General features: G+C 44.7%; 4 protein-coding genes across 19 annotated transcripts in view; 3 read left to right on the forward strand and 1 right to left on the reverse strand.

Moving 5' to 3' along the window:
• The first annotated feature begins 462 nt into the window (after positions 1-462).
• LOC110500887 (EH domain-binding protein 1) lies at positions 463-60,869 on the forward strand. Of its 13 annotated transcripts, none has more exons than XM_090214803.1 (27): positions 463-1,070; positions 19,375-19,432; positions 20,219-20,314; positions 20,431-20,484; positions 20,749-20,930; positions 22,056-22,204; positions 23,043-23,102; positions 25,054-25,302; positions 33,554-33,613; positions 35,772-35,928; positions 40,448-40,705; positions 41,408-43,842; positions 43,937-44,003; positions 44,326-44,514; positions 44,891-45,400; positions 45,952-48,246; positions 48,507-48,597; positions 48,822-48,988; positions 49,145-49,193; positions 49,326-49,847; positions 50,018-50,075; positions 51,124-51,161; positions 51,283-51,394; positions 51,503-51,602; positions 51,951-52,024; positions 57,629-57,743; positions 58,078-60,869. In XM_090214803.1, exons 1-27 carry the CDS (start codon positions 967-969, stop codon positions 58,172-58,174), a joined length of 8,346 nt encoding a protein of 2,781 aa, XP_090070929.1. In that variant the 5' UTR covers positions 463-966; the 3' UTR covers positions 58,175-60,869. The 13 variants fall into 13 exon arrangements, with proteins under 13 accessions (XP_090070929.1, XP_090070930.1, XP_090070931.1 ...); XM_090214804.1 differs by having other exon boundaries at positions 50,024-50,075; XM_090214805.1 differs by having other exon boundaries at positions 44,338-44,514.
• Positions 60,870-66,081: 5,212 nt separating this feature from the next.
• Positions 66,082-76,429, forward strand: si:ch73-40a2.1 (tyrosine-protein kinase receptor TYRO3). 2 transcript variants are annotated; one of them, XM_090214812.1, is made up of 15 exons: positions 66,082-66,621; positions 67,031-67,095; positions 67,380-68,028; positions 68,226-68,381; positions 68,666-69,001; positions 69,470-69,641; positions 70,609-70,700; positions 70,864-70,983; positions 71,103-71,183; positions 71,667-71,759; positions 71,901-72,016; positions 72,131-72,240; positions 73,373-73,532; positions 73,753-73,886; positions 75,633-76,429. In XM_090214812.1, exons 1-15 carry the CDS (start codon positions 66,540-66,542, stop codon positions 75,955-75,957), a joined length of 2,691 nt encoding a protein of 896 aa, XP_090070938.1. In that variant the 5' UTR covers positions 66,082-66,539; the 3' UTR covers positions 75,958-76,429. The 2 variants fall into 2 exon arrangements, with proteins under 2 accessions (XP_090070938.1, XP_090070940.1); XM_090214814.1 differs by lacking the exon at positions 67,031-67,095 and having other exon boundaries at positions 66,240-66,621.
• Positions 76,430-76,592: 163 nt separating this feature from the next.
• On the forward strand, positions 76,593-93,504 carry rab1ba (zRAB1B, member RAS oncogene family a). Of its 2 annotated transcripts, XM_090214816.1 has the most exons (7): positions 76,616-77,586; positions 79,579-79,699; positions 81,564-81,636; positions 81,761-81,856; positions 89,883-89,978; positions 90,206-90,337; positions 91,749-93,504. In XM_090214816.1, exons 2-7 carry the CDS (start codon positions 79,671-79,673, stop codon positions 91,941-91,943), a joined length of 621 nt encoding a protein of 206 aa, XP_090070942.1. In that variant the 5' UTR covers positions 76,616-77,586; positions 79,579-79,670; the 3' UTR covers positions 91,944-93,504. The 2 variants fall into 2 exon arrangements, with proteins under 2 accessions (XP_036814070.2, XP_090070942.1); XM_036958175.2 differs by lacking the exon at positions 79,579-79,699 and having other exon boundaries at positions 76,593-77,586.
• Positions 93,505-98,665: 5,161 nt separating this feature from the next.
• The window catches only part of LOC110500888 (E3 ubiquitin-protein ligase pellino homolog 1-like), a 25,963-nt gene continuing 11,179 nt past the window's right edge, over positions 98,666-113,449 (reverse strand). Inside the window, exons 2-7 of one of the 2 annotated variants that reach the window (XM_036958183.2) lie at positions 112,395-112,583; positions 111,292-111,421; positions 110,978-111,079; positions 103,186-103,464; positions 99,984-100,172; positions 98,666-99,483 (exon numbers count right to left, since the gene is read on the reverse strand). In XM_036958183.2, the coding sequence (XP_036814078.1) occupies positions 98,881-99,483; positions 99,984-100,172; positions 103,186-103,464; positions 110,978-111,079; positions 111,292-111,421; positions 112,395-112,555 (1,464 nt within the window). In that variant the 5' untranslated portion in view covers positions 112,556-112,583 and the 3' untranslated portion in view covers positions 98,666-98,880. Of the gene's footprint in view, positions 99,484-99,983; positions 100,173-103,158; positions 103,465-110,977; positions 111,080-111,291; positions 111,422-112,394; positions 112,584-113,449 lie in introns of both variants that reach the window. The other variant, XM_090214815.1, reaches the window with a different exon arrangement.

Below are 113,449 nucleotides of genomic sequence, written 5' to 3' on the forward strand. Positions count from 1 at the left end.
CGTATATAAACTGTTACATCATATAATGTATTGGACAGCCATGGGAAGATATATGGTTGTATTGCTTCTTATTTTTTTTCTTCTTAGGGCCAGTAAGAAAATCCCCAGCTGCCTGTGTCTGTCGGCGTTGAGCCACTGTTTATAAATAAACGGCAGATTAAACAGGATCTGTTATTGGGGACAGTGTACTGTAGCCTATGGTTTGCTGTGTGAAGGGGCTAAACTCCAGCATATTGGCCTGACATGTTTCCTGACCCCACAAGAAATCCAGGTCTCGCGTGTTCCCCAGTTATTTTTGTAGGCTATTGGTACCTGTTGAATATCACTTACCACACCTAAGCAAAAACAAGAAACCTAGTGAGTGTGTTTATTACCATGGGATGACATTATACTTTGAATAATTGACAAACATCATTTTCATATTCAACCAACATAATTTGCATATTCCCCTCCCAACCCTTTACTCTATAAAGGTACATTGCTTTCCCACCTTCATCTCAAACAATGGTCTAAACCAGGCAATGCTTTCTGTTTTTTCAGACTTAAAAAAATATATATATATATCAGTAAAATATGATTTAAACAACATACAGGTCAAATGTAAAATTGTAATTATTTTTAATAAAGTCATAGGCTACTAGGGACAATGCATTCACTCTAATAATTTTGAATTACAAGTGTTATGATTAGCTATTAAGTTTTGTGTTTGGGGTGTCACCGCTCGTTCCTGTCGCAGCGTGCATTTGTTTTGCCTCAGTTCTGTGTGTTGTGACATTCTAGACGTGAAGTTGTGAACACGTCAGTAAGACTGTTGAACATTGAGTGAACATCGACTGTCTTTCTTGCGCAGCAAACGCAAGTGCTGCATCAACAGACTCCTTGGCAGAACGCGAGGAGGGCAGAGGGGTACTGTGACGACGATTTTAGTAATGTCTCTTGAGAAATAACATTATAGGGTCTCTAAATATGACTTCGGTGTGGAAGAGACTTCAGCGTGTCGGCAAGAAAGCGTCGAAGTTCCAGTTTGCGGTGACTTTTCAAGAACTGACAGTAGAATGCACGAAGAAATGGTAAGTAAACATGCTTTTTTTTGTTGCCTTGATAAAAATGGTCATGTCTGAACCGATAAAACGCAACCTCGTGGGACCTTTGTCACTGACTCTGTCCCCAGCTCGAGCTGTGATGTTTTAAGGTCATACTTTTAGATTCACATTTGGTTGGTGCAAAGCTATGTTGTCAGTTATAGGCTAAATGATGGTTTAATGTTGTCAGTTGCGTACTGCTATCACATTGTCTTCCCCATTACTTTTTGTTGTTAATTGTACACGTTTATACCATCAGTGCATCGTGCATTACACTGTACTGTACAGCTTTGGGTGAGCGTACGCCTTTGACAGCCAATGCACTTCCGCATTTGCCCTTTTCCTATTCTAATCATCGTCATGCGACAAGCATCCTAATTGACATTCAGTTATTCAGAGGGGAAACATTAAAACTGGTTGTTTTGAGGGTAAGCAATAGATGTGTCCAAATTCAAATATAAAAATGTGCAAGCCTAAACTATGAAGTGTCACAGGTCTATAACAGGTGAGTGAACTACAGGTGATGCTGTACGATGATGATGATGATGATGATGTCATTTATTCATGGTTCATCATTGTTGTCATCATCGTTGTCATGATGATGATGATGATGATCATCATCCATCATCATCATCACCTGTAGTGCATATCATTTCCCCTTGTTCCAAGCAGGAGTTATTATTTTTCGACCATACAGAGCATTCAGAAAGTATTCAGACCCCTTGAAATTTTCCAAATTTTGTTACGTTACAGCCTTATTCTAAAATTGATTAAATTGTTTTCCCCCCTCATTAATCTATACACAATACCCCATAATGACAAAGTAAAAACAGTTTTTTAGTAATGTTTGCAAATGTATTACAAATGTAAAACTGAAATATCACATTTACATAAGTATTCAGACCCTTTACTCAGTACTTTGTTGAAGCACCTTTGGTAGCGATTACAGCCCCGTGTCTTCTTGTGTATGTCGCTACAAGCTTGGCACACCTGTAGTTGTGGAGTTTCTCCAATTCTTCTCTGCAGATTCTCACACCTCTGTCAGGTTGGATGGGGAGCTTTCAAGTCTGGGCTCTGGCTGGGCCACTCAGGAACATTCAGAGACTTGTCCCGAAGCCACTCCTGCGTTGTCATGGCTGTGTGCTTAGTGTCGTTGTCCTGTTGTGAATTCAAAGTGAAATCAATCAAGAGTGTTCACCTTATCATAGGATTTAGCTTAAACGTTAGGTGGGGAAAAAAATAAATTCCCTTACCTTGATGACTTTTTGCAAATCCAATCAGTTATCCATGTTGATTCAACGTCATCATATAACATTTTTGTTGTGGAAATGATGTGGAAACAACGTTGATTCAGCCAGTTTTTGCCCAGTGGGATGTTATTTCAGCATTTTAAGCTGATACTGTATCTTTTAGTCTAACCTAACCTAATATAATCATGTAATCAATCGCTCATGTGGAATAAAGACTGTCAGGCTGGTGAGGCAGAGTGCTATGCAGCCCCTCTGACAACCCAATGCACTGCTGCCTATGACTGCTGTGCAGCCAGATGCTGCACACACACGCGGCAGGGTTTTAACTTAAGTCAGTTCTTATGTATGTATGGAATGCGCGTACAGCCAGTGGTGCTGTGGTTCCTGTCAGGGCCCTGGCTCTGCATGAATTCCATTAGCATTACTCACATTGTACCTAGAATGTGCTTCCTCCAACCGCCCAGCCCTAGCTGGCAGACGACCTCCCTGTCTCTCTACCTTCATTGTTCTATTATACACCACCTTAGTAGTATTAGCATGTTCTTGGTATTGCTGTCTATCGAACCATTCTCCTATACCTAGTGTATGCATATTCAACTTGATGATAACATCATTCAGTACAGTGTCATTTTAATGTGGTAAGAGTCAAGTTTGACCAGTTTGAAAACGAGGTCATCAATTGCATGGCTTTTATGACCGTTTGATGTGTGAGATTAACACAAGTGGTGTTTTGTCGGCTGGTGATGGAGTCAGTATGTTTTGGTGATCTGACTCTTGGCAGCAAACTGTGGGTTCTGTATGGGCCTCTGCTTGTTCACTGTTTAGCAGTAATATCATGTGACGCTGTGAAACCACAGACCACGCAACGTCACATCAGTCACTCAACAAGCCCCAGCAGCACAGCATTAAAAGGCCAATATCGGCAGTTAATATTAATGAAATTATATATTGGTCCGACTCTACAGATAATAGCAGTAATGTTACCAACGGTGTACGTTTCCACGTTTCCAGTTCGCAAGAAGAATGTGAACAATGTGGATCAGCTAGACAGGTCGTCCTGCTTAACTGATTAGCAAAACGACTGTTCAGTTTGCAACAATAGAGGTGTGTGTGCGTACAGTGCATTTGGAAAGTATTCAGACCCCTTGACTTTTTCCATAATTTTGTTACGTTACAGCCTTATTCTAAAATATATACATTTTTAATAATCCTCATCAATCTACACACACAATACCTCATAAGGACAAAGCGAAAACAGGTGTTTAGACATTTGTGAAAATGTATACAAATAAAATAACTGAAATAACTTATTTATATAAGTATTCAGACCCTTACAACCAACTAATTGCAGCATTACCGCAAAGGGGGGAAAAGTAAGGATCTTGTAAGTCGGCCCTGCATTAAAGACTAAAGTTATTTAAAGAAAATTGTGATAAAAAAAATATATACCATTTTCATTTAAGGACCAAAAAATTGACAGCTGTGTCATATAGATTTCAAAATAGTTGTGAAGAAATTTTCGATGTACCGATTCCATGGCACATAGTTTATGAACTGATATGCAAAACGACACCGGATTCAAAACTTCACATTTTTCAATTTAAATGATTATACATTTACCTGGCAACATTTACCTGGAGCTAACGCTGTATATAGCAATACTGGGTGATTTGAAAAGTCATAGTCAATCGGTCAATAATATAATAACACTTTTAGTAAAAAAATGTAAATGTAATTTACAATCTGTAGATACTATGAGAATAGAAAAGTTCAGAACGTTTGTGAAGCATCACAGCACAGTTTAAAAATATATGTCAAATAGAAATCCAAAATGGAGGATGTTAAGAGATAGATGGGAGGGGTTGAAAGGAGCTGAAGGGTGGGACTAATAACAACAACATAACAAATGTAAAATATACTGTGTCTATAAAATGTATATACGTTCACAACTTTTTGTGAAACAACACAGTTAAAAATATATGGCAAATAGAAATCAGACTGAATGGAAAATCAGAAATAGATGGGAGAGGTTGAGGGTAGAGGAAGGACAGGACTCAAAACAAACAAAGTATAACTATTGTCAAATAAATTGTGTCCGTAAAAGGTATATAGTGTTTATAAGTGTTGTTGTTCATTAGTTTACACCAATTAGGGGAGGGGTGGTAGGGTTAGTGGAAAATAATAAAGTAAATATATTTTAAATAAGGTATGTGTGTGTATATATATGTACACTAGTGTTCAAAAGTTTGGGGTCACTTAGAAATGTCCTTGTTTTTGAAAGAAAAACAAAACATTTTGTCCATTAAAATAACATCAAATGGATCAGAAATACAGTGTAGACATTGTTAATGTCGTAAATGACTATTCTAGCTGGAAACGGCAGATTTTTAATGGAATATCTACATAGGTGTACAGAGGCCCATTATCAGCAACCATCACTCCTGTGATCCAATGGCATGTTGTGTTAGCTAATCTAAGTTTATCATTTTAAAATACTAATTGATCATTAGAAAACCATTTGGCCATTATGTTAGCACAGCTGACAACTGTTGTCCTGATTAAATAAGCAATACAACTGGCCTTCTTTAGACTAGTTGAGTATCTGGAGCATCAGCATTTGTGGGTTCGATTGCAGGATCAAAATGGCCAGAAACAAATAACTTTCTTCTTAAACTCGTCAGTCTAATCTTGTTCTGAGAAATGAAGGCTATTCCATGTGAGGAATTGCCAAGAAGCTGAAAATCTCATACAACGCTGTGTACTACTACTCCCTTCCAGAACAGCATAAACTGGCTCAAACCAGAATAGAAAGAGGAGTGGGAGGCCCCGGTGCACAACTGAGCAAGAGGACAAGTACATTAGAGTGTCTAGTTTGAGAAACAGATGCCTCACAAGTCCTCAACTGGCAGCTTCATTAAATAGTACGCGCAAAACACCAGTCTCAACGTCAACAGTGAAGAGGCGACTCCGGGATGCTGGTCTTCTAGGCAGAGTTGCAAAGAAAAAGCCATATCTCAGACTGGCCAATAAAAATAAAAGATTAAGATGGGCAAATGAGCACAGACACTGGACAGAGGAAGATTGGAAAAGTGTTATGGACAGACAAATCTAAGTTTGAGGTGTTCAGATCACAAAGAAGAACATTTGTGAGATGCAGAAAAAAATGAAAAGATGCTGGAGTAGTGCTTGATGCCATCTGTTAAGCATGGTGGTGGTAATGTGATGGTCTGGGGGTGCTTTGGTGGTGGTAAAGTGGGAGATTTGTACAGGATAAAAGGGATCTTGAAGAAAGAAGGCTATCACTCCATTTTGCAACGCCATGCCATATACCCTGTGGATGGCACTTAATTGGAGCCAATTTCCTCCTACAACAGGACAATGACACAGCTCCAAACTATGCAAGAACTATTTAGGGAAGAAGCAGTCAGCTGGTATACTGTCTATAATGGAGTGGCCAGCACAGTCACCGGATCTCAACCCTATTGAGCTATTGTGGGATCAGCTTGACCGTCAAGCCAATCCAACTTGTGGGAGGTGCTTCAGGAAGCATGGGGTGAAATCTCTTAATATTACCTCAACAAATTGACAACTAGAATGACAAAGGTCTGCAAGGCTGTAATTGCTGCAGGTGGAGGATTCTTTGACGAAAGCAAAGTTTGAAGGACACAATTGTTATTTTAATTAAAAATCATTATTTATAACCTTGTCAACGTTTTGACTATATTTCCTATTAATTTTGCAACTAATTTCATGTATGTTTTCATGGAAAACAAGGACATTTCTAAGTGACCCCAAACTTTTAAACGGTAGTGTATGTTTTCCCAATTCCTGACATTTGATCCTAGTAAAAATCCCCTCTTTTAGGTCAGTTAGGATCACCACTTTATTTTAAGAATGTGAAATGTCAGAATAATAATAGTAGAGAGTGATTTATTTCAGCTTTTATTTCTTTCATCACATTCCCAGTGGGTCATACACTCAATTAGTATTTGGTAGCATTGCCTTAAAATGGTTTAACTTGGGTCAAACGCTTCAGTAGTCCTTCCACAAGCTTCCCACAATAAGTTGGGTAAACATTGGCCCATTCCTCCTGACAGAGCTGGTGTAACTGAGTCAGGTTTGTAGGCCTCATTGCTCGCGCATGTTTTTTTCAGTTATGCCCACACATTTTTTATATGATTTGAGGTCAGAGCTTTGTGATGGCCACTCCAATACCCTGACTTTGTTGACTTTGTTGTCCTTAAGCCATTTTGCCGCAACTTTGGAAGTATGCCTGGAGTCATTGTCTATTTGGAAGACCCATTTGCGACCAAGCTTTAACTTCCTGACTGTTCCTGACTGGTTGCCTCAATATATCCACATAATTGTCTCTCCTCATGATGCTATCTATTTTGTGAAGTGCACCAGTCCCTCATGCTTCAAAGCACCCCCATAACATGATGCTGCCACCCCCTTGCTTCATGGTTGGGATGGTGTTCTTCGGCTTGCAAGCCTCCCCCTTTTCCCTCTAACAATGGTCATTATGGCCGAACAGTTCTATTTTTGTTTCATCAGACCAGAGGACATTTGTCCAAAAAGTACGATTTTTGTCCCCATGTGCAGTTGCAAACCGTACTAAATACTTTAGTACCTGTTTCCTCCAGCAATCTTCACAAGGTCCTTTGCTGTTGTTCTGGGATTGAGTTCCACTTTTCGCACCAAAAGTACGTTCATTTCTAGGAGACAGAACGCGTCTCCTTCCTGAGCGGTATGACGGCTGCGTGGTCCCATGGTGTGGGACCACGCATGTGGTACTTGCATACTATTGTTTGTACAGATAAACGTGGTACTTTCAGGCATTTGGAAATCGCTCCCAAGGATGAACCAGACTTGTGGAGTTCTACAAAATAATTTCTGAGGTCTTGGCTGATTTCTTTTGATTTTCCCATGATGTCAAGCAAAGAGGCACTGAGTTTGAAGGTAGGCCTTGAAATACATTCACAGGTACACCTCCACGTGACTCAAATGATGTCAATTAGCCTATCAGAAGCTTCTAAAGCCATGACATCATTTTCTGGAATTTTCCAAGCTGTTAGAGGCACTGAGATTTTTGTTTTTGTAATATTTTTTTTAAACCTTTATTTAACCAGGCAAGTCAGTTAAGAACAAATTCTTATTTTCAATGACGGCCTAGGAACAGTGGGTTAACTGCCTGTTTATGGGCAGAACGACAGATTTGTACCTTGTCAGCTCGGGGGTTTGAACTTGCAACCTTTCGGTTACTAGTCAAACGCTCTAACCACTAGGCTACCCTGCCGCCCGATTGAAGGTAGGCCTTGAAATACATCCACACACCTCAAATTGACTCATGTCAATTATCTTATAATACGCTTCTAAAGCCATGACATACTTTAATGGAATTTTCCAAGCTTTTTAAAGGCACAGTCAACTTAGTGTATGTAAACTTTTGACCCTCTGGAATTGTGATACAGTGAGTTATTTCAATTTATTTTTTCCAGTTTCGAATTAAATATACCTTCCTCCATCCCGCCTCACCCAATGTTGTACAGATCTATTTTTTAGACCTTATAACTGGAAGCCCTATCAGAAGCTAGCCGTCAGAGACTAGCCAGCTAATTAGCTACTAGCTATTTAGTCATTGTTAGCCACTGCTAGCAGTCTTTACCTTTAGCTCAGACACTAGACGCTTTAGCCTGGATAATACCCGCCAGTCTGCACAGGGTGATATCAGCCATGAGCATATCGGACTGCTTTTCTCCACTACATCACCGGCTTCCTACAGCAAGCTCTGGACCATTACACTGGATCATCGCAGCTAGCTAGCTGCTACCGAGTGGCTAATGTGGCTAACGCCCTTGTCCAGAAGCAAGCACCAGTTAGCCTCGAGCTAGTCTCGAGCTAGGCCCATCTCCCGGCTAGCCAACGAAGTACACCAACTACAGTACCTCTCTTGCCATTTGGCCTGGACCCTTTGTCGACATGGAGCCCCGCCGATCCATCACTACTGGTCTGCTAATTCGGCCGATGTGCTCTCAACCGGCCTCTGCGTTGTGTATGTCTGCTAGCCCCGGCCCGCTATCTTTCTGAACGCCGTGTCTCCCACTCACCTAGCATAGTAACGACTACCGAACGGCTCCCTGTTTCATCTATTGCTGCTCATTGAACCCTATGATCACTCGGCTACACAGCTGATGCCTGCTGGACTGTTCATTAACACGGTACTTCATTTGGTTTATCTGTCGGCCCCAGCCTCGAACTCAGGCCCTGAGTGTAGCTAACTGACCCTCTCTGCTCATTCATCGCCATTTACCTGTTGTTGTTGTCTTAGCTCTTTACCCGTTGTTGTCTTAGCTCTCCCAATCAACACATGTGATTGCTTTATGCCTCTCTAATGTCAGTATGCCTTGTATACTGTTGTTGAGGGTAGCTCTCATTGTTTTATTTTACTGCGGAGCCCCTAGTCCCACTCAACATGCCTTAGATAGCTTAACTGGTGCCTCCAGAGATGCAACCTTTCTCATCGTCACTCAATGCCTAGGTTTACCTCCACTGTACTCGCACCCTACCATACCCTTCTCTGTAAATTATGCCCTGAATCTATCCTACCACGCCCAGAAATATGCTCCTTTTATTCTCTGTTTCCAACGCACTAGACGACCAGTTCTTGTAGCCTTTAGTCGTACCCTCATCCTACTCCTCCTCTGTTCCTCTGGTGATGTAGAGGTTAACCCAGGCCCTGTGTGTCCCCAGGCGCTCTCATTTGTTGACTTCTGTAACCATAAAAGCCTTGGGTTCATGCATGTTAACATCAGAAGCCTCCTCCCTAAGTTTGCTTTATTCACTGCTTTAGCACACTCCACCAACCCTGATGTCCTTGCCGTGTCTGAATCCTGGCTTAGGAAGGCCACTAAAAATTCTGAAATTTCCATCCCCAACTGCAACATTTCCCGTCAAGATATAACTGCTAAAAGGGGCGGAGTTGCAATCTACTGCAAAGATAGCCTGCAGAGTTCTGTCATACTATCCAGGTCTATGCCCAAACAGTTCGAGCTTCTAATTTTAAAAATGAATCTCTCCAGAAATAAGTCTCTCACTGTTGCTGCTTGTTATAGACCCCCCTCAGCTCCCAGCTGTGCCCTGGACACCATATGTGAATTGATTGCCCCTCATCTATCTTCAGAGTTCATACTGTTAGGTGACCTATTATTTTTTTCATGTTTATTTAACTAGGTAGGCCAGTTGAGAACAAGTTCTCATTTACAACTGCGACCTGGCCAAGATAAAGCAAAGCAGTGCGACAAAAACAACACAGAGTTACACATGGAATAAACAAACGTACAGTCAACAGCACAATAGAAAAACCTGTATACCGTGTGTGCAAATGAAGTAAGGAGGTAAGGCAATAAATATGCCATAGTGGCTAAGTAATTACAATTTAGCAATTAACACTGGAGTGATAGATGTGCAGATGAGGATGTGCAAGTAGAAATACTGGTGTGCAACAGAGCAGAAAAACAAATATAGGGATGAGGTAGGTAGCTGGATGGGCTATTTACAGATGGGCTGTGTACAGCTGCAGCAACCTGTAAGCTGCTCTGACAGCTGATGCTTAAAGCTAGTGAGGGAGATATAAGTCTCCAACTTCAGTGATTTTTGCAATTCGTTCCAGTCACTGGCAGCAGAGAACTGGAAGAAAAGGCGGCCAAAGGAGTTGTTGGCTTTGGAGATGACCAGTGAAATATACCTGCTGGAGCTCATGCTACGGGAGGGTGTTGCTATGGTGACCAGTGAGTTGAGATAAGGCAGAGCTTTACCTAGCAAAGACTTATAGATGACCTGGAGCCAGTGGCTTTGGCGACGAATATGTAGTGAGGGCCAGCCAACGAGAGCATACAGGTCGCAGTGGTGGGTAGTATATGGGGCTTTGATGACAAAACGGATGGCACTGTGATAGACTGCATCCAATTTGCTGAGTAGAGTGTTGGAGTCTATTTTGTAAATGACATCGCCGAAGTCAAGAATCGGCAGGTTATGAACAGTCAGTTTTACGAGGGTATGTTTGGCAGCATGAGAGGAGGCTTTATTGCCAAATAGGATTAGTCTTGTTCAAGGAGGTGACCAAGAACTCGATAGTCACTCTGACAGAACTCCAGAGTTCCTCTGTGGAGATGGTAGAACTTTCGAAAGGCCAGATGAAGCCACTCCTCAGTAAAAGGCACAAGACAGCCCGATTTTCTGGTCTGATGAAACCAAGATTGAACACTTTGTCCTGAATGCCAAGCGAGCAAAGTACAGAGAGATCCTTGATGAAAACCTGCTCCAGAGCACTCAGGACCTCAGACTGTGGCGAAGGTTCACCTTCCAACAGGACAACAACCCTGAGCACACAGCCAAGACAACACAGGAGTGGCTTCGGGACAAGTCTCTGAATGTCCTTGAGTGGCCCAGTCAGAGCCCAGACTTGAACCCGATCAAACATCTCTGGAGAGACCTGAAAGTAGCTGAGCAGTGACGCTCCCCATCCAACCTGACAGAGCTTGAGAGGATCTGCAGAGAAGAATGGGAGAATCTCCCCAATTACTGGTGTGCCAAGCTTGTAGAATGCACCGTATGTCCTGGTTCGTTCTGCACATTCTCTCCAAATACAGCGCATTAATCTGTCAAGTGTTTTTCCTCAAGAATGCATGCTGGGAGTGGGAACAAAAACATACACTCATGTGACAGGATGTAATATGAAAGTGTTATGGTACAGATTATCTCTTATAACACCGTGACCTATAAGACGATGTGGTCCCATTCACACAACTATGGTTATTTCCCTTAGGCTACTTGGTATAACTACCCCTGTAAACACTTGTTTCAGTGGCATCAGCATGTTGAGTGACCCAATTAGGTGACAGGTCAGTCAGTGGCAAGCTCGGGTTACTTACCGACCATTACGTCTCATGTATTTCCCAATTAGGTAACTTCATTGTGCAACACATCAGTGCTTATGTTGGGCTGGTCCTAAAATGTTCTACTGCTTGATTACCGGCACCTCTTATATAATATTGTCTCTAGAAAAGTTCAGAAAGCGTACAATACATCCCCAAAGGTAGACAACTCTAGAGCGCGTTGCGGGCGTTGTGTGGGGCAGGCTGATATTTGTCTGGCGTTGTGTGGGGAAGGCTGATATTTGGCTGGCGTTGTGTGAGGCAGGCTGATATTTGGCTGGCAGGTGTATGGGGAAGGCTGATATTTGTCTGGCGTTGTGAGGCAGGCTGATATTTGTCTGGCGTTGTGTGGGGAAGGCTGATATTTGGCTGGCGTTGTGTGAGGCAGGCTGATATTTGGCTGGCAGGTGTGTGGGGCAGGCTGATATTGGGCAGGCTGATATTGGGCTGGCAGGTGTATGGGGAAGGCTGATATTGGGCAGGCTGATATTGGGCTGGCAGGTGTATGGGGAAGGCTGATATTTGGCTGGCTGGTGGGTGAGTTAGCAGTTAACCTAATGGTTAAGCCCCACCATTCCACGGGTCTATTTCTGTGGCCCCCCCACCACCTCACCTTTCCCCCAGCCTCCTCCACTTTGCCCTTACTCTCCGATCCTCCCAGCTTCTATAACTGGCCTGCAACATGAGAGAGGCCCATCCCGTCCAGTCATACTGTTTACTCTACCCTTACTCTCTACCTCCCTACTTCTCTCATCCTCAGCCAGCAAACAAGTAGTTAGTTACTCACAGGCAGTTCAACTTTTAAGAACCTATGTTCATTCTAGCGTACTAAGAAGACATAAGAGTGCATTCTGTTACATTTCCACCTGCAAATAGCCTGTTGCTTGTTTTCTGTCGGAGTCGTCCGGACTGACTATCTTGCCGACTCTCACTATTGGTTCTTGTTATTGGGAGATGAAAAAAGGTCAACAACATGGCACTAGGTTATTTCACATCCTCAAAACGAATCTCTTCTAGGATTACATAATAGCTGATCTAGTCTAGAATAGGTCTGTTGGTAGACAACCATCTTTGTGTGACGTACATGTAGGAGGTAGCTGGCCGCAGCTGCTGGAGACAAGGTGAAGTATTGTGGCCTGACGGTTGCTAGGGACCACACCCTCCAGTAATAGGGCCCTGAGGACTGTAATTGCACAAGTGAAAAAAAAAACGTGCCCAAACTGAGATTTGTTCAGTAGGGAGCAAGGAGGTGTGAAACATGGAGTGTAACATGGAGGTTCTACCTACCCCAAACGTGTCCAATGATGATGTTTTAGAAAGTTTTTGCTACAGTGGGACCTGCTGAACATAGCAGAAGCAACCAGAGGAGGCATCCTCTCTGACACTCAGGCTATAGTTAGTTTGTTGATGTTGATCCCATTGTGGAGTTCATTCTATACTCAGTCTGTTAGTTAGAGCTTTGATTATTTCAATCAGATGTGTCGTGCTAGGGCAAAAACCAAAACGTCGGGGGCGGGACCAAGTTTGGGAAACCCTGAGTTACAGCCCTGAACAGAGTCACAAGATGGCTGACGCTTCCCCTCCTTCTCTTGTGTTTACGCAGCAGACAGATGTGTGTGTGTGTGTGTGTGTTTGTATTTGAGAGAAGGCCAACGGGTCATTCCTTAAGCTTTTATCTTATTGTCCCTTAATTCCAATAACTTTATGGGGGGAGGGGGGGATTCATAAACCCTCGACTTAGTCCACATTTTGTTGTGTTACAGCCTGAATTCAAAATGAATAGCCGTGAGCCATTCTTGGTAAGAGCTTTGAACACCTAGATATTTGCCAATTGTTATTTTCAAGCTCTGTCAAATTGGTGGTTGATCATAGCTAGACAACCATTTTCAAATCTTGCCATAGATTTTCAAGCAGATTTAAGTCAAAACTGTAACTCGACCACTCACTGTCTTCTTGGTAAGCAACTCCAGTGTAGATTTGGCCTTGTGCTTGAGGTTATCGTCCTGATGAAAGGTGAATTAATCTCCCAGTGTCTGGTGGAAGCAGACTGAACCAGGTTTTCCTTTAGGATTATGCCTGTGCTTAGCTCCATTCTGTAAATGTTTTATCCTGAAAAACTCCCCAGTCCTTAACAATTACAAGCATAACCATAAGATGATGCAGCCACCACTATACTTCCAAATATGGAGGGTGGTACTCAGTAATGTGCTGTATTGAATTTTCCCCAAAGTGAATTGCTTTTCCACATTTTTTGCAGTAATACTTTAGTGCCTTGTTGCAAACAGGATGCATGTTTAGAAATATTTGTATTCCTTCCTTTTTTCACTCTGTCAATTAGGTTAATATTGTGGAGTAACTACAATGTTGTTGACCCATCCTCAGTTTTCTCCTATCACAACCATTAAACTGTAATTATTTTAAAGTCAACATTGGCCTCATGGTGAAATCCCTGAGTGGTTTCCTTCCTCTCCAGCAACTGAGTTAGGAAAGACACCTGTAACTTTGTAGTGAGTAGGTTTATTGATACACCACCCAAAGTATAGTTAATAACTTCACCATGCTCAAAGGGATATTCAATGTCTGCTTTTTTTTTTTTTTTTACCCATCTACCAATAAGTGCCCTTCTTTGTGAGTCATTAGATAACCTCCCTGGTCTTTGTGGTTGAATCTGTGTTTGATCTGTGAATACTTATTGACTCAACTTTAAATATTTTATGAATTTGCAAAACGTAATTCCACTTTCACATTATATGGGGTATTGTATGTAGGCCAGTCACAATTTATTTATTTTTTTATAATTTTTAAATTCAGGCTTTAACACAACAAAATGTGGAAAAAATGAAGGGGTGTGAATACTGGGGAAAGGGAAAAAATGGCAACTGTACAGATAACTCATGCAGAGTTATTTTGACTTCTGGCAGAAAGACATTATAAGATATCTGATGGCAAACATTTAGTAGTGAATTGAATAACTTCATCACCTCATGTACGCTGAACAACAGACTCGCTGATAGATATAGAACTTTATGAACTCAGCAGCTCCGGCTTTCTCCCGTTGTGCTATTTACAAACAAACATGTGACTGGCTCAACTGTTCTGGGGAACTACGGTAAGCTTCATAATGTAAAATAATGTGACTGGCTCCACTGTTCTGGGGAACTACGGTAAGATAATGTAAAATAATGTGACAGGCTCCACTGTTCTGGGGAACTACGGTAAGCTTCATAATGTAAAATAATGTGACTGGCTCCACTGTTCTGGGGAACTACGGTAAGCTTCATAATGTAAAATAATGTGACTGGCTCCACTGTTCTGGGGAACTACGGTAAGATAATGTAAAATAATGTGACAGGCTCCACTGTTCTGGGGAACTACGGTAAGCTTCATAATGTAAAATTATGTGACTGGCTCCACTGTTCTGGGGAACTACGGTAAGCTTCATAATGTAAAATAATGTGACTGTCTCAACTGTTCTGGGGAACTACGGTAAGCTTCATAATGTAAAATAATGTGACCGGCTCCACTGTTCTGGGGAACTACGGTAAGATAATGTGACAGGCTCCACTGTTCTGGGGAACTACGGTAAGCTTCATAATGTAAAATAATGTGACTGACTCCACTGTTCTGGGGAACTACGGTAAGCTTCATAATGTAAAATAAAGTGACTGGCTCCACTGTTCTAGGGAACTACGGTAAGCTTCATAATGTAAAATAATGTGACAGGCTCCACTGTTCTGGGGAACTACGGTAAGCTTCATAATGTAAAATAATGTGACAGGCTCAACTGTTCTGGGGAACTACGGTAAGCTTCATAATGTAAAATAATGTGACTGGCTCCACTGTTCTGGGGAACTACGGTAAGCTTCATAATGTAAAATAATGTGACTGGCTCCACTGTTCTGGGGAACTACGGTAAGCTTCATAATGTAAAATAATGTGACAGGCTCCACTGTTCTGGGGAACTACGGTGAGCTTCATAATGTAAAATAATGTGACTGGCTCAACTGTTCTGGGGAACTACGGTAAGCTTCATAATGTAAAATAATGTGACTGGCTCCACTGTTCTGGGGAACTACGGTAAGCTTCATAATGTAAAATAATGTGACAGGCTCAACTGTTCTGGGGAACTACGGTAAGCTTCATAATGTAAAATAATGTGACTGGCTCCACTGTTCTGGGGAACTACGGTAAGCTTCATAATGTAAAATAATGTGACAGGCTCAACTGTTCTGGGGAACTACGGTAAGCTTCATAATGTAAAATAATGTGACTGGCTCCACTGTTCTGGGGAACTACGGTAAGATAATGTAAAATAATGTGACTGGCTCCACTGTTCTGGGGAACTACGGTAAGCTTCATAATGTAAAATAATGTGACTGGCTCAACTGTTCTGGGGAACTACGGTAAGCTTCATAATGTAAAATAATGTGACTGGCTCCACTGTTCTGGGGAACTACGGTAAGCTTCATAATGTAAAATAATGTGACAGGCTACACTGTTCTGGGGAACTACGGTAAGCTTCATAATGTAAAATAATGTGACCGGCTCCACTGTTCTGGGGAACTACGGTAAGATAATGTGACAGGCTCCACTGTTCTGGGGAACTACGGTAAGCTTCATAATGTAAAATAATGTGACTGACTCCACTGTTCTGGGGAACTACGGTAAGCTTCATAATGTAAAATAAAGTGACTGGCTCCACTGTTCTAGGGAACTACGGTAAGCTTCATAATGTAAAATAATGTGACAGGCTCCACTGTTCTGGGGAACTACGGTAAGCTTCATAATGTAAAATAATGTGACAGGCTCAACTGTTCTGGGGAACTACGGTAAGCTTCATAATGTAAAATAATGTGACTGGCTCCACTGTTCTGGGGAACTACGGTAAGCTTCATAATGTAAAATACTGTGACTGGCTCCACTGTTCTGGGGAACTACGGTAAGCTTCATAATGTAAAATAATGTGACAGGCTCCACTGTTCTGGGGAACTACGGTGAGCTTCATAATGTAAAATAATGTGACTGGCTCAACTGTTCGGGGGAACTACGGTAAGCTTCATAATGTAAAATAATGTGACTGGCTCCACTGTTCTGGGGAACTACGGTGAGCTTCATAATGTAAAATAATGTGACAGGCTCCACTGTTCTGGGGAACTACGGTAAGCTTCATAATGTAAAATAATGTGACTGGCTACACTGTTCTGGGGAACTTCGGTAAGCTTCATAATGTAAAATAATGTGACAGGCTCAACTGTTCTGGGGAACTACGGTAAGCTTCATAATGTAAATAATGTGACTGGCTCAACTGTTCTGGGGAACTACGGTAAGCTTCATAATGTAAAATAATGTGACTGGCTCCACTGTTCTGGGGAACTACGGTAAGCTTCATAATGTAAAATAATGTGACAGGCTCCACTGTTCTGGGGAACTACGGTAAGCTTCATAATGTAAAATAATGTGACTGGCTCAACTGTTCTGGGGAACTACAGTAAGCTTCATAATGTAAAATAATGTGACTGGCTCAACTGTTCTGGGGAACTACGGTAAGCTTCATAATGTAAAATAATGTGACAGGCTCCACTGTTCTGGGGAACTACGGTAAGCTTCATAATGTAAAATAATGTGACTGGCTCCACTGTTCTGGGGAACTACAGTAAGCTTCATAATGGTAAAATAATGTGACTGTCTCAACTGTTCTGGGGAACTACGGTAAGCTTCATAATGTAAAATTATGTGACTGGCTCCACTGTTCTGGGGAACTACAGTAAGCTTCATAATGTAAAATAATGTGACTGTCTCAACTGTTCTGGGGAACTACGGTAAGCTTCATAATGTAAAATAATGTGACTGGCTCAACTGTTCTGGGGAACTACGGTAAGCTTCATAATGTAAAATAATGTGACTGGCTCAACTGTTCTGGGGAACTACGGTAAGCTTCATAATGCAAAATAATGTGACAGGCTCCACTGTTCTGGGGAACTACAGTAAGCTTCATAATGTAAAATAATGTGACTGGCTCCACTGTTCTGGGGAGCTACGGTAAGCTTCATAATGTAAAATAATGTGACTGGCTCCACTGTTCTGGGGAACTACGGTAAGCTTCATAATGTAAAATAATGTGACAGGTGAAATGAAGAGCGCAATCTGCTTTATCTCCTAATGTATTGCACAAGTTGACTGCAGGTAAATATTCACATTTATTGAACAACTTCAAATAAATTGTTTTGACGGTATTGAAAATCATCCTGTGGCTTTTTCCAAATACCCCAGTATGTGGTATATATGAAGAATGCAAGGTAGCCTAGTGGTTAGAGCGTTGGACTAGTAACCGAAAGGTTGCAAGTTTGAATCCCTGAGCTGACAAGGTACAAATCTGTCGTTCTGCCCCTGAACAAGGCAGTTAACCCACTGTTCCTAGACCAGTTAACCCACTGTTCCTAGACTGTCATTGAAAATAAGAATTTGTTGTTAACTGACTTGCCTAGTTAAATAAATGTATATATATTATTAACTGAAGTGGGTTAGGTAATCAAATACTGCATTTTCAAAGGAAACACTGATCCCTCAGGGCACAGATGATATTGGTTCAAAGTCACTGGTTGAAACAGCATGGCCGGAATTGTTTTGGGGGGGGTATCTCAGATTGTTGTGGTAATTCTCACATAGAAACTTAATTGGGAGGAAGGATGTTTAACATCGTTTTTACAAACCATTTTTGGGAAAATCATGGCCAACTTAGGCTCTTTTTCAGACCTATACCCTCCCTGCTTCCTGTAAGACCCAATGATCTGCGAACCGTACATGATACTAACACATTGTCATTATACTCCTAATAGTGTGTTTTAAAATATGGAGTATGTCTATATTGTGAGAAAATAAATATACACATTAATTTATTCAACATTACAAATATTAATATCTCAAAAGTACTCTTTTTTTATGTTGTTAATTTGAGACATATTGTTTGGAATACTCTTGAAACACATCAAATATACAGAGTGTGCTTTCTGCTACTTTTTTTCTACATTAGAAATTGACATCACAGCCCTCCATTCAGCAAATCACCAGCAGAGGGAGGTCCCATTGAATCCATTTTCCCGTTCAGCTGTGTTGGTGGTGGTCATAAAATGTAGCAGAGAGCCCACTAGACATTTGATGCACTTGTAGAGTATTGTAGGTCAACAGTATATGTCTAAAAAGGGCCTAAAATCGCCTCATGATTTTCTGAAAGATGCTCATGTAAAAAGCATATCAAACATACTTCCTCTCAATTAAGTGAGAATTGGCAGAAAAATCAGAGTATTTTTGTTAACAATGTTAATGTATGTTCAGACATTGTATTTTTTTACCCCCTTTTTCTCCCCAATTTTGTAGTATCCAATTGTTAGTAGTTACAGACTTGTCTCATCGCTGCAACTCCCTTGAGGACTCGGGAGAGGCGAAGGTCGAGAACCATGCGTACTCCGAAACACAACCCAACTTCTTGACACAGTGCCCATCCAACCCGGAAGCCAGCCGCACCAATGTGTCGGAGGAAACACCGTGCACCTGGTCAGCGTGCACTGCGCCCGGCCCGCCACAGGAGTCGCTAGTGCACGATGAGACAAGGATATCCCTGCCGGCCAAACCCTCCCTAACCCGGACGACGCTGGGCCAATTGTGCGCCGCCCCGTGGGCCTCCCGGTTGCGGCCGGCTGCGACAGAGCCTGGGCTCGAACCCAGGATCTCTGGTGGCACAGCTAGCACTGCGATGGGAGGCTTACTTTAACATTGTTAATGTATGCTTATACAATGCTTATGTGTGCTTATACAGTGTGTATGTGTGCTGTTACAGTGTGTATGTATGCTGTTACAGTGTGTATGTGTGCTGATACAGTGTGTGTGTGTGCTGTTACAGTGTGTGTATGTGTGCTGATACAGTGTGTGTGTGTGCTGTTAGTTTGTATGTGTGCTGATAGTGTGTGTGTGTGCTCTTACAGTGTGTATGTGTGCTGATACAGTGTGTATGTGTGCTGATACAGTGTGTATGTGTGTGCTGTTACAGTGTGTATGTATGTACAATGCTTATTATGTGAACTTCATTGTTCTCTGTGTTTTTGTTACTTTCAGGCAGCCAGACAAACTGAGAGTAGTATGGAGCAGGAGAAACCGGAGAAATTGCACCAAGGTAATATGGGGAAGGAACTTCATTCAACAAGTAGACTAGTGACATATGTAGGCCTGTTTGTCTAGCACTTGTCATCACGATAAAGTGTGATAAGGCCTCTAATGTATGTAGCCTACCTGAGGGTGTGTAGCCTATAAGGTGAAAGGTCAGATTTTCTGGTGTTTGAGGAAATGGAACCATGTATACATAGAAGTGTGGTATGTTTTCAGACATAAATCATTCTGGCTTTATTCATCACAGTAATTGCTTCATTAATCACATCACATTTAAGGTGCACTATGCAGAAATCACTCCGCCATTTCCTGGTTGCTAAAACTCTTAATAGTTGGCCTTATTTCAGTTTATGTGACAAAATAAGCTAGTATAGTATAGAGAATCATTGTACCATCTAAACCGCTGTGAAATATCTTTTCCATAACCAAAAATATTGTATTTCCAGCTGTTTGAAGCTGGTGTACAAAAACAAAAGTAAAAGACGGGAAGCATAGAAATATCGCACATAGAAGAGATCTACCGTTTCTTAGACTTGCTTTCAATGAGAATGACAGATCTATAACTCCCATTTCTATGTGAATTTGGTCAGGTCGCCCAAAAAGTGACATAGTGCAAGCTTTAAGGCTCAGTTGCTTGTAGTCACAATGTGTTCATTATTTATCACGTTCAACACTCTACAAGCCACACGTGACTTATTCAGTATACAGTACAATTCATAGGTATGACTGGGTTCCCCCAGTCAGCGTATTATCAGATCCTTTTCCTGGCTTGATATTTACCCCATTTCCTCAGCTGCATGGGTGGCAGCCTGGCATCAAGAACCCCTACAGGGGCACGGTGGTGTGGCAGGTGCCCGAAAACCTGGACATCACCGTCACACTCTTCAAGGTATGGAAACTCACCCCTGGAAAGATATGTGCAAATGATTGGGAAATGATTTAGATGAATCTGTGTTTGGATGGACAAAACATGTTTCCTTATTCTCAGAATCGCTCTTCTTTTAGGACCCGACTGCAGATGAATTTGAAGACAAGGACTGGACATTCGTCATTGAGAATGTGAGTCTTTTTGTCTGATGTGGTGGCATGAATAGATGTTTCTATCAATTAGAATTTTGAGTCAAAACACACATACAGTATATTGAGTGTTTCAAGTTTGACAGAGCTGTTGCGGATGACATAGTGCATGTTACCAAAAACATTTCCAGGGTTTAAGCCTTAATACAGTTTAGGGGGAAAAAATCCTCTTGGATATACCAAAGTATTGGATTTAAACAGCATCAGTAGGAAAGCCTGAGTTAACCCCTGACCTTTTCCTCCCAGGAGACTAACAAGGGCCACAGGAAGGTGCTGGCGTCGGTCGACGTCAACATGAAGAAGTTTGCCAGCGCCACCCCTGCCCAGTACGACCTGACGCTGAAGCCCAAGCCCCTGTCTGTGAAGGTGGTGGAGGCCACACTCAAACTGACCTTGACCTGCGTCTTCCTCAAAGAGGGCAAGGCCACGTGAGTTGCCATTTATCTAATCAGTCATGCTTATCACAGGCTTACCGTATTATGTTGAGTCCCTCGGCTACTAAAATGCTTACCGTATTATGTCGAGTCCCTCGGCTACTAAAATGCTTACCGTATTATGTCGAGTCCCTTGGCTACTAAAATGCTTACCGTATTATGTCGAGTCCCTTGGCTACTAAAATGCTTACCGTATTATGTCGAGTCCCTCGGCTACTAAAATGCTTACCGTATTATGTCGAGTCCCTAGGCTGCTAAAATGCTTACCGTATTATGTCGAGTCCCTCGGCTACTAAAATGCTTACCGTATTATGTCGAGTCCCTCGGCTACTAAAATGCTTACCGTATTATGTCGAGTCCCTCGGCTACTAAAATGCTTACCGTATTATGTCGAGTCCCTCGGCTACTAAAATGCTTACCGTATTATGTCGAGTCCCTCGGCTACTAAAATGCTTACCGTATTATGTCGAGTCCCTCGGCTACTAAAATGCTTACCGTATTATGTCGAGTCCCTCGGCTACTAAAATGCTTACCGTATTATGTCGAGTCCCTCGGCTACTAAAATGCTTACCGTATTATGTCGAGTCCCTCGGCTACTAAAATGCTTACCGTATTATGTCGAGTCCCTTGGCTACTAAAATGCTTACCGTATTATGTTGAGTCCCTTGGCTACTAAAATGCTTACCGTATTATGTCGAGTCCCTTGGCTACTAAAATGCTTACCGTATTATGTCGAGTCCCTCGGCTACTAAAATGCTTACCGTATTATGTCGAGTAGACAGAGATTGAGATACTAAATGGTTTACCACATTATGTGAAGTAGAAAAGGCCTTGAGTCAACGGTCTCTCGACAAAGCTTACCGTTAAAAAAACAAAGCTTACCGTTAAAAAAACAAAGCTTACCGTTAAAAAAACAAAGCTTACCGTTAAAAAAAACAAATCTTACCGTTAAAAAAAACAAAGCTTTGTGATGGCGTATAACCTTTTGAGTTTATTACTGACCTGTAATGTTATAGTCAGTTAATGGTGTTTAATGATTAGCCATACACAGTCAATTAGACAGTATTACTGTTTCTGGATGAGTTATAATACAAGGCTTCTTCCTTTGTAATCCAACAGAGATGAGGACATGCAGAGTCTGGCCAGTCTGATGAGCCTGAAGCAGAGTGACATCGGCAACCTGGACGACTTCAACGATAGTGACGAGGAGGAGGGCGAGAGGAGGGTCAGCATCGGAGCCGGCATGGGCCCCGCCACTCCCGTCACAGGTAGGGGTCTCGACACAAATGACAAGTCATTCAGCTCTCGCATTCCAGGATCGAGTCAAGACGGAGAAGAATGTGTATGAGACCGAGACACTCAAAATGCTCTGGTCTTGACACTGATAAACACAGTAGCTTTGTACAGTACTAACCCTGCATGCACACCGGAAAACAAAAGCCCACGTATCCACTCCATCTCACAGGTAAACAAAACTGCCATAGGAGATGCTTACTTTGCATATGTTTGCCAGCCTTCTGAAGTGTGACAGATTTGAAGGGTTTAATGTTTGAAAACATTGCTCAATACACCTGCATGGCATATTGCTCCACTCTCCAGCCTCACAACTATGGTTGCCCAGTAGGAACTCACAATTGCCCTCCTATACATTTTCCCTTTCGAATGTATGAATGCCAAGCAAATACCTTTCCACGTCAAATCTCTTTCCACGCCAAATCTCTTCCCTTTCCGTAATAAATCAATATCCTTTCCTTCCTAATATTTTCCCCTTCCTTCCTTCCTTCCTTCCTTCCTTCCTTCCTTCCTTCCTTCCTTCCTTCCTTCCTTCCTTCCTTCCTTCCTTCCTTCCTTCCTTCCCTTCCTTCCTTCCTTCCTTCCTTCCTTCCTTCCTTCCTTCCTTCCTTCCTTTCCTTCCTTCCTTCCTTCCTTCCTTCCTTCCTTCCTTCCTTCCCTTCCTTCCTTCCTTCCTTCCTTCCTTCCTTCCTTCCTTCCTTCTATCCTTCCTTCCTTCCTTTCTTCCTTCCTTTCTTCCTTTCCTTCCTTCCTTCCTTTCCTTCCTTTCCTTTCCTTTCCTTTCCTTTCCTTCCCTTCCTTCAACTCTGAAAGCACCCACGAGAAGAATACGTGATCAGGCATGGAGGCCTGTGATTGACCCAGAGCCCACAGGTAACTTCCTGTTTCTGCCCCTGCTCCCGCCTCCTATGAATCCTGATTGGATCTTTTCCCTGGCTCTGGTCCTATCCCCTCTCCTCCTATATAACATCCCATCCCTCATTTGAAATGTTAATATTTATGTGTTATAAGCATTTATCTAAATATTGATCATCAAACTATTCACATCATTTGTATGGTTTGATTAATCATATTTATTAAACCCAATGGATATTAGCCAATGAGATGTCAAATGAAGTTGTATACCTCATTACATTCTCATGTTAAATCATTAAATCAGATACTCTCTGCAAGGCAGTACATGTACCTCAAACTTGTCTGTCCATAACACTTTTTCCAATCTTCCTCTGTCCAGTGTCTGTGTTCATTTGCCCATCTTAATCTTTTATTTTTATTGGCCAGTCTGGGATATGGCTTTTTCTTTGCAACTCTGCCTAGAAGGCCAGCATCCCGGAGTCGCCTCTTCACTGTTGACGTCGAGACTGGTGTTTTGCGCGTACTATTTAATGAAGCTGCCAGTTGAGGACTTGTGAGGCATCTGTTTTTCAAACTAGACACTCTAATATAATTGTCCTCTTGCTCAGTTGGGCACCGGGGCCTCCCACTCCTCTTTCTATTCTGGTTAGAGCCAGTTTATGCTGTTCTGTGAAGGGAGGAGTACACAGCGTTGTATGAGATTTTCAGTTTCTTGAAAATTTCTCGCATGGAATAGCCTTAATTTCTCAGAACAAGAATAGACTGACGAGTTTAAGAAGAAAGGTCTTTGTTTCTGGCAATTTTGAGCATGTAATCAAACCCACAAATGCTGATGCTCCAGATACTCAACTAGTCTAAAGAAGGCCAGTTGTATTGCTTCTTTAATCAGAACAACAGTTTTCAGCTGTGTTAACATAATGGCCAAAGGGTTTTCTAATGATCAATTAGCCTTTTAAAATGATAAACTTGGATTAGCTAACACAACATGCCATTGGATCACAGGAGTGATGGTTGCTGATAATGGGCCTCTGTACACCTATGTAGATATTCCATTAAAAATCAGCAGTTTCCAGCTACAATAGTCATTTCCAACATGAACAATGTCTACACTGTATTTCTGATCAATTTGATGTTATTTTAACAGACTAAAACATGCTTTTCTTTCAAAAACAAGGACATTTCTAAGTGACCCCAAACCTTTGAACGGTAGTGTAAGTAAACAAATTAGTAGTCGTTTCAATAACTGTTTGAAGTGATGGAATCTCTTACGTGTTAATCTTTATAGTTACACAATATGGATTCCCAAAGTATCCTACACCCATAAGAGCTCACCTTTTCCTTTTAAATTCCTATCAAGTATCAAATGTACTATAATTAAACTGTGGAACTGAATACTGGGGCCTGACCAGGAATTCTGGTCCCTGGTTTGTTGGGATGGGACTAGGATGTAGTCATTTATAATGAAGAGTTACAGTGAGAGAAAACATTTATTTGAGCAACTGTACCGTTTGAATGTCTGGGATGAGTATCTGAGTACTATCCCTATCCATTTCTTATCTACTTTCATTCTTCCCCTCTTTCCTTTTCTCACTTCCCCTTCCCTGCTGGTCTCATTTTCCCTCCTCTCTTTTCTCTGGAACCCTCTTCCTCAACTGCATTTCACATCTTTTAATGTCTGATACCTGTATATCTCTACAACACTTTGTCTCTACTTTCTCTTCTGTTCTCTCCTGCATCTCTCCTCCTTCCTATCTGCTGCTCCACCTCTTCTCCCACCCCATCACCTCCACCCCCCCGCCCTCTTTCTGCCCATCACCTCCCCTTCCGCCCCGCCCTCATCTCTGACCCCACCTCCCTCTTTCTGCCCATCATCTCTCCTCTTACCCCACCCTCATCTCTGACCCCACCCTGCCTCCCTCTTTCTCCCCATCATCTCTCCTCCCACCCCGCCCTCATCTCTTTCACCCAGCTGCCAGTGAGATAGATTGGAGTAGCTCATTTGGCACTGTCTCTACCGTCTCACTCCTGTCACACCCCCCTCTGCCCGTACCCCTTGACCCCTCAGCCCCGCCTCCCGCCCCTGCCTCCCGACTCAACACCGACCCCGAGGGCACCACTCACCCGGCACGACCCTCCCCCTATGTCTACCAAGTGCCAGCCTTTGTCTGCTCCTACCCACCTGCACTGCCAGAAATCTTCCAGCCCGCCGCTGGCTCAGGTACTGGCAAACAGACTGACTGACTCACGGTCTTATCAATGTGATTTTGAATCATAGACCACACCTATTGTAATAAGTAAATAGTCAAGTTGCAGCTTTTATTCAAGGAGGTGAATGCCCGCATGTTTGATTCTGTGCATAGCTTTAACTAGTACATCAGGTAGAATATTTGTTTGACATTTGATAAATGATTAAAGGTTGATTGCTTTAAAGAGAAGAGAGAGAGTTCTGAGAAATTGAGAGCGGCATTTGTTGTTTGGGAATTCTGGCTCATGGGAAGACATTAAAGGGGCCTCAGACTTGTTATATAATGTAACTGTCTATGGTCTGAGGCACCCCCTGCTGTTGAAAACAGTTTAGCCACAGCAAGATTGAGAAAAACACGTTGACAGATTCCTGGACGAATGAACTAAATGTGCTGTATTACCTTGAGACATACACAGGTCTGGAATAATTATTTTCTCCACGGACCGAAATGCTAGCCGTTGAAAGTTTATTGCCGAGGTTGCCAGGGGCGACTGCCTCATTTCCATAGCAACTGTCCTAACTCGCAGTGAATTTGTTCATCAAAGCGGTGACATATTTTATGGTTTCTGGCGTTGGTCCATTTACTTCCTGTCATGACTGTTGCTAGGGAAGTGAGGTCGCAGTTAATAGGGCTGTTCAGGGAGATTTTTGGACACACTAGAGGAATGCTTCTTTGCCTGATTTCTATGTGGAGTAGTTTAGTTGTTGAGTGCTTTACTTTATTTAGGCTAGTTTTCAGAGAAAGCATGTTCTTTTTTTGAGAACATTTAGCCAAGCTTAATGACAATGTATTTTCTGTATTTTCTCCGTACTGGTCGGAGTACTAGTAAATCTATGACGTTATCCACAGATGTTGGCATATTTCCCAGCATGCTCTGTTGCAATATCTTTGTTTTCGCACGTGCATTGATTGTTTTTTATCTTGAGCTCCACAAGGATAAGAAACGCACATTTTTCTAAACTAATCAAATCTCTAAGTGGTTGGCTTCATAGCATCAGTTAGTTGTTGGTGGAGGTAGTCTTCTTGTAGTATATACTCTAACCTACTCTCCGGCATTTTAAATGCAAGTTGTGAGTGATGGAAAAGTGATGGATATCCAACACAGATTGGATATCACATTGCAAACCACCCTTATAACACAAAGGAAGTCAACTGAAACAGAAATGTACTTTCCTGTAGTTGATTTTTTATGAAAAACAACCCAGAAAAGTGTAAAAAGGCAAGGGAGTTGGTTAAAAAACGACAGTGAAAACAGTAACATGGCAATTGGAGTTACATTTAAGAAACTCTCTGAGAGTTGGATGTTTACTCCATTTACTGTCGTTTTGACTCCAAAAATATCAACACCATGACCAGAGTACTTTTAACACAAAATAGGGTTGGGAGCATATAAACCCCAAAATAGTGTTCAATTTGACTCCCTAGAAGTTGAATTAACGCTTGCAATTTTACTGGCTTCCAGAGTGACCCAGCTCTGGACCCTGACTGTCTTTCTGAGGGCCACATGGCTCCGGGTCTGGACCCTGACAGTCAAATCAAAATCAAATCAAATCAAATGTATTTATATAGCCCTTCGTACATCAGCTGATATCTCAAAGTGCTGTACAGAAACCCAGCCTAAAACCCCAAACAGCAAGCAATGCAGGTGTAGAAGCACGGTGGCTAGGAAAAACTCCCTAGAAAGGCCAAAACCTAGGAAGAAACCTAGAGAGGAACCAGGCTATGTGGGGTGGCCAGTCCTCTTCTGGCTGTGCCGGGTGGAGATTATAACAAAACATGGTCAAGATGTTCAAATGTTCATAAATGACCAGCATGGTCGAATAATAATAAGGCAGAACAGTTGAAACTGGAGCAGCAGCACGGTCAGGTGGACTGGGGACAGCAAGGAGTCATCATGTCAGGTAGTCCTGGGGCATGGTCCTAGGGCTCAGGTCAGTTGAAACTGGAGCAGCAGCACGGCCAGGTGGACTGGGGACAGCAAGGAGTCATCATGTCAGGTAGTCCTGGGGCATGGTCCTAGGGCTCAGGTCCTCCGAGAGAGAGAAAGAAAGAGAGAAGGAGAGAATTAGAGAACGCACACTTAGATTCACACAGGCCTGCATCTTGTGACCGTAGCGTACGTGTAGGTATGTACGGCAGGACCAAATCAGAGAGATAGGTAGGAGCAAGCCCATGTAATGCTTTGTAGGTTAGCAGTAAAACCTTGAAATCAGCCCTTGCTTTGACAAGAAGCCAGTGTAGAGAGGCTAGCACTGGAGTAATATGATAAAAAATGTTGGTTCTAGTCAGGATTCTAGCAGCCGTATTTAGCACTAACTGAAGTTTATTTAGTGCTTTATCAGGGTAGCCGGAAAGTAGAGCATTGCAGTAGTCTAACCTAGAAGTGACAAAAGCATGGATACATTTTTCTGCATCATTTTTGGACAGAAAGTTTCTGATTTTTGCAATGTTACGTAGATGGAAAAAAGCTGTCCTTGAAATGGTCTTGATATGTTCTTCAAAAGAGAGATCAGGGTCCAGAGTAACGCCGAGGTCCTTCACAGTTTTATTTGAGACGACTGTACAACCATTAAGATTAATTGTCAGATTCAACAGAAGATCTCTTTGTTTCTTGGGACCTAGAACAAGCATCTCTGTTTTGTCCGAGTTTAAAAGTAGAACGTTTGCAGCCATCCACTTCCTTATGTCTGAAACACATGCTTCTAGCAAGGGCAATTTTGGGTCTTCACCATGTTTCATGTGTACAGCTGTGTGTCATCTGCATAGCAGTGAAAGTTAACATTATGTTTTCGAATAACATCCCCAAGAGGTAAAATATATAGTGAAAACAATAGTGGTCCTAAAACGGAACCTTGAGGAACACCGAAATTTACAGTTGATTTGTCAGAGGACAAACCATTCACAGAGACAAACTGATATCTTTCCGACAGATGAGATCTAAACCAGGCCAGAACTTGTCCGTGTAGACCAATTTGGGTTTCCAATCTCTCCAAAAGAATGTGGTGATCGATGGTATCAAAAGCAGCACTAAGGTCTAGGAGCACGAGGACAGATGCAGAGCCTCGGTCCGATGCCATTAAAATGTAATTTACCACCTTCACAAGTGCCGTCTCAGTGCTATGATGGGGTCTAAAACCAGACTGAAGCATTTCGTATACATTGTTTGTCTTCAGGAAGGCAGTGAGTTGCTGCGCAACAGCCTTTTCTAAAATTTTTGAGAGGAATGGAAGATTCGATATAGACCGATAGTTTTTTATATTGGCTTGGCTTTTTCAAGAGAGGCTTTATTACTGCCACTTTTAGAGAGTTTGGTACACATCCGGTGGATAGAGAGCCGTTTATTATGTTCAACATAGGAGGGCCAAGCACAGGAAGCAGCTCTTTCAGTAGTTTAGTTGGAATAGGGTCCAGTATGCAGCTTGAAGGTTTAGAGGCCATGATTATTTTCATCATTGTGTCAAGAGATATAGTACTAAAACACTTGAGCGTCTCTCTTGATCCTAGGTCCTGGCAGAGTTGTGCAGACTCAGGACAACTGAGCTTTGAAGGAATACGCAGATTTAAAGAGGAGTCCGTAATTTGCTTTCTAATAATCATAATCTTTTCCTCAAAGAAGTTCATGAATTTATCACTGCTAAAGTGAAAGTCATCCTCTCTTGGGGAATGCTGCTTTTTAGTTAGCTTTGCGACAGTATCAAAAAGGAATTTCGGATTGTTCTTATTTTCCTCAATTAAGTTAGAAAAATAGGATGATCGAGCAGCAGTAAGGGCTCTTCGGTACTGCGCGGTACTGTCTTTCCAAGCTAGTCGGAAGACTTCCAGTTTGGTGTGGCGCCATTTCCATTCCAATTTTCTGGAAGCTTGCTTCAGAGCTCGGGTATTTTCTGTGTACCAGGGAGCTAGTTTCTTATGAAAAATGTTTTTAGTTTTTAGGGGTGCAACTGCATCTAGGGTATTGCGCAAGGTTAAATTGATTTCCTCAGTTAGGTGGTTAACTGATTTTTGTCCTCTGACGTCCTTGGGTAGACAGAAGGAATCTGGAAGGACATCAAGGAATATTTGTGTTGTCTGTGAATTTATAGCACGCCTTTTGATGTTCCTTGGTTGGGGTCTGAGCAGATTATTTGTTGCAATTGCAAACGTAATAAAATGGTGGTGCGATAGTCCAGGATTATGAGGAAAAACATTAAGATCCACAACATTTATTCCATGGGACAAAACTAGGTCCAGCGTATGACTGTGACAGTGAGTGGGTCCAGAGACATGTTGGACAAAACCCACTGAGTCGATGATGGCTCCGAAAGCCTTTTGGAGTGGGTCTGTGGACTTTTCCATGTGAATATTAAAGTCACCAAAGATTAGAATATTATCTGCTATGACTACAAGGTCCGATAGGAATTCAGGGAACTCAGTGAGGAACGCTGTATATGGCCCAGGAGGCCTGTAAACAGTAGCTATAAAAAGTGATTGAGTAGGCTGCATAGATTTCATGACTAGAAGCTCAAAAGACGAAAACGTCTTTTTTTTTGTTGTGTAAATTGAAATTTGCTATCGTTAATGTTAGCAACACCTCCGCCTTTGCGGGGATATGGTCACTAGTGTAGCCAGGAGGTGAGGCCTCATTTAACACAGTAAATTCATCAGGCTTAAGCCATGTTTCAGTCAGGCCAATCACATCAAGATTATGATCAGTGATTAGTTCATTGACTATAATTGCCTTTGAAGTAAGGGATCTAACATTAAGTAGCCCTATTTTGAGATGTGAGGTATCATGATCTCTTTCAATAATGACAGGAATGGAGGTGGTCTTTATCCTAGTGAGATTGCTAAGGCGAACACCGCCATGTTTAGTTTTGCCCAACCTAGGTCGAGGCACAGACACGGTCTCAATGGCGATAGCTGTGCTGACTACACTGACTGTGCTAGTGGCAGACTCCACTATGCTGGCAGGCTGGCTAACAGCCTGCTGCCTGGCCTGCACCCTATTTCATTGTGGAGCTAGAGGAGTTAGAGCCCTGTCTATGTTGGTAGATAAAATGAGAGCACCCCTCCAGCTAGGATGGAGTCCGTCACTCCTCAGCAGGTCAGGCTTGGTCCTGTTTGTGGGTGAGTCCCAGAAAGAGGGCCAATTATCTACAAATTCTATCTTTTGGGAGGGGCAGAAAACAGTTTTCAACCAGCGATTGAGTTGTGAGACTCTGCTGTAGAGCTCATCACTCCCCCTAACTGGAAAGGGGCCAGAGACAATTTATCGATGCCGACACATCTTTCTAGCTGATTTACACGCAGAAGCTTGGTGATCTCTGACTGTTTCATCCTAACATCGTTGGTGCCGACGTGGATAACAATATCTCTATACTCTCTACACTCGCCAGTTTTAGCTTTAGCCAGCACCATCTTCAGATTAGCCTTAACGTCGGTAGCCCTGCCCCCGGGTAAACAGTGTTTGATCGCTGAATGATTCGTTTTAAGTCTAATACTGCGGGTAATGGAGTCGCCAATGACTAGAGTTTTCAATTTGTCAGAGCTAATGGTGGGAAGCTTCGGCGTCTCAGACCCCGTAACGGGAGGAGTAGAGACCAGAGAAGACTCGGCCTCTGACTCCGACCCGCTGCTTAATGGGGAAAACCGGTTGAAAGTTTCTGTCGGCTGAATGAGCGACACCGGTTGAGCATTCCTACAGCATTTCCCTCCAAAACCATGAGAAAGTTGTCCGGCTGCGGGGACTGTGCCAGGGGATTTATACTACTATCTGTACTTACTGGTGGCACAGACGCTGTTTCATCCTTTCCTACACTGAAATTACCCTTGCCTAACGATTGCGTCTGAAGCTGGGCTTGTAGCACAGCTATCCTCGCCGTAAGGCGAGTACAGCGACTGCAATTAGAAGGCATCATGTTAATGTTACTACTTAGCTTCGGCTGTTGGAGGTCCTGACGAATCGTGTCCAGATAAAGGGTCCGGAGTGAAAAAGTTGAGGAAAAAAATATATATATATAAACGGTAATTAAAAAGTAAAAACCGTACATTTGTCAGGTAGCAAAACAGGTTGGCAACAAAACGCACAGCAACTCGAAAACAAGTCTGCAAGTTGTGACCGGAAATGACGCCAACCACAACAAAAGGGAAGGATGTCAGTCTTTCTGAGGGCCACATGGCTCCGGGTCTGGACCCTGACAGTCTTTCTGAGGGCCACATGGCTCCGGGTCTGGACCCTGACAGTCTTTCTGAGGGCCACATGGCTCCGGGTCTCTCCACCGTCTCTCCATCAAGACCCCTCTCAGCCTCCATCACTAGTCATTCCTCCACCTCTCCTCTCTCCTCTTCCCCCTCTTACCCATCCGTTCTTCCACGTCCCTCTTTCTCTGATATTCCACAGACAGGTACTGCATGTAGGGAAATTATGGGGTAGTTTCAAGGAATTTGTCCGTAGTTGTAATTTTCTTTATTCCAATCTCATCTCTCTTTCTTTCTCTTTATTCCAATTTTATCTCTTTCTCTCTCTATTCCAATCTTCTCTCTTTCTCTTTCCCTGTCTTTATTCCAATCTTCTCTCTTTCCCTCTCTTTATTCCAATCTTATCTCTTTCTCTCTCTCTCTTTATTCCAATCTTACCTCTCTTTCCCTGTCTTTATTCCAATCTTATCTCTCTTTCTCTCTCTTTATTCCAATATTATCTCTCTTTCTCTCTCTTTATTCCAATCTTAATTCCTTTTCTTCTCTAACCACCCATATACAATCCCTCTATTTCTCCCTCTTCTTCCTCTATTTCTCTATTTCTCCCTCACGTCTCTTTTTCCCCCTCACATCCCTCTATTTCTTCCTCACATCCCTCTATTTCTTCCTCACATCCTTCTATTTCTCCTTCACATCCTCTCTCCTGTCCCTCTTTTTCTCAAACTTGTGCCTTATTTTAATCCCTTGTTACCTTTCCCTCCCCCATTCTTCCCCTTCTCATCCCTCCCTCCGTTCTACCCCTGCTCATCCCTCCCTCACAGTTCCTTGGCAGAGTGAATGGAGGCCGCCCAAAACACAGGCCCCTCTGGCCCAGCCAGGCCAAATTTCTGCACCCCTCTCCCCCTGAGCCAGTAGAGCTGGTGCCCCTGGAGCAGACAAAGCAGAGCATGGCAACATGTAATCCTGCTTTGTGTCCCTCCGTGTCCTTCTCCCTTGATGTGTCCCCTTCTCCCATGTTGCAGTCTCCTCTCCCTTCACCACCCTCTCCCCTTCCTTCACTTCTTTCTCCCCTCTCCTCCCTCTCCCTTCACCACCCTCTCCCCTTCCTTCACTTCTTTCTCCCCTCACCCCCCTCTCCTCTCCTCTCACTTCCCTATCCCCTCTCCTCCCTCTCCCTTCACCACCCTCTCCCCTTCCTTCACTTCCTTCTCCCCTCACCGCCCTCTCTCCTCACCTCCCTCTCCTCTCTCTTTCCTCACCTCCCTCTCCTCTCACCTCTCCTCTCCCCTCACCTGTTGCCCCATGTTGTGACCCCGCTCCTGGTTCCTCCCCTGATGCTATTGGTGCTTCTCCGTGTGCTGCAGATCCCGCTTCTGCCACTGTCAGGTATAGATCTCAAAGATAGACTCAGCCCCGAGCATTGACATTGGACAAATGCTTGTCTAACCAGTCTACAAAATTATACTATGATCGCAACTGGTTGATACGTTTATGAATCAAATTCTTTCCTCTACTCCCTCTTTTCTCCCTTGTCCTTTCCTTCCTTGTCTTCCCTGTGCCCTACTATTTTTTTCTCTGCCCTCCTCCGGCACTCCCCCCTCACCCTCTCCTCTCACACCCTATCCTGCTCCTCCTCCTGGGCTCTCCTGGCCAGCCCACTCAGACTCAAGTCCCCAATTCCCCCCTCCCAGTACCAGTCACTACTCCCCTGTCTGTCCAAGAGACAGGTGTACAACCTGAGGCAACAGACAGAGAAGACAATCACTGACAAAGTCCTTACATTTAATAATGGGGAAAATAAATGGCAGAATGTTATGATGAAAACATGTATTCCCTTCTCAGTCTTCACATGAGAACACTTGGCACCTGGCTAGTTGTTTTGGTTGTGACAGTCTCTTGCCAATTCTAGTTTAATGTAAGAATTGTATGTTAGCATTATATGTTTCCTTCATTCATTGGTCACTTCACAGATGTCAAGCCAGTTGCCAAGCCAACTCTCTCGTTCAGATAATCGTGTCTAACCAGGTCCTGTCTGTCCCCTTCTAGAGTTTCAGAGGCAGTTGAGCACTCTGACAGAGGAGGAATACACCACTGCCACAACTCCCAGTGAGTAGGACCTAATGCAAACACAATGCCTTTTAGGAACATCCCCAAATCTATACAACAGGGCCAATGCAAACACAATGCCTTTTAGGAGCATCACCAATCTATACAACAGGACCAATGCAAACACAATGCCTTTTAGGAACATCACCAATCTATACAACAGGGCCAAATCCTAAGAGATCCGTGTGCTTAACTTTGCTCAAAACTTCAAATTTATAGGGCACAGTGTTAAAAAGGCTATGATATACTAGCATTTTTTTGTGGCAATATTGCTAAGAAATGTTGCTTGGCAACGGATAGGGGTATGAGACACTGGAGCAATGGTGAGCAATGAGCAACATGGACATGAATAATAGATTTCATATGAAACATAGATCAACTTAACTTAATTTCCCCATTTATTTACTCATCTTCTATACCAATATCTGCGCTTTGATTGGAAGATTTCTAAAAAATATTGCAGCAACCATTGATGGCAATATTGCCTAAAAAAATACAGTTGAAGTCAGAAGTGTACATACACTTAGGTTGGAGTCATTAAAACTCGTTTTACAACCACTCCACACATTTCTTGTTATCAAACTATAGTTTTGGCAAGTCGGTTAGGACATCTACTTTGTCCATGACTCAAGTAATTTGACCAACAATTGTTTACAGACGGATTATTTCACTTATAATTCACTGTATCACAATTCCAGTGGGCCAGAAGTTTATATACACTAAGTTGACTGTGCCTTTAAACAGCTTGGAAAATTCCAGAAAATGATTTCATGGCTTTAGAAGCTTCTGATAGGCTAATTGACATAATTTGAGTCAATTGGAGGTGTACCTGTGGATGTATTTCAAGGCCTACCTTCAATCTCAGTGCCTCTTTGCTTGACATCATGGGAAAATCAAAAGAAATCAGCCAAGACCTCAGAAAAAAAATTGTAGACCTCCACAAGTCTTTCATCCTTGGGAGCAATTTCCAAACGCCTTAAGGTACCACGTTCATCTGTACGAACAATAGTACGCAAGTATAAAGACTACGGGACCACGCAGCCGTCATACCGCACAGGAAATTAACAATACTTTGGTGCCGAAAAGTGCAAATCAATCCCAGAACAACACCAAAGGACCTTGTGAAGATGCTGGAGGAAACAGGTACAAAAGTATCAAAAACCACAGTAAAACAAGTCCTATATCGACATAACCTGAAAGGCCGCTCAGCAGGGAAGAAGCCACTGCTCCAAAACCGCTAATGAAAAAGCAAGACTACGGTTTGCAACTGCACATGGGGACAAATATCATACTTTTTGGAGAAATGTCCTCAGGACAAAAATAGAACTGTTTGGCCATAATGACCATCGTTATGTTTGGAGGAAAAAGGGGGAGGCTGAAAAAACACTATCCCACCCGTGAAGCATGGGGGTGCAGCATCATGTTGTGTGCGTGCTTTGCTGCAAGAGGGACTGGTGCACTTCACAAATAGATGGCATCATGAGGAAGGAAAATTATGTGGATATATTGAAGCAACATCTCAAGACATCAGTCAGGAATCCTAAGGTTGGTTGCAAATGGGTCTTCCAAATGGACAATGACCCCAAGCATACTTACAAAGTTGTGGCAAAATGACTTTAGGACAATGAAGTCAAGGTATTGGAGTGGCCATCACAAAGCCCTGACCTCAACCCTATAGAAAATGTGTGGGCAGAACTGAAAAAATGTGTGCGAGCAAGGAGGCCTAAAAATCTGACTCAGTTACACCAACTCTGTCAGGAGGAATGGGCCAAAATTCACCCAACTTATTGTGGGAAGCTTGTGGAAGGCTTCCCGAAACGTTTGATCCAAGTTAAACAATTTAAAGGCAATGCTACCAAATACTAATTGAGTGAATGTTAACTTCTGACCCACTGGGAATGTGATGAAAGAAATAAAAGCTGAAGTATATCATTCTCTCTTACTATTATTCTGACATTTCACATTCTTAAGATGAAGTGATTATCCTAACTGACCTAAGACAGGGAATTTTTACTTGGATTAAATGTAAGGAATTGTGAAAAACTGAGTTTAAATGTACTTGGCTAAGGTGTATGTAAACTTCCGACTTCAACTGTAGCTGGTGTATCATCAGGGTTGACTTCAGCTTCATGATGTCCTCCACTGTTATCCCCTCTAGACCACACTGCTGGAATGATCAGTATTGCCAGTCAGAGGCCAGACCCATCAACATCCACACTTGACCCATTGGCTAAGCCCTTTGGGACAACAGTCCATGAGAGAAGGCAGGAGGCATTCTCAATGTTTGGAGTGGAGGTTGTCCAGGCAATGGCAGGGTGAGTAAATTCAAAGGTTGTACAGATATAGACTGTTTGGTTGTTTAGCAACAATACCGACCTGTGGTTGTTTAGCAACAAAACCGACCTGTGGTTGTCTAGCAACAAAACCGACCTGTGGTTGTCTAGCAACAAAACCGACCTGTGGTTGTCTAGCAACAAAACCGACCTGTGGTTGTTTAGCAACAAATCCAACCTGTGCGCAACTATGGGGCAAAACAGACGGGGTTGGCTTGGAATGTTGACAACGTGTAAACTATATTTAATCTCCATGTTTATTGAAAACATAAATACATTTGCACAATGAGCACATGTTGTCTCTCAAATACATATTTACAGTTGTTGGTTAGCTAGCTAGCGAATTTTAGCCATATTAGCAATGAAATTAAATTAATCAAAACATCTCAAAACAAGACATGGTATCAAGAACAAGATGAAAGTAGCTGAAACGAGCCTCTGACGATTCCCCACATGGCAGCTTCGTGTCATTGTTGCAAGCTGTCTGGCCATCCAGAATCCCAACAACTCACAAACCTCTGCCCCATTGAAGCATGCTGTCACGGATCCCTCTGGAACTGTGTCATTACGCACACCTGGTCCCCATTTCCCCGATTGTAATTGTAGAAATGTGCCCTTTGGTGTCCATTGGGCTGTCGTTTATTGGTCCTATGTCCGTTGGTCGTGTGAGTACCTGTGCTGTGTTGTTTTGGCATTCGGGCCACATGTATTGCGCAGATGATTACGGGGCTCGCCCCGTGTATTTATTTGAGGTACTCCTCGCACTTTTGTATGGGGTTCTACCCTGTGTTTTGTAACCTTCTTCTACATGCCCTTTAATGGCTAGAGTTTCTGGTTTACCCTCTTAAACAGCCAATTAGGTCAGATAATGTTGACTGGCATGTCGCTTTTGGAGAGGCCATTGAAGAAAATAACAGTTTGTGGTACAGGCAATGCCATGCGAGAACAAAGAACTTACAAATAACATGGTACAGTAGATATGTTACCATCTTGCCCAAAGAAAGCCAGGATTCCTGGCTTCCCTTCTGCACCACAAGCAAAAGCCCTTATAGCAGCAAAAGGGGGGACCAACTCCATATTAATGCCCATGAAGTGTGGGCTGTAGATCAAAGACCATTCTGGAAAAAAAGACAGATTGAGATTCCAGCTTTTGGAGTCAGTAGATCCGGCGATGCAAAGGGTATGGCAGCTATATGTTCTTGGTTTCCCTTCAGCACAGCATCCAATTATAGAACCACAAGAGCCAAACATGGTCAGTCTACAAGAGTCAAACATGGTCAGTCCACAAGTGTCAAACATGTTCAGGGACCATGCCTCAGGACTACCTGGCCTGATGACTGCTTGCTGTCTCCAGTCCACCTGGTCGTGCTGCTGCTCCAGTTTCAACTGTTCTGCCTGCGGCTATGGAATCAAATCAAATCAAATGTATTTATATAGCCCTTCATACATCAGCTGATATCTCAAAGTGCTGTACAGAAACCCAGCCTAAAACCCCAAACAGCAAGCAATGCAGGTGTAGAAGCACGGTGGCTAGGAAAAACTCCCTAGAAAGGCCAAAACCTAGGAAGAAACCTAGAGAGGAACCAGGCTATGTGGGGTGGCCAGTCCTCTTCTGGCTGTGCCGGGTGGAGATTATAACAGAACATGGCCAAGATGTTCAAATGTTCATAAATGACCAGCATGGTCGAATAATAATAATAAGGCAGAACAGTTGAAACTGGAGCAGCAGCACGGCCAGGTGGACTGGGGACAGCAAGGAGTCATCATGTCAGGTAGTCCTGGGGCATGGTCCTAGGACTCAGGTCCTCCGAGAGAGAGAAAGAAAGAGAGAAGGAAATAATTAGAGAACGCACACTTAGATTCACACAGGACACCGAATAGGACAGGAGAAGTACTCCAGATATAACAAACTGACCCTAGCCCCCCGACACATAAACTACTGCAGCATAAATACTGGAGGCTGAGACAGGAGGGGTCAGCAGACACTGTGGCCCCATCCGAGGACACCCCCGGACAGGGCCAAACAGGAAGGATATAACCCCACCCACTTTGCCAAAGCACAGCCCCCACACCACTAGAGGGATATCTTCAACCACCAATTTACCATCCTGAGACAAGGCTGAGTATAGCCCACAAAGATCTCCGCCATGGCACAACCCAAGGGGGGGCGCCAACCCAGACAGGATGACCACATCAGTGAATCAACCCACTCAGGTGACGCACCCCTTCCAGGGACGGCATGAGAGAGCCCCAGTAAGCCAGTGACTCAGCCCCTGTAATAGGGTTAGAGACAGAGAATCCCAGTGGAAAGAGGGGAACCGGCCAGGCAGAGACAGCAAGGGCGGTTCGTTGCTCCAGAGCCTTTCCGTTCACCTTCCCACTCCTGGGCCAGACTACACTCAATCATATGACCCACTGAAGAGAAAGACTTAAAGGTTGAGACTAAGTTTGCGTCTCTGACATGGGTAGGCAGACCGTTCCATAAAAATGGAGCTCTATAGGAGAAAGCCCTGCCTCCAGCTGTTTGTAGCGTACGTGTAGGTATGTACGGCAGGACCAAATCAGAGAGATAGGTAGGAGCAAGCCCATGTAATGCTTTGTAGGTTAGCAGTAAAACCTTGAAATCAGCCCTTGCTTTGACAGTGTAGGGAGGCTGGAGTAATATGATCAATTTTTTTTGGTTCTAGGCAGGATTCTAGCAGCCGTATTTAGCACTAACTGGAGTTTATTTAGTGCTTTATCCGGGCAGCCGGAAAGTAGAGCATTGCAGTAGTCTAACCTAGAAGTAACAAAAGCATGGATACATTTTTCTGCATCATTTTTGGACAGAAAGTTTCTGATTTTTGCAATGTTACGTAGATGGAAAAAAGCTGTCCTTGATATGTTCTTCAAAAGAGAGATCAGGGTCCAGAGTAACGCTGAGGTCCTTCACAGTTTTATTTGAGACGACTGTACAACCATTAAGATTAATTTTCAGATTCAACAGAAGATCTCTTTGTTTCTTGGGACCTAGAACAAGCATCTCTGTTTTGTCCAAGTTTAAAAGTAGAACGTTTGCAGCCATCCACTTCCTTATGTCTGAAACACATGCTTCTAGCAAGGGCAATTTTGGGGCTTCACCATGTTTCATTGAAGTGTACAGCTGTGTGTCATCCGCATAGCAGTGAAAGTTAACATTATGTTTTCGAATGACATCCCCAAGAGGTAAAATATATAGTGAAAACAATGGAACCCTGGCCTGTTCACTTGACGTGCTACCTTGTTCCGGACTTGCTGTTTTCGACTCTCTCTCTCTCTACCGCACCTGCTGTCTCTATCTCTGAATGCTTGGCTGTGAAAAGCCAACTGACATTTACCCCTGAGGTGCTGACCTGTTGCACCCTCTACAACCACTGTGATTATTATTATTTGACCCTGCTGGTCATCTATGAAAATTTGAACATCTTGGCCATGTTCTGTTATAATCTCCACCCGGCACAGCCAGAAGAGGACTGGTCACCCCTCAGAGCCTGGTTCCTCTCTAGGTCTCTTCATAGGTTCCTGCCATTCTAGAGAGTTTTTCCTAGCCATCATGCTTCTATATCTGCATTGCTTGCTGTTTGGGGTTTTAGGCTGGGTTTCTGTACAGCACTTTGTGACATCAACTGATGTTAAAAGGGCTTTATAAATACATTTGATTGATTTGATTAATTGATTCAGTCTTTTGCCAATTTGCCCAATGGTTAAACATGTCTAAAGGATCCCATCTACAAAAACGCTAAGTCAAGAGGATCCTCTGATTCAACAGTGGCCTGTGGAGGAGAGGCCATTTTGGGAAAATACACTGAAAGAGGAAACAGTGAAGTCTGGCTCCCGCGCATGATGAATTAAAGACAGGAATGGTGGCTATGTTGCCATCTTTCCCAAGTGAGGCCATTGCCCCTGGTTTTCCATCGACACATTCTCAAACGCCTCTCAACAGTGGTTCTTCTCTCCATCTGTGTGGGCAGAGGAGATCTATGACTGCAAGAAGGAGAGCCATACAGAGCCTAGCTACAAACCTCAACTAACCAAAGTAGTGCTGAATGAGAACAAACAAGAATCTGAACATGGCTCAGTGTTGGAGGGGCACAAAGAGGAGGGGGGCATTGAGACCAGATATGAGGTATAGGAAGTGGGTGTTCTAGAAAAAGGGTGAGTGAGTGGGAGTAGTAGAGCAAACAATTCCAAATCTGCATTATGACGTTTTTCTAAAACTTTAAAGTACATTTCTATGCCTGTCAGTTGAATTTCAACCCTGTTTTCAGACACTTGCACTGCAGAATATTCTTGACTGTCAGAGATAGGTGGGTTGTGTTGATTTGCTGCAGGAGTGCAGCTGTTCTTGTTTGGCCGCTTTTGAACCATCTCATCCACATCTGACTGACATTACTGTGCTTTTTGCACTATTCTTGCAAGGCACCTGCCCTGTGCTCTTTTCCCTCATTTATTTAGTATCTCTCTTCGTGTCGCTCTCTTTCAGCCCTTCATGTCAGTCTCCCATCCAAGTGGGACAGACATTGCGGTATGGGATGGGAGCAACTGTTGAGCCAAAAGAAATTTCACACAGCCAGACCACTTGTGAGGTTGTGGCCCTGGCAAAGTGTCAAGTTGTAGAGGACTTGGAGATGATATGTAAGGAAGAAATGGAAGAGGAAGTCATAGAGTCAGGCTCCGGAATAGAGCATTCTGGGAAGGAAGAGGTTACTGTGGCTAGGCAGGTGGAAGTGTATGAGATGCGGTAAGTGTATAAGGGCCACAGCGCTCAACCTCACTACCTGCCATAATGGTGCTGGTTTAGTAGTGATGATCTGCATGGTGCTGGTTTAGTAGTGTTGACCTGCATGGTGCTGGTTTAGTAGTGTTGACCTGCATGGTGCTGGTTTAGTAGTGTTGATCTGCATGGTGCTGGTTTAGGAGTGTTGATCTGCATGGTGCTGGTTTAGGAGTGTTGATCTGCATGGTGCTGGTTTAAGAGTGTTGATCTGCATGGTGTTGCATTTCTATTGCTGTTTTTGCGGTTGGGATTTAAAACAACTTAAACAGAGCATTTAGCCCCCTGCAGTAATGGAATAAAATCACATTGTAGGATTTGTGCTTTTAGACTTATACATTATATTTTACAATATTTTGCATTCTCCATTTTAATTTGGATGAATATATAACATTGACTACAGTGTCAATATAACAAGGCTTTGAAAAAGGATTTACATTTGATTGTGTTGTATGGTATTTATGCACCTTGGCCGGCTCTTATCTCGATTTAAACAGTTGCGTTATTAACTGTCATTTTCATGAATAGTCAGATAATATTTTTGAGCGTGAGGTTTGGTTTGTGTGTGATAGTTGTAGAACTTTCCATTTGATTGCTTTGTTCTTACTGGACGACTCTGCTTTCTTGGTTTTCATAATCACCTCTGACCATGGTCTCCCCTCTCCTCAGACCTGAAAACATGGTTTCTCTGCCGCCATCATGCCTAAGAGTTGCCAGTGCACCAGGGTTTCTATCCACTCAAGCATCCTGTTCAGAGGCTCAGTTAGAATACTGTCCAGTGGACAATAGCATATTATGGGAGACGCCAAGAAAGGATGGGTCAGAGCTATCTATCGAAAGATCAAAAGAGAAGAGAGACATGGTGAGAGGAATGGCAGAAATGGTCTCATCTTGTCCAAGCACTGTCAGCATTCCGGGATTTCTGTCTCCACATCTGTCCAAGGAAGCCAAGTTACAGAGGGAACCTAGCATGACAGATCTAATGCCATCCTGCCCAAGATTGTCTGGCACACTCGGATTCCCTTCTCTTGAAAGTCAAGTAAAGGAGTGTACAATCAACATTGAGGCCATTTGGGAGAAGCCCCCGAAGGGGAAAAAAAGGATGGCCTTTATGTCCACTCCACATTTGGACAGATTAAACGAAGACAAGGAGCTAATGAAACACATGGTGGCTCTGGTACCATCATGCCCTACCACAACAAGTATTCCTGGCTTCCCCTCTGCACCACATCCCAAAGCTGAGGTATATCCAAGTATGTTGAGTCATGTGCCAGCGTGCCCTAAAGTGTCCAGTCCCCCGGGTTTTGCATCCACTGGGGGGGCTACAACATTAGAGTGGCTTGTTGACCCAAAGTCTATGTTTGAGCACTTGCAGAAAAATAAGGAGAATAAAGAAGAAAACGTTTCTCCAAAATACAGATCGAAAGAACACAGTGAGAAAGTTAAAGCAATGGTTGCTATGGTGTCATGTGGCTCAGATGTATCCACGATTCCTGGCTTCCCCTCTGCTCCACATCCAAAAACTGAGGTGGGGCCAAGTAGTGTGAATCTTGTTCCCTCCTGCACTAAAGTTTCTAGTCTCCCTGGTTTTCCATCCATTGAGAAGGATAGGTGGGCAGGGTGGGTTGTTGACCAGAGGCCATTGTTGAAGAGACCACTAAAGGAGAGGAAAGTCATTATTGACAGCTCAAAAGCAGACCAAGAGGAAATGAAAACCAATGTTCCTTTGAGGATATCATGTCCACACTCTGCAAGGATCCCTGGCTTCCCATCTGTACCACAACCCAATATGATGATTATTTTGCCTGCTTGCTCTAAAGCTTCCAGTGAGGAGGCTACAACATTAAAGTGGCTTGTTGACCCCAAGCCTGTGTTTGAGCACTTTCTGAAGAAGAAGGAGGAAGATCTTTTTCCAAAAGACAAGTCAAAAGAAGACATTGACAAAATGAAACCATTAGTTGCTTTAGTGCCATGTTGCCCAGAAGCACCCATAATTCCTGGCTTCCCCTCTTGCTTCCCCTCTGTACCACAACCCAAAGATGTCTACTTGGGGCAAACTGTAGTCAACCTTCTTCCATCTTGCCCAAAAGTCACCAGTATTGCAGGTTTCCCATCCCATCAGCAAACTGACAGAAAATATTGGCGCACAGATCCACCCAGAGATCATCGGCCATTATGGGAGAAGCAACTGAAAAAGAAGCAGAAGTTATTGATGGGAATAATAGAAAAAGACAAACAAGGAATGAAAGGAATGGTGGCTCTGGTACCGTCATGTCCTACTGCAGCAAGTATTCCTGGCTTCCCCTCTGCACCACATCCCAAAGCTGAGGTAGAGCTAAGTATGTTGAGTCTTGTGCTCGCTTGCCCCAAAATGTCCAGTCTCTCTGGTTTTGCATCCACTGATGGGGCTACAGCATTAGAGTGGCTTGTTGACCCAAAATCTATGTTTGAGCACTTGGAGAAGAAGAAGGAAGAGGAAGAAAACATTCTCCCAAAAGTCATCGGCAAAACGAAAGCAATGGTTGCTTTGGTGCCATGTTGCCCAGAAGAAGGCAGGATTCCTAGCTTCCGCTCTGCACCACAACCCAACAGCTCCAGTCTCCCAGGTTTCCCATCGACAGCCAACGTCCAGACAGGAGATTGCCACGTTGAACAGAAGCCTTTGTTTGAGAAGAAGCTGAAAGATAAGACCGTAATAATCAAAGATGGGTCACCAGAAGACAGAGAAAATAGGGTGTCACTGGCGCCATCTTGCCCATGTGAGAGTCTCACTTCTGGGTTCCCGTTCTTTACACAACTAAAAGCAATAGAAGAACAAACCGTGTTTTCCCTAATGCGAGCTTGTCCAAGTGAATCTAGAGAACCAGGATTACCTTCTAGACAGCCATCTGAATTAGCTCGAACCCAGGGAGAAGAATCTGTGAGTTCTATGCAGGATAATAGGTCAGAGGATATGGTGCTTTCCAAGCCTGACCTAAGCAGTGCAGTTGGAGATGAAAACCTAAAATCGTTGCTTGCACTGGTACCATCTTGCCTCGAGGCAGCAAGCATTCCTGGTTTCCTGTCTGCCCCTCCTCACAGTCTAGAGTCTGTAGAGGCAAATGGTAAGGCGTGTGTGGTTAGGCATGCAATATCTTTTTTTCCCAGTGTCTCGCATTGCAAGTGGAAAGCAACATACTTTGTTTTTTGGTTTCTAAGAGACAAGTATGCAGACAGAGAAGAAAGAGGTTACTGGAGAACCAGCAGAGTGTGTTCTAGATAAGGGGTAAGTGTTTGAGCATATGGCTCTCTGCATGGATTGCAGTGGCAGTGAAACATAGTTTTTTGTTTGGTCTGCAACGACCACTGTAAAGCCAGATATTTTAGCTTTGGCAAACCTCTTAAGACTACATGGCGTGATACTCTGCATCTGAGATGTGTTTTGGGTCTGTGAACCTGTTACATGGAGATAATATATTATAGGGTGATATTCCTGTTAAATTTGTGACGGAGGAGTTGTTTTGGTGCTTGCCAATGCATGTGTGTTTTTCTGTGTGTAGCATGGATTCTGTAGGGATGTTCTTTTCAATGTTCACCTCTCATGTTAGTGTCCTCGACAGCCCACAAATAGAGAAAATCCCATCTGAGGAATCTGAGGAAATCCAGAAGTCCTCTGCAGTGTTAGAACCAGAGCTGGTCTTAGGATGGGAGGTGTTGGAGGCTGAGGGGTCTGTGGCAGAGAAGCAGCAGGAGGCCTCTGGCCTAGTACAGACCATTTTTGGTGTCTTCTCCAGGGGGTAAGTGGGAGATTGTAGGCTCCTATGTAGCACGGCAAAGTGTATGGTGTGTTCTGTAGATTCTTAGTCTAATTGTCACCAGTGTCACCCTCATGTTCACTAGTTTATTTATATTAATGTTTGCATACAATGGCATTTTCTATTTTTGATCTGCGTCATTGATTTAACAAATCCTATTTTGGTCAACTCAAGTACTTTTAGCAACTCTCACATACAGTTAATAAAATAAATGTATTGAAGTTTGAATGATCTGTGTTTAATCTCTCAGATTTTTAAATGTGACACTTTTTTATATGGTTTCGAATGCTCCCAATGTTTACCATGCCTGTTTTAAAGCTCAGTCCCTCAATTACAGTAAGTAATCCCTCTCTCACAGTTATGAAACCGTAGCAGCCATGCTGGGTCCGTCTGGCTCCTCTCCAACAGAAGGTACAGCCCCATCAGAGAGCTCCTCTGAACCTGTCCCAGATACATCTACCCTCGTCCAGGAAGCAGTGTCTGGAAAGGCACCGCACCTTGAGGGTGAAACCAAAAAAACGATTGAACTCCCAACCACCGCTGAGCCATGCTTGTTGAATATGGAAGACCAACAGTCAATGAGTGAGGCAATGAGACAAGACACTGAGGATGGGTTTGTTCATGTCCAAGATCTAAGCAGTATGAGAAAATGGCCGTCATTGACGGAGGCTGACCTTACTGAGATCTCCAGAGGAAAATTTGTGGTAACTGGAGAAGAAGAGATTTACCTTGACCTGTGGGCGCAAATAGGGGAGAAATCAACGTTAAAAGCACAGGACTCTGGACAGATAACAGGTTATGTTGATATTTATTCAGCCGGGTTACCTGTCGAGACAGAATTATCCACTTCATTACACCAGGACAAGGGGTGAGTGTCCTGGCAGCAAACCGGTGTCTGAACTATTTGGCTGCACTGCTTGAAAAAACAAATGCGGTATTATGTCATAACATTGTCTTTCGTTCGCATAATGTTTGGCTCAGCCATGCTTGCTACTCAGTGAACTGTGATGGACAAGTCTACAGTATGTGTCAAATTTAAGCTGCGTCTTGATGTTTAAGGCACTTGTTTGTGGGCCCAGGTGTTCTAATGTTAACTAAGGTCTTCAGTGTCTCCTGTGTACTGTTTATGCTGCTACCTATGTCATGCATGTTTGTCTCGTAAAGAAAAACCTTTTTCTTAGTTATAATCAGTCAATGTGTTGAGTTTTTCTACATCTGGAACGCTTCTCCAGTGTCTGCTCAGTGGAATGGGATATGTAATCGCTTCAGTGAGGTGTGTCAGCTTGTGGAATGAGGGGGGGGGGGGGGGTTGCTTTACTGATATTACCATTTCAATAGTCATTTAATAGAATGTAATTATATAGCAAGATCTGAGCCATGATATTTTCTCACCTTTTATTTTATTTTTTTAACCTTAAGCGCCCAACATGCAAGCACAGAGGAAGCCTCTGCCCCTACCTCACAACCTACTACAGACACGTTGCTGTTAGAGGACAAGGCTCAAGAACATATAGTCCCCATCCCAGATAAACCCTCTGATGATCAGACACTCGCCTCAGATGAAACACAATCGGAAGTTGCCCCTGTTGTCGCTGGCCAGGCTGTCCCTGCACAGGTAACAACTGAACTGGTCGCTCCTCATCATGCAAAGAAACAAGACGGTAGTCTTCCTCCAGAAACTCAACAGGAAGTTGATGATCAAGGGATTGTTTCTAAGGTAGTCCCTTCACGGCCTCCAAGGAGAAAAGACTGTCTCACTTCAGAGCGCAAACAGAAATCTGAGAATGTATCTGTACAGAAGCCCACTGAAGTGAGAGGAGACCGTAGTCTTTCAACAGAACCTCTAAAGAAAGATGATGTCCAGAAGGGTTTTACTGCCCAGGCACCAGAGGAGATGGTACCATCACATCCTGGTAGGAAAATAGATTGTTGTCTTTCAACAGAGCCTCAACAAAAAACTGATGCCCCTGTCCAGGTGCCCACTGAACTGGTCCCTCCTCGCCGTACTAAGACAAGCCTCACTAAAGAGACACCACAGGCAACCGGCGTTATCCCAGCTCCACACACAAGGGGAACCTATAGTGCTTCCAGTGCAGAACGTTCACAGAAACCTGGCCAGGGAGCCACTGAACTGATTCTACCATGGCCTGTGAAGAAACAAAACCGCTTCACTACAGAGCCATCTCAGAAAGCTGATGAGCCAGAGAATCTGATTGCCCAGGCGGTCGCTAAGCTGATTCCACCTCAACGCACCAGGAAAGCATCTCTCTCTCCCGAACCGCGACAGAAAGCTGACGATTTAAAGACTGTTACTAGTAAGGCCACAATTGTTCCCCTAACTTCATATCATGTACCTACAGAGTCATACCCCGAGTTTGGTGTGGGAGAGACTGCTCCCCTCTCGATCATCAGAAAAATAGCCCCGCCCAGGCGCAGCAAAAGAACTCATTCTCCCCCAGTGGAATCAAGCAAAGCAGAGGATGGCACAGATGAAGCTATGACTTTAGAGGCCCTGAATGCTGCCAACCAAGGGTCTACAGATCCAGCCCAGATACAGGATCTTATGATAACCTTTTCAAAGGATTCTGAGGTGGAGACGCAGTCTCCGGAAGTGACAGAAACAGCCACTGAGTCACTCGAAGATGAGCCAGCTCAGAAGGCCTCAACAGAGGACATTGCACCAGGAGTAAAGATGAAAGGCAAGCAAGAGATCTTTCCAGTCCCAAAACCTCGTGGGAAACGAGACCCAACCCCACCTGTCCAAATAGATGCTACCCGACCAAAGACCTGGCATGCCTCTATTGGGGATAACACCCAGTCTACCAGAGATGGAGGACAGTCACCTGCAGCCTCTGGGCTGGTACCACCTCAACGCAACAAGAGGAGCAGTAGTCTTCCTCCCGTACCCCCTCGTGGCCAGCTTGGAGCATCTGGGGAAGTGATGGTTGCTCCTCTGCGTAAAAGGAGCAGTAAGCTAAACATAAAACAATCGAGCATGCCTGTTCCAGTTCCCCGCTCTAAAAAATGCCTTAGTTCATCTTTTTCTGATGGAAATCCTCCAATGGACTCCTCATTCACCAGCCAGGTGGACTCCCTTGAGGGCTCGCTGTCTCTCTCTCAGGAAGACAAACAAGACACCAGCCAGGAAGCCTCAGAGGGTTCAATATCATTAACCTCAAACATGGCCTCCGATGGGAGCTTTGTCACAATTTCTCGCTCAGAGGAGATGTCACCAGAAGTACAACTCTGTGAGAAGGGACTGGAGGAGAGCTGGATCTTCACAGAAACCACTATGTTCACAGAGGCCTTCACAGAAACTGCTATGGTCAGTGAGTTCTTCGTAGACACTGTAAGAGAGGACATTGAGAGGGGTTCAGAGGTAGAGGCTGTCTTTGAGAAGGGACTGGAGGAGAGCATGGAAAGCTGGACCTTTACAGATACTACCATGGTCACTCAGGCCTTCACAGAAACCCCTATGGTCACTGAGTTTTTTGAAGACACTGTAATCAAGGATATTGAGAGAGGTTCAGAGGCAGAAGTGCTTGACACGACCTCTCCAACCACCGGTACACCAGCTGAGGACGACTGGTTACGTGTTGAGGGAGCCAAAAAGACAGCGCAGATGGAGGTAGAGAGCAAAGACATGTGGGTTGAAGAGATGGACTTTGGCTTTGAGTCAGTAGACATATCTGCTGGTGGCTTAGATGAGGAGAGGTACGTTATGTTGAGTTGGACACGCCTGTGTAATACAGTGGTTGATTGACGCGTGGCAGTTTTCTGAGTGCATTTACCAATAGTTGTTGATAATTCTGTGTGACTAGAATGCTTTTATGAAAGGAAACTGATTGAGAAAATGCCATCTATTTCATCCTTTACCATTATTTGAAATGTGTTGCTTCTAAACTGTTAGAACTAAACATCCAGAATATGCTGTGAAGTCAGGTCATATTAAATCCCTGTCTTTCTCTTTTTAGACAGCAGGGGGCAGCAGACGAGCCAACAACGCCTAAAGGCAGAGCTGTAAACTCTCAGGAAACGTGTCTAGGCAGTGCTGGTTCCCCAGAAGTATGTTATTTATAGTCAGTTGACCAATCCTCCACCATCATTTTGCATAAGTGACCTTTGAAAGGAAATTCTGATTCATAACAGTCCATTTTGTCAATGACAAAAGCAATTTTTTTAGGTTATTACAATGTGATACCTGGTCATTTCTGCACCATAAACTGAAGTGCCACTTATATTTTACTCTGAATTGACCTATTATATCTGATGTGATTTTGTTGTCTTAGGGCCTGATGGCCAGTCCTGGCCTTGTTACCTCCAGCCAGTCCCTACTGGAGTGGTGTCAGGAAGTCATCAAAGAACACAAGGGGGTCAAGATCACCAACTTCAGCACATCCTGGAGGAACGGCCTGGCCTTCTGTGCCCTGCTACACCACTTCCACCCGGACAGGATGTAGGTACCCCCTCTGTGATGCGTTTAGACATAAACGTGAGCAGGCATTGTGTTATGGCTTGTTTATTAACCTTTAAAAATGACATCATCATTTTTGTGTTAACGTGTTTCCTGTTCTTGTAGTGTGTATTGATTATCTATTTCTTCGCTGCTTAGAAACTTTGAGATGCTGGACCCTTATGACATCAAGCGCAACAACAAGAAGGTAGTTTGTTTTCTTTACGTTATCTCAACATGTCATAATCACGATCAACAGCCAGGCCTTAAATGTGACCATCAGTTGGTTAGCTGCTGAATGTTTTCCCCACCCAACCCATCTTCTCTTATTTCCCCCAAGGCCTTCGACGGTTTCGCAGAGTTGGGCATCTCTCGGCTGATAGAGCCCTCGGACATGGTCCTGCTGGCCGTCCCTGACCGCCTCATCGTCATGACCTACCTCAACCAGATCCGCACCTACTTCACGGGCCAGGAGCTGAGCGTGCTGCACATCGAGGCGGACAGCAGTGAGTCCAGTTATGGTATGGCCGGGGAGAGCCGGGAGGGCCCCGACCCGGAGGCCGCCGCACGCTACTGTCAACGGATCCAAGATGAGGCCCTCACAATGGAGACCAATGTGGGCGCTGCAGAGAAGAAGGCAGATAGTGACACTAAGGAGGGCACCAATAGGGAAGTGGTCCCACCCCCTAGAACCAAACGGCTGCAGGCTGCAGGGGAAGCAGGAGGGGCCCAAGCCCCCGTCGTACCCCCCAGGACACATTTTTTATCTGCCAAGTCTGGGTTCTCCCACCTAAAGGATGTAGATCTGGTTAAGAAACGACGGTCACAACGCAGGTCAATAGACGAGGCAGACTCAACCGAGGTCAGTGGCCTATGATCTCTCTCTCTTCACTTTCTCTCCCTCTCACCCCCCCCTTTTTGTCTCTCTTTCTCTCTCCACTTTCTCTCCCGCTCATCCCCCCTCTGTCTCTCTCTCTCTCTCTCTCCACTTTCTGCCACTTAATCTCTCTGTGAGTGATTGCTTTGTTGTAGTTACAGGTTGCTGCAGCACAGGAAGAGAGTGGAGCTGACAGAATCAAATCAGAAACAGGTACATACAGTATATTGATTTTGTATGATGTGTTCTGAGTTCACACACACACACACACACACACACACACACACACACACACGCACACACACACACGCACAGACTTACTGAGTCCCCAGTTTCCCAGGTACTTTATGATTGTGAACCACCCCTCAGAGGAGCAGTGGAGAGGAGGGATGGAGAGGAGGGATGGAGAGGAGAGATGGAGAGATGGAGAGGAGGAGAGATGGAGAGGAGGAGAGAGATGGAGAGGAGAGATAGATGGAGATGAGAGATAGATGGAGAGGAGAGATGAGAGATAGATGGAGAGGAGAGATAGCGATGGAGAGGAGGAGAGATGTAGGGGAGAGGAGGAGAGATTGAGAGGAGAGATTGAGAGGAGGATAGGAGAGGAGGAGAGATGGAGAGGAGAGATGGAGGAGAGATGGAGAGGAGGAGAGATGGAGAGATGGAGAGGAGGAGAGATGGAGAGGAGAGATAGATGGAGAGGAGAGATAGATGGAGAGGAGAGATGAGAGATAGATGGAGAGGAGAGATAGATGGAGAGGAGAGATGGTGATGGAGAGGAGGAGAGATGTAGGGGAGAGGAGGAGAGATGGAGAGGAGAGATTGAGAGGAGGATAGGAGAGATGGAGAGGAGAGATGGAGGGGAGGAGAGATGGGTGTCTGTACTCCATCCCCTGAGCGGAGAGAGAGAGGAGAGCTGAAGTACAGACACAAGTCATCACAGTTGTCTCTGTTGTACTTGGCTCATCCATCCCCTGAGAGGAGAGAGAGAGAGAGAGAGAGGAGAGATGGAGTACAGAAACAAGTCATCACAGTTGTCTCTGTTGTACTTGGCTCATCCATCCCCTGAGCATTGACTCATTCTAATTACTTTGATGGCTTCCTGTCGTTAGGATTAGAGTCCTTAGCCTATCAAATGATGTTAATTACCTCGTCATCACAGTCTAGTTTGCCACTTTCATGCTCTTCCAGTAATTGGAGCTACTGCATGTCGTTACGCTGTGTGTGTGTGTGTGTGTGTGTGTGTGTGTGTTTCATATAGGAAGGACAGCTGGTGAAGAAGGACGATCGGCTGAGGAGGTCTGTCACTTTCACAAGTCACTGTCTGCAGCTGTCATAAACACTGGAAATACCAATGTTCTGTATCAGAAAGAAGTATCATTCTCTTTGTGTGTGTGTGTGTGTGTGTGTGTGTGTACAGGACACCAGCCAGTATGTGCTGAGGGAGATGCAGGCCCTAGAGTTTGAACAGAAGCACATTGACAGCAGGGCAGACATCGTGGAAAGTAGTCTACGGCGACTGATGGAGTCCGGTGAGAGGGGGATGGAGAAAGAGAAAGAAAAATACCCTTAAATAAAGGCTTTCACTATTTTCAAATCGTCTCCTTATAATGATTCTCTCTCTTTCTCCATACATGTAGGTAGTGACAAGATGCAGGAGGAGAAGCTGATCCAGGAGTGGTTCACTCTGGTCAACAAGAAGAACGCCCTCATCAGGAGACAAGACCAACTACAGCTACTGTAAGATCCACCATCCCCACCGTGTTCTCCACCGTTACCTAGTGCTTTAAACAACACTGTTTATTTGTTTTATTTAACCTGGCAAGTCAGTTAAGAACAAATTCTTAATTACAATAATGACCTACACCGGCAAACTCGGACGACGCTGGGCCAATTGTGTGCCGCCCTACGGGACTCCCAATCATGTCCGGTTGTGATACAGCCTGGAATCGAACCAGGGTGTTTGTAGTGACACCTCAAGCACTGAGAGGCAGTGCCTTAGACCACAGCGCCGCTCGGGAGCCCTAAACACTGACATATTATAGACACATTACATTGATCTTAACCACAAGGCATTCTGCTCCACAGGCAAGAAGAGCAGGACCTGGAAATGAGGTTTGAGATGCTGAACCGAGAGCTGAGAGACATGATGGCTATTGAAGGTAAGACTACAGTACCAATATGCTGAACTACAAGATCCATGATGCCACTCTATTCTGTGATACAGCTCATTAATGTGGCCAGATGTGGTCATAGTGGCACTACAAACCATACAATAACAAAAATATCTCAGCAAAGGAAATGAGAATAGTGTGCTGCTCCGTATGGCAGTGCTAGGTTCTAATCTCTGGTACAATGGACGGACTCAGAGGAAAAACTCTAACTAGATTTATGCGACACACTGTGTGTTGCAGTTGCAGAGCACAAACATACACTGACAGTGTCATCTGCAAAACACCATCACACCTTCTCCTCCGTGATTCACGGTGGGAACCACACATGCAGAGATCATCCGTACTTACTCTGTGTCTCACAGAGACTGCGGTTGGAACCAAATATCTCAAATTTGGGACTCATCAGACCAAAGGACAGATTTCCACAGGTTTAATGTCCGTTGCTTGTGTTTCTTGGCCCAAGCAAGTCTTATTCTTACTGGTGTTCTTTAGCAGTGGTTTCTTTGCAGCAATTCGACCATGAAGGCTTGATTCATGCAGTCTCTTCTGAACAGTTGATGTTGAGATGTGTCTGTTACTTGAACTCTGTAGCATTTTTTGGGGCTGAAATCTGAGGTGCAGTTAACTCTAATGAACTTCTCCTCTGCAGCAGAGGTAACTCTGGGTCTTCCTTTCCCGTGGCGGTCCTCATGAGAACCAGTTTCATCATAGAGGTTGATGGTTTTTGCGACTGCTATTGAAGATACTTTAAATGTTCTTGAAATGTTCCGTATTGACAGATGTCATAAAGTGATGATGGACTGTCATTTCTCTTTGCTTATTTGAGCTGTTAATGCCATAATATAGACATGGTCTTTTACCAAATAGGACTATCTTCTGTATACCACCCTACCTTGTCACAACACAACTGATTGGCTCACACGCATTAAGAAGGAAAGAAATTCGACAAATTAACATTTAACAAGGCACACCTGTTAATTGAAATGCATTCCAGGTAACTAACTACCTTATGAAGCTGGTTGAGAGAATGCCAAGAATGTGCAAAGCTGTCATCAAGGCAAAGGGTGGCTACTTTGAAGAATCTCAAATATAAAATATATTTGGATTCGTTTAACACTTTTTTTTTTTGGTTACTACATGATTCCATATGTGTTATTTCATAGTTGTGATGTCTTCACTATTATTCTACAATGTAGAAAATAGTAAAAATAAAGAAAAACCCTTGAATGAGTAGGTGTGTCCAAACTTTTGACTGGTACTGTATATTTATACCTTCTGATTAGACTGAGTGCCCTCCGTGTATTTCTAGGATAAACAATCAGTCTCCGAGTCTGTACTGAGTCTGTTCCTCCTATTGGTATTGTCGTGGCCCAGCCTGAGTCCAGAACCTTGGTGCTCCTCCGTGCCTTTCACAGGTCTTCTTATCAGTCAGGAGAGGCTTTGAGTTATTGGGAGGACACATCCACACAGTTGAATTGTTTTGTCTTTTTTTCACCTTTATTTAACCAGGTAGGCTAGTTGAGAACAAGTTCTCATTTACAACTGCGACCTGGCCAAGATAAAGCAAAGCAGTGCGACAGAAACAACAACACAGAGTTACACATGGAATAAACAAGCGTACAGTCAATAACACCGTAGAAAAAAATAAAGTCTATACACTAGAGGATGACCAATTAATCGGAATGGCCGATTAATTGGGGACGATTTCAAGTTTTCATAACAATCGGAAATAGGTATTTTTGGGCGCCGATTTCCGCTTTTTTAATTTATTTTTATAGCTTTTATTTAACTAGGCAAGTCAGTTAAGAACACATTCTTATTTTCAATGACTGCCTAGGAACTGTGGGTTAACTGCCTTGTTCAGGGGCAGAACGACAGATTTTCACCTTGTCAGCTCAGGGGTTTCAATCTTGCAACCGTACAGTTAACTAGTCCAACACTCTAACCATGGCACTCCACGAGTAGCCTGCCTGTTACGCGAATGCAGTAGAAGACAGGGTAAATTGCTAGCTAGCATTAAACTTATCTTAGAAAAAACAATCAATAATAATCACTAGTTATAACTACTAATCCAGTTTAGCAGGCAATATTAACCAGGTGAAATTGTGTCACTTCTCTTGCGTTCATTGCACGCAGAGTCAGTGTATATGCAACAGTTTGGGCTGCCTGGCTCATTGCGAACTAATTTGCCAGAATTTTACGTAATTATGACATAACATTGAAGGTTGTGCAATGTAACAAGAATATTTAGACTTAAGGATGCCACTCGTTAGATAATATACCGAACGGTTCCGTATTTCACTGAAATAAACTTTTTGTTTTCGAAATTATAGTTTCCGGATTCGACCATATTAATGACCAAAGGCTCGTATTTCTGTGTGTTATTATGTTATAATTAAGTCTGATTTGATAGAGCAGTCTGACTGAGCAGCAGCAGGCCCGTAATCATTCATTCAAACAGCACTTTCGTGCATTTTGCCAGCAGCTCCTCGCAAGCACAGCGCTGTTTATGACTTCAAGCCTTTCAGCCTAATGGCTGGTGTAACCAATGTGAAATGGCTAGCTAGTTAGCTGGGTGTGCGCTAATACTGTTTCAAACGTCACTCGCTTTTAGATTGTAGCTTTTGTGGAGCGATGGGTAACGATGCTTCGAGTGTGGCTGTTGTCTATGTGTTCCTGGTTCGAGCCCAGGTAGGGTCAAGGAGGGGGACGGAAGCTATACTGTTACACTGGCAATAGTATAGTGCCTATAAGAACATCCAATAGTCAAAGGTATATGAAATACAAATGGTATAGAGAGAAATAGTCCTATAAATACTATATTAACTACAACCTAAAACCTCTTACCTTGGAATATTGAAGTCTCATGTTAAAAGGAACCACCAACTTTCATATGTTCTCATGTTCTGAGCAAGGAACTCAAACGTTAGCTTTCTTACATGGCACATATTTTACATGGCACACATTTTTACATGGCACACATTTTTACATGGCACATATTACTTTCTTCTCCAACACTTTGTTTTTGCATTATTTAAACCAAATTGAACATGTTTCATTATTTATTTAAGGCTAAATTGATTTTATTGATGTTAAGTTAAAATAATATTAAGTTAAAATAAGTGTTAATTCAGTATTGTTGTAATTGTCATTATTACAAATTTAAAAAATGGCCGATTAATCGGTATCGGCTTTTTTGGTCCTCCAATAATCGGTATCGGCGTTGAAAAATCATAAATCGGTCGACCTCTACTATATACAGTGTGTGCAAATGGCATGAGGAGATATGGCAATAAATAGGCCATAGTAGCAAAGTAATTACAATTTAGCAGATTAACACTGGAGTGATAGATGAGCAGATGATGATGAGCAGATGATGGTGTGTAAGTAGTGATACTGGTGTGCAAAAGAGCAGCAAAGTAAATATAAACAATATGGGGATGAGGTAGGTAGATTGGATGGGCTATTTACAGATGGACTATGTAGCTGCAGCGATCGGTTAGCTGCTCAGATAGCTGATGTTTAAAGTTAGTGAGGGAAATGTAAGTCTCCAGCTTCAGCGATTTTTGCAAATCGTTCCAATCACTGGCAGCAAAGAACTGGAAGGAAAGACAGCCACGGGAGGTGTTGGCTTTGGGGATGACCAGTGAGATATACCTGCTGGAGCGCGTGCTACAGGTGGGTGTTGTTATCGTGACCAGTGAGCTGAGATAAGGTGGAGCTTTACCTAGCATAGACTTATAGATGACCTGGAGCCAGTGGGTCTGGCGACTAATATGTAGCGAGGGCCAGCCGACTAAAGCATACAGGTTGCAGTGGTGGGTGGTATAAGGCGCTTTGGTAACAAAACGGATGGCACTGTGATAGACTGCATCCAATTTGCTGAGTAGAGTATTGGAAGGTATTTTGGAGATGACATCGCCGAAGTCGAGGATCTGTAGGATAGTCAGTTTTACTAGGGTAAGTTTGGCGGCGTAAGTGAAGGAGGCTTTGTTGCAAAATAGAAAGCCGATTTATAGATTTGATTTTGGATTGGAGATGATATAAGTCTGGAAGGAGAGTTTACAGTCTAGCCAGACACCTAGGTATTTGTAGTTGTCCACATATTCTAGGTCAGAACCGTCCAGCGTAGAGATGATTGTCGGGCGGGCGGGTGCGGGCAGCGAAAGGTTGAAAAGAATGCATTTGGTTTTTGCTAGCGTTTAAGAGCAGTTGGAGGCCACGGAAGGAGTGTTGTATGGCATTGAAGCTTGCTTGGAGGTTAGTTAACAGTCAGTGTCCAAAGAAGGGCCAGATGTATACAGAATGGTGTCATCTGCGTAGAGGTGGATCAGGGAATCACCAGCAGCAAGAGCGACATCGTTGATATATACAGAGAAAAGAGTCAGCCCGAGAATTGAACCCTGTGGCACCCCCATAGAGACTGCCAGAGGTCCAGACAACAGGCCCTCCGATCTGACACACTGAACTCTGTCTGAGAAGTATTTGGTGAACCAGACGAGGCAGTCATTTGAGAAACCAAGGCTGTTGAGTCTGCCGATAAGAATGCGGTGATTGACAGAGTCGAAAGCCTTGGCCAGGTCGATGAATACAGCTGCACAGTATTGTATTTTATCGATGATGGTTATGATATCGTTTAGGACCTTTGAGCGTGGCTGAGGTGCACCCATGACCAGCTCAGAAACCAGATTGCATAGCGGAGAAGGTACGGTGAGATTCTAAATGGTCTACTGCCGTCCGCTAGATAATTACACCTCAAATACACAAAGAGCTTAAACCTGACACTACTTTCCAATCTCTAAGAATATGTTTAAACTGTATATTCATTCTAAGAGTATATAATGATATAAAACAGTGACAATATATAAGAACCGTAATTTATGATCTATCAGCTCCAACTCATGGCTCCTATTCAACTCTAATGGACTCATTCTGGCACTTTCCCTCTGCCCAAATACAATGCTCATAGATCATTCCATCTAACCCATGTTTACTGCTGCTAGGCTTATTTAGAATTAGAAACCTATTCAAAAGGGCTCAAGTCAGAGAGTCTCCAACAGCAGTACATTTTGGACGTGATTGACTCACACAATTAATATGTCTGTTTCGTAAAGTCAGACTTCCCAACTATGCCGTGGTATCTGTCCACCTGCTGGTTTGAGGAAGTGACCCTTTCTTTAATTACGTAATTTATTGTAATCCTTTGTTTACTTCCAGTTGAATCACGAGGGTATAGTTTAAAATGAAACACATTGCAATAAAAACCTGGTCATGGAACTCAATTTCATGTTGGCAAAGCAACAACTGTCTTCTCTACTCTGTACCACCCTCAATCTCTTACCGCTCTCTCCCTCTCACTCTCTTCCTCTCCTCTGCTCACTGTCTCCCCTCTTTTCCTCTCTCTCTTCCTCTCCTCCTCTTACTCTCTCCCTCTCTTCCACTCACTCTCTCCCTCTCTGCTATCTTCCTTTCTCCCTCTTCCTCTCTGCTCACTCTCTCCTATCTTCCTCTCTGCTCACTCTTCCTCTCTGCTCACTCTCTTCCCCTCTCTCCCGCTATCCTCTCTTCCCCTCCCTTTTTCCTGTCCTCCAGAGTGGCAGAAGACAGTGGCCCATAAACACAGGGAGCAGCTGCTACTGCAGGAGCTGGTGTCTCTGGTCAACCTGAGGGACGAGCTGGTCCACGACATGGACGCCAAGGAGAAAGGGTGAGACAGCCAGGGCTGCATCCCAAATGGTACCCTATTCCCTATATAGTGCACTACTTTTGACTCAAGTCTAATTGGCCCCTGGTAAAAAAGTAGTGCACGATATATGGAATCGGGTGCCATTTGGGATGCATCCCATGGCCCAGCTGAGTCACACACGCTGAATACACACAGCAAACACAGAAGCTCATCTGGGTGGACGGGATGCTATGGGGTGAATGAGATGTCAGGTGTCTTTGTGAGTTTTGTCTTCCTCTGCCTCACAGTTGAACGTAAGTCTGAGAGAGTGACTGTTTGATATGAGACTACTGTTCTACCTGTTCTCTGCGCCTAGGGCTCTGGAGGAGGACGAGAGGCTGGAGAGAGGCCTGGAGCAGAGACGAAGGAAGTACAGCAAGAAGAGCAAGCAGGAGAAGTGTGCACTGCAGTAAGGCCTGGCGTTGGACACACCCGAACCAGTGGAAGGTCACACCCGAACCAGGCAGCCCAATGGAAGGTCACACCTGAACCAGGCGCCCAGTGGAAGGTCACCTGGATGCACATTGGGACTAAAGTTGTATGTGTGTGGATCATGACATCAACACTGCATGGAAGAGACTGAGAACTGTGTTATGGGACTGCACTAGGAGGACATAAAACAATGTTCACTCACCCCCCTCTATGATATGACTGAGCCTCATTGCAACCTATGACTGGTTGTCAACAGTCACCCTGCTCTTCAGATTGTGTTTTGATTGGATTTAAGTTTTGTTTTTTTGTGCATAGTGTGTGTACTGTTGGGTTTTAATTTTGAGTAAATAACTCAAGGACACTAGAGAAGCTTAACCAAGTTGAATTCTTCCAAAAGGGTCGATATAGCTGTAATTCAGACAAAGACATAGCTTCCCCCGTGGTGGTAGTCATACCCCACTTTGGGTGGAGCCTCCTCATCTCTAAACATTGCATCATTCTTGCTACATGTAAGCGGCAGGGTAGCCTAGTGGTTAGAGCGTTTGGCCTAGTAACCGAAAGGTCGCAAGTTCGAATCCCCGAGCTGACAAGGTACAAATCTGTCGTTCTGCCCCTGAACAGGCAGTTAACCCACTATTCCTGGTCATTGAAAATAAGAATTTGTTCTTAACTGACTTGCCTAGTTAAATAAAGGTAAAATAAAAAAATTAACTTCAGGTCACAAAGACATAACTAACTAATCACCAGATTAAGTGCCTTACACTTTTAGAAAAAAAGCATTCCAAAATGGTTCTTCAACTGTCCCCATAGGATTTTTGGTTCCAGGTAGAACCTCTCGGATTTTACATGGAATCAAAAGGGTTCTACATGGAATCAAAAGGGTTCTACCTGGAACCAAAAATAGTTATTCAAAGGGTTCTCCTATGGGGACAGCCAATTAACCATTTTAGGTTCTAGATAGCACCTTTCTTTCTAAGATACTGTAGAATCTGTTACAGTAGTGTACAATGGGTTACTTCAAAAAGGTATTTTCTACTGAATGGGATATTAGGGAAGGGGCAGGGCTCCTGTACTTAGCTACATCAAATACCTACATTAGACCCATGCAGCAGGTGGATTGATTCACCCCTTTTCACCTATTGTTAAATAAGCAGTCTGATTATTGAAAATTACAATGGCGAAATGGAAGTGAAATGCTGAATTTGTGCAAACAAAGAATGCCAAAACGAGCTTCCTCATTTATTGCAGTACGTCGGCTTGGACTGTGCAGACGGCACACAGCGAGCACCTGTTGTCTGATTCTTTGATGTGAATGTATGTGGATGCTCCAACACTCAAGCAGAGTGGGAGATCTTGGATGAAAGAGGAAAACGACAGAAGTCAGTGTACTGCAGCTTGGTGTCTGAAAGAACAAAGCAGTTTAAACGTGTTGGAAATATTTGAAGCTTTTATTAATTGAATATGTATTCGACAGATAATCCGACCTATCCTGCCTGTCATATGTGCCTTTAACCAGATCCAGAGTAAAAAAACTAATGTTCAGAAGTAGGACTCAACTTTGTGTTCCTAGTTCTCAAATGTTTATGCAGCGAGTTCAGTTACTGTTTGTTTATGCAGCGAGTTCAGTTACTGTTTGTGACATTAGTCTTGTAATGCCTTGTTTTCCATTCATTTTTTTTGTTTTTTGTTTCGAAAGGTAAATAAGGAAGTGGTGGAGCCTGAAAATGATACATTTCAAGATGCTCTAAAATGCTAGAGAACAGGAATATTCAAACGGAAAACATGAGGCAAATGTATGTTTCTTAGTGGTTCCATCTTAACCGTACAACTATCAATTGCTATAGTCTTATGCACATTCTTATTAGCAAATCTGTAACATGGAAAGTGTGTGTTAAACAAAAAACCCTCATACATGAGACAAAATATACACTTTACTTTAGCTAAAATATATTCTAGTATTAAAACTCCAGCACTTCGCTACAGCAGGATTACTACAGATGTAGGATCTGAATTTGAGCCCGTTTGCTACAGCAAGGAAAATAATCTTGCAGCAACAGGAAATGTGAATTATTACATGGATTATAAGTAATGGACATTTTGTATGGGGTTGATACATTTATAATTAGGGCAAATCAAGTCTGAAATGTCAAAGTGGAAATTACAAACTTTAGAAGCATTTTTAAAACTCAAATACACTACAAGTTTGCGTTTCCTGCCGTGCAGGAAAATTCTCTGCAACAAAAGAGTGATCAAATGAAGATCCTACATCTATATTATTGGCCAGGCAGGAGTGCACCAGAGCTTGATATTTGCTTGACATCTTCTCCTCTACACTTTGTGTAATGTTAAGTTATCATGAGCGCAGGCGTTTCTATTTCAGTGGGAGGAACTACTTAACAGAGTAAAAACATGATTCTGTCCGGAGTTATTTTGGGTGACACTGGAGAGTAATTTTTTTATTTTTTTATTTTAGAAGTGTTTGAATTTGTGTTCCAGCTTGTTCCCCCTCTGCCCCACTGTTGTTAGTTACTGTGTTAATGTTCCTACCACTGTGTGAGTTTGAGAGATTTTACTTTCAGTTTTCTGAAATAGCTTTTGGGGAAGGTTTTGTTTGTTTTAATGTACATTTGCACTATTTGTGATGTTCGGAGAATTAAAAGGTATCTTGGATCACTATTTTGGATCAGTATTTTTGTAAACGACATCCACCTTGTTTATTTTAATTCATATGGATATCATACATTTACATTATGAATCCATCAGGATTATCAGTTGTGCATTATATAAGACAAAGTACATTTATATTCTCACTTAACCCCCATATTGATGTGTCCTTTAATGCTATAGCCGATAGAAAAACGTTGAAACAGTCAAAAAATAAATCATAAGGAAAAAGGTTTAGAAGTGTCTGTCCTATATCTAAGAGATATAAGAAAGTTCAGGATTTAACCCCTTTTTTTTGTCGGCACAAAACTACTTCCATAATTCCTTCCATGAATTTTTTAACCAGAACAGGGTTACCTTCAGACGAGTGTTTTGCGAGAGTCTCCCCTTATCATAGTGGGGTCATATTAGTTTGTAGCCCAAACCGTTAAGACGCTACAGATGTTTTCATGAGAAGACTGATTTTCGGGATGTCTCCTGGTCTGACAAACAGCACTGTAGGTCTTCCACGGCAGATGTGGAAGGCCAACATAGGCAGATGTGGTGGATTGAGATGTAGTCCATACTCAGTGACCTCAGCTGAAATGCCCAATAATAGAGTATAAAGTTGGGTATGTGTAACAGTATAACGCACCGCTAACTAAGCTAGCCGTTTCACATCCGTTACATAAAGAAAGCCTTCCAAACTTTTTGGGACGCTGAAGCCCTAGGACGGTTCCCAAGAATGACGTTAGGGGAGGAAGAGGAAGCATTGAAAACAGGAAATTAATATGGGGATTTTGGTGGGGATTTTTGTATTATGTTAATTATATTGACGTCAATCGATTCATTAACCAACAATTATACCTGGCTACACTTCAAAGCCGAAACATATCCATAACTGAACGTCAGTGCTTGACTTTGGGAGGAGCTTTCCGGAGCTGAGTACCAACACCTCAAATGTATTTTTTTATTTTTTATTTCACCTTTATTTAACCAGGCAGGCTAGTTGAGAACAAGATCTCATTTGCAGCTGCGACCTGGCTTAGATAAAGTAAAGCAGTGTGAACAGACAGCAACACAGAGTTACACATGGAGTAAACAATAAACAAGTCAATAACACAGTAGAAAAAAAGGAGTCTATATACATTGTGTGCAAAAGGCATGAGGAGGTAGGCGAATAATTACAATTTTAGCAGATTAACACTGGAGTGATAAATGTTCTACTGCTTGAGCTCCTGTTCATCTAATAGAATATTAGCGCAAAAGTTTTGTGCAGCTCCTAAATATAATACGTTTCAGCAACCAAAATGAGTACCGGCACATATTTGAGTTCAAGTCGAGCACTGCTGACCGTAGAAATCGACTTACTACCATGAAAGCCATTATTAGTGTGCCAATGCGTGGATGCTATTTCCCTTCGGGTTGTTTTTACTCCCAAACTATCTTTTGATATTTGTTTCATTAGTCCATTGTTGGTATAGTCCCAAAATGTTTTGCATGTCAGCCATCAAGATGTCAAGATATATAACTTTCAAAATAGAGAAATACAGCCGCTATTTCCCTTCAGGTTGTTTTTACTCATTAATTTCCATTCCACTGAGAGTTGGTCCTCATTGTTAGTCTCAGTGTATTGCCTATGGGCACAATGATGATTTAGTTAGTCCAGGGCACGGAGCTCTAGATCTGGAACTATAGGGGCCTGCCCAACAATAAAAACAATGTTAATCGGGAGTATCCCATCAAAGGTATGTTGTTTAGATTGGGTGCTGGATCATGTTGTAATGCGTTTTCCTGTTATTAAGGAAACGAGATTGAATCTCGGGAATAATACAGGACTGCCCACTCCTGATGCAAGACTTGTTAACCCCTTATTGTCTCATGTCAAATGATTATGTAAATTGCTCCTGGCCATAGAGAAATATGTACTTCCCTGACCTCTCCAATACATTTAAAAAAATGTATTGTATGTATGTGAGCTATCAAAAATAACATTTCCAGAGAGCTGGTGTGTAATACATTGTATGCCACTGGTATGGCCTGAAACTAAGAAGGATATTATACTTAATTATAAAGTGAGAAAGTGCTGTGAAAAGTAATCATTCAGGAAACAGGCTCGAACCGCACACATGGAGCATGTCTGGCTACACAATGCATCCCCATGGGCCATATCCACAATGCTTTGTCAGCATGAGAAACAGTTACAGTGGGGCAAAAAAGTATTTAGTCAGCCACCAATTGTGCAAGTTCTCCCACTTAAAAAGATGAGAGAGGCCTGTAATTTTCATCATAGGTACACTTCAACTATGACAGACAAAATGAGGAAAAAAATTCAGAAAATCACATTGTAGGATTTTTAATGAATTTATTTGAAAATGATGGTGAATAACAAAAGTTCTCCACTTCGACTCGCGCTCTCTCCCTCCCTCCACTGAGACATAACCAAGAGTAACGAATTTACGTATGCCTACAGTGGCAATTTTAGCTGTAAATCTTGGTGGGGCAAACTTACATTTTTGTTGTTGATGCAAGCCAGCAAAGCCACCACACAACACTAAACAATACATGAACTGCACTATAACGGTAACAAATGGTGCCCATAAAGCCTACATAAAACTGTCCCAACAGCCGAGATTTGTTTTCAGCACAGTGGAGTGAATCCTTGCCACCGCTACACCTGGCTATCAGTGGAGCCTTGTCTGGCAGCGAAACAGTTCATGCAGCCTCATTTACTGCCTTTAAAAAAACATGGCTGACTTGCTTAAACAAATGTAGTTTCTTCTGACAATTGAGATGTAAAAACTATGGCATAAGGGGACAATGAGCAGATCAGAGGCAATCCGTAATTTAGATTGACATTAATGAGCGAGCTAAGACGGATGTAGTCAATATGACTATTTTTTCAGCACTTTTGATATGTACAGTGACAGAATTCAGAACATGGAGCGTTCTTACAGTATTCTCCCTGTACACCAAGTCAGAACCGTAGGATAAATAAAGGGGGCATGTAAGCAGACAATGAAAGCTCTTACAGTGTTTGATGATGACATTTCTCTAAAACAGTCTATATGCTACATGTACACCACCAATTTAGAACAGTAAGTTATGAGGGGGAAAGGGACCAAATGATTAGGGTGAGCCACATGGGCTACGAACAGCTTACTACACAACACACACTTAGTATTATTGTCGTAGCTACAGTATACATATCTCACTGGAATATTACATAATTTATGCAGCAGCATACAATATGTTGTTGGACTCACCTTGTTGTGCTGTGCTCACTTGAACAGCAAAGTTGCATGGCGGTCCTTCTTGTGGGCAAACTTTGTCATCAAAGTCTAGCATTCTCTGGATTTGTGGAGTTTAAGACAACTGGGAACTCTGAAAAAAAACTAGGTTAAATCATGACATCAGTGATCTTCAGGTCAGAGCTCTAGGAAGAGGCCTGAGTTTCCGACTTGGAATTCCAAGTTGGATAACTGTTGAAAATGTATTTTCCCAGTCGGAGCTTGTTTTTTTCCTGGTTCCCAGTTGTTTTGAACTCACTGGTGTCTGAGATTTCCCCGTTCTGTGTTTCCAGTTGTTTTGAATGCAGCTGAAGTCATGCTGGATTGACAGCATGGCCAATGTATTTAATATTTTCTGGCCAGTGGTGTGAATGTTTATCATTTTAAGCTTGGAAAAGTGAGCCTTTAAACCAGACTTGGACCACCTCTCCACTGAATAGCAGGCTAGTGATTGCTTTGCAGTTAGCTAACGCTTGCAATTAGCCACTGATTCCTTCCAAACCACTCTGTTGAATTTGCGATTTCCAACTTGTTGTGTAATGTTAATGTCCAATGGCCGATGAGCACCGATATGTTTTATCTATAATTTATCTTCATATGACAAGGATTTGCCAGTAGATTGTCAACACAATTCTTGAAGATGACTGCTTGTCTAGCTTTCTAGCTAAGATTTTGAAAGTATGATGTTGACAAAAAGTATGATGTTGACATGATCAGTCCAATCAAGGCTACAGTAGTAGTAGTAGTAGTAGATATGTGATTTGACGTAATTTTATCTGTGCCCAATAACCTTGAGCCTTATTGGATGGGCACTTCTAATGTAAATCTATGGCAGAACCCAAGGGGCTTGAATTTTCGAGTTCTCCCCGTAGATTTTGTGGTGACGTAGTGTCCCCATGAATGACATAACACTGATCCAATCACTGCGCAGCTAGAGAACATTAGCAACGCGTCCGCTCTGTATTTTAAGCTGGCTGCCCCACCACCACAGAAAGCACTGAGCTTAGGCTGAAACATCTGCATTTTGAGGCAGCCTTTGTTTGCAAACTGATATGTGATACGTATTGTCTCCAAACAAACATGCAAAACAGGTGGGTCTTTCACAATGACCGGTAGCAACTGTGCCTACAAGACTACTTGGTCTGAAAAGTGAAATCACAGTCAGATTTTTTGTTGTGTGCGATAGATGACAGCAGAAAAATATTTAAAAGTACGTAATACAACTAAAAAAGTATTTACAAGCAAAACCAGCCAAGATTACCATTTGTACAACATAACTGTCATCGATTGGCCCACATACTGCACATTTTAGCTGGCCCTGCCATCAGTAGATTTCTGCCTACGCCACTGAATTGAACTAAATGAAAACCTAGAGTGCATTTTCAGAAGCTATTCATTAGACTTCTACTTCTTCTACTGTTTACCATTACTCCACAATGATTGTTGCGACACCTCAGTCTCATAAGCAGGCCACAAATATCTGTTTTCTTTGTACTTGTACTGTGGAAAGCAGAAATTGACCGAAATGGCAATGTCATGTGATTTAAAATCTGAAAAAAAGAAGAAGTGGGAGATATTGACCAATACTGGGCATGTGTTGATTAGTGGGAGGACAAGCATCCTTCATGGGATAACAGTAAGTCTGTACAGGATGACATCAGAAAGGAGTGAATAATATGCCTCTTCTCAAGTCTTCTCTGCCTTCATATGACCTGTAATGAGCAGTTTTGTATGAGTGATTTTACACCTTTCTAAGCTTGATCAAGTTAACAAACTAAAAATCATCTTCATAAATAATATTTTATTGGTTGATCATCATCATCGTCATCAACAAAAAACAACAACAGAGAGAACAAAAACAGTGACAGCCGCCCCCCCCCCCCCCCCCCCCCCCCACACACACACTGACCCTTTCAGAATTATACTATTCTTCTAATGTAAATTATTCTAAAAAGTATTCTGAAAAATTAAATTATTTTGATAAAGAAGGTAGGACTAGGTATCTATGCATTTTTAATGGAGCTACTACTATAGGATATTTGAGTGACGGGATGGAGGTTATCAAATTAACTTCACGCCTCAGCACTCTAATCTTCCTTTCTGTCCCATTGTTATTCTAGCAAGGGGTGAGTGGAGGAGGGAACAAAAAGTAATGGAATAGCCTTCAGGCGTAGTGACATTCTTATGGTCAAACTGAGGATTCCAGGCTGAAAGAATTTCCCGCTATCGCAATATGACCAAAATATTTGACATGTAGCCCAGTTTAGCTATAGACGTCTTACAGACCAAATGCATTGTGAAAAAAAGTGGTTCCTGTTTAAACTTCTTCATAATAGCACTTCGTCATCGCTTGAAGACAGCGTGTTCTGATGTATATTGACAGCACTTGAGAAGACTGGGAAGTGTGCGGACGATGTCGGTCGTCAGGTGGAATGTTGTACTTTGGTTATGTATATACTGTGGCTGCACCTTTGCGCAAACAACCTCCGGAGAAGGTAAGTCATTCATACACGTGTTCAAGATGACGTCCGAATGATATACATTGTTGTGTATACGTTGACGAGCACGCTGTATATACTGTATAATTTGATCATATTTTCAGATTAACAATAGTTTTCTTTTCAATTCTCCTGGTAGTAATATGCCTCTGTATTGTACATTACACTGCTAAAATGAATCAAATTATACTTGTATTTATATATATTTTTTAAATAGAATATAAAGTTTTGTATAATGTAATTTCTGCCACAGTCTGTGCACTTTACAGTATTTACATTTCATGCCAGAACACCATGTTATTTGAGAGCTGCAAAAGGCTTACATTATGGGTCAAATAAACCACTTTTACTTCCAATCCTCTCCCGTCGTTCCCTGCCTCTGTCCCCTCTCTCCTCTTCCTTTCAGTGGAGCTCTTCAACTCAGTCAAACAGGCCAGTCTGAAATGGACATCTTATCCAGACCCCAAAGCAGTACGTAGGATAGCTACCCATTCTGCTCTCTATGTCTAGCAGAAACACTAGATGCTGTGGAGGTTTAGACCAGTTACTTTATAGATCATTCATGAAATACATTTTTGGCCGGTTTCCCTGACACAGTTTAAGCACGAGAATCTCTGTTGAAGAGGCTTTTAGTCCATTACTTGGTTAAATCTGTATGAGGGAAACTGCCCCCTGGTGTTTTTGGCCCTGTCCTACAGTAGGCCTATGGCTGTATGCCTAATAACATGTTGTATCCTCCTCTCCTGTCACTCTAGTGGAGTGAGAAATTACTGAAGATGGGTTCAGAGACCCAAGTCCCAGTCTATCAAGCCTGCGCTGTCAATAACAAACCCAGTTCAAGATCACTACTGACTAATTGGATTGCACGGAAGGATGCCCTGCACCTGCTATTGGACCTACAATTCGCCCAGGAAGAGGAGTCATCATCTAATCAGCTGAGTCCACTCCAGGTCCACCTTCTGGAATCAGACTCTCCACTCACCAAATTTAGTGAATCCCAGAATCCCCTCAATCTAAAAACCTCTCAGACTTTCAGCGCCACAACAGAAGTGCATCAGATCAAGGAGTACCTTAAAAACAGCCTGGAATTAGTGTTAAACACTGAGCCTCTCTCACACAACGGCTTCCATCTTGGATTCACCTACTCAGGGCCCTGCATCTTCCTATCCTCTGTCAGGCTGTACTACAGGAGATGTACTCGTTTGGTCAGCCACCTTGTTGGGTTTGAGGGAGCGTCTGCAGGAGCGGGGCCATTGACAGGGTCCTGTGTTGAAGGCGCCGTGGGGGTAGAGGGGCAAGTGGAGCCCCCTCAGAGGGAGTGCCAGGTGAATGGGGCGTGGGGTCCACTGCAAGGGGGGTGCACCTGCGCCCCGGGTCACCAAGAAAAGGTGGACTCTTGTGAAGGTATGTGACGACCAACCCGAAAAACACCACTAGGATGAGTTTGACTCTAGTAGATACACAGTATATTTTTTGGGACAGGAGTTTTTCCAGGTTAGGTCGCATAGTCGGGAAAAGCTCCTGGCCCCATGCATCTTATAAGGGCTAGCCGTCTATTTGTATAGTAGCCTTGACAGATTTATTTGGGTTTCTTCCAACAGCCTGTGGAGTTGGATACTACAAGGCAGCCAATGAGAGTGGGGGTTGTCGCTCGTGTCCACCCAACAGGAAGACGGACAGGGAGGGTGCAGAAGGGTGTGACTGTCGTCAGGGGTACTTCAGCCTCCCGGGTGACCCGTATGTCATGGGGTGCACACGTAAGACACTCCGACGAGTTCCTCAAACCACATTATTTTTGTAATTTCGCAGAAGTATCAAACAAGATTTATGGATGAGTTGTGCAGAATGTAGTAAATAGTTCAACAACTTGCTTCAACTGAATAGGGATGTGCCATATTAGAGGAGTCAGAGAGGGTCATTCATGAATCTTAATAACAATGGGAAACAGGTTTGTAAATGACAACCATGTTTCTTTCATTTCCTAATTTTCTTATGTTGCAATATCTCGAGCTGTTTGGAACTTAGTATTTTTCTTCCACAGGACCACCCTCTGCTCCTGTAAATGTAACAGTCCAGCGCCTCAATGACTCAATACTGACTCTGCTTTGGGACCCTCCCATTGACCTGGGGGGGAGGCAGGAAGTGATGTATGACGTGGAATGCTCAGAGAGAGAGGGAGGGACTGATGGTCAGTGGGCAGTGTGTGGGGAGGCGGTCATCTTTCTCCCTGCCTCAGCGGGACTGACCGTCACTGCAGTCAACCTCACATGGGTCAGCCCATGGTTGGACTACCGGCTGTCGGTCCAGGCAAGAAATTACGTGTCATTCCACCAGGGGGCAGCAGCGTCATCAACAGCATCCATAATCATTCATAGATGTGAGTCTGTCTGGATGATGTCATTACTACTACCTCATTCTAACACAGCTGTAACTGCTGCTGCTGATACAACGGGTGGGTCTAATCCTGAATGCTGATTGGTTAAAACTAAGGAAGAACGTGTGAGTCATGATCAAGATAAGAATTGTACCATCCTACTGTGATCATACCCTTATCATATCATAACATTTCATAGTGAGTTTGGATGATGTCATCACATTTGGCATCGCTGTTACGGTATATTAACAAAACCAAAATGGCTGATGCTAACAACGATGCTTAAAGATAATCATGACTCAGAGCACTAACCTTGGCTGTTAAAAGCCTCACTGTGCCGATGCACACATGTGCAAGGTTACGGGTAACACATACAGCTCATTTCCTTTTGATGTAGAAGGACATGGAATGTCAGGACAGATATGAATCCAACCCACTTCAAATGATGTGAAGATACCCGTCTGTCTACAGGGAAATCTCTAGTGATAAACACCCCTGTTTCCATCCCCCTGGATCCCCACCACTCCCATGTGGAGGGTCCCTCTCCCTGGGTGATCATAGGAGCTCTACTGGGAGTCCTACTGCTGTTGATTCTGGTCCCTGCTGCTGTTTATTCTTTGCTACGCAAATGCACCAAGCTCAGGTAAATACACCAAGCTCAGGTAAATACACCAAGCTCAGGTAAATACACCAAGCTCAGGTAATTACACCAACCTCAGGTAATTACACCAAGCTCAGGTAAATACACCAAGCTCAGGTAAATACACCAAGCTCAGGTAAATACACCAAGCTCAGGTAATTACACCAAGCTCAGGTAAATACACCAAGCTCAGGTAAATACACCAAGCTCAGGTAAATACACCAAGCTCAGGTAAATACACCAAGCTCAGGTAATTACACCAAGCTCAGGTAATTACACCAAGCTCAGGTAATTACACCAAGCTCGGGTAAATACACCAAGCTCAGGTAAATACACCAAGCTCAGGTAAATACACCAAGCTCAGGTAAATACACCAAGCTCAGGTAAATACACCAAGCTCAGGTAAATACACCAAGCTCAGGTAATTACACCAAGCTCAGGTAATTACACCAAGCTCAGGTAAATACACCAAGCTCAGGTAAATACACCAAGCTCAGGTAATTACACCAAGCTCAGGTAAATACACCAAGCTCAGGTAAATACACCAAGCTCAGGTAATTACACCAAGCTCAGGTAAATACACCAAGCTCAGGTAAATACACCAAGCTCAGGTAAATACACCAAGCTCAGGTAAATACACATAGCTCAGGTAAATACACCAAGCTCAGGTAAATACACCAAGCTCAGGCAAACCCAGAATACCCACCTGGGGACCAGAGGAGGCTGGTGGGAGGAGCTATAGGAGGAGGGGCTCATTGTCATGTCTGAAATGGAATTATTGGAACCGTATCAAACACATCAAACATATGGAAATCACGTTTGACTCTGTTCCAAAAATTACATTCCAGCCATTACAATGAGCCCGTCCTCCTATAGCTCCTCCCACCAGCCTCCTCTGCTGGGGACAGAGCCTTTGTGATCTAGCTTGGATGTAGAGGTTCATATATATATATATTTATTTATTTTCCAGTAAAGACCAGGATGTAGAGCTGCTGCCTTCTCCCTCAGGTGTGAGCTATGGTCGTAATGAGGGCCCACACGCTGCCCCTCAGGAAGTCAACAGTGAGTCTGACACGGCCAAGAATTCACTATAAACAGTAGACACAAAATTTGACTCAGATAGACAGGACTGTCAGATGAACTATGTAGATAACAGTGTTGTGTCCCCATTTGACTCCCCCTCCGTTCTCTTTTGCCCCCCTCTCCTCTCTCTCGTCTCCTATAGTGGTGGTGGTACCTAGTGTGGTTCAGTTGCTGGAGAGTGTTGGTGACAAACTACTTACCAGTCTGAGGGATGTCCTGGTGGACAGGAACCAGCTGACCCTGGGAAAGGAGCTGGGAGCTGGTCAGTCAAGGAGATGTATCATATAACATTCTATTCTAGTCTGCAGCCTGCTTTTCTATTCTATCCTGATAATGAAGCATGTTCCGGTGAATTATAATGGGTTTTGACTGTACCTCCAGGAGAGTTTGGCTCTGTCTACGAGGGGATCTTTACTCCAGAGGAAGGGATAGACATCAAAGTAGCTGTCAAGACTATGAGAGGTACGCATCATTCAGGGAATTATCCCCATGTAACACGAATGGATATCTTGAAATATCCCCATGTAAAATGAATGGATATCTTGAAATATCCCCATGTAAAATGAATGGATATCTTGAAATATCCCCATGTAAAATGAATGGATATCTTGAAATATCCCCATGTAAAATGAATGGATATCTTGAAATATCCCCATGTAAAATGAATGGATATCTTGAAATATCCGCATGTAAAATGAATTGATATCTTGAAATATCCCCATGTAACATGAATGCAGCCTATTCCTTAGTACTGTATGTCTGTAGCACAGGATGCTGTTGAGGGGAGGACAGCCCATAATAATGGCTGAATGGAATGTTTTCAAACACATGGGAACCAATATGTTTGATACCATTCTATTTGTTCCATTCCAGCCATTAATGAGCCCGACCTCACCTGTGGTTTATATAGCTTATACTGTATGTTTTCTCCCTATGTGGCTTCAGTTGGACTCGACAGGCAGGAGGACTTAGAGTCGTTTCTGAAGGAAGCAGAGATCATGCAGCACTTTGACCATAAAAACGTTGTCAAACTTCTTGGTAATTCTGCCCTACTAGCTCACCTTACTCTGTGACGTATTTTAATGCCGACTTTAATGCTATCAATCAACATTCCATTCATCCTTCAAATTCTTGTTGCAGTATTGGTATCCTCTGAAAGTACCTGTGTTTGTCCTGCAGGGGTCACCTTGGAGCAGGATTCTCCTTTGCCAGTCCCTCTGGTGATACTACCCTTCATGAAGCATGGAGACCTGCGCCGGTTCCTCATCGCTACCCGCTACGGGGATATTCCCATGGTGAGACACACACACCCACACACAAAGAGGCATGGACACAAGGACGCACATCACACGTGCACAGTCTCTGACTAATATGTATAATCTAAATGAATACCTCTTCCCTCCTCACAGTTTGTGCCTCACCAGAGTCTTCTGCGCTTCATGGTTGACATTGCAGCAGGGATGGAGTATCTGAGTTCACATGGCTTTTTGCACAGGGACCTGGCTGCACGCAACTGCATGTAAGTCCACCAGGGGGTGCCAGTCAGTCAGAGTGTACTTTACACGGAAGCCTCAGATAAGAAAGGCCGCATCTATGTCACAGGAGGTCGGTGGCACCTTAATTGGGGAGGATGGGCTGGTGGTAATGGATGGAGTGGAAGTGTATCAAATACATCCAACGCATGTGTTTGATGCCATTCCATTTGCGTCATTCTAGGCATTATTATGAGCCGTCCTCCCCTCAAATCAAATCAAATCAAATGTATTTATATAGCCCTTCGTACATCAGCTGATATCTCAAAGTGCTGTACAGAAACCCAGCCTAAAACCCCAAACAGCAAGCAATGCAGGTGTAGAAGCACGGTGGCTAGGAAAAACTCCCTAGAAAGGCCAAAACCTAGGAAGAAACCTAGAGAGGAACCAGGCTATGTGGGGTGGCCAGTCCTCTTCTGGCTGTGCCGGGTGGAGATTATAATAAAACATGGTCAAGATGTTCAAATGTTCATAAATGACCAGCATGGTCGAATAATACTAAGGCAGAATAGTTGAAACTGGAGCAGCAGCACAGTCAGGTGGACTGGGGACAGCAAGGAGTCATCATGTCAGGTATTCCTGGGGCATGGTCCTCAGCAGCCTCCACTGATCTATGTCCACACCATTGGTATTCAGCTAAGGGAATACTATACGATGAAACCTACCAACATGTTCAATGACGATGGGTAAGGTTCTTCCAGGCCTTCGAGGACATGGTACCAAGAAACACAGACTGATATCAGGATAGTGGGATGGATGGATGCACCAGTTGGTAAATCAATTGAAACCAAGCCTTGTCACATTGAATATGCCTACAGATCACCATGCAATAGTAAAGATGTTTTCTTCGTAGCTGTAAGTAGATATTATTAAATAGTGTATAACGTAGTTGACTACCAGTCAGACTTGTTGTGTTTGTATCTGTGTGTGTCTGCGCTCGTGTGTGTCTTTCCCAGGTTGGGGATGATGTGTGTGTGTGTGTGTCTTTCCCAGGTTGGGGGATGATATGTGTATGTGTGTGTCTTTCCCAGGTTGGGGTATGACGTGTGTGTGTGTGTGTGTGTATCTTTTCTAGGTTGGGGGATGATGTGTATGTGTGTGTGTGTGTGTCTTTTCCAGGTTGGGGGATGACTTGCGCGTGTGTGTGGCTGACTTTGGCCTCTCCAAGAAGACATACAGCAACAACTACTACAGACAGACAGTGACTATCCGAATGCCGGTCAAGTGGATGGCCATAGAGAGCCTTTCAGAGTCCATCTTTACTAGCAAGAGTGACGTGGTAAGTCACACATGACTAAGAGATGACTTACTTGCATGACATCTGACTGACCCATCACTTGGACCAGCAGTGTGAGCTGACCCTGTGACCTGACCAGGGCAAACTCATTACTGAAGCTAGCAGAGGGTGATCATAAAGGTAGCTGTAAATAACTGGCTGTTATGCCAATGCATGTTTAAATTGAAGAAAGTGTGTGTGTGTGTGTGTCCCTTTACTACAGTGGTCATTTGCTGTCACCATGTGGGAGATAGTGTCCAGGGGAAGGACACCGTATCCTGGGGTCCACAACCATGAGCTCCTGGAGCTGCTGAACGCTGGACACAGACTCAAGCTTCCTGAGTGTGATGACAAACTGTGAGTCCTCACTTTATTCTTGTCTAGTTTAGTAGCATGACCTCACTTGTTATGGAGTCAATGGGGGAATGTAGCTCAATGCATGTTCACAAGAACTGATGCTAGTTTTGTGAACGTAGATATGGTTACCAGTAGCCTGTGTTTACAATGTAATGTGTGAGTGCAATAATTAATTGAATTTGAAGCTGTATTTAGTGAAAACTTCAGTTTATAGATTCACACAGAGTTGCTGACAACTTGGGCCATGTTTGAATCCCACTGGGCAAAAACTGGTTGAATCAATGTTGTTTCCACGTCATTTCAGCCAAAATCTGTAATGTGATGACGTTGAATCAATGTTGTTTCCACGTCATTTCAGCCAAAATCTGTAATGTGATGACGTTGAATCAATGTTGTTTCCACGTCATTTCAGCCAAAATCTGTAATGTGATGACGTTGAATCAATGTTGTTTCCACGTCATTTCAGCTAAAATCTGTAATGTGATGACGTTGAATCAATGTTGTTTCCACGTCATTTCAGCCAAAATCTGTAATGTGATGACGTTGAATCAATGTGGAAAACTGATTGGATTTCCAAAAAGTCATCAATTTTTTCACCCAACTTTTAACCTACATCCAATGACAGGGTGACATTTTTGGTCGATTTCACGTTGAATTCACGTTATTTGACAACTCAACAAAATGTAAATCAAAGCCAGTGGTGAAAAAAAGTACTCAATTGTCATACTTGAGTAAAGATACCTTAATAGGGTAAAAATGAAAGTCACTCAGTAAAATACTACTTGAGTAAAAGTCTAAAAGTATCTGGTTTTAAATGTACTTAAGTACAGATGTGGAAGAAATACTAAATTGTCATACTTGAGTAAAAGTATGAAGTAAAAGTAAATGCTGTACATCAAATTCCTTTTATTAAGCAAACCAGATGGCATGATGTTCTTGTTTTTTACATCTACGGACAGCCAGGGACACACTCCAACACTCAGACATTATTTACAAATGCAGTATTTGTGTTTAGTGAGTCCTCCAGATCAGAGGCAGTAGGGTTGACAACATGTTATATTAATATGTATGTGATTTGGACCATATTGCTGTCCTGCTGAGCATTCAAAATGTGACGAGTACTTTTGGGTATCAGGGAAAATGTATGGAGTAAAAAGTACATATTTTCTTCAGGAATGTAGTGGAGTAAAAGCAAAGTAATGTCCAGATACCCCCCAAAACGACTTAAGTAGTACTTTAAAGTATTTTTACTTAAGTACTTTACACCACTGATCAAAGCTAGATGTTGAACTGACGTCTGTGCCCAGTGGGACATAAAGTGCGCCTGGTTTCTCCCCAAATATTTATTGGCTAGCTTCTGGACCTCCCCTGTAGTTCTAACTAATTGAATCAACGTGCGCCTTATTGGCACGACAGGCTGTAACTGAGAATTGGGCAACATGGAGCATGTCCACAGAGGTGATATTGTCTGTGTAATGAATTATATGTTCACCCTGCCTCTCCCTCTCAATCCATCTTCCTTCCTCTCCCTCTCAATCCATCTTCCTTCCTCTCCCTCTCAATCCATCTTCCTTCCTCTCCCTCTCAATCCATCTTCCTTCCTCTCCCTCTCAATCCATCTTCTCCCCTTCTCTCTTCCTTTCTGCACTGTCTGACTTCTCTCTCTCTCTCTCTCAGAGAAAGTAGATATATATATACTGTATATATGCACTCATCTCATCCCTGCACCTCTCATCTCCCCCCTAGTTATGAGGTGATGCTGAGTTGTTGGCACAGGGAGCCAGGACACAGGCCTGATTTCAGGGAGCTGGGGGAGACGCTCAAAGCCCTTCTGTTTGAGCTGCCCCCGCTGGAGGCCAGCCAGGAGGCCCACTACATCAACCAGGGCCTGGAGGCTGCCACTTACAGTCCGTGGGTTGCCGATGGATATGACAACCCCGGTTTCGAGGAGGGCGCAGTGGGGAACGTGTACCTGCCCACCCCTGTGGGGGCTGGGACTAATGCTAAACCTCCACCAAAGAAAGATGAGGAAGGATATATGTTGTGTACGAAAACTGAGTCTGCTGTGTAGACAGTGGATTAGGAAGGCATTGTGGGTGTTTTATAGATGATATTTGTGAAAGAGACTCTGCTTTTTAAAAACGTTCTCTGGTGTTTTTGTGTTTCAGTCAGTTTGGTGTTTTATGTTCTGTCAGCTACGGTTATAGCCTACAACAATCCAAGCGTGTATGAATGTGTTTATTCCATGCGTCATCTCTGTGGTTAGATACCTCCGCACAAATCAACATATCAAATTTCGATAAATTCAAATCACCTTGACACTTTTATATGTACAGTATCTTGCTCTCCCTATGTGTGTGTGGCAGACAGATTGCTGGACATTACCTTCTCTACTGATGATTGGTGTGCCACAATGTTTCTCCAACTTCTGTAAATAATGTTTGATAATCAAATATGTTTTTTTTATATAATGAACATTGTTTTAGGGATGATCTTTCAAACCCATAACTACATAAAAGCATTACATTTTTCCAGAGTTCAAATTTGCATGAAGAAAGAGTGATATTGTGCAAGAATAGAGTGTGATGTGTCACCAAAGACAGTACAGTATGAAGATAAGCTAAAACTGCTTCTCCAAAAGAAATCCCCGATCACACTTGTTTGCGAGCTCATGGCGACGTTAGCTTGCAATGCTCATGCGTAGATACACGTCATCGGGTCTAACCGTCGTCTCGAGCGGAACTGCGCATATGCAGGCCGTCAAATCAAAGGCACTCCGTTATGAAGTTGTTTTTCACGAAAATGTAAACGTGTCAGTTTGTCACTTTCGCTAGTTTGGAGTAATAACATGTTCAACTACTTAAGACATTGGCTCTGATCTAGGTTGTGCCTTTAGATTTCGAAAAAGTAACAAAGGAATCATTTTTAAATTTTCTCATTGTCTTCTCAAACCCCGGCCTGTCTGTTTGGTCTGTTTCGCTAGCGTTCGCAGCAGTCTCGCGATGTTACGCCTTTGGGCTTAGAAAGTCTGCGGTGTCACCATGTCCAGGTATGGTGTATTCATGACAACTGGGAACTCGAATAGAAACGAGGTCAAATCATGACGTCAGTGATCTTTAGGTCGGAAAGTCGGAGCAAAAAAAAAAAAGGTCCGAGTGCCCGACTTGGAATACTGAGTTGGAGCAAAAAATTTGTTTCGAGTTCCCCGTTGTTCCCAGTTGTCTTGATTGCACTAAAGTCGGAGATTTCCGAGTTCCTAGTTGTCTTAATCGCACTAAAGTCGGAGATTTCCGAGTTCCTAGTTGTTTTGAACGCGGAAGTAGACTTTAAACTACAACTCCCATCATCAGACCCGTTCTAGATTTGTCTGTAGTGCCACATCATTTGATGTCACTGCCGCACCTGCGCAGCCATCTTGTACTTCTAGCGAGGAGCGGACACAGAAAGAAATCAAAAGGATCAAATAAACCTGTCAAATCAGAAGAAAATAGGAATGTCTTTAAACGTTATATAGCCTCATAACGATTAGACACCCAAGAAGGACAAGGTTAGGTTAAAAAAAGACGGTGAAATAGACATTCAAGTGCTTCGGATATCCAGACCTACAAGTCATATTTTGCTTGTGAGTGAGAGGAGGAACAGTCAAATCGCCGAAAGAAAAACACATCCCGAACATCAGTCAAATCATGAATCCAGAATAGTGAGTAGACCCGCCGACCCACTAATATATTTTACTGTAACGGTACATGAATTATCAAACAAGCTATTGTTTGGTGCGGGCAGTTCCATAACATGAGTTTCGAGCGGTATGTAGCTATTCAGCTAGCTAGCGTCAGCTGATCTCTTTCCCGTGCCAACCAACGCTAGCTAGCATAATGTTTTACATACACATAGCTAGCTAGGCATCACGTCATTGATATAACGTTACGCATTGTCAACAAATACAGCTAGCTTTCTTGTCCCTTAAACATCTGTCACTTGCGTGTGGCCCTGAAATGCTCGGTGCGGTGGTGACCGGAGAATTAGGACGTTGTGCTTAAACGTCACCCCGGTGCAGTAGTTACAGTAGCAGGTGAGATCTGAGATCGCTTTGTCAGAAAGACACACTCACAGTTCTGTGAAGGTTCTTTGTAATGTAATGTAGCTAACTAGCTAATAATAACTATGTTAATGTTCGGGCCAAAACTTAGGTGCTACTGAGCCAGAGTATATGGGCTTGAGGAGACGAGATCTGCTCTGACGCACAGGATCCTTCAATTCAAAGTCCCATTGACCAGCTGTGCAAACGTTATGTCAATTCCTTTCGGTACTCACCAGAATATGCAATTTCGCCGAACAACTATCGTCATTACTGCCGTTGCCAACGTTATGTACTTAAAAAAAAAAAAAGGTCTAAATAAAAATAATATTATTTCGCGATACTGTCGTGCTGCTGGATCAGTCGACCTGTGCGCGGCAGTAATGAGTGATTTTTATCGGAGGTGCTGAAGGGAGAAGGAGCCTCGTAAGGAGACCAGAGTGTGGGTGTGTCAAAAGCGCTCTGCCATAGATTAGACCAGGGTTGGGAAATTTTGATGGGGGTGGGGGCCACAAAAAAACGGAACTCATCATGAGGGGCCAGTGGCTCATGGGTCTGCATACCCACATTGATACCCCCCACCTTGAAGGCAAAACATTTTAGCAGCCCCCCTCTTGACAGTGAAGAGAACATTTACGTTTTAAAGTTCATTTCCTGCAATTCTACACATTTTTCCATAGGGTGGAGGCAGATGTTTGCAGTTTTTAATATAACTGATGATCAATTGGTTTAGATAGTTGGCCGCTAGACTAATTTACCAATCTATAAAATGTCAGCTGACACGGGCTAATTGAGTGACTGCTGATTCGTTTTCCATACACCCACTCCTTTCGAAACACCCACTCGCCCATACTCCGGTCGCCATATTGGACTGCAGCTAGCCATACTTGGCCGAAGGTGGATTTGGGAGTACATACCGTGTGTAACGGCAGTAATGGCAGTCATGATGATAGTTGCTCAGCATAATATTAAACATTTAGTTCTGTGTACAGCCAGAGGCACAGCTAAATGCCCTATGTAAAAGTAGTTGCTTGAACACAAATTAATATTGGTATCACCATGATGTGATAATTTCTTGCCTCGGCAGTCTTTCTCCACACTTTCTTTATATTGGGCTTAAGCCTACAATCCTACGCTATCCTAAGTAGTGTTGCAAGGTATACTAGTACCACTGCAATATTACGGTACCAAAACATAATTCAACTTATGATACCAACATTTTAGAATACCGTTTCATATGATACTACCGATCGAAAGAACCTGCTGCCGCCTGTTATAAGATGTTTATTAAGTCCTTTTTGTTGATAAATTCAGTTGAATTTAAGAAAAAGCCATTAGTCTCCTTGAATGCGCAGGTCCAATAATATCCATTTCACTTTCATGCGCATATCACATGTGGCAGCTGTAATCATCGAGCTACATCCTCTGCCAGCCCTCACTCACCTGCTTCTCTCCATCCTCTCTTCATGCGCATCTATTTTTCCATCAGTTTTTAAAATATAATTTAGCAGGGATACAGACCCCGATGAGTCTTCTGTTAGTTGTACATTGGAGCAGCGTGCAGAGTGTGCAATGTTGATACATTGTATAATTTCATCGCCTGTTATAACCAAGAGCACTCACCAGCCTGTGGAGACTTTGCAAGTTCACTGTCATGCCGCCTCTGTGTGTCAGAGAGGGAAACTGGAGCACCGTTCGCGACAGGCATGCCTGCACCTTTACAGCAAAGAAAACGGTTTGTCTCTAGCCTAAACGGTTCAAATATGACCCATATTACCAGAGGTCTTGTCTCTAGCCTAAACTGTTCAAATTTGACCCATATTACCAGAGGTCTTGTCTCTAGCCTAAACTGTTCAAATATGACCCATATTACCAGAGGTCTTGTCTCTAGCCTAAACGGTTCAAATATGACCCATATTACCAGAGGTCTTGTCTCTAGCCTAAACGGTTCAAATATGACCCATATTACCAGAGGTCTTGTCTCTAGCCTAAACGGTTCAAATATGACCCATATTACCAGAGGTCTTGTCTCTAGCCTAAACGGTTCAAATATGACCCATATTACCAGAGGTCTTGTCTCTAGCCTAAACTGTTCAAATATGACTCATATTACCTATTGGGATTTAGCACACATTTTATATAATTTCACAAACAACGTTGTTCAATTATGTTACCTAGCTAGCTGACAGTAGGTCTAGGCACATTTGATTTGCCCAGGAAAAAAGGACAAGGCTCTGCTGTCTTGAGATGTATTTCAAAAAGTAGGATTCATATAGGCCTAGTAACTATTTCAAAAATCTATTTCTTACAAGTGCTCTTTAAATTCTGTTTGGTTCCTAACGTCTTAAAAGTTGGTAGCAGTGTGTGTGTATTTGTTGGAGAGAGAGTGGTGTGTGTTTATGAGAGAGGGAGACCAGGGAGGGTGTGCGGAACAGAGGGAAAGTGTGTGTGTCTGTTAACTGAAGGGTAAAGAAGGTTTCATGTTGTGTTTTCCCCTTACTGCTACAATAACATGTAGATCATTATGCATGTATACTGAATGAAAATATAAATGCAACAATTTCAAAGATTTTACTTAGTTATAGTACATAGAAGGAAATCAGTCAATTGAAATAAATGAATTAGGCCCTAATCTATGCATTTCACTTTGCTGGGCAGTGGCCATGAGAGTGCATAGGCCCACCCATTTGGGAGCCAGGCCCAGCTAATCAGAATGAGTTTTTCCCCACAAAAGGGCTTTATTACAGAAAAAAATACTTCTCAGCAACCCCCCTCCTCAGACGATCCCACAGGCGAAGAAGCCGGATGTGGAGGTCCTGGTCTGGCGTGATCACGTTGCTGTGGTTGTGAGGCCAGTTGGATGTACTGCCCAATTATCTAAAATGACGTTGGAGGTGGATTATGGTAGAGAAATGAGCATTCAATTCTCTGGCAACAGCTCTGTTGGACATGCCTGCAGTCAGCATGCCAATTGCACGCTCCCTCAACTTGAGACATCTGTGGTGTTGTGTGACACAACTGCACATTCTAGTTGCCTTTTATTGCATCCAGCACAAGGTGCATCTGTGTAATGAGCATGCTGTTTAATCAGCTTCTTGATATGCCACACCGGTCAGGTAGATGGATAAACATGAAACACTTTACATGTTGCGATTATATTTTTGTTGAGGATATAATCCTTCCTCCCATTCCTCCAGCCAAATCACAGATATGCCTTTGCAAATATGAGCAAATCAGCCATTCTATGCCATATATTATTATACACTGAACGGTTCAATGTTTTGTATTGAGTGAGAAGTGTGAATTTCAGTGACAGGTTTTTGCGTAGCACATGCGTAAACCATTTAGAAAACGGAAAAAAACGTCCGGGGAACGGGGCGAACAGGACACTAGGCCACTGATTATGTTTTTCTTCCCGTGGTATTGCGATACTACTCTATCATATCGTTAGTAACACTTTGGTACCGTGACAACACTAATCCTAAATAGAATAAATTGATGCAACTTGACATCAGTAGTAGGGCTTATTACTAGAGTCAAGTAGCAACAGTGTTTATAATGTCTAGTCTTTGGTCTAATGCTGGATGCTTTCATTTCAGTGACTACCTGTTCAAGCTCCTCCTTATTGGTGACTCCGGTGTGGGAAAGTCCTGTCTTCTGCTCCGCTTTGCTGTAAGTATACTCACTGTATATACTATTACTGTACACAGCTATTTAGTAAGTGGCGTTCTGGTGCCTTCTGTCAAAAATGCAGTTTCCTGGATCTGTCTAACTGTTCTCTCTTCCCTGCCTCCAGGATGACACCTACACAGAGAGCTACATCAGCACCATCGGTGTAGACTTCAAGATCCGCACCATCGAGCTGGACGGCAAGACCATCAAACTACAGATTGTGAGTCTGACACAATGACCACCTCTACCACTATCAACACCACTACCACGACCAACACCACGACCAACACCTCTACCTCTACCACCACCACTACCAACTCCTCTACCAACACCACTACCACGATCAACAACACGACCAACACCTCTACCTCCACCACTACCAACTCCTCTACCAACACCACTACCACGATCAACAACACGACCAACACCTCTACCAACACCTCTACCAACACCTCTACCACCACCAACACCTCTACCACCACCAACACCTCTACCACCACCAACACCACGACCAACACCAACACCACTACCAACTCCTCTACCACTATCAACACCACTACCACGACCAACACCTCTATCAACACCTCTACCTCTACCACCACCACTACCAACTCCTCTACCAACACCACTACCACGATCAACAACACGACCAACACCTCTACCTCCACCACTACCAACTCCTCTACCAACACCACTACCACGATCAACAACACGACCAACACCTCTACCTCTACCACCACCACCACCAACACCTCTACCACCACCAACACCTCTACCACCACCAACACCTCTACCACCACCAACACCACGACCAACACCACCACCACTACCAACTCCTCTACCACCACCACTACCAACTCCTCTACCACTACCAACACCACAACCAATACCTCTACCACTATCACCACCACTACCAACTCCTCTACCTCCACCACTACCAACTCCCCTACCACCACCTCTACCACTACCAACACCACAACCAACACCTCTACCACCACCACTACCAACTCCACTACTTCTACCACCACCACTACCAACTCCTCTACCACCACCTCTACCAACACCACTACCTCTACCACACCACTACCTCTACCACACCACCGCCTCTACCACTACCACCACCACTGCCAACTCCACTACCACCACCTCTACCTCTACCACTACCACCACCTCTACCAACACCACTACCTCTACCACACCACCGCCTCTACCACTACCACCACCACTGCCAACTCCACTACCACCACCTCTACCACCACCACTACCACTACCTCTACCACTACCACCACCTCTACCACTACCTCTACCACTACCAACACCTCTACCACTACCATTACCTCTACCACTACCTCTACCACTACCACTACCTCTACCACCACCTCTACCAACACCTCTACCAACACCACTACCAACACCTCTACCACTACCAACACCTCTACCACTACCAACACCACCACCTCTACCACTACCACCACCTCTACCACTACCACCACCACCACCTCTACCAACACCACTACCACTACCTAGACCACTACCAACACCATCACAATCACCACTACCAACACCTCTACCACTACCACCACCTCTACCACTACCACCACCTCTACCACTACCACCACCTCTACCACTACCACCACCTCTACCAACACCACTACCACCACCTCTACCAACACCACTACCACTACCACCACCTCTACCAACACCACCACCTCTACCACTACCAACTAGTCGACCGATTTATGATTTTTCAACGCCGATACCTATTATTGGAGGACCAAAAAAAGCAGATACCGATTAATCTGACTTATTTATTTATTTGTAATAATGACAATTACAACAATACGAAATGAACACTTATTTTAACTTAATATAATACATCATTAAAAATCCATTTAGCCTCAAATAAATAATGAAACATGTTAAATTTGGTTTAAATAATGCAAAAACAAAGTGTTGGAGAAGAAAGTAATATGTGCCATGTAAAAATGTGTGCCATGTAAAATATGTGCCATGTAAGAAAGCGAACGTTTGAGTTCCTTGCTCAGAACATGAGAACATATGAAAGCTGGTGGTTCCTTTTAACATGAGACTTCAATATTCCAAGGTAAGAGGTTTTTAGGTTGTAGTTAATATAGTATTTATAGGACTATTTCTCTCTCTACCATTTGTATTTCATTTACCTTTGACTATTGGATGTTCCTATAGGCACTATAGTATTGCAGTATAGTGTAACAGTATAGCTTCCGTCCCTCTCCTCGCCTCGAACCAGGAACACATCGACAACAGCCACACTCGAAGCAGCGTTACCCATCGCTCCACAAAAGCCGCGGCCCTTGCAGAGCAAGGGGAATAACTACTCCTCAGAGCGAGTGACATTTGAAACGCTATTAGCGCGCACCCAGCTAACTAGCTAGCCATTTCACATTGGTTACACCAGCCATTAGGCTGAAAGGCTTGAAGTCATAAACAGCGCTGTGCTTGCGAGGAGCTGCTGGCAAAACGCACAAAAGTGCTGTTTGAATTAATGCTTACGGGCCTGCTGCTGCTCAGTCAGACTGCTCTATCAAATCAGACTTAATTATAACATAATAACACAGAAATACGAGCCTTTGGTCATTAATATGGTCGAATCCGGAAACTACCATTTCGAAAACAAACTTTTATTATTTCAGTGAAATACGGAACCGTTCAGTATTTTATCTAACGGGTGGCATCCTTAAGTCTAAATATTCTTGTTACATTGCACAACCTTCAATGTTATGTCATAATTATGTAAAATTCTGGCAAATTATTTCGCAATGAGCCAGGCGGCCCAAACTGTTGCATACACACTGACTCTGCGTGCAATGAACGCAAGAGAAGTGACACAATTTCCCTGGTTAATACTGCCTGCTAACCTGGATTTCTTTTAGCTAAATATGCAGGTTTAAAAATATATACTTCTGTGTATTGATTTTAAGAAAGGCATTGGTGTTTATGGTTAGGTACAGTCGTCCAACGATTGTGCTTTTTTCGCAAACGCGCTTTTGTTAAATCATCCCCCAGCGTTGCATCGATTACATGCAACACAGGACACGCTAGATAAACTAGTAATATCATCAACCATGTGTAGTTATAACTAGTGATTATGATTGATTGTTTTTTATAAGATAAGTTTAATGCTAGCTAGCAACTTACCTTGGCTTCTTACTGCATTCTCGTTACAGGCAGTCTCCTCGTGGAGTGCAATGAGAGGCAGGTGGTTAGAGCGTTGGACTAGTTAACTGTAAGGTTGCAAGATTAGATCCCCCGAGCTGACAAGGTGAAAATCTGTCGTTCTGCCCCTGAAAAAGGCTGTTAACCCACCGTTCCTAGGCCGTCATTGAAAATAAGAATGTGTTCTTAACTGACTTGCCTAATTAAATAAAGGTATAAAAAAAAATCGGCACCCAAAAATACAGATTTCTGATTGTTATGAAAACTTGAAATCGGCCCTAATTAAATTGGCCATTCCGATGAATCGGTCGACCTCTACTACCAACATCACCGCACCACCACTACCAACAGTGTGACTACCACCACTGACCCCAATTATTCGTCTGGTTCAAGGTTTTTTGTTGTGTCGAGCAGCAGCAAATGTATATATTTTGTTATGGCACACCTGTCTTATTTGCACCCATCTCAGTGAACTAATCCACTGTATATATTTGTTATGGCACCTGTCTTATTTGCACCCATCTCAGTGAACTAATCCACTGTATATATATGTTATGGCACACCTGTCTTATTTGCACCCATCTCAGTGAACTAATCCACTGTATATATTTGTTATGGCACACCTGTCTTATTTGCACCCATCTCAGTGAACTAATCCACTGTATATATTTGTTATGGCACACCTGTCTTATTTGCACCCATCTCAGTGAACTAATCCACTGTATATATTTGTTATGGCACACCTGTCTTATTTGCACCCATCTCAGTGAACTAATCCACTGTATATATTTGTTATGGCACACCTGTCTTATTTGCACCCATCTCAGTGAACTAATCCACTGTATATATTTGTTATGGCACACCTGTCTTATTTGCACCCATCTCAGTGAACTAATCCACTGTATATATTTGTTATGGCACACCTGTCTTATTTGCACCCATCTCAGTGAACTAATCCACTGTATATATTTGTTATGGCACACCTGTCTTATTTGCACCCATCTCAGTGAACTAATCCACTGTATATATTTGTTATGGCACACCTGTCTTATTTGCACCCATCTCAGTGAACTAATCCACTGTATATATTTGTTATGGCACACCTGTCTTATTTGCACCCATCTCAGTGAACTAATCCACTGTATATATTTGTTATGGCACACCTGTCTTATTTGCACCCATCTCAGTGAACTAATCCACTGTATATATTTGTTATGGCACACCTGTCTTATTTGCACCCATCTCAGTGAACTAATCCACTGTATATATTTGTTATGGCACACCTGTCTTATTTGCACCCATCTCAGTGAACTAATCCACTGTATATATTTGTTATGGCACACCTGTCTTATTTGCACCCATCTCAGTGAACTAATCCACTGTATATATTTTGTTATGGCACACCTGTCTTATTTGCACCCATCTCAGTGAACTAATCCACTGTATATATTTGTTATGGCACACCTGTCTTATTTGCACCCATCTCAGTGAACTAATCCACTGTATATATTTGTTATGGCACACCTGTCTTATTTGCACCCATCTCAGTGAACTAATCCACTGTATATATTTGTTATGGCACACCTGTCTTATTTGCACCCATCTCAGTGAACTAATCCACTGTATATATTTGTTATGGCACACCTGTCTTATTTGCACCCATCTCAGTGAACTAATCCACTGTATATATTTTGTTATGGCACACCTGTCTTATTTGCACCCATCTCAGTGAACTAATCCACTGTATATATTTGTTATGGCACACCTGTCTTATTTGCACCCATCTCAGTGAACTAATCCACTGTATATATTTGTTATGGCACACCTGTCTTATTTGCACCCATCTCAGTGAACTAATCCACTGTATATATTTTGTTATGGCACACCTGTCTTATTTGCACCCATCTCAGTGAACTAATCCACTGTATATATTTGTTATGGCACACCTGTCTTATTTGCACCCATCTCAGTGAACTAATCCACTGTATATATTTGTTATGGCACACCTGTCTTATTTGCACCCATCTCAGTGAACTAATCCACTGTATATATTTGTTATGGCACACCTGTCTTATTTGCACCCATCTCAGTGAACTAATCCACTGTATATATTTGTTATGGCACACCTGTCTTATTTGCACCCATCTCAGTGAACTAATCCACTGTATATATTTGTTATGGCACACCTGTCTTATTTGCACCCATCTCAGTGAACTAATCCACTGTATATATTTTGTTATGGCACACCTGTCTTATTTGCACCCATCTCAGTGAACTAATCCACTGTATATATTTTGTTATGGCACACCTGTCTTATTTGCACCCATCTCAGTGAACTAATCCACTGTATATATTTTGTTATGGCACACCTGTCTTATTTGCACCCATCTCAGTGAACTAATCCACTGTATATATTTTGTTATGGCACACCTGTCTTATTTGCACCCATCTCAGTGAACTAATCCACTGTATATATTTTGTTATGGCACACCTGTCTTATTTGCACCCATCTCAGTGAACTAATCCACTGCGGAGGCACAGTTCAAGAAGGGGAGTGTGGCTGCGCTATGCACATCTCTCCAGAATGCGCTCTCTCCCGCAAATTTGTGCACATTCATTGTTTCTTAACTTCGTTGTGTGAATCGTTTGTGTTTAATTGCTAGTATCTATCAATTCCCCATTACATACAGTATCACCAGTAGTACATTTACTGTTAATTCCTTTCATTTCTAATCTACAATGTTTGTTTGGTTACGGTAATGTCTGTTAATGCGTTCAATATATTATTATTCTAGTCTTTTACCGTTCTCATTGAGGAGTGGACATGTTATTTACAGAGCGCACAACCTATGCTACATTTGTGAGAAACTTGTTTTTGGATTATTTCATTCCATTTACGAGTTTTGTCAATTTAGTCATTGTCTGTTGTTTGGAGCGCTCCTGTCCATGTTGAGTAAGGACGCGCTCCTGATTACGCATAGAAGCTGGCCAATAGGCTACCGTGCATGCTCGCAAATGTAGGCATATAAATGTGCCCATTTGGGGATCTGATAGTATTTCTGATTGGCTTAATGCACCACCGCTAATGACCTGTGGAGCTTCTCAAAGTAATGTTTTCTTCACCTCTAACAGCAAGCAAAACACAGTCTGTTTTTAACATCCATTGAGAATTACAATAGTTCCTCATTAAATAGGCCTACGTGATTACTTCTTATCCCAAGCGCAAACAAGGGAAAGGGGGATACCTAGTCAGTTGTTCAACTGAAATGTTTCTTCCACATTTAACCCCTCTGAATCAGAGAGGTGCGAAGTAGCCTACAGCTGTGTGTCTGTCCCGAGCTCACTGGCACGGTAAAGGCCCAGAATATTTTAGACAATGTTGCAAGGAGCTTCCGTTCTGACCCAAGTTTATAGTTGATACAATGTTTTAAGTTCATTGCAGACAGGCCATTTTTAGCCCATGTGATTTATATAATATTTATTTTAATCAGGATATTTTCAACCTGCAATGGGTTTATTTGTTTGCTTCATAGGCTAGTTTTACATATTTGGCAATAGAAGTAACTTATGTTTATCATTTTCATTTAGGTTTGGATATAATTTTGATTAACCACATGACAATGATTTTGAGATATGAAGACATTATTATAAATGAAATGAAACTATATGCATATGAAAACCATAACGGGCATGCAGATTGGTAGAAATGGTAAGATAAATGGACGTTCCACATGAGACAGTTTGCAGACTCTTTGTGTAGCCTTTTACCGGCAACTTCCGGAGAGTAACGACAGAATCTGGGAAAGCCAGTAGGAGCGGGAAGAGGATGGTCGGGACAGGTTAGGTTTTTTTTCCTTCTGGTTATCTGTATCTCTGGCTCCCACTTGAGTAATTTGTGTCGTATTTCATCAAACAGTGAGCTTAAAGCATCAGACAAGCTCAATGCATATATCGTTGATTTTATTAAAACAACACCACCATTACTGCCACTCCCAACACCACCACCACTGCCCACTCCCACCACCACCACCACTCCCCACTCCCACCACCACCACCACTGCCCACTCCCACCACCACCACCACTGCCCACTCCCAACACCACCACCACTGCCCACTCCCAACACCACCACCACCACCACTGCCCACTCCCAACACCACTGCCCACTCCCAACACCACCACCACTGCCCACTCCCACCACCAATGCCCACTCCCACCACCACTGCCCACTCCCAACACCACCACCACTGCCCACTCCCACCACCAATGCCCACTCCCACCACCACTGCCCACTCCCAACACCACCACCACTGCCCACTCCCACCACCAATGCCCACTCCCACCACCACTGCCCACTCCCAACACCACCACCACTGCCCACTCCCAACACCACCACCACCACCACTGCCCACTCCCAACACCACTGCCCACTCCCAACACCACCACCACTGCCCACTCCCACCACCAATGCCCACTCCCACCACCACTGCCCACTCCCAACACCACCACCACTGCCCACTCCCACCACCAATGCCCACTCCCACCACCACTGCCCACTCCCAACACCCCCACCACCACTGCCCACTCCCCACTCCCACCACCACTGCCCACTCCCAACACCCCCACCACCACTGCCCACTCCCCACTCCCACCACCACTGCCCGCGCCTTTATTCCAACACCATTTCTTGACTAGATTTGATAAACGGTTCAGTAACCTAGTTATGTTGCTTAGCTTTACCTCCTGTGTTTGCTCTGTAGTTTAACGACTCACCCTAAGGCTAAACAACAGGGACCCCGTTCTGTTCCTAACATGCCTCTTTAGATCCAAGGAGGTGCACTATAGATGTTAGTGTGATTTTCTATTGACCATACATACCTAGTGCTAATCCAGATGCTTTCAGGACAGGAATGATGTGAACTTGGGTGACGACAGGCAAGTGTGTGTTTTTTAGTCATTTAAATGAACCTGGTCTGTTTTGTTTGTTGGCATTAAACAACTCTCTCTCCCCTCCATGTCACTTTTGTCGTTCTCCACTCCCTCCCTCTCTCAGTGGGACACTGCTGGTCAGGAGAGGTTCCGCACCATCACCTCCAGTTACTACAGGGGCGCCCACGGCATCATCGTGGTCTATGATGTCACAGATCAGGTGGGTCATTAGTTCAGAGGCGATCTGTGCTAAGACCTAGTCCTACTGGGTTTGAACTATTCTTAATCAAATGCTGTACTTCCCAAGTCCTTTTGACATACTAAAATGTTGTCTTTTGCATGGACATATTAGCCCTCTACCTGTTTCTCACATGCCTGTAGGATAGGCAGCCATTCACTGTCACTAATCTCACACTCTGCCTTGTGTGTCTCCGTCCTGCTCTGTAGGAGTCGTACAACAATGTGAAGCAGTGGCTGCAGGAGATCGATCGCTACGCCAGCGAGAACGTCAACAAGCTGCTGGTGGGGAACAAGTGTGACCTCACCACCAAGAAAGTAGTGGACTACACAACAGCCAAGGTACAGCTACCATACAACACCTACAATCCCAGATGAAATGCACTCCCTATGAGTAGTGTTTAGGAGATTTCAGGCTACACAAATCAATTATTGAATTTCTTTGTTTTGAGCGCTCAATATCTCTCTAAATCTATATCATCATTAATGTGGTAAAACCTGAGGGGATCGAATGCATAATATTAGATCATTTAACTTTTTTTTTTCATTGGTCAGATTTTTTTAAAAGATACTTTGAGTAAAAAGTATAGATATAATATTGTGATATGCAACTGTATAAATAATTTCCCCACCACTAGTGCATATTAAACTCACAGACAAAATTACGCACCATACTGCCAGTACTTTTTGACAATTTAACGTGTACAATACCAACATTTTTGAACCGTTATACAGCTTTTTAATGAACAATACAACAGGCTGAGAGAGGCTGGACTGAGGGCTTGTAGGCCTGCTGTAAGGCAGGTCCTCACCAGACATCACCGACAACAACGTTGCCTATGGGCACAAACCCACCGTCGCTGGACCAGACAGGACTGGCAAAAAGTGCTCTTCACTGACGAGTCGCGGTTTTGTCTCACCAGGGGTGATGGTCGGATTCGCATTTATCGTCGAAGGAATGAGCGTTACACTGAGGCCTGTACTCAGGAGCGGGATCGGTTTGGAGGTGGAGGGTCCGTCATGGTCTGGGGAGGTGTGTCACAGCATCATCGGACTAAGCTTGTTGTCATTGCAGGCAATCTCAATGCTGTGCGTTACAGGGAAGACATCCTCCTCCCTCATGTGGTACCCTTCCTGCAGGCTCATCCTGACATGACCCTCCAGCATGACAATGCCACCAGCCATACTGCTCGTTCTGTGAGTGATTTCCCGCAAGACAGGAATGTCACTGTTCTGTCATGGCCAGTGAAGAGCCCGGATCTCAATCCCATTGAGCACGTCTGGGACCTGTTGGATCGGAGGGTGAGGGATAGGACCATTCCCCCCAGAAATGTTGGGAACTTGCAGGTGCCTTGGTGGAAGAGTGGGGTAACATCTCACAGCAAGAACTGGCATATCTGGTGCAGTCCATGAGGAGGAGATGTACTGCAGTACTTAATGCAGCTGGTGGCCACACCAGATACTGACTTTTACTTTTCATTTTGACCCCCCCGCCCCTTGTTCAGGGACACATTATTCCATTTCTGTTAGTCACATGTCTGTGGAACTTGTTCAGTTTATGTCTCAGTTGTTGAATCTTGTTATGTTCATACACATATTTACACATGTTACGTTTGCTGGAAATAAACGCAGTTGATTGTGCGAGGACGTTTCTTTTTTTACAGAGGTTACGTACGCACACACACACACACACACATACATAAAATACATACGTTTGACCCCTATCTATTCTGTCCCTATTTGCCGCCTGCAGGAATTTGCTGACTCCCTGGCCATCCCCTTCCTGGAAACAAGTGCCAAGAACGCCACCAACGTGGAGCAGGCCTTCATGACCATGGCTGCTGAGATCAAGAAGAGGATGGGCCCCGGGGCCACAGCTGGAGGGGACAAGGCCAACCTGAAGATCGACAGCACCCCTGTCAGGCAGTCTGGAGGGGGGTGCTGTTAAACTGGACTCTGTTCTGGATGCTCTCCTCTTCTTCACCCTCCCTGCTCTGGGCTTCACTTCCTCCACCTCTTAATCCCTCAGCCTCCCTCCCATCTCCCGTTCTCTTACTCTTGCCGCGGGATGGGTGGTTGGATAGGGAGGGGAGGAGTTGAGGGGTGAGAACTGGGGACTGACTTTAAGACCATATCTCCCCACAAAAAAGTAAAGAGAAAAGTTAGGTGGGGTTTAGGTTGAGAACTTTTTTTTCTTTTTTTCCAAGCGATGAGTCAGGAACGTAAACAGATATGAGAAAAGATTGGTATTGACTTAGAGGAGTACTGGGTGATAGAAGATTAGGTTTTAGATTCCGGCGAGCGCTTATCTCTCTCCCTCTCCTGTGTACACACACACATACACACACACACACACACACACACGCACACACACAGACAGACAGACAACAGGGGGCGGAGTGATTCTCCCACAGGAAGTCGTCACAGGTGAGGTTCTCTTTCCTTTAGGCTATGTCTGTCATTGCTATCCAATGGAAGTCCTATAGCAAATTCAGTTTAGAGTGCTACAGTAATCTGTCATTTATGTATTGGACCTGTTTTATCTCAGACTGCTGGGGTGCCTTGTAGTCATGACTACGTGTCACCATCTTAAGTCTGTTTATAGGTGTCAAGTGAGTGACGTTTTCAATCTAGCCTACGTTCTACGTTCCACATGCAATAGTAACACTAATGCACTATTTATACCCATGTATCCATCCATCCATCCATCCATTGTATGAACTGAATTGGCGTTGGGGCAGACTGCACCACTACCAGCGTCCTAACAACTGAGTTATCCAGCATATTAATCGATGAGGATACGGGTATCTAGGATACGGGTATCTAGGATACGGGTATCTTAGAAATATAATGAATAGACCGGACTCTGAAGGAAGGCATCAGCAGAGAGGGGAGAGACATACACTTTGTCTGTGTGGAGAAGAGGGTGCTGGGAAGGATCGCTCTGACTCCCCGTAGAGCCTGAGCTTTAGGTTGATTCGACACAGAACAGGAGAACTTTTGGTTGAACTTGGAATCACTCCTTCCCTTCATCCCTCTACATGCAGACGGGAGGATGGAGTGAGAGAGACTCTTGGTTTTTTCGAGTGCTTTAATATACTGTATGGTGTTAGTTAGCTCACATCACTCCTTGTTAGGATTTCACATGTAAAAAAAGACCAAACAAAAAAAACACATAAATATTTGAGATCTGCTTAAGTCATGTTTGTATGTCTTTTAAGTTGTCAGGACTCTATATTACAGTATGCCCAAGGTGGTTCTTCAACATAAACAGACAGTGTACACACACACACAGAACGGGGCATGACGTAGTACTAGATTAGTATGTCGGGGCTTGGGCAAGCGATATTCAACTAATTAACAGGACATATGAAACAAGAAATTTGAAATATTCTCTCTTCATATTCATAGATTATTGGTTCATATTATTTTATTGTTATTACAATGATTTTATTATTTGATATTTGTATTTTCTGTAGTTTTTTTCTAATCGAAAAAGCTTGTAAAAATTGCTTGAAATGTTGTCCAACTTTTTTTATCGGGTGGGTTGGGATGTTTGGTCGGGTGGGTTGGGATGTTGTTTGGTCGGGGGGTTGGGATGTTTGGTCGGGGGAGTTGGGGAGTTGTCTCTGAAAGCTACTGTTCCCTCCTGTGCCTCACTGGACTGAAGGATACGGACCGCGTGCATAACCTCTGTAGCATGTCACCCCACAGGTTCTTTATGCCTTGGCCATGGCCCACTTCTCAGACCGTGTTGCCATCCACCATTTGTCATCACGTGTCCCACAGTGCATTTCTTTTATGGTTGTCATGGTTTCATGTCAGTTAGTGTGGTCATTATGAAGCGTAGCCAACTCATTACCCCTCTCTTTAGATCAGTGCGTGAATGGTGTTCTTCAATCTTCATCATTGTCAACTGCTAGCTAGTTCCAGTAGCCTCTATATAGCTTAAGACATGGAGTGTGTTTGGCTGATCAGAATGTGTGTTAATGGGCCTGGCTGTCCTGACTGAGTTCCCCTTCTACAGGAACCTGCCCTGACTGAGTCCCCCTTCTACAGGAACCTGCCCTGCGCCGTTCCCTTCCCAGTCTGTCCTCATGGTTCTCATGGCTGTGTGTGATTTCTCAGGCATTCCTATGGAACTATGGAACCTAGCAGGAAAGTGGAGAAAACCCTCCAACCCCTGACCTTAACCAACCCCTGACCTTAACCAGCGCTAGTTTTGGATTAATGTAATGCACTACAGTACGGCTAATACTACTAATATGGCCTCTAAGCGTTTGTGTTCTTGACAACGGAGAATATTGGCCTTTTGTTCGTTATTACAACCTCAGTTTTCGATCCATTTTTCTGTAGAAGTAGTCATGGTTTACAACGGGACTTTAGGAAAATGGTTGAAATTGCAGTGACGTACTGTTAGCCAGGACTGGACCCACAGACTCGTTACAGCACTACAGTGAGCCTGTTGTGGAATGGACACGTCCATCTTGTCCTCTTGGTTAGCCCTTGACACGTCCTCTTGGTTAGCCCTTGACACGTCCTCTTGGTTAGCCCTTGACACGTCCTCTTGGTTAGCCCTTGACACGTCCTCTTGGTTAGCCCTTGACACGTCCATCTTGTCCTCTTGGTTAGCCCTTGACACGTCCATCTTGTCCTCTTGGTTAGCCCTTGACACGTCCTCTTGGTTAGCCCTTGACACGTCCATCTTGTCCTCTTGGTTAGCCCTTGACACGTCCTCTTGGTTAGCCCTTGACACGTCCATCTTGTCCTCTTGGTTAGCCCTTGACACGTCCTCTTGGTTAGCCCTTGACACGTCCTCTTGGTTAGCCCTTGACACGTCCATCTTGTCCTCTTGTTTAGCCCTTGACACGTCCATCTTGTCCTCTTGGTTAGCCCTTGACACGTCCTCTTGGTTAGCCCTTGACACGTCCATCTTGTCCTCTTGGTTAGCCCTTGACACGTCCTCTTGGTTAGCCCTTGACACGTCCATCTTGTCCTCTTGGTTAGCCCTTGACACGTCCTCTTGGTTAGCCCTTGACACGTCCTCTTGGTTAGCCCTTGACACGTCCATCTTGTCCTCTTGGTTAGCCCTTGACACGTCCATCTTGTCCTCTTGGTTAGCCCTTGACACGTCCTCTTGGTTAGCCCTTGACACGTCCATCTTGTCCTCTTGGTTAGCCCTTGACACGTCCATCTTGTCCTCTTGGTTAGCCCTTGACACGTCCTCTTGGTTAGCCCTTGACACGTCCATTTTGTCCTCTTGGTTAGCCCTTGACACGTCCTCTTGGTTAGCCCTTGACACGTCCATTTTGTCCTCTTGGTTAGCCCTTGACACGTCCATCTTGTCCTCTTGGTTAGCCCTTGACACGTCCATCTTGTCCTCTTGGTTAGCCCTTGGTGTTGCCAGTCTGACATGGTGCAGTAGGCAGTGTAACTGTTCTAACCTTCGACCTGTATGTCTTTATTACTATGAGAAGAGCAGACTGGAATGGTCGTACTCTTAACGACAACTATGTAAGCGTGTTGTACGGTCATGTTATATGGTCATTGAGCCTGGTTCAGTTTGGCGTTGAGCATTCCATTGGGTTTGAGCATGTTATGTCATGGTCACGTTACGGTCATCATGGTCACGTTACGGTCTTCGAATAAGTCCTAGATTCTGGTTCATTGGGTCGGAGTGAGTTTGACTGTGCTTGAACATTCAGGGGTAGCATGGACTGACTGGTTTTGGCATGCAGACCGGATATGAACTCCCATCGGCCTCTTTAAGCCAATCAATATATTACAACAATGTTCTCTGAATGGCTCCTACGACTCATCGATAAAACGGAAACTGGCTTGGACTTTCCCGGTCGGTCTTCGACAGGTAGTTGAAGTTAAGGTGGCACAGCCTCGGCCTCCCACAGCCTCGGCCTCCCGGCTCAGAGCTCCATGTAGTAACGTAAAGTTGCAGCCTCTAAAAACTGATGTCCAATGTGTACTGACGAGTTAGTGAACGCTTACTGTCTGCAGAACACGGCTACCAACCAGTCTATAGCATTAATGTCTAGAAGAGCGACGCGAGGGCTGAGAGCAGGTTTAACAGAAAGTATCTGTTTGTAGATGTGATTCTTTAGGGTAGTAGATACAGCAGTCGTCTTAGCACTAACGTTAAGGTGTTGTCTTTTTGGTAGAGCCTTTTACATATGTGGTTTGGCCAAGCCTGCGACGCAAGACTCAACCAGACTTGATTGTGTGCCAGCTCTCATTTCATGCTCATTCAGTTTGGTATGATGAATTTGAGGATCTGGTAGGCCTAAGGAATCACTGGTAGCAAGGGAGGGAACAGTAGTGTGTGGGGTCAGGGTCGGGGACGGTCTGTGTGCGTGACATTCCTGCTCCCTGAGCACAGGTAGGCTTTTCTCTCAAATCTCACAAGTCCTTCTGTGAATGAAACGATTGTTTGCAACTCTCCACAGAGACACTCGGTCACACAGACTCGCTAAATTGGACTTTTCACGCTATAACAGCCCTTTTTGATTGGTTCTGAATGTGCTTTTCCTACCAAGAATTCTTGATATTCTACTGATTTTAATATATTAATTGAAAATATACTGTGGTAATATTGTGTTCGGTCCATCGGCGGATATGAGGGAGGGGTTTGGGAAATGAGGGTGGGACAACACGTGGGGGTGGAGTTAGCGGCTGGCTTTGTTTGGGCTCGTACTCATGAATATGATAATGATGGAACTGCTCAAATCTTTTATTTGTTTTTGTTTTTTCTGTGTAATTTGCACACTTCTTTGTGGCTCTCCCATGGCTTAATAATGGAACACGGGTTCTTTAATAACGAGCGCCATGCAGGTCCCCTCCTGATCCTCACTTTTTTTTTCACTTTTTCGCTTGTCTACTTTGGTGCTCTCTGTCTCACTGCTGAGTTTGATCATGATGTTTTTTTTATGTACATATTATAAATATAAATATATATAATAAAATGAATACAAAAGATCAATGTCAACATGGGTAAACTGTCCCTCATTCCCCTCCTCCCATGTAATGTGTATCAGTACACCAGTGTTGTCAGCTATATGAAGGTCTGTGTTTATACGTACAAGTCAATGTCAACCGTGTGTGTGTCTGCAGGAGGGTACTCGGCTGGAGGTGCCGCAAGAGGTCACTTTCTTCCCTGAATCACCACCGGAGGGCAGGAACAGATCCTGTATCTGCCTGGCAGCCTGCCTATCAGCTCTACTTTGTCCTTGATTTGACACACACACACACACACACACACACACACACAAACAAATGTTGAGAGTGAAGAAGGCCCAGACAGCTGCTCATCTAATGGTGTACTCTTTTACTCTGCATGAGAGGGAAGTAATGGGTTCAGTATGGAGCTGCTTCAAATAGAATCATTCACAATGAGTATTGCTTGGGAGAAAGAGTATGCTGTGGGCAGGGAAATGACAGCTCTAATATAAAGTACTCTAATATAGTCTTAGGACTGCTGCTGCAGACTGCTCATTGCTGTAGGAAGACCCTCTCAGCAAAAAAACATACCAGCTAATTCCATTCTAGCACTTTTTGGATTACATATTAAACAATGAAGCTACTTTTAGCATGGCAATCTGAAAGTCACCACAATGAAGAATTGCAGTCATGTGTGTACTGAAATTCATATTTGGATTTTGAATTCAATGAGGTTTTGTGATACATGCCAAATACATCATTATTTTCAGTCATCTGCCAGACAATGGTCTAGACACGTATCCTTAAGTAGCGGTCAGGCTGAGAATTAGGACATTGTCCAAAATCAGTCCAATGATATATGCACTGATCTGAGAGTGTGATACGGTCATTGGACAGGGCCTGTATTCATAAAGTGTCTGGAGTGCTGAGTGCATTTTAGATCACAGTAAATAAGATTACATGGGCAGGGGGGTCTGATCCAAGATCAGCTCTCCAGGACCCTGACCTATGTGGAATCTCTCATGACTAAACTGACCCATTGTCCTTCCTTCATCTCTCCCTCCCTCCCTCCTGTCGTTGTGGCAGGGCGCTGCTGACCTTGAGTGAGTTATTTATAGTGTGGTGACGCCGCAGACAGGGGGCAGGGTACCAGACACTACTCAGTGGGAGACCGAACAGACAGAGAGAGAGAAACAGGGAGGTTCTGTAGGTTGAAATCAAACCTCACTGAATGGGTTTCCTCAAGTGGAGGATGATAACCACTCGTGTCATCAATTAGCTGTTTAGGATGCTGTTGATTGGCTAATGGCCTGGTAGGAAGTCAGCCCTCATGGTGCTTCAGACCCATCCTGATGAATCCGATTTAATGAGTCAATCACCAGGATAGAAACATGTAGCAGATCTAGCTCTAACATTGAGTCAATGAGGAACCAAGTGCTCAAAAAACTATTGTTTATAGACCTGTAAACACCATCATACACAATGGATGGTTTCATCATTAGATCTGATTCATCTGGATTGACTAAAACTAGTAGTCCGACGACCCATCCACACCGCTCCGGCCAATTGCCATACCCGCTAGTGTTTATTTTCCACACGATTCAGGATGAGTGGTCAGGCAATGAAACCATAGCCAGTTCACCAGTTCAATTAATCTGATGATGAACCTATTCACGCCTTTTATCTACAATAAGTAATCCAAAAATCACCAAACACTTGTCACGTTTTCATTTCAACACATTTTATTTACATATTCCCCAAATACAACTTAAATACCATTTATGCTTCATCTGCTTCCATCACGTTTACCTCTTCAGTTCAGTCCATCTTCATTTCAACAGTCTTTCCAATGATTATCCCTTCATGTTTCCTTTTAGACTTTTCCATAGTCCACCCTCCCTCCACCCTGCCCTCTATCTCACCCCCCAGGGGCAGGCTTAGTCGACGGGCCCCTGAAAGATGAGTTTGATGTGCCCGTGCTCGCCCGTCAGCCAGGTGCCACAGAAGGGGCATGCGGCGTGGAAGGCGTGTGTGCCGTGCGGCAGCGGGATCTGGCTCCAGCCCGCCACTGTCTTTTCCGAACACACGTGGCCACAGGGGCAGAAGGCATGGGTCGGGGGGCCCGCGTCCAGGTACAGCCCGCCCTCACAGCCCAGCCACAGGGGCACGTAGGGGCCCACGCGCCGGCACATGGGGCACTCCCTTTCCCCGGTGCTCGCCGGAGCCGTCCCTCCAGGGCCCACGTTATGGCCCTTGTCTTTCCGGTAGCCCCAGTTGTGGTAGCCGTGGACGTGACCACAGTTGACATAGACCCAGGGCTGCTTCTTGTCCACAATCTCTCGCCGGGCCAGGCTGGGGAAGGCAAGGGTGTTGAAACCCACGGGGCACTGGGGCCGTGCGGCATTCAGCTCCTGGCGGAGGGTCTCCAGCTGCTTGAGGGTGGGGGTGCGGCGCAGGCCCGACGGGGTGCGCCACAGAAGGGTGGCGCCGCACAGGTCGATTAGAGAGCCGTCCTGCAGGGTGTTGGACTCGTTCTCCACCTGGGGAGGAGGGGAGGGGGGAGGAAGGGAGAGTGAGGAGGGATAGGGGGAGGATTAGTAAACAAGCCCAGAAAATACTGTAACTGACAAACCCATAACTATTTGCATATGTTGTTTCCTTTTTCGGTGTTTGGAATTGTATTTCTCTTCCCAACAACCACTTGATGGCACTGTGATCATCCCATAGACATTAAAGCCATGATTCACATACCATCAACAGTCTAATCAAATGATTCACATACCATCAACAATCTAATCAAATGATTCACATACCATCAATTATCTAATAAAATTATTCACATACCATCAAGAGTCTCATCAAATGATAATAATACCATCAGGAGTCTAATCAAATGATTCACATACTATCAAAAATCTAATCAAATGATTCACATAACATCAAGAGTCTAATCAATTGATTCCAGTAGTCCTGATAATCAGACAGGTTTGAGGCTTTATTTCCCCCCCCCCCCCCTTACCACTGATGACCCCCCTCTCACCAATGTTCCCCTCTGCTGGGCCGAGCGTGTCTCCCGCAGGGCAAAGACGTTCCCACACACCGAGATCTCCCGCCACACGCCCGGCGCCGGCTCAGACACAAACTCCCCCGCCGGGTGCATCACCAGCACGCCATTGGTGGTCAGGCCGTCCATCAAGCCGTCCGACGTCCGCCACTTGGCAGCCCGCTCCTGAGAGACCCACCCCCGCACACAAAGAGACAGACAAAGAGCCAAGGTAAGGGATAGTGATGATAGAGGCAGATAGAGAGATCAAGAGGGGAGGGAGGTAGAGCGAGAAAGAGAGTGGAAGAGAAAAAAAGAAAGAGAGAGAGGGGCTGGGGCAAATAGAGAAAGAGGGGGAGAAAAAAACAGCTAACATTGCTTTTTTGTACTTCTATATTTAGCACAGAGTAGGACTGCTATACTGAGATGCACACACACACAAACATTGCAGGGCATTCAACCCTTCCAGCGGCTGTGTTCTCTGATATTCTCTGTGTTCTCTGATATTCTCTGTGTTCTCTGATATTCTCTGTGTTCTCTGATATTCTGTCAGTGAACATAGAATTCAAAGCAGTCACGACTGCAAGCCATTCAACCAGTAATATTGTATAAGCTTTACAGTAAATCGTCCTTATATTTTTTTTACAAATCCCCCCTCTCTCTTTCCATCCCTCTCTCTCCACCTCCACACTAGCAGTGTGCCAAGCCGCCTGCCTGACCCCGCTTTCTGCCAAGGACATTGTGTGTGCCAGTTATAGTATAGAGGAGGTTATTCAGCCTGCGTTTCATTGACAGCAGCTAGCAGCTCTTCAGCTATTATCCAGTTCTCTAGCTGTATGTTTAGCATAGCCGTGCACCGACGACATGCTACGAAGCTGAGATGAGTTATTATAGTCTCTATAGTTGGGTTAGGTTAGTCATCTGGATGTTATGTCACAATTATGTCATGACTTGGTGACATTGTCCTTGTGGGTTGACTTTTTAGTGTCACAAAGTGTGACGTCACACTATAATTGTCATCAACGTCATCATTTTGTGTTAGCTGGAAGGCAGGGCAGGAGGCAAGATCAGGTGGGACCATTCTAGCCAATGAAAGGGCAGATACGGGTGTGAACAACAGGCACAATGGGCACAAACCTAACCACTATGAAACTTACATTTGATCAAATAAGCCACAAGTAGCAAATATGCCATATATTTTTTCTCAACCAAATTCGACACGCTCTCAAATTCCTCGCTTGGTGAGCAAAAAATATATTTAAAAAAATAAAAAGATTTTGGACTCAGCTTTCCCTCTCGCTTCTCTGGCTGTAGTCAGTTAAACCATTTTCAGAATAAACAATACCTTCTTGTGTTATATTCACTAAAACACATATAATGTATCACAACTGCATGTATCATAATTAATAACTGCATTTGGTGTATTAACTATCCTGTCATTGGTCACTGTTGGCACAGGATGCAGTATTCATCCCCAGGACAAACTTTTAAAAAAACATTACCTCCTTCCTTAATCCAATCCAATATGGCCGCCCTTCCTGCCCCTCATAATCAAGTGCTAGTGGAGGTCAGTGGCAGTACAGTGTGTCTGACTATGACTCTGGGGCTGGGGAGTACTGATGAGTACTGCTGGACTCCTGCCTCCAATGTCTTCCACAATGACAATGCCCTCCCTCCCTCCCTCTCTCTTTTCCTCCCTCCCCCCACTGGCCTCCCTGTCTCTCCCCTTGCCAACTCTCTGTCTCTCCGTTTACAAATTAATCTTGCAGAACCCCTTCAATAGCTCATTCCATGGTATGGGCGAGAGGAGAGGGGAGGGGGAGAACTGAGTGTCTCTGCCAGGAATGGATCAAAAGCTTATTTTGTCAATGAGTAAGCAAGCAACCCCCCCCCCCACACTTCATGACACTGGACCACTGCACTGTGATTTTGTGCCAGTCGATTGTTGTGTTTGCTGATTGGAGCGGTTTTCAGCAAACTCACACTCACACACACACATAGACAGACACAAGTGTTTGTACACACACATAACATGCATTCATATCAATTTAATCACAGCTAATTGATTCCCACAATTCCCATTTCCCTGCAGTTTGTGTGTGTGTGTGTGTGTGTGTGTGTGTGTGTGTGTGTGTGTGTGTGTGTGTGTGTGTGTGTGTGTGTGTGTGTGTGTGTGTGTGTGTGTGTGTGTGTGTGTGTGTGTGTGTGTGTGTGTGTGTGTATGTGTGTGTGTGTGTGTGTGTGTGTATAGCATCCAACAATGCTGTCATAAATCCAATCCATTAAAAGAGTTGTGGCCCTTAGAGCCTGACAAAGCAAATGCGGCTTGGCCATCCCGGGACGTGTGTTTATTGATAATTACCGTTGATAGTACTGTTGATCTTTAAACAAAGTGCAGGCGCGGGCTGTTTCTGTGGCTGGGAGCTGGGCCAACCGTGAGAAGCCCTAAGCACTAAGGCGAAAAATATGCCCAACACCAGAGGAGTGTATATGTGTGTTTGCTACGTGTGCTCCCTCTCCGGCCTCTAGGTCACCAGGCCGCTCGTTATGGCGCACGCCAATCACCATTGTTACACGCACCTGTGCGTCATCAGACTCACCTGGACTCCATCACTTCCCTGATTGGTTCCCTATATATGTCACTCCCTTTGGTTCCTTCCCTAGGCCTTATTGTTTCTGTTTCATGTCTGTGTGCTGTTAGTGTTTCCTGTTTTGTATTATGTTGCATTTAAAATACTCACTCCCTGTACTTGCTTCCCGACTCTCAGCGCACATCGTTACAATGTCAGTGGAGGCTGCTGTGAGAACAGCTCATAATAATGACTGGAACGGAGTGAATGGAATGGTGCATTTGATACAATTCCACTCCAGCCATTACCACGTTCCCATCCTCCCCAATTAAGGTGCCACCAACCTCCTGTGGAGACCAGAGGTGTTTGTGTTTAGGATGGGGACAACAGAGTGCTAATGGGTTTGTCCAGTACAGAAGGCTGTGTATGAATGTATACCTCGACAAAACATTCCCAAGAAGCAGATCACAGGGTGACGATTCACACCGCCACTTACAACTCCTCCACACCACACCACCACTTCCGCCCTGATTCGTCTCCACAGTATATCACACATAACGATGACATCAACGGGGTGTGATGTCGCCCATGCTGTCACTCACACTGTAGTCGTCACCGCGATGACTCACCCCCAGGAAGATGTTTTTGGAGGAGTCGAAGCCGGCGGCGTAGATGCGGGCCGTGTACGGGGCGCTGCGTTCGCACATGATACGGCACGCATAGCGGGATATTGTGCTCTGGACCGACTGCCCTCCTCCTCCGCCCCCCTCGCCCACCGCACCCTGGCCCTGCCCCCTGGCCAAGCACCCTGGCCCCGCCCCCTGGCCCTGCCCCCCACCACCACTGGTGCTGCTGCCTGCCGTGTCCGTCACCACAAAGTCAATCATGTTCTCTGTAGAACGCCCGATCTGTCGAGGGAGATAGAACATAGGAGATAGAACATAAGTGATAGAACATAGGAGATAGAACATAAGTGATAGAACATAAGTGATAGAACATAGGCAATAGAACATAAGTGATAGAACATAAGTGATAGAACATAGGCGATAGAACATAAGTGATAGAACATAAGTGATAGAACATAGGAGATAAAACATAGGAGATAGTTCATAGAATTATACAATAAAGTACAGCAGAATAGAGTGGAGTAGTGTAGAGCAGAGTGGAGTAGAGTGAAGTAGAGTGGAGTAGTGTAGAGCAGTGTGGAGTAGAGTGAAGTAGAGTGGAGTAGTGTGGAGTAGAGTGGAGCAGTGTTGAGTAGAGTGGAGCAGGGTGGAGTAGTGTGTAGTAGAGTGGAGTAGAGTGGAATGGTGTAGAGCAGTGTGGAGTAGAGTGGAGTAGAGTGGAGGAGTGTGGAGTAGAGTGGAGTAGGGTGGAGTAGAGTGGAGCAGTGTGGAGTAGAGTGGAGTAGGGTGGAGTAGAGTGGAGTAGTGTGGAGTAGAGTGGAGTAGAGTGGAGTAGAGTGGAGTAGGGTGGAGTAGAGTGGAGTAGTGTGGAGCAGAGTGGAGTAGAGTGGAGCAGTGTAGAGTAGGGTGGAGTAGAGTGGAGAAGTGAGGAGTGGAGTGGAGTAGTGTGGAGTAGAGTGGAGAAGTGAGGAGTAGAGTGGAGTAGTGTGGAGTAGAGTGGAGCAGTGTGGAGTAGAGTGGAGTAGAGTGGAGTAGGGTGGAGTAGAGTGGAGTAGTGTGTAGCAGGAATGTACAGGGTGGAGCAGGGTGGAGTGGTGTGGAGTAGGGTGGAGTAGTGTGGAGTAGTGTGGAGTAGTGAGGAGTAGAGTGGAGTAGTGTGGAGTAGAGTGGAGCAGTGTGGAGCAGAGTGGAGTAGTGTGGAGTAGTGTGGAGTAGAGTGGAGCAGTGTGGAGCAGAGTGGAGCAGTGTGGAGCAGTGTGGAGTAGGGTGGAGTAGTGTGTAGCAGGAATGTACAGGGTGGAGCAGGGTGGAGTGGTGTGGAGTAGGGTGGAGTAGGGTGGAGTAGTGTGGAGTAGTGTGGAGTATGTTGGAGTAGGGTGGAGTAGGGTGGAGTAGTGTGTAGCAGGATGTAGCAGGGTGGGGCAGGGTGGAGTAGTGTGGAGTAGGGTGGAGTAGGGTGGAGTAGTGTGAAGTAGTGTGGAGTATGTTGGAGTAGGGTGGAGTAGGGTGGAGCAGAGTGGAGCAGTGTGGAGCAGAGTGGAGCAGTGTGGAGCAGTGTGGAGTAGAGTGGAGCAGTGTTGAGTAGAGTGGAGCAGTGTTGAGTAGAGTGGAGTAGTGTGTAGTAGTGTGGAGTAGTGTGGAGTAGGGTGGAGTGGAGTAGGGTGCAGCAGAGTGGAGCAGTGTGTAGTAGTGTGGAGTATTGTGGAGTAGGGTGGAGTGGAGTAGGGTGGAGTAGGGTGGAGCAGTGTGGAGTAGGGTGGAGTGGAGTAGGGTGCAGCAGAGTGGAGCAGTGTGGAGCAGAGTGGAGCAGTGTGGAGCAGTGTGGAGTAGAGTGGAGTAGAGTGGAGTAGTGTGTAGTAGTGTGGAGTAGTGTGACAGTAGTGTGTAGCAGGATGTAGCAGGGTGGAGTAGTGTGGAGTAGGGTGGAATAGGTTGGATTAGGGTGGAGTAGAGTGGAGTAGGGTGGAGAAGTGTGGAGTAGGGTGTAGCAGGGTGGAGTAAGATGGAGTAGGGAGGAGTAGGGTGGAATAGGTTGGAGTAGTGTGGAGTAGGGTGGAATAGGTTGGAGTAGTGTGGAGTAGGGTGGAGTAGGGAGGAGTAGGGTGGAGTAGGGAGGAGTAGGGTGGTTAGGGAGGAGTAGGGAGGAGTAGGGAGGAGTAGGGTGGTTAGGGAGGAGTAGGGAGGAGTAGGGAGGAGTAGGGAGGAGTAGGGTGGTGTAGGGAGGAGTAGGGAGGAGTAGGGAGGAGTAGGGAGGAGTAGGGTGGTGTAGGGAGGAGTAGGGAGGAGTAGGGTGGAGTAGGGTGGAGTAGGGTGGAGTAGGGAGGAGTAGGGTGGTTAGGGAGGAGTAGGGAGGAGTAGGGTGGAGTAGGGAGGAGTAGGGTGGTGTAGGGAGGAGTAGGGAGGAGTAGGGTGGAGTAGGGTGGAGTAGGGTGGAGTAGGGAGGAGTAGGGTGGTTAGGGAGGAGTAGGGAGGAGTAGGGAGGAGTAGGGTGGAGTAGGGAGGAGTAGGGTGGTGTAGGGAGGAGTAGGGAGGAGTAGGGTGGAGTAGGGAGGAGTAGGGTGGTGTAGGGAGGAGTAGGGAGGAGTAGGGAGGAGTAGGGTGGTGTATGGAGGAGTAGGGTGGAGTAGGGTGGAGTAGGGAGGAGTAGGGAGGAGTAGGGAGGAGTAGGGTGGAGTAGGGAGGAGTAGGGTGGTTAGGGAGGAGTAGGGAGGAGTAGGGTGGTATAGGGAGGAGTAGGGAGGAGTAGGGAGGTGTAGGGAGGAGTAGGGAGGAGTAGGGTGGAGTAGGGTGGTATAGGGAGGAGTAGGGTGGAGTAGAGAGGAGTAGGGTGGTATAGGGAGGAGTAGGGAGGAGTAGGGAGGTGTAGGGAGGAGTAGGGAGGAGTAGGGAGGAGTAGGGTGGTATAGGGAGGAGTAGGGAGGAGTAGGGAGGTGTAGGGAGGAGTAGGGTGGTGTAGGGAGGAGTAGGGAGGAGTAGGGTGGTGTAGGGAGGAGTAGGGTGGTGTAGGGAGGAGTAGGGAGGTGTAGGGAGGAGTAGGGTGGTGTAGGGAGGCGTAGGGAGGAGTAGGGTGGTGTAGGGAGGAGTAGGGTGGTGTAGGGAGGCGTAGGGAGGAGTAGGGTGGTGTAGGGAGGAGTAGGGAGGAGTAGGGTGGTGTAGGGAGGAGTAGGGAGGAGTAGGGTGGAGTAGGGAGGAGTAGGGTGGTGTAGGGAGGAGTAGGGAGGAGTAGGGTGGTGTAGGGAGGAGTAGGGTGGAGTAGGGTGGAGTAGGGAGGAGTAGGGAGGAGTAGGGAGGAGTAGGGTGGAGTAGGGAGGAGTAGGGAGGTGTAGGGAGGAGTAGGGTGGTGTAGGGAGGCGTAGGGTGGAGTAGGGAGGAGTAGGGTGGAGTAGGGAGGAGTAGGGTGGTTAGGGTGGTGTAGGGAGGAGTAGGGTGGTGTAGGGAGGAGTAGGGAGGTGTAGGGAGGAGTAGGGTGGTGTAGGGAGGCGTAGGGAGGAGTAGGGTGGTGTAGGGAGGAGTAGGGTGGTGTAGGGAGGAGTAGGGAGGTGTAGGGAGGAGTAGGGTGGTGTAGGGAGGAGTAGGGAGGAGTAGGGTGGTGTAGGGAGGAGTAGGGTGGAGTAGGGAGGTGTAGGGAGGAGTAGGGTGGTGTAGGGAGGAGTAGGGTGGTGTAGGGAGGCGTAGGGAGGAGTAGGGTGGTGTAGGGAGGAGTAGGGTGGTGTAGGGAGGAGTAGGGAGGTGTAGGGAGGAGTAGGGTGGTGTAGGGAGGAGTAGGGAGGAGTAGGGTGGTGTAGGGAGGAGTAGGGTGGAGTAGGGAGGTGTAGGGAGGAGTAGGGTGGTGTAGGGAGGCGTAGGGAGGAGTAGGGTGGTGTAGGGAGGAGTAGGGAGGAGTAGGGTGGTGTAGGGAGGAGTAGGGTGGAGTAGGGTGGAGTAGGGAGGTGTAGGGAGGAGTAGGGTGGAGTAGACAGGAGTAGGGAGGTGTAGGGAGGAGTAGGGTGGTTAGGGAGGAGTAGAGAGGAGTAGGGAGGTGTAGGGTGGAGCAGGGTGATTAGGGAGGCGTAGGGAGGAGTAGGGTGGTGTAGGGAGGAGGAGGAGGAGGAGTAGGGTGGTTAGGGTGGTGTAGGGAGGAGTAGGGTGGTGTAGGGAGGAGTAGGGAGGTGTAGGGAGGAGTAGGGTGGTGTAGGGAGGCGTAGGGAGGAGTAGGGTGGTGTAGGGAGGAGTAGGGTGGAGTAGGGTGGAGTAGGGAGGAGTAGGGAGGAGTAGGGAGGAGTAGGGTGGAGTAGGGAGGAGTAGGGAGGTGTAGGGAGGAGTAGGGTGGTGTAGGGAGGCGTAGGGTGGAGTAGGGAGGAGTAGGGTGGTGTAGGGAGGAGTAGGGAGGAGTAGGGAGGAGTAGGGTGGTGTAGGGAGGAGTAGGGTGGAGTAGGGTGGAGTAGGGAGGAGTAGGGTGGTGTAGGGAGGCGTAGGGAGGAGTAGGGTGGTGTAGGGAGGAGTAGGGAGGAGTAGGGTGGTGTAGGGAGGAGTAGGGAGGAGTAGGGTGGAGTAGGGAGGAGTAGGGTGGTGTAGGGAGGAGTAGGGAGGAGTAGGGTGGTGTAGGGAGGAGTAGGGTGGAGTAGGGTGGAGTAGGGAGGAGTAGGGAGGAGTAGGGTGGAGTAGGGAGGAGTAGGGAGGTGTAGGGAGGAGTAGGGTGGTGTAGGGAGGCGTAGGGTGGAGTAGGGAGGAGTAGGGTGGTGTAGGGAGGAGTAGGGAGGAGTAGGGAGGAGTAGGGTGGTGTAGGGAGGAGTAGGGTGGAGTAGGGTGGAGTAGGGAGGAGTAGGGAGGAGTAGGGTGGAGTAGGGAGGAGTAGGGTGGTTAGGGTAGTGTAGGGAGGAGTAGGGTGGAGTAGGGTGGAGTAGGGAGGTGTAGGGAGGAGTAGGGTGGAGTAGACAGGAGTAGGGAGGTGTAGGGAGGAGTAGGGTGGTTAGGGAGGAGTAGAGAGGAGTAGGGAGGAGTAGGGTGGTGTAGGGAGGAGTAGGGTGGAGTAGGGAGGTGTAGGGAGGAGTAGGGTGGTGTAGGGAGGCGTAGGGAGGAGTAGGGTGGTGTAGGGAGGAGTAGGGAGGAGTAGGGTGGTGTAGGGAGGAGTAGGGTGGAGTAGGGTGGAGTAGGGAGGTGTAGGGAGGAGTAGGGTGGAGTAGACAGGAGTAGGGAGGTGTAGGGAGGAGTAGGGTGGTTAGGGAGGAGTAGAGAGGAGTAGGGAGGTGTAGGGTGGAGCAGGGTGATTAGGGAGGCGTAGGGAGGAGTAGGGTGGTGTAGGGAGGAGTAGGGAGGAGTAGGGTGGTGTAGGGAGGAGTAGGGAGGAGTAGGGTGGAGTAGGGAGGAGTAGGGTGGTGTAGGGAGGAGTAGGGAGGAGTAGGGAGGAGTAGGGTGGTGTAGGGAGGAGTAGGGTGGAGTAGGGTGGAGTAGGGAGGAGTAGGGAGGAGTAGGGAGGAGTAGGGTGGAGTAGGGAGGAGTAGGGTGGTTAGGGTGGTGTAGGGAGGAGTAGGGTGGTGTAGGGAGGAGTAGGGAGGTGTAGGGAGGAGTAGGGTGGTGTAGGGAGGCGTAGGGAGGAGTAGGGTGGTGTAGGGAGGAGTAGGGTGGTGTAGGGAGGAGTAGGGAGGTGTAGGGAGGAGTAGGGTGGTGTAGGGAGGAGTAGGGAGGAGTAGGGTGGTGTAGGGAGGAGTAGGGTGGAGTAGGGAGGTGTAGGGAGGAGTAGGGTGGTGTAGGGAGGCGTAGGGAGGAGTAGGGTGGTGTAGGGAGGAGTAGGGAGGAGTAGGGTGGTGTAGGGAGGAGTAGGGTGGAGTAGGGTGGAGTAGGGAGGTGTAGGGAGGAGTAGGGTGGAGTAGACAGGAGTAGGGAGGTGTAGGGAGGAGTAGGGTGGTTAGGGAGGAGTAGAGAGGAGTAGGGAGGTGTAGGGTGGAGCAGGGTGATTAGGGAGGCGTAGGGAGGAGTAGGGTGGTGTAGGGAGGAGTAGGGAGGAGTAGGGTGGTGTAGGGAGGAGTAGGGTGGAGTAGGGTGGAGTAGGGAGGTGTAGGGAGGAGTAGGGTGGAGTAGACAGGAGTAGGGAGGTGTAGGGAGGAGTAGGGTGGTTAGGGAGGAGTAGAGAGGAGTAGGGAGGTGTAGGGTGGAGCAGGGTGATTAGGGAGGAGTAGGGAGGTGTAGGGAGGAGTAGGGAGGAGTAGGGTGGTGTAGGGAGGTGTAGGGAGGTGTAGGGAGGAGTAGGGTCATGAATAGAATAAAATGTATATGAGTGGAAATATGTCATTAGGGAGGAGGGAGGTACAAAGACCCAATTCCATTTCAATCCCACATATTGTCTGGGGCACAGTGGACAAATGCCCACAACATTTCATTAAACAAGCCTGTCCCAAGCCCAATTTCTCTTCAAAAAGTTCAATTTCCTATCAGCTCCCTGCCAGGCTGCCAGGAGATAAAATGTCAGCCTCATCACAGCCCCTGGTTGGAGAGAGAGCTGACAGAGGAACAGATGGGCTCACTGCAGCCTTGGAGCATTCCAGCCCTGCCAGGAGATAAAATGTCAGCCTCATCACAGCCCCTGGTTGGAGAGAGAGCTGACAGAAGAACAGATGGGCTCACTGCAGCCTTGGAGCATTCCAGCCCTGCCAGGAGATAAAATGTCAGCCTCATCACAGCCCCTGGTTGGAGAGAGAGCTGACAGAGGAACAGATGGGCTCACTGCAGCCTTGGGGCATTCCAGCCCTGCCAGGAGATAATATGTCAGCCTCATCACAGCCCCTGGTTGGAGAGATAGCTGACAGAGGAACAGATGGGCTCACTGCAGCCTTGGAGCATTCCAGCCCTGCCAGGAGATAAAATGTCAGCCTCATCACAGCCCCTGGTTGGAGAGAGAGCTGACAGAGGAACAGATGGGCTCACTGCAGCCTTGGGGCATTCCAGCCCTGCCAGGAGATAATATGTCAGCCTCATCACAGCCCCTGGTTGGAGAGATAGCTGACAGAGGAACAGATGGGCTCACTGCACCCTTGGAGCATTCCAGCCCTGCCAGGAGATAAAATGTCAGCCTCATCACAGCCCCTGGTTGGAGAGAGAGCTGACAGAGGAACAGATGGGCTCACTGCAGCCTTGGAGCATTCCAGCCCTGCCAGGAGATAAAATGTCAGACTCATCACAGCCCCTGGTTGGAGAGAGAGCTGACAGAGGAACAGATGGGCTCACTGCAGCCTTGGAGCATTCCAGCCCTGCAGCCTGCAGCCTCTCGAATCAATTCAGTCTGCAGGAGTTGGGACTCCACATTCATCACAGGGATGAGAGATAGATAGCGGATGGGAGGAGAGGAGAGAGAAAGGAGGGGAGGACAGGAGAGGAGAGGGGAGAGAAAGGAGGGGAGGACAGGAGAGGAGAGGGGAGAGAAAGGAGGGGAGGACAGGAGAGGAGCAGACACCACCACAGTCTTCTCCTGACTCTGCATTTCTAACAATCCCTATGGCATCTGCCAACAAATGGCATTTTCCATGAACTGTGACATCTGCTCACAGTGAGTGTGTAGGTAGACTGGTCCCAGATCAGTTTGTGCCGTACAGCCAACTCCTACGGCCGTTGTTATGCTATAAAGTACCAACTGAACTAGGACCAGGCTAGGTTGAAGGCAAGAACAGGGGAGTCTGCAATAAAGGCTGTGACTGTGTTGATCCCAAATGGCAACACATAGGGAATAGGGTGTCTCATACTCTGTTGTGAGTTTCTAGGTCCTTGTTTTGCGGAAGCGTTGGGGCTCTGGCTGAGTTGGCATGTCATGTTAAAGATGACTCACCTGAAACATATCTGTGTTGCTGTCATGGGTGTATTCTACAATGACCGAGTGACTCCTGGACAAGGTGTAGGAGATGCTGTGCTGGCTTTTGTTGCTGAGAGCCTGTCGATGCAGAACACACACATACACAGGAACCAGGTCATATAGCCAGCTACTTAGGAAAGGGCATTCCTGTTTGGAAATGTTTTAGTACCACACATGGTAAGAGTTAATAAACATAGTCCTTTATATGTACAACTCATTCCTGCAGTAAACATTTTATAGACAGTGTTTAATACCGTGGAAGACTGTATAATTATAATGTGACCTCTCACCTTTGACACCAGAGGGGTAGAGACATTGTGGATGACATCAGGTTTGACCCCGTTGGCTTTGGGTCTCTTGTAGAGGGCCAGGCGACTTCTCCTCCGTCCCTTGTCCCCATTGGCCAAGGAACCATTGTGCCTGAGTACAGTATGGGTCATTATAGAAAACACGTATCCAATATTCAACATGGACAAAATATACACTTTGATGAGATGGTGCCTATATTCCATTCAGTTGGGATTGAGGCTTGCAGTTCTATCCTGTTAGATATAGTGGGATCTACACAACAAGTGATGTGAAATGAGAAGTAGACTCTAGACTACTGCTGAGGTATTAAAACATGTGACAGTCTTCTCACTGGGCACAGACGTCATTTTCAACTTTTAGTGTTGATTTACATCTGGTTGAGTTGTCAACTAATGTGAATTATACGTGAAATCAACCAAAAAAACGACCACGTCATTGGATTTAGTTTAAAAATTGGGTGAACATCATCACATAGATTTTTGGGTTGTTGAATTGACGTGAAAACAATGTTGATTCAACCAGTTTTTGGCCAGTGGGTTTAGTTTTGGCGCGAATTATCCCTTTAAACCTGGACCAAATGTACTGAATCCCCAATCCATAATCCTTGGGTTCTAAAGGGAATATTCCTAATTTAGGTTAGTCTGGGTAAATTCTATTAGCTGTCTATGTCATGATTGGATAGGGATCACAAAATGTCTTCATTTTCCTATTCTGCCCCATGGCTCCGTATTTTATTGACATCTTTGTAAAGTAGGTAGGATGAATAGTGTTTTCAAACCATGTTTTAAGGTACACACAAGTCTATTGTACACACAACCACTCAGACTTGAAACGCCATATAAAATACGCTTTCTTAGGGCATGCTGTTTGTCAAACAGTCTGGAATGGGATGAATGGTATGGCAAATGGACCAACTGTTGTACATATCAACCACTAATGAAGACACATGAGCAAACACACACACATACACACACACACACACACAACGTCACAGCCACACACGTACACACATGCAGTCACAATCACAACCTTCACCACCACACATCTCCACCACACACATCAGAGGGACAGGTAGATAACCCACCCTAGAACCATGAGCTCCCCATACTTGATGGGCTCCTTATCCCCGGTGAAGAGTCCGTCGTGGGGCGTGGAACATGAACCCGGGGGGCTCTTGTTGCAGGACGGGCGCAGCTCCAGAGAGGGTGGGGGACACAGGGCCTCTGAGCTACCCTCCAAAACCATGCCCACCGGCCACAACGTGGGCTCACAGCTGGGAGAGGGAGAAGGGGGAGAGAGAGAAGTGAGGCGAGAGAGAAGGGGGGAGAGAGAGAACGGGGAGAGAGAAGGGGAGAGAGAAGGAGGAGAGAGAGAAGGGGAGAGAAATAGAAGGGGGAGAGAGAAGGGGGAAGAGAGAGAAGGGGGAGAGAGAGAAGGGGGAGAGAGAGAAAGGGGGAGAGAGAGAAGTGGAGAGAGAGGGAAGGGGCATAGAGAGAAGGGGGAGAGAGAGAAGGGGGAGAGAGAGAAGGGGGAAAGAGAGAAAGGGGAGAGAGAGAAGGGAGAGAGAGAGAAGGGGAGAGAGAGGGGGAAGAGATAGAGAAGTGTAGAGAGAGAAGGGGAGAGAGAGAGAAGGGGGAGAGAGAGAGAAGTGGAGAGAGAGGGAAGGGGCAGGGAGAGAAGGGGGGAGAAAGAAGGGGGAGAGAGAGAGAAGTGGAGAGAGAGGAAAGGGGCAGAGAGAGAAGGGGGAGAGAGAGAAGTGGGAGCGAGAGAGAAGGGGGAGACAGAGAAGGGGGAGAGAGAGAAAGGGGGGAAAGAGAGAAGGGGGAGAGAGAGAAGGGAGAGAGAGAGAAGGGGGAGAGAGAGAGAAGTGGAGAGAGAGGGAAGGGGCAGAGAGAGAAGGGGGAGAGAGAGAAGGGGGAGAGAGAGAGAAGTGGAGAGAGAGGGAAGGGTCAGAAAGAGAAGGGGGAGAGAGAGAAGTGGAGAGAGAAGGGGAGAGAGAGAGAAGAGGGAGAGAGAGAAGGGGGAGAGAGAGAAGGGGGAGCGAGAGAGAAGGGGGAGAGAGAGAGAAGTGGAGAGAGAGGGAAGGGACAGAGAGAGAAGGTGGAGAGAGAGAAGGGGGAGAGAGAGAAAAGTGGAGAG

The sequence above is a fragment of the Oncorhynchus mykiss genome, chromosome 21 (assembly GCF_057628025.1).
Source record: "Oncorhynchus mykiss isolate SJ-2025 chromosome 21, ASM5762802v1, whole genome shotgun sequence".
Lineage (NCBI taxonomy): Eukaryota > Metazoa > Chordata > Actinopteri > Salmoniformes > Salmonidae > Oncorhynchus > Oncorhynchus mykiss.

Bases quoted from the DNA above. Each gene is read 5' to 3' on its own strand.
- LOC110500887 (XM_090214803.1), top strand. From the start codon at position 967: ATGACTTCGGTGTGGAAGAGACTTCAGCGTGTCGGCAAGAAAGCGTCG. The intron at 20,485-20,748 runs GTGAGTCTTTTT...TTTTCCTCCCAG, and splicing joins GGACATTCGTCATTGAGAAT to GAGACTAACAAGGGCCACAG. The intron at 45,401-45,951 runs GTGAGTGTCCTG...TTTAACCTTAAG, and splicing joins TCATTACACCAGGACAAGGG to CGCCCAACATGCAAGCACAG.
- si:ch73-40a2.1 (XM_090214812.1), top strand. From the start codon at position 66,540: ATGTCGGTCGTCAGGTGGAATGTTGTACTTTGGTTATGTATATACTGT. The intron at 68,029-68,225 runs GTATGTGACGAC...TTCTTCCAACAG, and splicing joins AAAGGTGGACTCTTGTGAAG to CCTGTGGAGTTGGATACTAC. The intron at 70,701-70,863 runs GTGAGTCTGACA...CGTCTCCTATAG, and splicing joins TGCCCCTCAGGAAGTCAACA to TGGTGGTGGTACCTAGTGTG.
- rab1ba (XM_090214816.1), top strand. From the start codon at position 79,671: ATGCCTGCACCTTTACAGCAAAGAAAACG. The intron at 81,637-81,760 runs GTAAGTATACTC...CCCTGCCTCCAG, and splicing joins GTCTTCTGCTCCGCTTTGCT to GATGACACCTACACAGAGAG. The intron at 81,857-89,882 runs GTGAGTCTGACA...TCCCTCTCTCAG, and splicing joins AGACCATCAAACTACAGATT to TGGGACACTGCTGGTCAGGA.